This window comes from Papio anubis, chromosome 16 (genome assembly GCF_008728515.1).
Source record: "Papio anubis isolate 15944 chromosome 16, Panubis1.0, whole genome shotgun sequence".
In the NCBI taxonomy this organism is placed as follows: domain Eukaryota; kingdom Metazoa; phylum Chordata; class Mammalia; order Primates; family Cercopithecidae; genus Papio; species Papio anubis.
The window spans coordinates 76,534,350-76,670,332 of record NC_044991.1 but is presented as its reverse complement, the minus strand read 5'-3'; the positions used below and the strand labels follow the sequence as shown (position 1 = coordinate 76,670,332).

Below are 135,983 nucleotides of genomic sequence, written 5' to 3'. Positions count from 1 at the left end.
GCCTCCTGAGTAGCTGGGATTACAGGTGCCTGCCACCATGCTCGGTTAATTGTTGTAATTTTTTTAGTAGAGACAGGGTTTCACCATGTTGGTCAAGTTGATCTCAAACTCCTGACCTCAGGTGATCAACCCATCTTAGCCTCCCAAAGTGCTGGGATTACAGGCGTAAGCCACAGCGCCCAGCCAAGTTGGCGCTTTCATTAGTTCTCATAAGAACTAATAGAATGAACAGAAAGAGAATGGGGCTTATAGCTGGATGGTTCTGCTGCTGCTCTCACTTGGGGGTCTCTCCTGCAACTGCAGTCAGATGTTGGGTGAGGCTGGGACGTCCAGATGACTTCATTCATATGTCTGGTGCCTTGGTAGGGATGGCTGGAAGGCTTCATTCAGCTGTAACATTGGGAGGGCTGAGCCTCTGTCTCTTTCCATGTAATTGCAGGGCTTCTCACTTTCCATGTGGTTTTTCCACACAGTCCCTTCCAGCAGGGTAGCCTGGCTGCCTACACAGTGGTTCAGAGCTCCCAAGAGCCCAAAAGCAGAAGCTTCTCGAACCTTTCAAGGCTTAGGCGTGGAACTGGCATTACTGCCACCACATTCCACTGGTAAATGCAAGTCACAAGGCCAAGCCCAGAGTCCATGTGGAAGTGAGCTGAGCAAAGCATGGATACTAAGGGCAGGTTCCCTGGGGACTGGCTCTCACTAAGCCAGAGGTTGGAAAGTTTTTGCTGAAATGCAGGAATGTGGAAAGGAGTGGTGGGTAAGGAAACTGGAGAAACAGGGCAAGGGTCAGAAACTCATTTCTGTGCCCTACCATCCCCAAGCTTGTGAGAGAGGAGAGGCACCGAGGAAATCTGTGTTAAATGAATGAACGGCCTTTGCCTTGTCTTGGGAGTTTGCCCTTTGTCTTGGGCAATGAGTCGTAAAGGCTTATAAATAGGGAGTGACATGGTCAGACTTGTGCCTTTAAAAGTCTACCCTAGTAGCTGGGGGAGGTTGGATTGGAGGACGGATAAGACTTGGGGAAAGATCAGAGCGGAAGCAGATGAGATCAGGAATGGGTGGAAAAGGGCAATGGAGAGGCGGTAGGGGAGATATCAGTCCCCACAGGGCAGAAGAACTGGATTTTAATGAAACATTATCTTAGGAGGATCAGTTAATTAGCTCTTGATCTCTGTGGCTTTGATTTCCTCATTTTGCTGACTCGCCTCCTTTCCATCGCATCTTGGAGTTCCCAGTCTCCTCTGTGGGAAAGAGATATTAGTTTCCCTCTAATTGCTCTGCTGGAAGCATGTGCCTCCATCCATCTCCACCCTATGATGGAGTGACTTGGTAGGGATGGCTGGAAGGCTGCATTCAGCTGTAACATTGGGAGGGCTGAGCCTCTGTCTCTTTCCATATAATTGCAGGGCTTCTCACTTTCCATGTGCATTTCATCATTGTTTGGCCACAGACCCTGAAAGTCAGTGGCTTTGAAGGTCCAGGCCACAAAGAGGCTCACTGGACTCCACACAGGCTTATCTGTCTTCCTCTGTGGGGACCCTCTGATGGCACCCACCTTTCCTCCCAGGGAGGGAGCCCAAAACAGCAAGCTAGGGATTAGCACAGAGCATTACTGCAAATGTTAGGTGGTAGATGGGTGGAGATGGCTGGGTGGGCAGGTAGATACATGGATAGATTAGAAGGATGGATGGAGGGATGAGTGGGGAGTGAGTGGTGGATAGATGCATGACTATTTGGGGTGGATGAGGGAGTAGATGTGTGGTTGGGTGAATGGGCAGATAGATGAATGGGTGGAAAGACAGATGTGTATGGATGGGTGGATAGATGAATAAATGGATAGGTAGGTGGATGAGGAGGTAGAAAGATGAATAGTGGATAGAATATATGAATGAATTGAAAGAAAGATGGATGAGTAAGTGGGTGAATGAGTGAACAGATGAGTGATGGGTAGATGGATGGGTGGGTATGTAGTTGAATAATTTGGTTGCTGAGTATATGGATGGATGAGAGGATGATTAGGTTGATGGATAGGTGATAGGCAAAAGAAAGCAAGGAGAGATGGGTAAGTGTTTGGGTTGGTCAGAAAACTAGGCTCAGTCAGGCACACTGGGTACATGCCTATAATTACAGATACTTGAGAGGCAGAGGTGGGAGGATCATTTGAACCCAAGAGTGCAAGGCCAGCCTGGGCAACGTAGACTCCATCTCTAGAACAAATTTTATTTAATTTAGAAAATGAAAATGAAGAAAGAAAAGAAAACCAAGTTCATCCACTTACCAGGAACTTGGGCCAGGAAACCCAGGGCTTAATAAAGACAATCAGGCTAGTGGAAAATAGAACAGGCACTAGAATCAGACATCTGTTCACTCAAGTATCATCTAACACCTAATAGGTCTCGTTTATATCAGAATATTCAGCCTGAGAGTGAAAGAGCTAGAAAGAATCTTAAATGAGATCAGACACATGCAAAGCATTTAGAACAGGGCCTGGTACACGGGAAGCACTCAATCAATGTTAGCTGATATTGTCGTTGTTAGCATTGCTACTACTCTTCCCTTAATGAGTACTTACTACTTTTAGGCAAGGTGCGAAACTCTTTTTTTTTTTTTTTAAGACGGAGTCTCGCTCTGTCGCCCAGGCTGGAGTGCAGTGGCCGGATCTCAGCTCACTGCAAGCTCTGCCTCCCGGGTTTACGCCATTCTCCCGCCTCAGCCTCCCGAGTAGCTGGGACTACAGGCGTCCGCCACCTCGCCCGGCTAGTTTTTTGTATTTTTAGTAGAGACGGGGTTTCACCATGTTAGCCAGGATGGTCTCAATCTCCTGACCTTGTGATCCGCCCGTCTCGGCCTCCCAAAGTGCTGGGATTACAGGCTTGAGCCACCGCGCCCGGCCAGGTGCGAAACTCTTTACATGCATTATCTTTTTACTTCTTTCAGCAACCCTGAGAGGAAGATTCCATCATTATCCCGTTTTTACTCGTGATTATGATTATTATTTTGGGGTGTGACAAAAGAGAGGTGGGTGAGAAGACTGGAGTCCAAGCTGATGGAAAAATCCCTCAGGCTGCTGGTGCTTTGTCTGGCAGGGCCACGGCAAAGACCGGTTGTCCTGAGTGACATCCACTCAGAGATGTAATGATTTTCCTTGAGGCTTCGGGTACCCCTATAACCACCCTCATAAAGCAATTATTCTTACCCAGGAATTCATGGGGGAAGGGGGATTAATTAGCCTTGCTCAGTGCCCAGATGTGCCAAAAAACCTGAGTAGGATACTCAGTGGGATTATAAATAAATGATGACAGGTATTATGGAGTCCAAGAGAAAGAAAAAAACTTGACTTCAAGTGAACACGTCTCTTGCCAGCACCTTTTAAAGGTGATATTGCTTGTATTTACCTGGACGAATTGGGTTGACTTGACCTCACTCAGCCTCTAAGAAAAATCTCAACACTTCTCAGCAGAGGATGCCTGCAGAGAGGATTGAGCAGAAAACATTTTGAGAGGGCATTGGCCTGGGAGTCAGGTGCTCGGGTGTTGGTACTTGCCTGCCCACTCACTGGCTGACCACTGGGATCCTGTTCTCCTAAATCAGCTTTTTATTTCCCTACCTTTAAATGAGATGGCTGTACTTGAGATATTTTATTTTATTCTTATTTTCTTGAGATAGAGTCTTGTTCTGTCGCCCAGGCAGGGCTACAGTGGTGCAATCTCCACTCACTACAATCTCAGCCTCCTAGGCTCAAGCAATCCTCCCACCTCAGCCTTCCAAGTAGCTGGGACTACAGGCACATACCACCACACCTGACTAATTTCTGATTTTTTGTAGAGATGGTGTTTCACCATATTGCCCAGGGCTTAATAAAAAGTGGGCTCAGCCATCTGCCCACTTTGGCCTCCCGAAGTGTTGAGATTACAGATGTGTGCCACCACAACCGGCCTGTACTTGAGATATCACTGGGATGGGCTGTCCCTTCTCTATAGAATATTCTGCTTTTTATTACTCTTTTTGCCTCGTTTCCTATAAATAAATAAATAAATGTGTGTGTGTGTGTGTGTGTGTACATATATACAGATTAGATTACAACTGGATGAGTGCAGTGGCTCATGCCTGCAATCCCAGCACTTTGGGAGGCTGAGGTGAGCAGATTTCTTGAGCCCAGGAGTTTAAGACCAGCCTGGGCAATATGGTGAAACTGTATCTCTATTATTATAAAAATACAAAAATTTTCCAGGCATGGTGGTGTATGCCTGTGATCCCAGCTACTCAGGAGGCTGAGATGGCAGGATTGCTTGAGCCCAGGAGGTCAAGGCTGCAGTGAGCCATGATGGTGTCACTGTACTGCAGCCTGGGTGACAGAGTGAAACCCTATATCAGGGAAAAAAAAAAAAGTAGATTATAACCTTCTGGTAAGTGGAAAGAGGATTATATCAGTTGGGCCCTTGTGGATATAGATGACACAATGACAACTCAACTCTGCTTAGGTAAAAAGAATTTACGAGCTCACATAACTGGAAAATCCAGGGGTGCCCAACTTTCCCCTATAATGGCTTTATTTCTAGGTAGTCTCTCCTCTTATGATGGCAGAAAATTGTTAGAAATGAAGGCTATGTGCCTTCAAATAACTTACAGTCTTTTCGTTCAGAAAATGGAAATTCTAAATCAGGCACTGTGCAGCATCTGGGGAAACAGAGAGAGGTGAGACTACCTCTTTGGAGTCCCTTGGCCTTTGCATGCAAGAAGCACGGACTCAAATTTACACCAGGACCAGGCAGGTAACATAAATAAGAAGAGTGAGGCCGGGTGCAGTGGCTCATCCTGTAATCCCAGCACTTTGGGAGAACAAGGAGGGTGGATCAATTGAGGTCAGGAGTTCGAGAACAGCCTGGCCAACATGGTAAAACCCTGTCTCTACTAAAAATACAAAATCAGCCAGGCTTGGGGGCATGTGCCTGTAATCCCAGATACTTGGGAGGATAAGACAGGAGAAGCACTTGAGCCCGGGAGGTGGAGGTTGCAGTGAACTGAGATCACACCACTGCACTCCAGCCTGGGCAACAGAATAAGACTCCATCTCAAAAGAAAAAAAAAAAAAGAAAAAAGAAAAAAAAAATAGAAAAAAAAGAAAAGTGACTTGAGTGAGGGGCTTTAGGGAGAGGTGGACACTGTAGCAAACAGGAGAGCATGTCCTGCTTTAAAGGAGCAGCTGTGACTCAAGGGCAGCCACTACTCTGTGCCAGCCATAATTGCCATGCTATGCAAGAATGTGGTTCCAGTGTTAATCAGATCCTTTAATTTTTCAAGTGACATTGTATATCCATATTTTATGTAAACTCTTCTTTTTTTTTTTTTTTTTTTTTTTGAGATGGAGTTTCACTCTTTTTGCCCAGGCTGGAGTGCAATGGTGCGATCTCGGCTCACCACAACCTCCGCCTCCCGGGTTCAAGCGATTCTTCTGCCTCAGCCTCCCGACTAGCTGGGATTACAGGCAGGCGCCACCATACCTGGCTAATTTTGTATTTTTAGTAGAGATGGGGTTTCTCCATGTTGGTCAGGCTGGTCTTGAACTCCCGACCTCAGGTGATCCACCCACCTCGGCCTCCTAAAGTGCTGGGATTACAGGTGTGAGCCACCGCACCCAGCATATTTTATGTAAACTCTTCTGATGTTTCACTGTAGATTACAATTTTAAAAAATACTCTCATAGCCAAACAACACAAGTCCACAGTCCACCAGCTCATGCCCTCTGCTATTTGGAATAGGGATTGCCTAGAGGGCTGGAACACTGCTTACGTACCAGCCATTTCTGTTTTTTGTGTTTGTTTTTTCCCCAGTAACTTTTGGAGAATAGCCATTCTTTTTTTCTTTTTTTAAAAGATATATACAAATGTCAGTTGAGATACTGAGATTTTAAATGATCTCAGGGGGTCTCCTCATCAAAGCCTTAGAGATGGGGAGGGGCCAATAAGAGAAATCATTGTCAAATTTATTTCTGTATACCTTACCCCAACTAATAGAATTGGATACCCTTGAGGTCAGAGATGTGTCTTATTCATAAGCTTCTTTATTTATTTTATTTTTAATTTTTGTGGGTACATAGTAGGTGTATATATTTATGGAGTACATGAGACGTCTTGATAGAGGCATGCAAAGTTAAATGAGCACATTATGAAGAATAGGGTACCCATCCCCTCAAGCATTTAGCTTTTGAGTTACAAACAATCCAACTACACTGTTTATTTTTAAATGTTCACTTAAGTTATTATTGACTATAGTCACCCTCTTGTGCTATCAAATAGTAGGTCTTATTCATTCTTTCTATATTTTTATCCATTAACCATCCCCCCCTCCCCCTCCCCAAGCCCTCACTACCCTTCCTAGCCTCTAGCAACCATCCTTCTACTCTCCATCCATGAATTCAATTGTTTTGATGTTTAAATCCCACCAATAAGTGAGAACATGTGATGTTTGCCTTTCTGTACCTGGCTTATTTCACTTGACATAATGCTTTCCAGTTCCACCCATGTCATTGCAAATGACAGGATATCATTCTTTTTTATGGCTGAATAGTACTCCATTGTATATATGTACCACATTGTCTTTATTCATTCATCTGTTGATGGACGCTTAGGTTACTTCCAAATCTTAGCTATTTTAAACAGTGCTGCAATAAATATGAGTGTATATTTCTTTAATATACTAATTTCCCTTTTTGGGAAGTATATACCTAGCAATGATATTGCTAGATCATATGGTAGCTCAACTTTTAGTTATTTTGAGAAACCTCCAAACTGTTCCATAAGCTTCTTACATGCCCTTAAATAAGAGGGTTTATTTATTCGTTCAAAAATATTTGTCAAACAGTTACTTTGTAATAGGGATTACAAAGTAATCCTGGGCACAATGGCGGTGAACAGTATGGCAGACACTGTTGGCTGTCCACCCAATTTCTGTCTTTACTTCTTCCTTATTAAAGGAACTTGAGTTGTGTTAATACAGGAATAATCTCACCCTATGGGGTGAATCCTGTTCCCTTTGCTAGTGATCATCCTAGGGGTGGCTATAGGACCCAGTTCCGGCCAATGAGATGGTAGGGAAGTTGGCAGTGGGTGGCAGGATTACAAAAAGAGAGAGGGAGTGAGAGAAGCGAGAGTTATTTTGGCCATCCTTGTCACCTCCTCCTTCCTGCCTTTGAAAATGATTTTATGAAGATTGATGCCTGACATGATAGCAGCCATTCTGTAGCGATGAGGCAACAAGCCTGGGCATGAAAAGCCCACATATATAGGGTGGTAGAACAAAAGGGTGGAAGAAACCTGGGTCCTTAATAACATAGTTGAGCTGCTGAATCAACTTGCATGCCACCCTCCTCTTAACTTTTTGTGTGAGATAAGTAAATATCTGTATTCTTTAAGTCTCTATTAGTTAAGCATTCTGTTACGTGAGATGAGCAACACAGACCAGCTCCTGCCCTTAGGTAACCTACAGTTACCAGACAATGAGAGTTAGTGATGATTAAGTGCTTTCTACAAATTCCTCATAATAACCCTATAAAGCAAGTGCTCTTTTTATTACCGCCCTATATTTCAGATGAGAAAATTGAGGCTCGGAGAGGTTAGGGCACTTGTCCAAGGTCACTCTGCAAGTAAGTAATAGCACCATTCTGACTCCAGAATCCTCCTCTGAGCCACAGGTCGCACTGCCATCTGAGTCATTTTGCCCTGAATCCCTGTTGAGTGAATGAATGGACAAGTAGTCACAACAGGGCTGTTAGCTGAAAAGTGACAGAGCCATTTCCACTGCCTGCACTTGCAAGCTCCAGGCGTACCCAGATGTTCTTTATCTGAATCTGGAGCCACACTTTGTAAATATCGGGCTACTGGTGGGGAAGAATCTGAGAGATGTGGAACATGTAGCACTCGCCTTGGGCTTGGGGACCTTTGTCTTCCATTTAATTAACCTAAGGTTTCTCAATCTTGCCACTATTGATATTTGGGCTGGATTTTTTATTATTATTTATTTATTTATTTGACAGAGTCTTGCTCTGTTGCCCAGGCTAGAGTGCAGTGGCACAATCTTGGCTCACTGTAGCTTCTGCTTCCCAGGTTCAAACAATTCTCCTGCCTCAGCCTCCTGAATATCTGGGACTACAGGCATGCACCACCACACCTGGCTATTTGTATTTTTAGTAGAGATGGGGTTTCACCATGTTGGCCAGGTTAGTCTCCAACTCCTGACCTCGGATGATTTGCCCGCCTCAGCCTCCCAAAGCACTGGGATTACAGGCATGAGCCACCACGCCTGGCCGAAAATTCTTTATGGTGGGGGGCTGTGCTGAGCATTGCATGGTATTTAGCAGCATCCCTGGCCCCCACCCACTAGATACCAGTCTCCTATCAGAGACTTGTGGTTGTGAAATTGCCCAGCCATCGTTACCACTATCATCACAGTCCAAATATCATTACCTTTGCCCTGGACAATTGGAGAAATCTTATCATGGGTTTTCCTGCCACCGTCTTTTATCCTCAAATACTTCATAGTGCACACCAGCAGCTGGAGCCATCGCCTCAAAACGTATCAGTGCATGGAACTTCTTTGCTTTAAACACTACCGTGGCTTCCCATCACAATTAGAAAAAACTCAAACTCCTCCCTTAACCTTGAGAATAAAATCTCAACCAGGCATTGCATGGCTTGGTCCCGGCATTCATCTGTTCTTAGAACACACCAAGCTCATTCCCACCTTAGGGCCCTTGCTTGTGCTGTTCCCTTGCCTGTACCTCCTTCCTCAGAACTTCACATGGGTGGCTTTTCCTACCTACAGGTTCTCAGCTCAGACATATTGCCTCCTCCAGGAAGCCTCCCCTGACTTTCACTTTATCTTTTGAGACGAGTCTCAAGGCTCACCCAGGCTGGAGTGCAGTGGCTGCCACTGCTCACTGCAGTGCCCGCCTCCCAGGTTCAGGGCTATTCTCCTGCTCCTCAGCCTCCCGAAAGTAGCTGGGACTACAGGCTGCCCGCCACCACGCCTCGCTAGTTTTTGTATTTTAGTAGAGACGGGGTTTCACCATGTTAGCCAGGATGGTCTCGATCTCCTGACCTCGTGATCCGCCCGCCTCGGCCTCCCAAAGTGCTGGGATTACAGGCTTGAGCCACCGCGCCCGGCCTCCCTGACCACTTTATCTAAAGTTGCTGATGTCTCTCTCAGGCTCTATCACTTCCTCCTGTTTACTTTTTTTCACTGCATTTATCACAAGCAGAATGACTTATTTACTTGATTATTAACTGTATCTCCCACCAGAATATAAGTCCATGAGCGCAGGACTGTCTATTTTATTTACACTGTAGCTTCAGTGTCAAGAGTAATGCTTGGCACATAGTAGGTGCTCATTAATGATTGAAGAACGTTGAAGAACGGCATTTCCAGACTGGGAAACACCTTTGCCTTCCATCTAACTCATGTAGGGTTTCACAATCTTGCCACTATTGAGATTTTGGGTAGGAGAATTCTTTATAGTTGGGGCTGTCCTGGGCCATGCATGGTGCTTAGCACTATCCCTGGCCTTTACCCACTAGATCCCAGGACAACCACTCTCCCTCTCCCCTGCAGTTATGACAATCAAAAATATCTCCAGACATTGTAAGGTATCCCCTGTTTGTTTAACAAATAAACAAACAAACAAACATAATAACATCAAAATATCTGTCTCACTCGTTTTTGTGGGGAAATTGCTTTCCTCGGCTTTCCAGCTGATTGGAAGATTGGCCCCAGGTTTCTTTCCAGGGACCTGGACCTGTCTGTCCACATTTGTATTAGTCAGGGTTCCACAGAGGGACAAAACTAATAGGACAGATGTATATATGAAGGGGAGTTTATTAAGGAGAATTGACTCACACAATCACAAGGTGAAGTCCTGCAACAGGCTGTCTGCAAGTTGAGGAGCAAGGAAGCCAGTAGTGGCTCAGTCCAAGTCCCCAAACCTCAAAAGTAGGGTAGCTTACAGTGCAGCCTTCAGTCAGTGGCCAAAGACCTGAGAGCCACTGGTGTAAGTCCAAGAGTCCAAAAGCCAAAGAACTTGGAGTCTGATGTTCGAGGGCAGGAAGCATCCAGCATGGAAGAAAGATGGAGGCCAGAAGACTTAGCAAGTCAGCTTCTCCCACCTTCTTCTGCCTGCTCTTCTCTAACCATGCCGGCGGTTGATCGGATGGTGCCCACCCACACTGAGGGTGGGTCTTCTTCTCCCAGTCCACTGACTCAACTGTTAACCTCCTTTGGCAAGACCCTCACAGACACACCCAGGAGCAATACTTTGCATCCTTCAGTCCAATCAAGTTGACACTTAGTATTAACCATGGCAACATTCCTTAGGGGTTTCAGTGGGCAGAGGAGCTGTGGGTAGGCTTCGGTGGCAGGTTGGTGATCAGGATTAGGAAATGAGTGCAAGGGAAGAGAAACTGTCCCATAATAAACTCACTAAAAAGTTTGTAGAGAGGATTAAAGGTTCACAAATAGCCAGGTCTGCCCTAAAAAAGAACAAAGAAGAGACAAGGGCTACAGGCACTAAAGCAGACTATAAAACCATACTAATGAAAACAGGACCACAGTGACATGAGCACAAGTAATCCAGTGGAGCAGAGTCGGGAGTGCAGGAGGCTTCATATGACAAAGGTGGCCCGCAGATCGGCTGGGGAAAGGACAAGTTATTTCACAGGTTCACAGGGGGTTTTCAGAAAACCAGTCAACTATAGGGAATGAATGAAGTTGGCTCCCTACTAAATAACACACACAGACACACACACAATTGATTAAAGACCTAAAGTAAAAAATAAAAATATAAAATGAATAAACACAACTGTTTGCAACTTAGGGGTGGGGCAGGACTCAAATAAAAACTTTAAAAGCACAAACTATACAGCCAAAAATAGATGATCTTGATCACATTAAAAAGATTTCTGTTTAATAAAGGACACTGTGGACAAAGTTAACAGGTAGGTGACAAAGCAGAAGAAGATATTTGCAATGTCTAAAATCCACAAGGGACTTAAAATCTGCATTATACAAAAAAATCCTGCAAATCATCAAGAATAAAACAGGAATCCTGATAGCAAAATGGGCCGCTATGCGCACAGGTGATTTATACTAGAGAACAACAAGCATACGAAGAGAGTCTCAGACTCATTAGTAATCAGAGAAATGCAAATTTAAATATACTTTGTACGTGTTAGACTGTCAAAACCTAGATATCTGGATAATACCAAATGCTGGCTGGGGTGTGGAGCTGTAGGAACTCCCAAGCACTGCTGGTGAGATGCAGCCTGGAACAGACATCTGCAGGGAGACTTGGTATGCTTAGTTAAATTAAGTGCATATGTACTTTGTGATGTGTCAAATCCAAACCTGCAGGAAATGTTTTTTTAAAAAATCATCATACTGGCTCATAAGCAGACATGTGGGAGGATGCTCGTGGATGCATTCATTGTGGTGGTGGGAGTTGGAGGTCATCTGGGTGACCACATAGCGGGTGGACAGTGGAGAGGGGACATGTGTCATCAGAAACAACTGTGCAGCTATTATGAGCTGCAGGCTGGGTGTACCCACAGCAACATGGATAGATCTTAGAGAAAAATAAATAGAATGTGATGTATAACACAAACCATATATGTAAGTTTTAAAGTGCACACAAAACATCAAACAGTTTTCAAGAACTCATACAAACGAAGCAATATACAGGCTGGGCGCAGTGGCTCACACCTGTAATCCCAACACTTTGGGAGGCCGAGGCAGGAAGTTCACTTGAGCCCAGGAGTTTTAGGTTGCAGTGAGCCATGATCATGCCACTGCACTCCAACCTGGATGACAGAGTGAGTCCCCATCTCTAAAAGCAAAAACAAAAACAAACCCAAACAAAACAATATACGGTTGACACATGACACATAGCTGTACCTGGAAGGCACAGTCATGCCTGCAGTAATGCCTGGAAATTTCACCATTATAGAGTCATTTTTTCCCTCTCATCGGGAAGGATTTATTGTTTTCTGCAGCCTCCTGTGGGAATGCCCAGATCTCTGGGGAAAAGTTGCCTTCAACAGATTAGGCTTACAGAGGGGCCAGCTGAGAACCTTTCTGACCCTAGGAACACCAGCTTGAAGCAGGATGATGGTTCACTGTCTCTCACACCCCACATTAAACCATTAGAAAATCCTTACAGCATTACCCTTGATATAGATCCTGCGTGACCACTTCTTTCCACTACCACCATCCTGGACCAAGCCACCATCATCTCTCGCCTGGACAACTAAAACAGCCTCCTTGCTAGTCTCCCCACTCCTACCCCTGCTCCCCACTGTCTGTTCTTCAGAGTCCTGAGTCTAACCTAAGTCACTCTGCTCAAAACTTCCAGTAACTTCCCCATATTTCACTAGGAATAAAAGCCAAAGCTCTTGCCATGGCCCATATGAGCCTGCATGGTCCCTGTCCCCCAATCATGGTCCCTCCTGCCTCCTCTGCTCCGATCTCTCTGGTTGTCTTGCTGTCCCTTAAACATAGTTCATTTCCCCTTTCCAGCCCAGGGCATTAGCACTTGCTATTTCCTCCACCTGGAATGCCCTTCCCTCATTCTCCCCATGGCTAGTCCCTTCATATCTTTCAAGTCTCTATTCATCTCCTCTGAGACACGCTTCCTGACCACCCTGTTTAAAGCTAGCAGCTTGGTCTCTTTCCACCCCATCATGATGTTTCATTTCCTTTATAACACTCACCATAGCCTGAAACTCTCTCTTTAAAAATTCACTTTTTTAGTTACCTGTTTTCCTCCACTGGTCTACAAGCTCAGAGAGGGAAGCAGGGCTGAATTAGGGCAATAGGTCAGAAGTTTAGGTTTTAGTCTAAAGCAAGGGAAAGTCTTGGGAAGGTTTTAAGCAGATGAGAAACATGGTCCAATTTATGAAATGTAGCAGTTGTTTTGGTGGCCATAGGGAGAATGAACTGCAGGAGGCCACGGTGGGAGCCAGGGATGCCAAGTTGCAGGGAGGTTGCACGGAGACAAGACAATGGTACACTGGACAAGAGTCATGATGATGGAGACGATAAGTGGACAGGTAAAAAATATATAATAATACTATGTGCAACTCTATGGAAAGGAACCCCTTAATTTTAGAAATGAAGAAAAGGGCCAGAGAGGAACCCGTGTTGGAACCCTGCGTCTTGTTCAGTTTTCATTCTCCAGGGCAGGGGCGCTCACTGCTATACCCGTCCCTGGCACTTTTTTTTTCAACAGGGTCTCACTCTGTTATCCAGGCTGAAATGCAGAGGTGCAGTCACAGCTTATTGCAGTTTTGACCTCCTGGGCTCAAGTGATCCTCCTGCCTCAGCCTCCTGAGCAGCTGAGACCACAGGTACGCACCACCATAGCCAGCTAATTTTTTTTTTTTTTTTGGCAGAGACGGAGTCTCACTATGTTGCCCAGGCTGGTCTCCAACTCCTGGGCTCAAGCCATTCTCCTGCCTCAGTCTCCCAAAGTGCTGAGATTACTGGCATGAGCCACTGTGCCCGGCCCCCAGCACCTATTTACTTATCATGCAGTAAATTTGAAAGAATAAATGAGTAAACACAAGGCCCATCTGTGGCATCCTTAGAGAACCCTTGCCTGCCTCTCCAGGTACCTCCTCCAGTTTTCATTTCTGGGATTATCTGATGGGTTTTGCCTGGATGGGGAGCTCCAGGAGGAAGACTTTTCCTTCACGGAGCCTGGCATTCTGCTTGCACATAGGAAGCTGTCAATAACCAGATGTCCAACTTAACATGAAGAAATGAATGAATGAATGAATCACCAGACTATATAAACCAGCTCACTCCTCACCCTCTCTTCCCCCCACCTCGCTTTATTTTTCTTCTTAGCGGTTATCACCACCTGCCACATTGCATATGTACTGATGTTTTCATTGTCCGCCTCCACACTCCCCCCGACCCCCCGCTAAAATCTAGAATGGAAACTCATGAAAGCAAGGGCTATTTACAGTTCCGATCTGCCCCCTCCCACCCTCTGACCCTCCCTGTTGCTTCATTATTTCCCCCAGCGCTTGTCACCGCCTCATATATCCTTTCTCTTTTTTGTTTATGATCTGTTTCCAACCAGCTCTACGAGGGCCGGATGTTTGTGTTTGATTCACAGCTGTATCTCAGACGCCTATCACCCTGCCCTGCACCGCGGCTCGCGCACAGGAGGCGTTCAACCCACGTTATTGACAGGACGAAGGAAGGCGGGATCGCGAGGCCGGCTGTGCAGGTGGCCCGAGTGGAGAGGGATGAACGGCCACGCGCGTCTCCTTGGCCCCAACCCGGAGCCCGCCCCCGGCCTCCCCGGCAGGCTGGGCCGGGCAGGCAGGAGTTAAGCCGCGCGCGCGCTTCCGACCCGCAGGTGGCGCCGTCCCGCCTCGGTACCCGGCTCTGGGCGCTCCGAAGTGCGGGACAGAATAGCAGCGAGCGCGGAGCCGAAGCTCAGCCCCGACTTGTTGATCTCGCCCAGGCAGCCGCCGCTGCCGCCGCGGGAGCAGGAGGAGGAGGAGGTGGAGGAGGCTCCGCGCGGCCGCGGTCCTGCCCCCGCGCCCCCGGCGCCCGCTCGCGTCCCCAGCTTCGGAGAGCGCGCCCCGGCCCCGCGGCGCCTGCAGCCCGGGCGCGTTGCCTGCCCGGCCGGGGTAGGCCCGGCCCAGCCCGGCCCCGGGACCGCCGCTGCCCACGGGCGGGGGCGCCCGGGCGGCCGGGACGATGCGCGGTCCCTGGCCCCAGGAGGCGGCCGCCCTGGGGGTGAGTGTTGGGGAGTACGGCCTTCCTTGGGGGTGCATGGGGACACGGGCAGGGGGCTTGCCTGCCGCAGCTCGGCCTGTTGGTCTGCTCGGGCTCCGCAGCTCCACGCTGGAGGGGAGCGGGGTGGGAGGCAGGCAAGGGCTGGGGCCTGGGGGGGGCGCGCGATCCCCTTTCTGGGGCTAAGGCGTGAGCCCTACATGCAGGGGGTGCTCACGGAAACCCCCCGAAATCACCAGTGCGCGGTAGGAGGATGGCACGTTTTGAAAAGGCCAGAAAATTTAGCTCATTTCCCCGCCTCCCACCTCCCCCACCCCTTCCCTTCCAAACCCGGGGAAAGGCGCAGAACCCGGAGTTATAAAAAGCCATCGCAGGAGAGGAACGAGGAGGAGGAGGAGGAGGAGGAGGAGGAGGAGGAGAAGGGGGCGGGGAAGGAGCGAGGGGCGGACGGAGCAGGCGGATCCCGAGGACTCTGCCCGCCCCTCCTGCGGTAGGGTTGGGGGCGCAGAGGGAGAGGCGAGAGTGGGCTTTTCCTCCTCGCGGCTCACCTCGTAGCTGGAGCAACCTCAGGAGATGCTCCGATGTTTGGGAAGAGGGGTCGCTCCAGGACAGAGGGGCTGTTGTGCACACTCAGTCTGTTGTGACCTCGGACAGGTGGGCACCTGGAACCCCCGGAATTCCCCCAAATCTTTTAAGATTTAGAAAAAAGCCCGCTGCCATTCCCCACCCCCAAAATCTTGATTATCTCGAGCAGGGGAAGGAAAAGAAGAGAACTCGTTAAAAAAAAAAAAAAAAAAAAGAAAAGAAAGAAAGAAAGAAGAAGAAGAAAAAAAGAAAGAAAGAAAGTTTTCATGCAGCTCCCCCTCTCTCCCCATGGTGGGGCCAGGTTCGGGACTCGATCGGGAGACCCATAGAGAATCGAGTTTCAGCACTCTAAGGGGCGGACAGCGCCCCGGGCGGCTGGGTCGCGCCTGGGCCGCAGAAGCCCGGGGTGGGGCCTCCCGGGCTCCAGGGGCATCTCTTGGGGCTCTCTCCCCGCCCTGAGGGGCAGCCCCTCCCTCCGTCCATGGGGTGGGGCGGACTTCAGCACCGGCTGGAGGGACAGCGCCCATCCGTCCTACCCCACTGAGCTGCTTAAGCGCGGGGAAGGTCAAGGCCGGCTGGGAGCCTGGTGGAGAGGTGGGGGGCGGGGGGACAGCATGCCTAGCTCCCCGTTTGCTGACCCGCGTCCGCTTTCGCTTTCTGCCTCGCAGCCGTCGGGATGGAGGTGAGAAGACGGCCGTGACGCGCGCCCGCGCGGCCCCCTGCACCCCCAGCAGCCCACAGCGCTCCCTGCCCCCCTCCCCCGCAGCAGCGGGCCTTGCCGTCGACTGACAGCGGCCTGGGGGGGGCAGGGGGGGCGGGGGCGGCCGGATCAGCGATGCCGGCGGGCATGACGAAGCATGGCTCCCGCTCCACCAGCTCGCTGCCGCCCGAGCCCATGGAGATCGTGCGCAGCAAGGCGTGCTCTCGGCGGGTCCGCCTCAATGTCGGGGGGCTGGCGCACGAGGTGCTCTGGCGTACCCTGGACCGCCTGCCCCGCACGCGGCTGGGCAAGCTCCGCGACTGCAACACGCACGACTCGCTGCTCGAGGTGTGCGACGACTACAGCCTCGACGACAACGAGTACTTCTTTGACCGCCACCCGGGCGCCTTCACCTCCATCCTCAACTTCTACCGCACTGGGCGACTGCACATGATGGAGGAGATGTGCGCGCTCAGCTTCAGCCAAGAGCTCGACTACTGGGGCATCGACGAGATCTACCTGGAGTCCTGCTGCCAGGCCCGCTACCACCAGAAGAAAGAGCAGATGAACGAGGAGCTCAAGCGTGAGGCCGAGACCCTACGGGAGCGGGAAGGCGAGGAGTTCGATAACACGTGCTGTGCAGAGAAGAGGAAAAAACTCTGGGATCTACTGGAGAAGCCGAATTCCTCCGTGGCTGCCAAGGTGAGTCAGGGATCTGGGGGCTGCTGGGCTGGGGGGGATCTGCCTGCATCCCCATATTGAGGACCACTGCTGAAGGGCTCTGGCTTAGTTCCCAAAGATGAATATTAGTGATTGGGAGGGGCTAGGACTGAGTCCCCAGAGGTGAGGACCAACCCCCTCAGACTTTTCCCATGTGGCACTGGTCACTCCATCTTTTTATTATCCAAGACGTTATACCCCTACTTTGTTGGAGAGAAGGTTTTACAGGGACCCATAAAAAGCCACAGCAAGAAGATGGACACCAATGAAAAAGAGAGAGAGCACAGAGAGACAACACAGGCTTGCTGGGGTGGAGTAGGGTTTGGTTCCCTGTGAAGTCCCAGACCTAGGCTGGATTGGGTCACCCTGTGATTTTAGTATCTCCATATTTATAACCTCACTCTGCCCCAGGAAGGGAATAAAAGCAGCTTACAGACATGCTTACAGGACATTGAGATACTGTCAGGTAGTTTAAACATAAGAAGGGACCCAGAGGGGTGGGTGTGAACCCACATGAGACATGCAGTTGGTTGTGGATGCTTGTGGGTGAGGGGTCACCCCCTGGTTATTTATTTGGTGAGTTTATTTCAAGAATGGTTGGTGCAGCTTGTAAAGATGCTTCGGCTCTTGGAACAAGATGTAAATTTCAAAATAGGAGAGAAAAATGAGGCAATGTGAAAAATAAAGGAGGAGGAGGAGGAGGCAGGAATGAGTTTGAACACAAAGAGTGGGCCAGAGAGTCTTTGGTGCTGCTGGGTAATGGCAGGGGCTGGAGGGGACTGAGGAAGGCTTGGGGTGGGAGCCAAGGCAGGGCTGGAGGGCATTGGTTGATTAGCAACTTCTCCATGTCAGGCTGGGATTCCAGGTTGCCTGGGAGAGATGGGGCCTGTCTTCATGTGCCCGAAGTGCTGGGTGCTGGGAACAAATGATGCAACAGTGTGTCCAAGCCTGTAAAAGAGGTTGTGTGAGGTTCATGGAGAACCCAGAAAAGATCGATGATGTTGAAATCCAGCAAGACCAAGTTGGGAAACATGGAGAGAATGTAACTGAGTGTGGGGCCTAAAAAAAGGGCTCAGGTATATAGATTTGTGGCAAAGAAAGAGGAGAGGAGGAAGCCTAAACATCCAGCCATATCTTACTAGCTAGGGCTGGCTCCTGTCCAGCCCAGCCTTTCATTGTGGGGTCTCTGGCTCAGTTCTCACTGAAGGCCCACCTGCAGGTCCCAGTCTGAAGGGAGACTCCGTGGGGTCCTTCCTCCAGATCTGGCCACCCAAGGAGAGACCCCTGAGAGTGGATGGAGAAGGGGTTGCTGGTAAGAGGGTGGAGGGAGCCCCCACATGTTTTTTTTCGTTTCCCTGTTGGCCCTAACAAGGATGTAGAGGTTCCTGGGCCTGGATTCCTCCTCTGAGGCTGTGGGCTGTCTCTCTCCATAATTCCACCCCCGATTTTGTGTCCAAAATGCCTCCTCCTAAGACAGAGTCACTCACCCTTAATCAGCTTAGGATCAACAGACTTATTTTGCTATTTCCAGGCATGACACAGGTTCTCCCACTCCACATCCCATTTAGGCCCAAACATGACTCTCCCTCCCTGTCCTGTCCCTAAGACATGAGAACAAGGTACAGGGAACTGGATGATTTGCCCTCCCAGAGAAGAAGCAGGCACAGGGCCATGTTTTGGTCTGGCAGCAAGACCCAAGCACTGAGGCTTGCAAGAGGTGCTGTTTGGGAATAAAGAACCTCTCCTCTCCCTTGGGTTAATCCGCTAGCAGGGACAGCCTCGTGACCTCTCCATGATCCCAGTCTGGGGCTGCCGGCTCACATTCCTGGCAGATGGACCATCTAGGATTTTCTGCAGCCAGAGCTGAAATCGGGAGGCAGGCAGGCTCACTGGCCCTCAGAATAGAAATCCTGGCTGCCAATGATCAAACACCTACTGTGTATGGAGTGTAACAACACAGCTCTGTTATTATCCCACCTTTCACAAACAGTGAGGCTGAAAGAGGTTAAGTAACTTGCCTAAGGTCACACCACAGGCAGACAGGAGTAGCCAGAAATCCAAACCGAGTGTTCTTTCCATAATGATCAAGTGCCGCAGCCTCCTCCCCAGTCTCCCGGCTTCCACTTTTGCCCCTGCAATCCATTCCCCACATAGCAGCCAAAGTGAGCTTTTCAAAATGTAAATTGGATCACATTATTCATCTGCTTAAAATCCTCCAGAAGTTTCCCATCGCACTCAAAATAAAATCCAGACTTTTCATCCTGGCATATAAGGCCTGGGCAGAATCTGCCCCCCATGACCTCTCTGAGCTCATCTCTTTTGATCTCCTCTGGTTCACTCGGCTCCAGCCCCACTAGCCTTGCTGTTTCATAAACATTCCAGGGTTTATCTGACCTCAGGACCATTGCACTTGCTGTTTCGGCTTCCTGGAATGCTCTTCCCCAGATTCCCCCTTGGCCAGCCCCTTCTCCCCCTTCCTCATTTGAGCAGGTCTCTGCTCACATTTCCCTCCTTAGATAGACCTTCCTTGACCGCTGTTATAAACAGTTTCCCTCCCCTCACTCTCTGTTGCATCATGCAACGTCTTTCCTGCAGAGGCCTTAAACGCCATCTGAAATTATGTTTGCTTCTCTGTGTTTCTCTGTTTCACACCCACAAGAATGGGAGTATCATGAATTGATTCACTGCTTGATTCCCAGCACCGATGATGGTGCCTGGCACTGAGAAGCATGTGGAATGAATGAATGAATGAATGAATGAATGAATGAATCAAACAAGCAAGCAAGCAGTCAGTCACTGTGTCTCAGGGTTTAGGAACCTGTCACCCCTTCTCACTGCCCACCTGCAACCCAGGTCCCTGCACCTCTGGCCTCCTTTCAGTCACCTGCACCTTGCCCACCCATCCCCACCTATTCCCCCCAGCTTGGATGCCTTGCTTGTCAAAACAAGCAAAGCCTGTGGAAATTTCTTAGAACTCACAGAGTGACAGGACCAAATGGAGGATCATTTCTAGGTGATTTTAAGATACAAAAGTGGCCGTATCTCATATGCTGAAGAGCAAGGATGTATCTGGTTCTGTGCTGCTCCCCACTTCCATAGTTTTTAGCTTTAGGTAATTTCTCCAACTTTCCAAGTCCCAACCTTCCACCTATAAAATGGAGATAAAAGGCTTACCTTACAGGGTCTTCATTAAATCACATTTGTCAAAATTTTGCTCATAGCCTAGCACATAGTAGGTGGGGATTGTTGTTATAAATGATAAGGAAAAGAGTCTTTTTTCTAGGGCTGGGTGGGCCGAGTTGCTGCAAACCCTTTCCTTCTGATAGCAGCAGTGCCAGGGAGACTGAGCTGACGCTGTTAATAATTGATGGGATGTTCTGGCAACTCGGAGACAAACCAAAGCACAGGCCCTAGGCTTTGCCATCATGGGAGTGAAAATCAAAACCCATTAGGCAAAAGGCAGTGTGATTGATTCTTGTTTAGAAGATGGAGTCAGCACCATTGGTGTGACAGGGTTGCGGTGCTGGGGCTACCACGGGGCTTTGGCTTTCTCGGAAAACTTGACAGGCTTTTCTCAGCAGGAGAGACAGGGAACTGATTTGCCAGCTCAGGCATGTCTGTGATCCCTGGGATAGTCTTAGTGTTAAAGCCCTGAGATAACTTCCTAATTTCCAGAGTAGCTGATGTTTGTTGTGCCCAGCACTGATTAGTGGTGCTCTATATCTGCTATCTCATTGAAATTCCTCCAACAATACAACCAGTAGTATGCCAGTTAGGGATGCTTTGGGCTGCAAGTAGCAGAATAGAAAACTCAAAGCAGCTTCAATAAGGAGGAAGATGTATCATTGAATACAATATGAAGTTCCAAGGCATTTGGTTTTAGGTTGAGTAAATGGCTCAATGATGCCACCAGCATTCTAGATTCTTTTCATCTCTCTGCTCCTCTGCTCCCCAACCCCTTCAAGTGGCTTGGTCCTCATGTTTGATGCTTCATATCACAAGATGGCTGCCCAGTTCCAACCCTCAGACATAGATTCAGTGATGCTTAACCCATGAAGACAGACATTTTCTCCTATGTTCCACTTTCTTTCCTTCTTTTTTTCCTGAAATGGAGTCTTGCTCTGTCGCCCAGGCTGGAGTGCAGTGGTGTGATCGTGGCTCACTGCAACCTCCGCCTCCTGGGTTCAAGCAATTCATCTGCCTCAGCCTCCTGCCAAGTAACTGGGATTACAGGCATGTACCACCATGCCCAGCTAATTTTTCAATTTTTAGTAGAGACAGAGTTTCACCATGTTGGCCAGGCTGGTCTCAAATGTCTGACCTCAGGTGATCTGCCCACCTTGGCCTCCCATAGAGCTGGGATTACAGGTGTCAGCCACAGCGCCTGGCTCACTTTCTTTTTTTTTCTGAGAGAAAACCCTTTCCCAGGAGCACCCTAGCAGACTTCTTTTAAAATCCCGTTGGCCAGGACAGGTCACATGCTCATGCTTTAGCTATGCGGGGACCTGAGAAAGCAAGTGTCTGGTATTTTCAGATGAGTGAGGGAATGGATTTGATGAGTGGTATGAAGACTTTTACAGAAGAGGAAATGGAGACTCTGAGAGGTGAAGTTACTTGCCTGAGCCCACACAGCTACGTTCTCAGTAAATATTTGTCAAAGGAATGAAAATGGCAGAGTCAAGGTTTGAACCCAAGTTCGTCTGGTTCCCAAGCCTGTGTTTCTAAATCCTGGGACCTTGGGTGGATCATTTTAGCTCTCTGAGGTTCAGTGAATTCATCTGCCCAATGGTGATAATAGTCATAGCTCCCTTTCAGGGCTCTTTTGATGATTCAATGAGATTTCAGATGTGAATGTAATTTGTAAATGGAAAGTACTTTATAAGCGTGAAGTATTATTGTATTCAAAAGTGGGAGTGGCCTTTATTTATTTATTTTTAATTTTTAAACTTTTTTCAGAGACAGGCTCTCACTCTGTCACCCAGGCTGGAGTGCAGTGGTGCAGTCAGAGCTCACTGTAACCTCAAACTCCTGGGCTCAGGTGATCCTCCTGCCTCAGCCTCCTGAGTAGCTGGGACTACAGGTGCACACCATCACTCCTGGCTACATTAAAATTTTTTTTCTGTGGAGACAGGGTTTTGCCACATTGTCCTGGCTGGTCTCAAACTCCTGGGCTCAAGCGATCCTCCCATCTAAGCCTCCCAAAGCACTGGGATTAAAGGTGAGAGCTATCATGCCCAGTTTAGAGTGGCCTTTATTTAGGAACAGTGGTCAATATTTTTCCCATCACAGACTTGATTAAGAATCAGCTCTGAAGTCCAACAGATAAGGTTGATTTCTTGTTTCCTTTGCTTACCATGAATATGACCTTAGGCAAGCCCCTTTCCTGCTCTGAGTGTCATTTTACTTACCTAGGAAATGAGAATTATAACAGAGGCAACCATGAAGGGCTGTTAGGAGATGCCCCTAATGCAAAGAGCCCAGCCCAGCGCCCGACTCATGGGAAGCATTCAGTAAGTGGCAGCAACGATGATTAGTGTTATCACGGAATTCCTCTGCTCCAGCTACATGTCTCTAGTGTAATGAGGTTCCAGCTTCCTTGACCTGAGCCACAAGGATCTGTGTATTATCATCAAAAGCAATGGGGGAACCAACTCAGAATCCATGGGGCCCCTTCAGTGTGATGAGTCATCGGCTTAGGCTCCTGCTGGCCCCAGCTTGGTCAACCCAGATGCCTGTTTTTATCCTGGCAGATAATATGCCAGCAATTCTGAATCCCGATTGTGGGATTGTGGCTTTGAATCCCAGCCCAGCCTTGTCCTAGCTGTGGACTTTGGCCAATTTGCTTCACCTCTCATCACTTCCATTCCCTAATCTGTAAGTGAGGGTGATAATAAAACCTACCCCACAGGGTTGCCTGAAGGATGAAGGATGATAGTGCATGATTAGTGTTGAAGCTGTGCCTGAGAAATCCCACATCCCCACAGGATAAAGAAACCCAGAGACCCAGGATGCTCCAGTGACCTGCTGAGGATCACACAGCCCATCATAGCCTTTCAAACCCCCTGAGAGACCAGCTTCTAAGAGAGGATACTGGTCAAACATCCTGGAGTAACAGAAAGATCCCTGAGCCTCAGTGGGTACTGGTGGCAGGGCCAGAAAGGCCTGGGCATGGCCCCTGATCTTTCACCGACTTGCTGTGTGAATGTGAAATGCTAGAAAGAAAAAGGCCTGGTCAGATGAGCAGGTTGGCCAAAGCTTAACTAACTGCAAGAGAAGAAGCATGCATTAGGCACCAACTCCACACCCAGGACTTTGTGTACTTCCCGTACTTGATAACATCATCAGGATGGGAAGCACTTGACCTTAGCGCTGGATTGCCCCAGTTCAGAGTTTGGCTCCTCTACTCACTAACCATGTGATTTGGGGTCAACTATTGCAGCCCTCTGTGCCCTAGTTCCTTCAGCCAACAGCAATTTTGGGGCAATCACTGTACCTGCCTCATTGGATTGAGTTACATGTGTTAATGTATGCAAAGCACTTAGACTAGGCCTGGTATGTAGAAAGCCCTCAATAACTGTTGGAATTTTTTTTTTTTAACTGTCCTCTCATGTCATCCTCCTGACAATCCTGCAAGACGAATAAGCTCCTTTTCAAAAAATTGCTCTTATAAAATGATACCTGCTCATTGTAAAGTTAGAGGCTTTCTCTGGCCACTGGAGTCCAGGAAAGGCAGGGCACTAACACCCCAGCAGGAACTAGTGGGATACTCACCTGCCGGCTGATGGGGAAGGTGTGTATGTGCTTCTCCCCTGGCTGGGGGTAGAACTCAGAGGTGTGTGTTCTACACCGGTCCCCAGAGCGGCTCCAGTTGCTCACAGCAATTACTTGCTTGATAACAGACCCTGTTTGACCTCTTTCCTGTCTCTGTCTTAGGTTCCCTCTCCCTTTCCAGAGTTTTCTGGGATCACTTATCACATAAGCCACTTGTATTCAGAATCTTGTCTTAGGATCTGGTTCTGTGGAAACCAACCAAAGCTCTGTGGGACACATTATTTATTCAGAATGACCTGGTGCTGTATTATAGACAACCCACCCCCGATAGAGACAGCCTCCTTTGGGGGTTGTCGTAAAAGAAGAAATTCAAGGTCTGGCAGAGCACAGTCAGCCTCATCTCCGTCACTTAGATAAAATGAAAACCACAGCAGTGGCAGCAACAGCTAACACTGAGTGCTTACAATGTGCTTCCCTGGCACGGTGCAAAGGGCGTTAAATGCCCCATCACATCTGATTTTCACAGCCCCCCCGTAAGGGAGGGATAGCTATCCTCATCTTACAGCTGTGGAAACTGAGGCTCAGAGAGGGGAAGTATCTGGCCCACGGTCACACAGTGAATGGAAGGTTGGGACAGATCCCACCCAGGACTCTCTGACTGCCCAGCCCACGACTTTGATCTCTGTGTTGTATGACTGACCTTCAGAAAGTGAGAAGCAAGATCCCAGCGTTCCCTTCTCATACTGGGGCAGTGCTGAGAGGTGAGAGATTTGTCCAGAATTGCCCTATGACTTGAGAGTGTTCCTAGCTCTGGATCTAGGATGACTTTACCCCCAAAGGCTCCTGGATGGAACTACGGGAAACACAGATTTAGCATTAAGCATTATTTTAATAGATAAACTAAATGCATAAGGTCCTCCTACTTTCTCCCAGAGGTGAAATCATCTTGATTTTGGTGTCTTCTGCAGGAGTGAGCATGACTAGCTGGGGCCAGAGACGGGAGGAATCTCTCAGCCCCGGTATTGGGAGTGGGCGGGGTGGCAGCTAGAATTCTTATGTTAATATCCAGGGCGCCAATGCTCCTTAAATGTTTTCTCTGATGACATAAATAACAAATAAGACATAATGTTGCCATGTGAGACACACTTCTGTGGACCCAGGTACAGGCCTGGGTTCAAATTCCACCTCCTTTGCTACCTGGCTGTATGAGCCCCCAAAGCGCCCTCTCTGATACTGGGAGGTGGGGATAATACCTGGGGCACGCCTCACAGAGTAGCACTTCTCCACGCTGGCTGCACATGAGGATCACCTGGGCTTTGCAAAATACTCATGCCTAGGCCCCACAATTGAAACTCACCCCCAAATGGTTTCATTTTAGTTCTGGTAAAATACACGTAATATGAAATTTGCCATCTTAACCATTTTTAAATGTATAGTTCAGAAAATATATTCACATTGTTGTCCGAACAATCTCCAGAACTTTTTCATTTTGCAAAACTGAAACTCTGTGCCCATTAAATGCTGTCTCCTGGGCCCACCTCCTAGGCCCTGGCAACCCCCCTTCTACTTTCTGTCCCTTTGAACTCAGCTATTCTAGGTACCTCATATAAGTGGAATCATACAGTATTTGTCCTTTTGTGACGGGCTTATTTCACTTATCATAATGTCGTCCAGCTTCGTCCATGTTGTAATTTGTCAGAATTTCCTTCCTTTTAAAGACTGAATAATTTTCCATTTATGTATACACTAGATATTGTTTCTCCGTTCATCCATCGACAGACACGTGGTTGCTTCAACCTCTTGGTTATTGTGAATAAAGCTGCTATTCACATGGGGTACAGGTATCTCTTAGAGTTCATACTTTCAATTCTTCTGGGTATGGATAAGCAGAGACTGACTAGAATTTTTAAAAATTCTTTTGGGTATATACCCAGAAGTGAAATTGCTGAATCATATGGTAATTCTATTTTGAAGTTTTTGAAGAACTGCTGCACTGTTTTTCATAGTGGCTGTACCATTTTACATTCCCACCAATGGTGTACAAGGGTTCCAATTTCTTCCTGTCCATATTAGTCCATTTTGCATTGCTATAGAGAAAAACCTGAAGCTGGGTAATTTATAAAGAAGAGAGTTTTATTTTGTCTCACAGTTCTGCAGACTGTACCAGAAGCATAGTGCTGGCATCTGCTTCTGATGGGGCCTCAAGAAGCTTACAGTCATGCAGAAGGCAAATGCGGAGCCCGCGTGTCACACGAAGAGAGAGGGAGCAAGAGAGAAGCCAGGCCTTTTTAAACAAGCGGATCTCACATGAACTCATTACCGCAGGGAGGGCATTAAGCCATCCGTGAGGGATCCGCCCCCATGACCCAAAGGCCTCCCACTAGGCAGGCCCTTCTTCCAACATTGGGGATCACATTTCAACATGAGATTTGGAGGGGACAAATAGCCACTATATCAACATCCTTGTCAATGCTTGCTTTTTTTTTTGGTTTACTTTTAAGTAGCTATCCAAATGGGCATGAGGTGGTATCTCATTGCAGTCTTGGTTTGCATTTCCCTGATGATTAGTGATGCTGAGCATCTTTTCATGTGTTTTTTGGCCATTTGTATACACTAGCACCCCCTTATCAGGATGTCTAAACCTCAGATAGTACCAAACCCTATATATTCTCTGTTTTTTCCTACACATACATACCTATGGTAAAGTTTAGTTTATAAATTAGGCACGGCAAGAGATCAACAAGAAAAACTAATAATAAAATAGAATAATTACAACAAAATACTATAATAAAAGTTATGTGAAAGTGGTCTCTCTTTCTCAAAATATCTTATTGTATGTAATATTTTTGGACCACAGCTGACTGCAGGTAACTGAAACCTTGGAAAGTGATATTGCTGATAAGGGGGGATTACTGTATTTCCTTTGGAGAAATGTCTACTCAAGCACTTTGCCTCTTTTAAAATTGGGTTTTTTTGGCCGGGCGCGGTGGCTCAAGCCTGTAATGCCAGCACTTTGGGAGGCCGAGACGGGCGGATCACGAGGTCAGGAGATCGAGACCATCCTGGCTAACACGGTGAAACCCCGTCTCTACTAAAAAATACAAAAAACTAGCCGGGCGCGGTGGCGGGCGCCTGTAGTCCCAACTACTCGGGAGGCTGAGGCAGGAGAATGGCGTGAACCCGGGAGGCGGAGCTTGCAGTGAGCTGAGATCCGGCCACTGCACTCCAGCCTGGGCGGCAGAGCGAGACTCCGTCTCAAAAAAAAAAAAAAAAAAAAAAAAAAAAAAAAAAAAAAAATTGGGTTTTTTTGTTGTTGTTATTGAGTTGTAAGGATTCTTTGTATATTCTGGATATCAATCCCTAAAAAGATACACGATTTGCATATATTTTCTCCCACTCCATAGGTTGTCTTTGCACCCTATTGATTGTGTGCTTCAATACACAGACGTTTTTTTGTTTTGTTGAAGACCGAGTTGTCTGTTTTTTTTTCGTTGCCTGTGTTTTGGTATTATATTCAAGGAATCTTTGGCAATAGGGGGAAATCATAAAGCTTTTCCCCTAAGTTCTTCTGAGAGTTTGATAGTTGCAGGTCTTACTTTTAGGTCTTTGCATGTGATGTGTAAGATAAGGAACCAACTTCATTCAGTTGCCTGGGACATCCCCAACTTCCCCACACCGTTTGTTGCCCTGGGTGATTCTGCACACGGCCAGGAAGCCCAGCCACAAAAGACAACATGGGATGGCAGGGATCAGAGGTGCTACGCTGTGGAGCACCATGTGCAGTGCTGGGAACAGAGGGAATCGCCATCTGGGGCAGCTGCTGTTATCATTGTTGCTGGGATAAGGGGCAATCTCTGACACACGCAGCATGGCTCATCCCTTCCTCTTCCACTCAGGACAGCTTGGCAGAATGCAAGTGAGAGAGTGAGATCCAAGTGTGAGTGACATGTGTCCAGGTTGTGGCCACTTCTTGCCACCCCACTGCTGCCTTCCTGATCCTATCCTCTCCCTCCTGGACCATTGCAGGAACCTCCAGTCCCATCTGCTGCCTCCAGCCTCCCATCCCCAGTCTCCTTTCCACACACAGCAATGCACGCCCCTGCTCAAAACCCTTCTATGGCTCCTGCCTCACTCAGAGAAAAAGCCCAACTCCTCAGTCCCACTTACAAGGCCCATGATCTGGAATCTTTCCCCTTTTCCCAGCACCCTTACAGCCTCCTTCCCTACCACTCTCCCTCTCCATCACTCTGTTGCACCCAAAGTGGCCTCCTTACTGTTCTAGGCACCCTCCCACCTCAGGGCCTTTGCACTTACTGTCCATCCCTTCTGCCTGGTACGGTCTTCCTGTCGATGCCACAAGACTCACCCCTCACATTGTTCAAGTCTCAGCTCAAATGTCATCTCAGCAAGGCCATCCTTGACCACCACATATAAAATAGCACTGTTCATTCCCCATGGCTGCTTTATTTGTCTCAACCTGACATGTAATTACCTAATTACATGATTCCTTTCTCTCTCTCCCACTTTGATATAAGCTTCAAAGGGCAGGGATTTTGTGTGCTTTGTCCAGTGTTGTGTCTTCAGTGCCTGCCATAGAGCAGGCATGAAATACATGCGTTGAATAAATGAATGAATGATGTTATTCCGGAGATAACTGAAAATAATAATTGATGAAAAAGGAATTTGTTTACAAACTTTGGGACTTTCACTCTTATTACTAACACATTGCTAGAAGTCTGACTCTCAGCTGCTTCTGCCAGGCTCTGGATGAAGAATGTGTCTGGTTTTTCAACCACAGCCCAGTTTCTCAACCTTAGTGTCTCATCCCCTTTGGGGATGGAGAATTCTTTGCTGTGGGGCTGTCTTGTGCATTGGAGGATGTTTAGCAGTGGAGAATGGGCATTAGAGAAAGAAGGGATGAGCCGCTGTCAGGAGGATATTGCATTATTCCAGGCAAGAGAAGAAAGATGACAGCCCAGAAGAGGGTGGTGGCCGGAAAGTTCGGTGAAAAGTGGCTGGACTCTGGATATAAGGTGTGGAGATAGCTCCTGGGAAGCCACAATGCCCCTGCCTCCACCAGTGGTCACAGACCCTCAGGCTGTGCAATGGGTCTTAAGCCCTAGCCTTTTTTTTAGCTGTGAGTCCTTGGGTCACGTGGCTGTTTCCTCATCTGTAAAATGGACCTAATCACAGCATGTACCTCATAAGGAGATTGTAAGGATTCGATAATTATGGCAAATAACAATAACAGATACATAATGCCCAACAGGTCAATAACAAGCTTTTATTATCATGATTGGTTGTGTATATTCATTCAGTGGAATTTATTGAGCATCTACTATGTGCCAAACACTGTGCTGGGTGCTGGGAAACACAGTAGAGATCAAAACAAAGATCCCAGCTCTTGTGACACTGATATTCCAGTAGGAGAAGGAGCAAGACCATTAAAAAATAAACATAGATACTCATTGGACCAAAACAATCATGAAAAAGAAATCATGAGACTGTAAGACCATCAGGGAAAGAAAGATGAACGCTAACTGAATATTTGATGTTACTGAGGAATGAATGCTGTGTTTTGAGATGTGATAAAGCTATTATGACTATGTTTTAAAATCTTTATCTTTTAGATACACATACTGAAGTGTTTATGGATGAAATGACAAGATCAAATAATTATGTAATTTTTATTTTATTTTATTATTATTATTTTTTTTGAGACAGAGTCTTGCTCTGTCACCCAGGCTGGAGTGCAGTGGCTCAATCTCGGCTCACTGCAACCTCTGCCTCCCAGGTTCAAGCAATTCCCCTGCATCAGCCTCCCAGGTAGCTGGGATTACAGTCACCTGCCACCACGCCCAGCTAATTTTTTGTATTTTTAATAGAGATGGGGTTTCACCATGTTGGCCAGGCTGGTCTCAAACTCCTGACCTCAAGTGATCCACCCACCTTGGCCTCCCAAAATGCTGGGATTACAGGCGTGAGCCACCGCGCCTGGCCTGATATAATATTTTGGATGGCACTGTGGAGAAGGTTCTGCAGGGAAGGAGGGGAGTACTGGGGCTTAACCAGGCTGGTCAGGAAAGGAGAAGGTGCCAAGTAAGCAAAGACCTGCAGAAACGGAGGGAGACAAGCATGTGGGCATGTGGGGGAAGAGTGCTCTGGGTGGAGAGAAAAGCAGTGCTAAGGCCCTGGGACAGGAACATGCCTGGGGCACTCAAGGAACATTCAGGTGTCAATGTGGTTGGAGCAGAGTGTGCCGCACGCAGGAGAGTAGAAGGAGGTGAGATCAGACGTGCGACCTTGTGGGTCACTGCTGAACTCTGACCCTTCCTGGGAGCCTCTAAGTCCCGAAATGGGCTCCCTGCTTCCAACCTTTCCCATCCAGTTCAACCTCTGCAGAGCAGCCAGAGCCATCTTTCTCAAATGCAGTCTGCTCAACTTCATCATCCCCTTCCCAAAACTTCCATAGTTCCCACTGCCCCAGGATAGTCCACGCTCCTTAGCCTGGCTTTCAGCATCCCAGCCCAACTCTCCACCTTCATCTCCTCCCTGTCCCTTCTTCAGACACCCTCTGTGTTCACCACACTAACCTTTCTGCATTCCCCAAATACTCCAGTCTTCCTCAGTGCTGGTCACCCTCTTGCCCAAGCTGTTCCTCTGCTTGCACCCATTTCTTCCTCTTCTCTGCCTGCAGCCTCTTTCTTTCCACCTTCAAGGCCCAGCTTCCCCACCACCTCCTCTGTGAAGCCTTCTTTAACCATCCCCCGCCCCCCTACCACCACCTACACTTCCCTTCAGGCAGCACTGACTGCTCCCTCCTCTGTGCACCGGAAACCTGACGTTCATACCTTCCTCGCACAAAACATTGTGAAGATTCACTTGTGGGTTGTTCTGTGAGTGCCAGGCCTGGCCCACAGAGAGACAGGGAAGCTTAAGCGTGCAGGCTATGCAGGCTGACTGCCTGGGTTCAAATCCCAGCTCAGCCACTTTTGAGCTGCGTGCCCTTTGGGGAATTATATAACTTCTCTAGGTTTCAATGTCCTGATCCGTAATTTGGAAAGCCTCATAACAACCAGGGTTGTTGGGCAAATTCTATATGAAACACTTGAGCTGTGCCTGGCACTCAGCAGATGTTCGGTATATTTCACTATTACTATTGTTATTGCGGGTAGGTGTTAGTAAATGTTTGTTTACTAACAAATGTGCATGATCTTGTGAAGACTGATCAGAGGGATCTTCCTTAAAAGGTAAGGGTCTCCCAGGTACACCCCGCTCCTTCCACCTTTCTTGTCTCTACCTGCCTGCAGAAAGAAGTGGCCTTTTGCCTTCCATTTACAGAGAGGAGACACACAATTAAGTTAGACACTTGAGGTGTTCCCTCAAGTTCCCTGACTGTTTTTGAGACAAGGTCTCGCTCTATTGCCCAGGCTGGAATGCAGTGGCACGATCATGGCTCACTGTAACCTTGGCCTCCTGGCCTCAAATGCTTCTCCCACCTCAGCCCCTTGAGTAGCTGGGACTACAAGTGTGCACCACCACCACACCCAGCTAATTTTTGTACTTTTTTTTGTGGAGACAGGGTCTTCCTATGTTACCCAGGCCATTCTCAAACTCTTGGCTCAAGCGATCCTCCCACCTTGGCCTCCCAAAGTGTTGGGATTACAGGTATGAGCCACTGCACCTGGCAGCTCCTCCATTTTTGCTCTGAAATGAGACTGGTTTCTACCACAGCTGCCCACCATGGGCTGGCAGGCAGACACTGTCTTTGAGAGAATAATGTTGCATTTGCCAATTCCACACCATCACTTACATCCACCAGGTAATGGGCCTAGAACCAAACAGTTTCTAAAAACAGATCATCAATTGTCACTAATCACTCCTTACAGGCCATCCCTGAGTCTTTCTAAGGCTTTGTGTGATCCTTGGAGCCTGTGAGCTTGGCCAGCCCCACCTCTAGAGTCTTTGTAGACTCAGTTGTACCAAAGAGGCAGCCGATGATTGCCCTGTCAGGGGCATATGAGAGGTAAAAGGAAAGATGGAGACAAGATGAAGTTGAACCAGACTTTCATTTGCGTATCACTTGTCTGGAATTCCCACTGTATCTGTGAATGGATAGAGTTTCTTTTATCTCTTTTCAGTGAATACATTTGCACATCCTTTATTGTTCCTTGAAATAGTGACTGTAATTTGACTCAGCCATTCCTCCTGTTTCTAGATCTTTCTTTCGGTTTCAAGGTGGCTTCCTTTCTAGGCTTCTCTGGTTCTTTTAAGTTTAGGTGGCAGTATGTGCATGCTTTGAGGACCTGTTTCAATCCTACCCGTGGTTTGTCTGATAAACATTTAGTGCATGTTACTGTGGGCCAGGCAACCTGCTGGGTGCTTGAGAAGCACGTGTGTATCTATTTGTTAAGATTCTTCTAGTTGCAGGTGACAGGCAGCTCCAACGGACTTAAGCAAAATGTTTAAAAAAAAAAGTCTTGAGTTGGGTGAGGTTTCCAGCAAGGTTGGATCCATGGGCTTAAATATGTCATCAAGACTTGGTATCCTACATCCCTAAGCTCTATTCTTCTTTGTCATGGCTTCTCAGCAGGCTGCACCAACAGGGCTGGAAAGATGGCTCCCTCAAATCCAGGCTTTCTTCCTGGAGCAAAGCAAGTCTCTTTTCCAATAGGCCCAACAGAATCCCAGGGCTGATTTTCATTGCCCCAGCCCTGAGCCAATCACATAGCTGTGTCTGGGTCACATGTCAATGGCTGGAGCTGGGATGGGATTGAGAATGGGAAAGAGGTGATTTCCCAAAAAGAAATTGAAGTCCTCTTACCATGAGTGGGGAGAATAAATATAAACCGGCAGAAACAGTCCATGGCCATCATAGAGTTTATAACCTACTAGAGTGAGATACGCATTAAACAAATTAAAAATTAAATGAAAGAATAATCACACTAAGTGTAATATGTATGTTGGAAGGAGAGAAACAAGGTGTTTTGATAGAGACTAACGGGGCAAGGTCAAAAAGGACCTTTCAGTGTATGTGAACTTTTCTGGGAGGCTGAACTTGATGTCTGTCTTGCTGAGCTACAGGAGTGATCCTTCTTCTATAAGATCTTCATTCCGCCTATCTTGCACTGTTCAGTATGCGCTGTCTCTCGTATTCTATTTTCTTCTTAACTTGTTTCATCTCTCCAAGTAAAACAGGATGTTCTCAAAGTCTAAGACTGTATCTCACTCACTTCTGTGTTCTAAAGCAGGGTGGGTGGGCTGCCTGTTTTGTAAATAAAGTTTTAATGGAACACAGACAAGCCCATTCATTCACCTGTCATGTACAGCTGCTTTTGGATGTATGGCCATAAAGCCTAAAATGCACTTATTATCTAAACCTTTATAGAAAAAGTTTGCTGACCTGTGTTCTGAAGTTGCATCAGGGCCTGGTGCAGAGGAGGGGCTTATTGGGTGTTTGTGGGTGGGTGGGAAGATGCAAGCTAGCTGTGTGACCTTGAGTGAATCACTTAACTTCTCTGGGCCTCTGGCTTCATATCTTGCAGTGCCAGCCAGCCTCTTCTTCTTCAGATCTCAGCTCGTAGGTCACCTCTTCAGAGAGGCCCTCCCTGACCTTGAATGGCCAGTTTGGACTTGGTCATGTTTACAGTCTTCCCATCGTAACATGTTTCTCTGGTTTATTTTGAGATTATGCCCACTTGGAGCAGGCATCTTTCCCTTTCTCTGCACCAATGTTTTTCTTCCTCTCATGTGCCATCTCCCTGGTAGGGTAGGTGGAAAGAGCTCTGGTTTGGAACTCTGGAAGTCTGGGTTCACTGTCCCCACATATGAGCAATGAATCCCTGGGCAGGCCCTTTTTCTCTCTGAGTTTCCGTTTCCTTGGCTGGAAAATGGGCGTGGTGACTTTACCAAGCAAGGCTACTGGAAAGACAGGTGTCCTCCTCTGTGCCAGAGAGCCCAGCACGGTGCTGTACTGAGCACAGGCACTTCATTCATGTCAACTTGTTTTTCCTTCTCTCCTTCCTCTCCTCAAGAGAGTCAACCCCTAACCTCGCTTTAGTCCAGCCCCTGATGATACCCTTGCCTGCTCAAACCCTTCATGCAATGACTGTGCCAAGGAATGGTTGGGGAGGAAGTGTTAGATTCTTCCTCCACCTCCCCACCCGCAGGCCCCATCACACTCCCCCATTCTTTGATGGAACGTCCTCCATGTTACATAAAGCTCTATGCAAATGCAACCCAAGGAAAGTCCCCTTGTTCCCCTCCCCATCCCAGGTTACTGTCCCCAAGCACCTCTTGTATAAAAATTTGGGACCCTTGTTGGCCTCATGCCTGGGAGAATTGACCAATCCAAAGAGGTGGTTTTCCAGATAGATGAGAGCAGTCCTTGGGGGGCAGGGTGTATGGGGGACTGGGTGTCCCTAATTACCAAGTGACCTACTGGCAGGGCTAGCTACAGAATTCGTGGGGTGCAGTACAATATAAAAATGCAGTCCCCTTGTTCAAAAGTAAGAAAGAATTTTGAGATGGTGGTAGCAGAGTAGCAAACCAAGCATGGAGCCCTTGTGAGCACAGGGCCCTGTGCAACTGTGCAGGTTGCACATCCATGAAGCCGGCCCTGCCCGTGGGGCAGAATGACTCAGAGGTCTTTATGGGTTGGGAGGAGAAGGCCTTAACCTCCCTGCCTAGGCAAGAGCTGGGGCCTCAGACTCTGATGGCTACCGGAACTAGGTAGCCCTTGTCACCCAGTGAAGCAGTTTCTGGAAGAACTGCAGGAGGGCAAGTTCAATGAGGACACCGGTCAACACCCAGCCTAATGTGCCTATTCCATGGCCAGCCGCTTCTCAGGCAGGGAGTGGAGGGGGCTAGTGGTGAACTGGAGCAGAAGCCTGCCTGAGAAGGCAGCAGCCATTCAGCTCCAGGCTGGGTCTGGGCTTAGCCAGAAATTTTAATTTTCATGGGAAGTATCCCAGTTTTTCAATGTTGGCAAATCATTTTTAAAAATTAAAAACATGCCCAAGAGCAGTGTCTTACGCCTGTAATCCCAGCACTTACGGAAGCCAACGTGGGAGGATCCCTTGAGCCCAGTTTGAGACCAGCCTGGGCAACTTAGTGAGACACCCCATCTCTACAAAAAGTAGCCAGGTGTGGTGGCATGTGCCTGTGGTCCCAGCTACTCAGGAGACTGAGGTGGGGGTATTGCTTGAGCCCAAGGGGTCAAGGCTGCAGTGAGCCATGATTATACCATGGCAATCCAGCCTGGGTGACAGAGCAAGACCCTCTCTCAAAACAACAACAAAATCTCCAATACTGTGGTGACTGTCTTTGCACTTAACAGCTTTGTGTGTGTGTGTGTGTGTATGTGTGTGTTTGTGTGTGTGTCTGTGAGTATATCTGTGGGGGAAATCTCTGGAAGTCAGATTTTATAACAGATTTGTGCATTTTACATTTTGATCCATGTGACCAAACTGCACTTTGTAGAAGTTGTATCAATTTATTCTCCCACCACCACCGTGTGAGGGTGCCTGTTTCCCTGCAACTTCATCAGCACCATGTGTTGTGAATTTTCTGATTTTTTTTGTCACTCTAATAGATAGAAGCAGGTATCTTGGTATGGTCTCAATTTCTATTTTAAAATGAAGAGTGAAGCAGAGTACCTTTTGCTTGTTGAGTGAAGCATAGCATCATTGTCACATGTCAGGAAGCTCCATTGTTTTCTTGTCTCAAAAAAAAAAAACTAAAAACACTTTGAGTGAGCCAAACAGAATATGTTTGGAGCCATATGCAGCCCTTAGGGCTCTAATTTTTGACCTCTGGAACATACAGCCTTCATGTGGCTAGAAATGTTGGGGAGGGGGCATTTCTTGCCTCTGAGGCCCCCACCTGGAAGGGAGGAAAAGAACAGAGCTTGGATGACAGAAGCCATAGGTCCCCCGTATTAATTAAGGTTCTCCAGAGAAAGAGAATCACTAAGAGATTTGTTTATTCATTTATTTGAGAGACAGGGTCTCGCTCTGTCATCCAGGCTGGAATGCTGTGGCACAATTATAGCTCACTGCAGCCTCGAACTCCTGACCTCAAGCAATCCTTCCGTCTTGATCTCCAGAATAGCTGGGTTACAGGCGTGAGCCCCCATGCTCAGCTCCCCAGTAAGACATTTATTCTGAGGAGTTGGCTCACACGAGTAAGGAGGCTGAGAAGTTCCACAATCTGAACATTCAGGAGAAAGCTGGTGATGTAATTTGGTCTGAGTCCCACTGCCTGAGAACCAGAGAAGCCGATGGTATAAATCCCAGTGGAAGGGCAGGAGAAGACCCATGTCCCAGCTCAGAAGGCAGGCAGGAAGCAAAAGGGGCAAATTCCTCTGCCTCTGCCTCCTTTTGTTCTATTCAGGCCCTCAGAGGCTTGGATGATGCCCATTCACATTGGGGAGGGCCACGTACTTTTCTCAGTCCACCGACTGAAATGCTAATCTCATCCAGAAACATCTGCACAGACACACAAATGAATGTTTCATCTGGCCACCCCATGACGCAGTCAGATTCACACATAAAATTAACCATCATATCCCCTCTTCCTTCTTCTTATTTCTGGCATCAAGCACAACCTAGGGTGGCACATCTTTGTTGAATGAATGACTATCCCCCCACGGCGGGACTTGGCTCCAAAAATCAAGGCAGTTCATGCTTGATCGATGCCAACACAAGTCAGGGAAATTCTCGGGCAAATCGTAAATTGATTAGCTAATGAGTTACAACTTCCCACACCCAATCTCCAACCAGGGCAGGGAGAAAACACTACTGCAGAGGCTAGAAAAAGCTCTCGATGTCAAGTCAGCAAACTGAACTGGCTCTAGGGCTCAGGTTCCCAATCTGTAAAATGGGAATAATAAGATCCCTGGGGTGACCCAGAGGATGGATAAGATGAAACATGTAAAGTGCACAGCAAAGTGCCTGATGTGTAACAGATGTAAGCCAGTATTATTTGTGTTGTTATTTTCATCATCATCATCATCATCATCATCATCATCATCATCATCCTCGAAGCATTTGGCTTATTTCTAGGGGCTGTGGGCCTATGGGAAAGCTTATTGTGTAGAATTAAACTCTGTATCCTGTGGAGTAATGTCAGCTCTACTATTTTACGCTGGAAAGCTTGGGCATTGAGAGATTCAGTAGAGATTAGGGGGCCCAGGATTGGGGTTCTGGTGCTCAAGATTGCTGCTGTTGTGTCCAGTATTGTAGCAACATCATTCAAGGTCACAACTGTGAAGTTCAAGGTCAGACGACTGCCATCCGAGGTCAGAATCCTCTAATCCATCATTGGAGCCAAGGAGTCCATGGCCAGAGAGTTGCTCTTCATAAGGAAAACTCTAGCGGGCAAGGTCAGAATCCTGATGTCCCAGGTTGGAACTCATGTACGGAGTTGGAATTCTGAGGTTCAAGGTCAGAACACTTCAGCAGCGTTCATGATCAGAATTCTGGCAGGCACGTTCCGAAGACTGGTGTTTGTAGTCTGATGTTTGGAGTCGGAAGTCTTATTCCCTGCTTGTTATATTGGGAGTCTCATCCCTTCTGTGTGTCCTTAACCCTTCATCATCCGTCTTCCTGGCAGCAGTTATTGAAGAAATGCAAACTTCAGAAGATCCCCAAACCCCCATTTATCCAGTGGGGTCCTGATACTTAGGCCTCTCTCTCTTACTGTGTCTGACGCCCATCCACTCAGGTCGTGCTGATAAAGGTGACAGGATCCTCAGGAAGGTGACCAAAGTGTGGACCCCCCGCCCCACCCCTGCCAAAGACCCTGGAACCTGTCGTCAACTCTGTTTAAATCCACCCTTAAATCCATCTTGTTGGCTGACCTGGAGCAGATCCGAGGAAGCAGCTCTGCCAAGCCCCTGGGGGGCACCTGGATGATCTCACTGCTCCATCATCCAAAGAAAGGCAAACACTGTCAGGCAAGGGGCAGAACAAAGTGCCAAGGGCTTGTGGCTTTCCAGCCCGGGAGATGGGCTGGCAACAGAACGTGGGGAAGCGGAACAGTTTGTTGGTCACTGTGGTCACCACAAATGTACTGTTGGTGCCAACTGGAGAGGGAGCTTTATTGCTTATGGGGTGTGTTGAGGATGGTGCGAGTAATGAGTGATCAGTGGAACAAGGTGGGCAGGAAGGATTGGCTGGGTCATGTCCCCAAGGAAATGGTTGTAACACATCTCCCCTCCCTACCTTTATGCTCCATTTCTTGGCCTTCCTTTATTTTTTTCATAGCCCTTTTGCCACGTGTTATGTTATAGGTTTATCTGGCTCTTATCTGTCTCATTTCACGACAGTATCAGCTCCATTAGAAAGGAACTTGGTCAAATTTTACTGCTGACTCCCGAGTGCCTAAAACTGTGCCTCACATAGAGCAAGTAATAAATATTTGTTGAGTGGATGAGTGAATGAATGGATGGATGATTATTACCCCTTCAAAGACAGTATTAGAGAGTTTTCTGAGCTCCCAAATCATTCCATGCGTAGCCCACCTCCAAGCCAGTTCACTCTGTCTCCAGATTTTGTGGATGGGGGTGAGGGGAAACGGCAGGAGAGAGAGGGATTGGTCACTCCACGGCTTCTTGTTGCTCTCGGGATAACTTCCAAACTCTTTTTCTGACCACCAAGGCCCTGGAAGGTCTACCACCCTACCTTCATATCACATGCCTTTTATCTTCCCCCTTTTTTCTCCCAGCTGTACTGGAGAGCTTTCTCAGAGCCTCGGCATGTGGTGCTGGGTCACACCTCAGGGCCTTTGCACATGCTGCCATCTGACTAGGACGATCTTATGGCCCCTACCCTGGCTCCCTTGGCCTCCCTTACTCATGCTTCAGGGCTCTGCCTAAACATCCGACCCCTAACTTCCTGAACGTGGTGTCATTCCCTCCATGATAGGCTCTGGTATTTCTTGCAAGAGTTTATCCGTAGACCCCTTTGGTCACTGCTTTTGGCTTCCAGTGTTCATCACTGTGGGGATAAATCTTCCCTGAACTGGAGGTTCTTTATGAGGGAGGTAGCCAGAGCCCTTTCCCTGTCACTAAGAAAAATGCAGAAACTCACTCCTCCTCCCAGAAATGAGGCATTCTCGCTCTAGCGGGGAGGAGTTTTGGTCTCCCAGGAAGATTTCTTAGCTGCCTCTCCAAAGCCTGTCCCATACTAACCCCATCACAATGGGGTTTGCTGTTTCCTCTCACCCTCCAGCTGTCCAGGCTAAGTCTAGGGCTTCCCCAAAGACACTGCAGGAGTTAGAGGGTGCAACGAAGCCTCTGAAGACAACGGCAAAATAGCTAACACTCATATACCACGTTTTACACACATCGCCTCATTTAGCCCTCACAACATCCTATAAGGAAGGTGTTATTATTATCCCTATTTTACAGATGTGGAAACTGAGTCCCAGAGAGGTTAAGTAACACATGCAAGGATGCAGCTAAGAGGTGGCAGGGTAGCATTTGAACCCCAGCGGTTACCCCCAGAGCCTGGGCCCTGAACCACTACACCCCCTCCCCTGTCCACCCCTTTTCCTCCCCACAGCCTTCTCCTCACTGGCTTCTTCCTTTTACTCTTAGTCTTCTTGCCTTTCTCTTTGCTCTTCTTCCTTTTCTCCTTAAGTAACTCAAACTCCCCAAGTTATAAGCAACCCCAATTGTATGGATGCGTTGTTCTATTTTTCAAATTGCAAAAATCATAAGAGCAGTGGAATTTTTTCACATCTTTATGCTATAAGCGAGGGTGGATGGAAAGGTGGGAGTTTTCTGTTTGATTTGCTGCAGAACGGGTTGGGAGGAGAGGGTAAATTTCCTCACAGAGGCCTATAAGACTCCATGAGGCCAGAGTCATTTAACACTCTCTGACTTCATCTTCCACTATCATCTCCTGCCTCCCTGTGTCCAGCCATGCTGATCTCATACTTACTATTATAAATTCCTTCCTGCCTTGAGTCTTTGCACGTGCTGTTCCCTCTGCTTCGAATGCTGTTCCTCTCTTCTTCACCCAGTTTTTTGCCTCCTCACCCTAAAGCTCCCAGATAGAATGCCACCTCCTCCTGCAAGCCTTTCCTGATCTCTCAATAGGTCAGATTCCCCAGATATGGATTTTCAAAGTTCTCTGTGCCTCTCTTGGGTGGCCTCCATTCCAGTTGTAATTTCACATAGGTTTAAGCAACGATCTGATTAGCACCTGCCTCTCCATCTGGGCTGTGATCTCCCCAATAGTAGGACCTTGTCTGCTGTAGGCATGTCCCTCCTGCATCTAGCACTCTGCCTACCTCCATGCAAATCTTCCATGAAATTTTGCTGGATGAATGGATGGATGAATTCAGAGGTTAGTCAAAGTTGGCAGAAACCACAGTTCACCTTCCTTTGGTTGAGGAGTGTGAGATGGTCTGAAATGTTCAGCTCGAACTCCAGCCAGAAGTTTCTTATCATCCACTGAAAGCACAGGGCACCAAATTCTTTACAAGTGGCCAAATACCTTCTCTGGTGCCCAGAATGTGTTGAATGATCATTACAGTGTCTTCCATCAGCTTTTCAAAGGTACCTATTTGGGTTATATTTTACGGGGTGCCATTACATTTACTTAAGTAAACCCTACATATGAAGACTCAAAAGCCAGGAAATAGAAGTTCTGAGGGAGATTTTAAAATGAAGAATCTGGCCGGGCACGGTGGCTCGTGCCTATAATCCCAGCACTTTGGGAGGCCGAGACGGGCAGATCACGAGGTCAGGAGATCAAGACCATCCCGGCTAACATGGTGAAACCCCATCTCTACTAAAAACACAAAAAATTATCTGGGCGTGGTGGCGGACGCCTGTAATCCCAGCTACTTGGGAGGCTGAGGCAGGAGAAGGTGTGAACCCAGGAGGCGGAGCTTGCAGTGAGCTGAGATTGGGCCACTGTACTCTAGCTTGGGTGACACAGAGAGACTCCATCTTAAAATAATAATAATAATAAATAAATAAAATGAAGAATCCCAAGAAATTCACCAGAAATGTGGTTTAGCAGGAAGTTGTACTACCTTTGTGGGCAGGTGGGCCTGGTTCAAATTCCTACTCCACCACTAATGCCAGTGGCCTCAGCAGGTTATTCCCCATCTCTCAGCTGACATTGCCTCCAGATTTCATCCTCCCAGCATGACGGCCAGCAGAGAAAATGGCCATTTTTTCCTGACTCTTCCCATGAAAGTCCCAAGACTGCCACTGACTGGACAGACTTGAGCCACATGATCATCTCTGAGCCAATCCCTGTGGCCGGAAGGGATCATGAGTGAGGGGACCAGCTTGGGTCAGAGACCACCATTAGGTCCAGGGGAACTACCTGGAATAGAATTTGCTTAATAGTCTTCTTTAGATTAAGTCATTAATTTTACTAAATCAAGTTGTTTTAACAGGAAATTTGATATCATGAAGAACTGGTGCCATTTGCCATAAATCATGTCATAAAATTCCAGCCAGATGCTGAAGCCTGACACCAACTCTCTGGGTTAAAAGGGAAGATGTCTGTTAGAGAGGTGTTAAAATGTCACTGGCTTCATACTGGGACTTTCCCCTTCAGGGTGTCTGGGAGTCTGAAGACAATTGCAAAGGGTAGCTCCTTCTCACTCTGTGAATCAGTGTGATTCTGATGGCTTACCCCTGGGCAGCTAAACCAGTCTTGGCTGCGCATGAGAATCAGCTGAGGATCTTTGAAAAATCCCAATGCCAGACCACCCGCCAGACCTGTTAAATTGGGATCTCTGGGGATGGGACCCAGGGATTGGTATTTTTCAAAGCTTGCAAGGTGATTCCACTGTGCAGCCAAGGTTGAGAAATCCAGATTTCCGTGTATCTAATACTGGTGGTGTGTGCCCCACATTGCTACCCACAAGGGGTCAGCACGTCCATTGGGCCGCAGGAAGGGGCTTATTGCAGACTGGGGTGGCCTGGCTGGCCAAAGAGTGTCACAGAGAATGGGCTCCTGTTTCTCCCAAGCATTCGCTGAACAGGAGTCTGGGAGAGTCATTTAACACTCTCAAATGGGAAGAAAACACATGTCTATCTCCCAAGTCCAGAAGGATTTGATTCCCAAAATGAAATTCAACTCTGACCTGAATCCTACCCCCCACTGTCTGGATCCAACTGCTTGTTACCTTTCCATCTATCCGTCAACCATCCCAGACCCAGCTCTGCTGCTTCCCAGCTGTGTGGCCTCAGGCAAGGCACTCAGCTTCTCTGGTCTTCAGGTTTCTCATTTGCACAATGGGGGCAGGCTGCTGGTTCTCTATGATCTTTAAAGGTATTTCCACTTGGGAACCTGCAAGTCTTGAGAGGCAGCCACAGGCTCCTTAACTGGACACCCAAGCCTTAGGTCAGGGGTTCTCAAACCCCAGGCAGTTCAGATTCCCGGTCCATCACCCAGAACACAGAATCAGTCTCTAGAGGCAGCCCAGGATCTGCATCCCCAAGGATCTCAATTGATTCTGATGCAGGTGATCCTCAAAACACTTTAAAAGCATATGGCCTATGCCTCGGTGTTCACCATAAAAGCCCCTTATCCAGAGATCCAGCCCACATGAAACATGCCCTCCTTTTTGCAGGTGAGGAATCTGAGGCTCAGAGCGGCAAGTCCTTCTTCACCCAAGGTTCTGCAGTGAGTCCATGGCAGAGCTGGGATTCAAACACTGACCCTGCCTAACTCCAAAGCTGGTGTCCTTCCCCTGTCTATGCGACATTCCTGAAACTTAACATCTCCAAAACTAAGCCCCACGTCCTCCCACTGCGAACTCGCTTCTGCCGATTTCCCCCCATCTATCTCTTTCCAGTCACAGAGGCCAAAAACCTGGGAGCTACTCATGACTCCTCCTTTGTTCACACTCCGTGTGGGACCTCTGCATAAATCCCAGGGCCCTGCTTTCAAAGTGTATCAGGCTCCAACCCCTTTTCATCACCCCCATGAACACTCCTGACCAGGAGTCAGCATACTTTTCTTGAAAGGGCCAAATAGTAAATATTTCAGGTTTGCAGGCCAAGAGGCTAAATTGAGGATATTCTGTAGGTACTTACATAATCACTTAAAACGGAACCTTTTAAAAATGTGAAATCTGCTCTCAGCTTGCAGGTTGTACAAGCAGGTGGCAGGCTGCATCTGACCTGTGAGCCATAGTTGGCTGACTCCTGCTCCAGACCAGAAGTTCTCAGCTGGGGGTGCTTTTTGCCCCTCAGAGGACATTTGGCATTGTCTGGAGACATTTTTGGTTATTATACCAGGTGGGATGGTACTACTGGCACCTAGTGGGTAGATGACAGGGATGCTGCTAAACATCCTACAGTGCACAGGACAACCCTACAGCAAAGATTTATTCAGCCCAGATGATGATAGCGCTGAAGCTGAGAAACTCTCCTTTAGGACCAGGCACGGTGGCTTGTGCCTGTAATCCCAGTACTTTGGGAAGCTGAGGCAGGAGGATCACTTGAGCCCAGGGGTTCAAGACCAGCCTGGGTAACATAGTGAGACCCCATCTCCACACACACAAAAAAAAAAAATCAAAAAATTAACTGGGCATGGTGGCACATGCCTGTGGTCCCAGCTACTTGAGAGGCTAAAATGGGAGGATCACTTGGGCCCAGGAGGTTGAGGCTGCAGTAATCCATGATTGCACCACTGCACTCCAGCCTGGGTGAAAGAGTAAGACCTTGTCTCAAAAAAAAAAAAAATTCTACTTTAGAGCAAGCCACTGTCATTTCTCACCTGAACTATTACAGTCACTTTCTCACTGGTCACCTGCATCCACACTCACCCCTGCTGTCCCTTTCCCTGCAAGCCAGAGGGATCCTGCGAGAACCCAAGTCAGGTCACCTCACCTCTCACTCAAAGCCTTCCAGTGGCTCCCACATCACTCAGTGTAACAGCAAAGTCCTCACAGCCCTGCAGGACCTGCCCCCCATGACGTCTCTGATCTCATCTCTCCGCCTCCCATCACAAATCTACCTGGGGGAGCTTAGCATTGGCTATTCCCACTGTTCCCTGCACAACTTCTCTCACCTCCAAGTTCTTATTCAAACATCATCTTTTTAGGAAGTGACACCTTCCCTGACCCTCTATTTTCAAATGGCAGTTTCCACCCCCGCCTTCCTTTTTTTGTTTGTTTGGTTTTTTTTGAAACAGAGTCTCACTTTGTTGCCCAGGCTGGAGTGCAGTGGCACCATCTCGGCTCACTGCAACCTCTGCCTCCCAGGTTCAAGCGATTTTCTCGTGCCTCAGCCTCCCAAGTAGCTGGGATTACAGGTATGTGCCACCATGCCCTGACTAATTTTTTTGTACTTTTAGTAGAGATGGGGTTTCGCCATGTTGGCCAGGCTGGTCTTGAACTCCTGGCCTCAAGTGATCTGCCTGCCTTGGCCTCCCAAAGTGTTGGGATCACAGGCGTGAGCCACTATGCCCGGTCCTCTTGCCTTCTTATCTCTCTTCCCTGCTTCATTCTTTATTTCCACAGCAATTACTACCTCCTTCCCCTCCCCCCTCCTCACCCACCTGAATATGTGCTCCATGTGGGCAAGGGTTTCTCTTTTGTTTACTGAAGTATCACAGGACCTGAATTAGTGCCTGGCACAGAGTAGGTGCTTCATCAGCATTTGCTAATGAATGAAGTTAGTGCACTTCTCCAGGCCTCAGTTTCCCCCTGCGACAAATTTAGCCCCCAACTCACCCACTTCCAGATGCTGAGCTAGTAGACTGTTTGCTCACTGTGCAGTGCTGTGCCCAGGTGAGGGGGGTTCAGTTTGGCATGGGTGGTGTTGAAGTGTGGCTCTGCTCAGAGCCAAAGCATCCAGGTCCTTTTGCAGCTGGGGTCAGGGCTGCAGCCAGGTCCTCACCTACCCCAAGGTCTCTCCACTGGTACCTAATCTCCTACACCTTCTCACAATCTCAGATCTTGCCATCCTCTCCACCGCCTGTCATGGGGCCTCCCGTGAGACCTGGTCAAGCTGCCTTGTCTTTCCTTACCTTGTAACTTCATCTGCCCAGCCTGGTCCTCGAGCCAGGCCCCATTCTGTCTTTCCCTGGGGAAGCCCCCTTTGTGGGTACATTAGCTCAGAGAGCCTGAAAGCTACAATTCTGAAGTTCTGCCCTCAGTGTCTTGAAGGTTCTAGAGTCCTACAACTGGAATAGGCACAGCTTGCATGCTGTGAGCCTAGATGTGTGAGCAGGGCCATTGTTTTGTTCGTACACTGGATTCAATGGCCTGTGATGGAGGGTGGTGGAAACTGAATCTTGGTTCAGTTCAGTCTCCCTTTTCTTCTAAGGGTTGACCCTAAGTTTGGGAAGTTTAGGTAGTGATGAATTAATACAATAAGAGGACATCCAACATTTTAAAATAACTAAAAGAGTGTAATTGGATTGTTTATAACACAAAGGGTAAATGTTTGAGGGGATGAGTACCCCATTCTCCATGATGCAATTATGATGCATTGCATGCCTGTATCAAAACATTTCATGTACCCCATAGATACCCGTACTAAGTACCCACACAAATAAAAAATACACAGATTTTAAATTTAAAAGGAAAGAGGACAGCCAGTGTGGTGGACACCGTGAGTTCCACACCTGCACTCCATTTACAAGCTGGTGCACCCACACCCCGACTGCTGGCGGTGCCCGCTGCTAACAGCTCGCCACTACCCCCTTCTCACAACTCCCACCTCTCACAATTGCCCTTGGCCTACGGGAGTCACCTGCCAGGGGATTTTAACCCGTGGCAGCTCTCCCCTCCTTCTACCAGGCAGCCTGTGGACTCAATGAGTCAGGGGTACAAAAGCTCAGCCCTCTTTCTGCAAGGTGGGATCAACACCTGGTGCAATTCAGGCTGAAGCTAGACCTCAGCTGAGGCTACATCCTGGCTGAGCTCCTCCCCTGTCCTGTCCTGCTTCTCTCTCTCCCATCATGTCTCCTAAAGAAGACGTGGGGAGAGAATGAATCACGTGCCTAAGAATCCCTGTTTCAGGCTCTGCTTTTAGGGATGCCCTGACGTGAAGGGAGGTGATCAGTGTTATTTAAAACTTACTCCATGCCCAGGGACTGGGGACTGGCAACTAAGAGTGACCCTCAGGATGGGATGGTCTCCCCTTACCTAGCTTCACCATCTTCCTGCCTTTTCCCTTCCATCTTCAGGGTGGGCTCTCACTGGCACTGTCCCCACACCCACAGACACCGGTCCATTTTCCATTGTCCCTGCGGGGCTGAATAACTTGGCTGTTTCTGCTGACTTGGAGGGGACAATGACCAGAGTGGGCTGCAGTCCAAGCATTTGTTCACGAAGGGCTTTGAAAGGCTGGCCTGGTCCTCCCTCCCCACCTTCTTTGCCAGGAATGGTCCCCATCCCAGCGCAAAAGCTCTGGCAAGCCTTGTTTCCTTTCAGCCGGCATTTTCTGAGGTTTAGCTTGGCAGGCTTCCGTGCCGACCTTGGATGGCTTAATGAAGTTAGGAGTGGCTCCATGCCAGCTCCCCATTAACGTGGCCTTTGAGAGAGCCTCAGGGGCTCCCGAATCTTTTGGCTCATTCAACTCCGAGGGTAGAGGAGGTGAGCCAGGCAAGGGAGAAAACAATAGCTTCGATGGCACCAAGATGCTGGGTGACCTTGGACAAGTCACACCCTCTCTCTAGGTCCTGGGTCCCCCAACTGTAACGGGAGGGCATTGGGCTGGGTGATTCCTCCTGACTCCCTGCTGTACTCATTCATTGGAAAAAACATGTATTGAGTGTCAAGTATGTGCCAGGCACTCTTGTAGATGCTGAGGACATAGCAGCAAACAAAACAAAGCATCTGCCTTGTGGAATAGAATATCCCAGGCTGGAGGAATAGAAAGAATGTGGGCTTTAGAATCAGAAGACCAGAATCTTTTGCCACTGACTTCTGAACCTCAGTCTCCTCATCTGTTAAATGGGGCTGTTCTGAGGCATCAGTGAGATAGTGGATGTAAATGTTCTTGGTAGTAACCATATGCAATACTTATTGAGCACCTACTGGGTTCCAAGGCATGGACATAATCAATAATTCTCATAATCCCCTCATAAAGAGGGATAATGGTTGCAGGTGAAGTCTATGGAGCTGCACCAGGTCCAAATCCCAGCTCTGCCTCTTCCTGTGTGACCTCGGACAAGCTGCTGGGCCTCTCTGGGCCTCAGGTTCCTTTCCCATAAGACAGATAATGACGATACCTGGATTATAGGGTTGCTGGGAGGACAGAGTGGACTCGAACTTGCGCAGTCCTTAGAACAGTGCCTACTGCATAATAAGTGCTCAATACAGGGGAGTTATGAGCTGTATGTTATTATTATTCATTTCATTTCACAAGAGAAAACAGATTTTCAGTTCTTGTCTGAGGTCACTCAGCAAGAGAAGCTGAAGGAGATGGGGAAGGAGCCCCCCACGGTGGCTGGACCCAGCGTCAGGGGCTCTCCCCACCTCCTTCAGTCCCCTGGACCCAGAGAGGCTTAGCTGAGCTGCAAGTAGCCGAGGCCAAGGGATTTACAGCTCAGAAATCCCCATTTCTGAATGAGTCTGACTGAGTATCCATGCACATGTGTGTAAGTGTGCGTGGCTGTGCGCACATCTGAGCATCCATAATAGGCATTGCCAAGAAGGACACGCCATATGATTCCATTTATATGAGGCTCAAGAACAAGCGAAACTCAACCATAGTGAGAGAAATCAGAACAGTGATTGCTTTTGGAGGTATTGACTGGAAGGGAACCCAAGAGAACTTTCTGGATGATGGAAATATTCTGGACCTTAACTAAGGTGGTGGGTAGAGAAGTGTATCTATTTATCAAAAAGGCATTGCACCAAACACTTAAAACTTGTGCATTTTATTATGTGTAAGTTATACCTCAATAAATAAAAGAGCACTGGGAAAAAATAAGAAGAGATCTAATTTACTGAGGAGTAATTAACCACGTGCTGGGCACTGTTCAAGATGCCTTACAGGTGTTCTGTAATCCTAACACAACCCCATGTAGCACTGCTTGTTATGTACATGCATGCACTCCATCCTGTGCGTATGTGTCTGAGGCTGCTTCTTAGCCAGCGTATGAGTAGTTCACAGAATGCATGTGCACACGCGACACTGACTCATTCCTATACTTGGGGGCTAAGTGGGCACGTATGAGGGTGCACGTGTCCACAGATTTGTCCATGGGAATAGATTTCTGCCAGCACCTGTTTGCTCCCCTCAAGAGCATTAATGAACTGTGCTTCATGCGCCGTGCTGGCTGGTAGTTAGATGCTAACAGCATGCATGCAGGGGCCCTGGTCTGTGTAGACAAATCAAGCACTGTTATCAGACAATAATGGCAGGGGATCGACAGCCAGCTGCCTGTGCCAGGGAGGAGTGGGGACGCATGGGCACTGGCAATTAGCATCTCTAAAGGGTGTCTCTGCTGAATGGTAGCTAATTTGCTGACACGGCCCCATCAGTCAAACTCAGCAGTCACTGAGTGGGGAATGCCGGGCCTTTCCAAAGATTTGTGAGTTGCTGCTGTTGGTGCCAGCTTTTGCACGGGGAGCAACTCACACCTTAAGAGAAGATAAGGGTGAACAGAGCCTGTCTGCCCACAACAGCCCCGCCTCTGACCTCTCCGCCCCCTCTGAGGATGGCTGACCTTGTGAGCTTGGGAGGATGTGGAGGCTCAGAGAAGGTGAGCAACCTGTTTAGAGTCAAACAGCCAGTGGGCCACCAACCCAGGAACTGAGCTTGGGTTTCCAGACTTGCAGGCATTATACATTTCTCAAAACCATCACTCACTCACATGACACAGCGTTCACAATATTTTTGCCATTTCTTTTCACCAAAGGTACCATTAGTTTCTTGGTATTTTCCCTCAAGTGGCCCCCTTTTTAAATTTTTAAAATTATTTTGTTTTATTTTTATTATTATTATTTTGACACGGAGTCTTGCTCTGTCGCCCAGGCTGGACTGCAGTGGCACAATCTCGGTTCATGGCAACCTCCACCTCCCAGGTTCAGGCGATTCTCCTACCTCAGCTTCCCGAATAGCTGGGATTACAGGCGCGCACCACCACGCCCGGCTAATTTTTGTAGTTTTAGTAGAGATGGGGTTTCGCCATGTTGGCCAGGCTGGTCTCAAACTCCTGGCCTCAAGTGATCTGCCTGCCTCGGCCTCCCAAAGTGCTGGGATTACAGGCGTGAGTCACAGCGTCCGGCCCCTTTTTAAATTTAAATGTTTATTTTAAAAGGAAGCTGCCATCAGTGGAAAACCAGTATCTGATACCCGTAAGTTGAAGCAGGGGTGACCAACCACCCCTGCCTCCATTCACCTGCGAACTTTCAGTTTTAAAACCTGGATGGTTCCGGCAAACCGTATGAAGTTAGTCACCTTAAATTGAACACAGGTTTTAAAATGAATACCATGAAAATAAACTAGGTTATTAAATTCTAACTGGCAGCTCTGGGCCTGGAGCCTGTCCTTACCTGTGATGAAGGCGGAGCTCCATTAGAATCCTGGAGCATCTCTTTCCGGGTAGTCCCAGGACAAGTGCCAGGGTTCACTCTGATTAGCTTGATTGGGGTCACATGCCCAGACTCGGCCAATCGTTGCCAGGGGAATGCACAGTTCTGATTGGCCAGACCTGGAGCCAGAGGTGATGCCAGGCTCCAAGCCACGTGGCCTGAGAGCAGGCAAGGGATAGTTCCCCAAAACGTGAGACGGTTTGTTACCAAAAAGAAGCCCCCTCTTCCCCCAGGTATGAGCAGCAGGTGACTCCTCTGCCCTTGCAAGAATAATCACCCCGTGCTGTCCCAGGCTCTGGCTCTCAGTCTGCCTCCTGCTCCCTGTGTGTCTTCCCGCCTCTGGTCCTCAGTCTCCCGTTTGTGAAGTGGAGAGTTGCGCTGAATGGTCTCTAAGCGTCTTCCAGGCTTTGATGTTATGTGATTAGTCTTCCCCGGGATGATTATTACTGGAGTTTGGTGGTGGCTGTTACTGTTTTACTCCCTCCCACTTGCCCAGAGATAGATGAGAAGGGAGAAGGTCTTATAGCATGGTGAGAAGAGCATAAGGCATTTCCAAGTTCAAATCCCAGCACTGACAGTTTCTGGCTGTGTGATTTCAGACAAGTCACTTCACTCTCTGAGCCTCGGTTTCCTCATCTCTAAAACGGGAAGAACAATAGTATCTATGTAGAAGAGTCATATTGAGGATTAAAACTGGCAAGAAGTCTAGACCGTTGGGGTGTATTTGTGTCTTTTGGGGTGTATTTGGGTGCAAGAAACTGAAAGTCAAATGAAACTGGCATGGACAATAAAGGGCATTTATTGGATAGTGGAACTGAAAAGCCCAGGCAGTGTGTAGCAGGGGTAGGGAAGGGATCATGACGTCATCATTGTGTCAAGGATTTACTCTGCTTTGAGCTCCTCTGTGAGCCAGTTTTTCTCTTGGGTTGACTCCCCTCATGGGAGTCCCAAAGGCTGCAGCATTTCTAGACGTCACACATGCACACTACGTTATCCAGAAGAGAAGGGAACTCCCAGCATTCCTGGCCAAAGCTCAGAAGTCAATAAATTGGCCTAGCTTGAATCACATGCCCCACTCAGCAAGCTCTCTAGCTGGGGGATGCCATGTGCTGACTGGCTTATCCCTGGGGCAGGGGACAGGGTCAGCTTCCTCAGAACCACAGGGATCCCCAGGGAGTAGTTGGGGAGGGCACCTGCATGCTGGGAATGATGCAATCAAGTGTTGAAGATCACCAGGGACTCTAGACCTGAGGCTCTGAAAGGGCTCTCTGAACATTTCCTGTCCAGAGCTATCGTTTTACACAAGGGGACACTGAGGCTCAGAGAGAGAGGGGCTGATTTCAGGACGGTGTCCCTTGGAAAATGACGATCAAGATCTGCCTTTGGTTGATTGCTGTAATACCCCAGTGAGATGAAAATAATGCTTTGAGAAAGAAGGAAAGAAAGGAGGAAGGACTCAAATAGATCGCAGACCTACTAGGTGGTAGATTTTCTGTACCTGTCATGTCATTTAATCCTTGTAGCCACCCTGGGAAGCGGGTTTTGCTGTTACTCCCGATTTACGGAGGGGAAATGTGAGGCTGAGAGAGCTGAGGTGACTTGCCCAGGGTCACACCCTAAGAAGCAGTGCCAAAGGGCTGCGAAGTTGGCTCTGTATGATTCTGATCCAAGGACACTTGCATTTAGTGTGTGCCTACTGTGTGCTAGGTGCTTCCCAGGCCGCTATCTCTTATGTGAGTGCTCAGTGGGTCTGCCTGTAGCGGGGGATGTGTTCTCAGGAGATAGCAGGGATCCCTTCTTGGCCACCAGAAATGGTCCATTTTTCAAGTTGTCTTTGCCAGCAGAGACTCTGTGACTTCTTTCTGTTCTTTCTGTAACCTGGTTCCCTCCCTGCCCTGAACATTTTCTGGCCTGGCAGCTCCACTAAGAGTCTCAAATCTTCCAGGTACCTGTACCTAGCCTGGGACTGGATGAGAAGGTTCTTCTGGAGACTCCCAGGCCTTTGTCTCCCTGGGCCCCAGGGCTCCGTCCCACCCCTGGCTGCCCCTTCCTGGGCCCCTCCCCAGCACTGGTTTTGTGCCAATGTTTGGGCTGCTACAGCCCTGGCCAGGCTCGAAAAAGGAATTATTTCTGTCTCTTGCATAGTTCTCAGCCCAATTCCCAAAATGGGAAGTGGCCTGGGAGGGCCGCCCAACCCCCACTCCAGTGGAGGAGGGAGGCGAGGAGAACTTGGCAGAGCTGAGACACACACACACACACACACACACACACACACACACACACACGGCTCCTTCTCTAGGCCTGTGGCCTGTAGAGGGAGGCCAGGCGCTTCAGAGGGAGATGGGGGATGGCTCTTGGGGTAGGGTGCCTCTTCCCTCGTCTTCCAGAATGCTTTCCCTGATTGTCCAGGGGCTGTATCACACTCTTGAGAGGGGTGTTGTTACCCCCCGGGTTATTCTGTGAGCTCAGGACCCCCGGTCCCATTTCTTAACATCCCTCATAGCATCCAGTGTTTGTCTCTGCCCAGCCTGGACGTCTGTCATAATGGCCGGCTGCATCACTGGCCAGAAGCCAGGTTGGTTCCGACGGACACTGTCTGACTGACTTGTCCACCGCAAGGCTGAGAGCCTGATGGACAGGATGGCTGACTGACTGGATGAAAGGCTGTGCCTGTCCGCCTGCCTGCCTGTCTCCATGTCTGACTGAATGTCCCTCTCTGAGACAGAGAGACTGTCTCTCTGTCTACCTGGCTGCAGCTCTTGCACCTAACTAATTAGATACAAAACAAATTGCCTTTCTCTGCATCTCCTCATTCAAATGCCTTTTGGAGTATCTGACTGTCTGTCTGTCTTCCTGGGTATTTGGCTGACTGTAATTAGTTGAGTAACTAAGCCTAGCTGTCCATCTCCTGTCTGACTGACTGACAGGATGGCTGACGGACAGCCTGTCTGTCTGTCTATGTCTGTCTGCCTGTCTGTCTGCTGGGTATCTATTGTATCTGACTAATAGATGAAGAAGCCTGTCTGTTCATCTCCTCCTCTGACTGACTGACCGTTGGTCTGTCAGCCTACTTCTCTGACTGCAGGCCTGATCAAATGGCTAAGTGATGGCCTGCCCATCTGCCTGTCTCTACGTCTGGCTGACAAGATGGCTGCCAGGCTGACTACCTGTTTCCCACCTCGGTATCCAAATGACCAGCTCGCTGGATACTTGACTGTCAACTTTCCTAACTAGACACAATTCCCAGGCTGTCCTAGATGGTCGGAAGGGCATGGGTGACACCCATCTGGAAGCCGCCACCCAGCCTCAGCAGCCACGCCTCTCCCCTCCCTCCAGGGCTCCCTGGTCCAGAGGAGCGAAAGTCAGTTCCCCTTACCTGCCAGAGCAGGAAAGGGGAACTGAGTGGAAACCTCAATGCCTGCCCATGTGTTCTTGTTTCACATGTTTGCACTGCCTGGAGGTGGAGATGGCGGGTGAGCCCTGTGTTCCTCATTCATGCCATACCCCTGTTTTTGGGGGTCTTAAGCGGGAAACAGCCTTCCCCGAAGAGGACACAAGGACTCTCCCAATATGTGAGGCTCTCCCTGGGCCCTGCAATCCTGGAAAGCACCTTGGGGAACCATTTTAAACTCTTCACCCCTGTGTTGCTCAGACACTGGGGCAGATTCCCAGGACAGGGGCCAGGTCTGGGGCAGCCAGCCACCGGCGGGAGGGAGCACGGGCTCCCTGGTCAGCATCAGCAGGCGTCCACCACCTCCACCTGTCAGGAGCTCCACGGCCCTTCAGAAGGAAACCAAGCTGGGGAGAGTGAGTAACACTTTGCCAGGAGGGAGGGCGCAGTCCTTCCTGCTGGCTGTCTTTCCTCCTGATAATAGAATTCTGCCCGGCTGCTGGGCCAGCTGCTATCTGACCTCCCTTCTTTAAAGGCAGAATTTGCTGGTGAATTTTGTTTCAGGAGAAATATGTGTCGAATGGGGAAAGAGACAGGACAGAGAGAAATAGGAAGAGTTTGGGAGCCTCTAGATGGAAAACAGCCTCTCGAGAATTTAGCTTTGTCTAAATCACACCTTCCCTGTCTTTTTTAGAGCCCTCTATGTCCCCCAGATGAGCCCTGGGGATGACAGGCTGGGTGACCTCTGCACAGGCCAGTGGAATTACTTTAAGCTCTGGGGTAAGGTGGGAAGAAGGCATTCTGGGAGTCTCTGGATTCCTGGGCAGTAGACAGCAGCAGTTGGAGATGGCTGGGCATCTAAGGCCGGGGCTGAACTCAATGTATAACTAAGGTTAGAGACCAATGTGTGGCGTAGGTCATGGTTCACCCTAGGACCAGATTATGGTTGACTCTATGGCCAGGATCAGGGATCAGTCAGTGATGAGGGCCAGGGCTCAGTGTGTCTCCAGGATCAAGGCTCAGTCTGTGTCCTGGGTCAGAGCTCAACCAGTGAACAGGATCAGGACTCAGTATGTGATGAGGGTTGGGGCTTATTCTTGACAAGGGTCAGGGTTCAGTGTGACACTGAGGTCAGTACGTGACCTGGATCATAGATCACACTAGGAGTTAGTCTGTGATCAGAGTCAGGGATCAGTATGTAACTAGGGTCAGGGATCAATGTGCGACCAGGGACAAGGCTTAGCCGAGGACTAGGGTTATGAAGGAATGTGAGGCCAGGGTCAAGATTCAGCATGACCCGGGTTAGGACTCAGTTTGTGGCTCATTCAGGGGCTGGAGTTGGATTCAGTCTGGACATTTGGGCTCTAGGAACAACCCAGATTCTTATGCCTGAAGGACAGGCAGACGGGGGACCAGCGTGTACCTGTCTGGCTCCTGCTCCCCCTCGTCCCCTCTTCCACTTGGGCTCTGAGGGAAAACCAGGACACCTTAGGAGCCCCTGGGACAGGGGAGGATTGGAGAGTGTCCTCCAATCCTTGCATGTTCTGCTGCAGCTGGGGCCAGAGGGTCATCCTCATGTCTGGGGAGGACAGGGAGGCAGAGGACTCTCTCTGATAAGCAGGGAAGGGGAGAAGAAGAAAGTCATGAAATGAAGTTGTTACAAGTATGGCATCTGTAGCAGAATACCTGGGTTTGAATTCTGGTTCTGCCACTTACTAGCTGTGTGGCCTTCAGCAAGTTACTCAATCTCTCTGTGCCTTGACTTTCTCATCTCTAGAATGGGCATAAAAATAGTATTCATAGGGTTGTAGTAAGGATTCTAAGTAAGTTAGTACATGTAAAGTACTTACAGTATGCCTGTTGGCTGTATGTGTTCTATCAGTCTGTGTCCTGCGTCAGAGCTCAACCAGTGAGCAGGGTCAGGACTCAGTGCGTGATGAGGGTCAGGGCTTATTCTTGACAAGGATCAGGGTTCAGTGTGACACTGAGGTCAGTACATGACCTGGGTCATAGATCACACTAGGAGTTAGTCTGTGATCAGAGTCAGGGATCAGTATGTAACTAGGGTCAGGGATCATACTGGGTCAGTATCATACTGGGTCATACTGGATCATACAGGGTCAGTGTTCCATCAATTTTAACTGTTTTTATTTGCTCTGAAGTCATGGAGGGGTCCAACCTCGTGAACTGCCCAGGCTTGAGGAGAGAGGGCTGGAGCCCAGGCTCCAACCCCCGGCCATCTCCCTAGACCTGCAAGCCTCCCCTCTATTAGGTTCCAATGCCACCATAATCCCCGACTGTTGTAACACTAATGACATTTGCAGTTACTTCTCTGATTGCTGTGTCCCCCCAGCTAAAGCACCTGCTCCCTGAGGACCAATTTTTTATCTTTCTTGCTCACTACATATCTTCAGCACCTAGCAGAGTACCTGGCACACAGTAGGTGCTCAAAAAACAGTTAATAAATGTTTTATTATTATGATAATAATAAAAGCAACTATTTGCATTGAGCCAAACAGTGCTCATTGCCGTCTCTCTCATTTTTTTTTAATCCAGTCTTTTAAAAACTGATCATTAAAATAAATGCATTCAGCTGGCTGCAGTGGCTCACACCTGTAGTCCCAGCACTTTGGGAAGCTGAGGTGGGTGGATCATTTGAGGTCAGGAGTTCGAGACCAGCCTGGCCAACATGATGAAACCCTGTCTTTTCTAAAAATACAAAAAAAATTAGCTGGTTGGCACATACCTGTAATCCCAGCTACTCGGGAGGCTGAAAGAATAGCTTGAACCAGGGAGGCGGAGGTTGTAGTGAGCTGAGATTGTGCCACTGTATTCCAGCCTGGGCAACAGAGCAAGACTCCATCTAAATAAATAAATAAATAAATAAATGCTTTCACACAGTAAGACTAATTCAAATACCAGAGGGCATACAATGGAAAGACAGAAATCTCACTCCCACATCTCCAGGCTCAGAAGAAGCCATTTTATTGCACGTCTTTATATTAGGTTGATTTCATTTGCTTTTGCACCAACCCATAGAACCTCCACATATTTGTATATTCGTCTTCATATTCCACCAGCTCCATGGAAATAGGAGTTTTATTTTATCCACACTGTATTTCCCCTGCTTACTCCAGTGCCTGGAGTAAGGTGCTCAATGAGGCTATGTAGAAAGATTATTTTTATTTCTAATACCAATGGGATTATGTCACATATACTGTTGGGTACCTTACTTTTTAACTATTAATAAATGAATAAGCCACCGGGCACAGTGGCTCACACCTGTAATCTCAGCACTTTGGGAGGCCAAGGCGGGCGGATCATGAGGTCAGGAGATCGAAACCATCCCGGCCAACATGGTGAAATCCGTCTCCACTAAAAATACAAAAATTAGCCAGGCATGGTGGCGTGCGCCTGTAGTCCCAGCTACTCAGGAGGCTGAGGCAGTAGAATCGCTTGAACCTGGGAGGCAGAGCTTGCAGTGAGTAGAGACTGTGCCATTGCACTCCAGCCTGGGCAACAGAGTGAGACTCTGTCTCAAAAAACATAAATAAATAAATAAACCTTAAAGATCTTTCCATATCAGCAAAAACCAGATTTACCTCACTCATTGTAATGGCTGCATAATCTTTCATGGCTTAGATGTACCATACATTATTTAACTAGACTCTTCGTGGATATAGTTTTCAGTTTTGTTTTTCTTCCCCCATCATGACAATACTTTATTTAAGCTTCACACCTCAACTCTACAAGGCTTAACTCTGATTTTGGCTGAGAAGACTGCATCTGAGAGAATGTAAGGCGCTTGCCTAAAGTCAGAGAGTCTCAGCACTTGCCTAAGGTCACTCAGCCAACCTCCAAGCCCATTCCACCACCCAAGCTTTTTCTTTGCTGCCCACCAATGCCCCTCGCTCAGTTGTCCCACCGCCAGCCTCAGAGAAGGCTGCCCTGTGATGCTTCTATCACCTGCACAGGGCATGGCCCTCTGGCAAGGTTCTTCTCTAGGCCTTTGTCGGTGTCTGTCCAGAGCCTGAACCAGGCTCAGAAGGGTTAAGAGTTAGCTGGGTGCGGTAGCTCACGTCTGTAAGCCCAGCATTTGGGAGGCCAAGGTGGGTAGATTGCTTGAACCCAGGAGTTCAAAACCAGCCTGGCCAACATGGTAAAATCCTGTCTCCACAAAAAATTTAAAAAAATTAGCCAGGCGTAGTGGTGCATGCCAGTAATCTCAGCTACTCAGGAGGCTGAGACACAAGAATTGTTTGAACCCGGGAGGTGGAGGTTGCAGTGAGCTGAGATCACACCACTGCACTCCAGCCTGGGCAGCAGAGCAAGACTCTGTCTCAAAAAAAAAAAACAACCAAGAGTCCCCAGGTGGGCCTAGATTCCACATCTCCAGAGCTGTATTAAGACAGTAGTTCTCAGCTGGAGGTGATTGTGACCTCCAGGGGACACTTGACAATGTCTGGGTCATTTTGGTTGTCATACCCAGGGGGCATCTGGTGGGTGGAGGCCAGAGATGCTGCTGAACATCCCAGGATGCACAAGGCAGCCTCCCACCTGAGTGAGCTGACCCAAAATGCCAATAGGTCGAGGTTGAGAAATGCTGGGTGAAGGGCACAGATTCTGGCACCAGACTTCCTGGGGCCAAATCCCGGCTGCCACTTCCTGGCCGAATGACCTCAGGCAAGTTGATCAATCTCTCTGTGCCCCTGTGTCCTTATCTGTACAATGGGGATAAGAATAGTCCCTCTCTTCCAGATTAGGTATGTAAATCACTTTGGAAAACACTCAGTATATGAAACCATAACTGGAATATTTGTCCTCAGAATCTGGCCGTCGGAGCTGGGAGAAGATATGCCCTACAGAGAAAACAGGGCAGTGGACTGTTGCCCCACCACGGCCCAGCCTCCCCCAGGGAATGTGACCTCAGTCCACAGATAGAAATAGATGCCCCTGACGCTGCTGACCTCTGCTTGGTCAGGAATAGAGGAAAAATCGTTGTTTCCATTTTGAGGTCTGAAAAGCAGCTCCCAAAAGACCCTCAGACTTGGGGATTTTCAAGACACCTAACATTAAAGGATTTTAGGAACCAGCAACTCCAAGCCATCCATTTGACAGTTGGAGAGACTGAGGCCCAGAGAGAGGGTAGGGGGCCAGACTTGCTCACACAGCAAAGCCGTGACAGATCTGAGCTGGGATGCAGCCCAAGACAATCACAAGCCTCCCCACTGCTCAGCCCAAAGGCTTTTCTCAGGTACAGACCAGCACCTGGGTCAGATTCGTTCTTCCCTCTTTTCTGAAAGTCTCTGGAATCCAGCCTGCCTGAAAAGCAATGTCACGTGTTTACAAGCACAGTTTTGACATCAGACAGACCCTGGTGCAAATCCCCATCTCACCAGTTGCCCGTGATGACTTCGGGCAGGCCATGTACAATTCTCTGAGCCTCAGCAAAATGGACACCATCATAGTTTGTTGTTGAAAGGATTAGAGACAACGTGTGGGTACACTCCCACGTTGCTGGTGGAATGCACATCAGCTAGACCTCTTTGCAGGGAAATTTGACAAAATCTAAGAACACTGAAAAAGCATCTGCCCTTGCATTCAGCAATTCTTCTGAAGACAAACCCTCACATGTGGGATATGAACAATGTCCCTGTTTTGTCTCTGCAGTATTATCTGTGACAGCAAAAAGTTGAGAACAACCCACACCAAGAGGAACCTAGTTGAAGGCTCTAGGGAGCATCTGTACAAGGTCGTAAGCACATTCATTTAAAAGTTCAGGGCAGCTCTGTGTGTACCTATTTGTAACAACCTCCAAGATATATTGTTAAGTGAAGACATAAGTTCCTGAAAGGTAGGTGGAGTATATGCTACCATTTTAGTGAGGAAGAAAGAACATAGATAAATGCAAATACTTATTTAGGCACAGTTTCAGTTAAGAAGGCATGTAGCTGCAAGGATGAGAAAAATCCAACAAACGATGGCTTGAACAAACATAGTAAGTCCAGAGCTGGGCAGCCCAGCACTGGTGCAGCTGCTGAAGGACTCAGTATCTTTCTTTCCTTTCCCCCATTCTGAGTATGTGTCTCTGATCATTACAGTCTCAAGGTGGTTGCTCCTCCACCTCCAAGCATCAAGTCCACATTCCAGGCAGGAATTTTTTTTGTTTTTAAATTAAGACAGAGTTTCACCCAGGCAGGAAATTTTTTTTTAAGGGCAAAGGGCAAAAGTAAAACAAAAACACAAAAGTTGTCTTTTCCAGGCGCTTTGACTTTTGAGGGAGTGAAAAGAAATGCCCCTGCCAGGGACTTCCACCTACATCTCCTTGTACAGACCAGGTCACATGGCTGCTGCTAACTGCAAGGGAGTTGAGAATGTGAGTGTTTTCATCTGGGCGTATGGCCACCTGTGAGCAAAACTGGGGTTCTGTTAGCAAGGAGGAGGTGGAGGATGGATATTGGGTGGGCAACTAGTAGATTCTGCCATTCCTAGTCCATCACTGGAGAGATCCCTGAGAAACAGAATAGTAGTCACTTCTGAGGCAGAGAGCTGGTTGACAGGGGACAAGGGCAGGAGGGAGATCCCCCTTTTTAACTGTGTACCCTTTTGTACCTTTTTGATTTTCAAACTGTATGCAGGTGCTGCCCTTCAAAATTAATATAATTTATATAAAAAGTGAAATTTTTAAAAATGCACTGCAGGCTGAGCACAGTGGCCCATGCCTGTAATCCCAGCACTTTGGGATGCCAAGGTAGGCTGATCACCTAAGGTTGAGAGTTCAAGACCAGCCTGGCCAGCATGGTGAAACCCCCGTCTCTACTAAAAATACAAAAATTAGCTGGATGTGGTGGCACATGCCTGTAATCCCAGCTACTTGTGAGGCTGAGGCACGAGAATCACTTGAACCTGGGAGTTGGAGGTTGCAGTGAGCCAAGATCGCACCACTGAACTCCAGCCTGGGTGACAGAGTGAGACTCTGCTTCAAAAAATAAATTAAATAAATTAAATAAATAAATAAATAAATAAATAAAAGCATAGTGCATATAAAGATGCCTGGAATATAACATGCACTCAATAAAACTGGCCTGCCTTCTTTTGTCACCTGGCTTAGCGTCAAATGCACATTGAATTCTCAGCTCTGCTACCCCTAAGTTTTGTGACCTTGGGCCTAGTTCTCCAACTTTCCATGCTTCCATTTCCTCCTGGATGTGTTATGAGATGTAGGTCAAGCATACTGTTTTAGTGGCTGTCAGGAGAATTCCTCCCAGGGTCCCACTTTTGTTGAGAAGATGGCTTCTTAAGACCTGTTGAAATGGGAGAGCCCCTTCGGATGTGGGTGGGTGGGGCCAATGTTTCCCAGAAAGGAAGCTACCTACCCATTATCCCTTACACTAGCCACATGATAATAATAGGAGCCAGGACGGGACACGGTGGCTCTCACCTGGAAGCCCAGCTCTTTGGGAGGCTGAGGCGGGAGGATTACTTGAAGCCAGGAGTTCAAGACCAGCCTGGGCAATATCACAAGACTCTGTCTCTAAAAAAAAAAAAAAATTAGCTGGGCATAGTGGTGCGTTCCTGTAGTCCCAGCTACTCAGGGGGCTGAGGCGGGAGGATGGATTGAGCTTAGGAGTTCAAGGCTGCCTTGAGCTATGATTGCACCACTGCACTCCAGCCTGGGTGACAGAGCGAGATCCTGTCTCTAAAAGAATAACAATCTGCAGCCATTAAAAAGAATGCGATTACATCCTTTGCAGCAACATGGATGCAGCTGGAGGCCATTATCCCAAGCGTATTAATGCAGAAACAGAAACCCAAATACCACATGTTCTCACTTATAAGTGAGAGCTGAACATTGGGTACATACGGACACAAAGATGGGAATGATAAACACTGGGAAGTCCAGAAAAGGGGAGAGAGGGGAGGGAGAGGGGGGCCAAGGATTGAAAAATTACCTATTGGGTACCATGTTCGCTACTTGGGCAATGGCATCGTTAGAGGCCCAGCCTCCACATCACAAAATATACCCGTGCAACAAACCTGCACATGTACCCCCTGAATCTAATATAAAAATAAATAAATACATAAATAATAGGAGTGAGCCTTCACTGAGTGCCAACCATGTGCCAGGCACTGTTCTAAGTGCTTTTACGTACATTAACTCATCTAACCTAGAGAAGAATCTTACAAGATGTTTACTGCTATTGACTCTTCAGTTAAGTCTGCCAGAATGATAACATGTTTGATGGGTTGAGTTTCTCATGGAAATTGGTGGCAGACGCTGAGATGGCACCTAGATGGGTTCAGGACATTTGAACCCAAGGGACAGAAGCAGCAAGGACCCCGGCGTTTATAGAGTTCTGGGGGGGGCTGTGAATCAGGGATTGACCTTGGCGATTGGGAGAGATTCAAAGACTATTCATCAGGTAGGAAGCTTTTGATCTCAGCTGACATCTGGGTCAAGTTAAATGGCAATAAAAATCCCTGCAAATGGAGGTTCCATGGATAGAATTGCTAGTCCACAACTAGCATCTGACCACTTCACACCTCCGCCTCCACCCCCTGGGCCCCCTTCGTCTCTCGCCTGGTCTATTTCAGTAGCCTAGGAAGCTGGTCTCCCAGCTTCCATCCTGCCTACATCCACCCCACAGTCCATTCTCCACTCACAGCCAGAGAGATTTGGTGCGAACCTAAGTCAGAGCACGTCCCTCTTCTGCTCAAATCCTTCCATGGCTCCCGCTTCACTCAGAACCAAGCCACAGGTCTCAGCAGGAGCTCCCTGGCCCTCCAGGATCCAGCCCCCATCAGTTCTCCCTCCTTACCTCTTAGCTTCCTGTGGCTCCTTAGTGCTGCCACCCCAGGGCCTTTGCACTTACTATTTCTCCTGTTGCAAATGCTCTTCCACCCAATTTCTGTGCCCTCCCCCCCCCCGCCCAATCTGTTCATTAAAGTCTCTGTTCAAAAGCTACCTCCTCAGAGTGGCTTCCTTGAACCACAGTGCCTCTCCTCCATCTAATGCAACTCCAGTCCTGGCCAATCCTAACCCAGCCTGCTTTATTTTTCTTAAAGTCAAATTGTACTTTTCATATTTCGAGTCAAATTGCACTTTTATCTGTTCCTCTGTTTCTTCATGGTTAGCTTCCTGAGCAAGCAGGGATTTTGTGCTGTTCACTTGGCTCATATTAGATGCCCTATAAATATATTTTATTCAAATTCATACACACATACACATATAACAGCTTTATTGAGATATTATTGAGATGTTCTATTTACCCATTAAATTAAAGCCACAATTTACCCCCATTAAAGTGTACAATTCAATGGTTTTTAGTACATACACGGAGTGGTACAACCATCATCATAATCAATTTTGGAACCTTTTTATCATCCCAAGAAGAAACCTCTATCCCTTAGCAGTCACTCCCCATCCCTCCCCACCTGCATCCCAGCCCTGGGCAGCCACTAACCTAATTGTTACCTCTCTACATTACCCTATTCTGGACATTTCATGTAAATGAAATCATACAATAAGTGACCTTTTGTGTCTGGCTTCTTTTCCTCAGCATAATGTTTTCAAGATTTTAGATCCATGTTGCAGCATGTGTCAGTACTTCATTCCTTTTTATGGCTAAATAATATTCCGTTATGTGGATATACCACATTTTGTTTATCCATTCATCAGTTGATGGACATTTGAGTTGTTTCCACTGTGGGCTATCATGAATAATGCTGCTATGAACATTTGTGTACAAATTTTTATGTAGACATATGTTTTTCTTTCTCTCAGTGTATACCTAGAAGTGGAATTGCTGGATCATATGGTAATTCTATGTTTAACCTTTAGAGGAACTCCCAGCCTGTTTTCCAAAGTGCTTTTGCCATTTTACATTTCCTCCAGCTATATATGAGGGTTCCAGTCCCTCTACATCCTTGCCAGCACTTGTTCTGTCTTTTTTATTCTAGCTGTCCTAGTGGGTGTGAAGTGGTATTTCACTGTGATGTTGGCTTGCATTTCCCTGATGGTTATCATAGTATTTCTTGAAAGAGTGGATTGAATGACATGCTGTCAGGTGAGAGTCCACACAGGAGTCTGAATGGCTGAGCCCCTTCCACTGCCCTCCAGGCCAGGACCGGGCTGAGGTCTGGAGCCCAGGTGGTCCCTAGGAAGGATGCTCTCTGAGGCTGGGCAGCCTCCCAGGTCAGACCCTCTATGCCATCTGGTGGCTCATAGCCAGCTGGGTGTGAAAATCCGAGGTGGGCACCAAGTTATGGCACCCTTAGCCGAGCCTGGTCTGTTGACTGGCAGCTGTGGCCAGATTTGCAGGCCGGGCTCTGGGAGCTGTGATATTGCTGCACTCCCTCACCAGCTCACAGTGCCTTTGCAGGGTGTGGTCTCCTTTCATCTGCTCCTCAGCCTTTGCAAGAGCTGCTATTACCTCTTTTTTACAGGTGAGGAAAGGGAGACTCAGAGAGGTGGCTTCCTGGCCCCAGGACACACAGCATCACTGCCCCTCTTTCCAAGATTTGTATGTACATTCTGCAAATATCTATTGAGTGTCTTTGATGTGCCAAGCCCTGTGCTAACTCTGGGGTTCCAGAGTGACTAAAACGAAGTCCCTGTCCTCGTGGAGTCCACCCTTCGGTCTGGGAGACAGACAGCACACAAGCAGACAGATATACACTATAATATCAGGAGGGGACAAAGGCAGAGAAGAAAAGTAAAGAAGAAAAGGGACGAGCTGAGTGATAGGAGGGGGCGGAGTTTGCAAATTTACATACTAAAAATAATAATAATACTCAATACTTCTGCTGTGTTTAGTGTTTAGTTTGGAGGCTATGCTGGCCATAAGCACCTCCACTTCTGCCAATCAAAAACCACAGGCCAGGAGCAAAATAAAGGATCACTCTTTCTGGGGGAAGGTGGAGAGGGAAGAGAGAGGATCCAGGGCACAGCCCCCTGGGGAGGGATCGTTACCAGGTGCCAAGCCGGGGCCAGTGGTCCAACTTCCACCCTGGTGGGGACAGGCCTCATCTGCCATGGTGGGCCCCATGCTAGGGAAATGAGAGAATGAACTAGTACTTCTTGAGCACCTACAACATGCCAGGCACTGTACTAGGCAAAGGTGGAGTTGAGGAAAATCAAACATCATCATCATCTTTGCTGTCCCCTCCCCAGCCACTGCCACCCCCGTCCTCCCAGCTGCAAGCTACCAACAGGCTTTGGCACGGATGTGCAACCAGTGCGGTAGCACCAGACGCCACTCTCAGAAGGGCCCCACACTTTGTTTGAGGCTGTGCTGTCACTGTCATGAAATTCATAATTTTTGAACAAGGGGCCCCGCATTTTCATTTGCACTGGGTATTGCAAAACCCAGTGTGTCCAGTCTCCGCAGTAAAGGAACAAGGAGGCTCCCAGCTCCCTACCCTTGCTGGAGCCCGTCATAACGGCTGCTTTCTTTCCATTGGAATTTAGAGGCATTATTTCATCCATCTAATATAATCAAGTGCCTTGTGAGTTTTCTCAGAGGGTCAAGAAAAGCATTTGCTCTTTAGAGAAACCAGGGAGCCCAGGAAGATGGGACAGAGAAGGGCCTGACGGATGGTGCATTTAGCTTGGAGAGCCCATAGGGAGCATTACCAGGGACTCTATCTGCTGAGATTTTCAAATACATCACTCGCCTGACTCCCAGCATCCCAGAGCCTTCTGAAAAGGAGGCAAACACCACTTTGTGGCCAAAGGTTTTTCCAATGTTATTTTACTTCATCCTGCTTGGGAAGGCATCACCATTACCAGCCCATTTGCAAAGGATGAAACCGAGACTCCGTAAGGCAATGCTAATTGCTTAGGGTCCCATGGTTAGTGGGACGAGGGGGCAGGGAGCAGAAAGTAGGGCCATGTGATTAATTCTGTGGGCCCTCAGCACTTATGCCTCTCTCCACGAAAAAATAATCAAACATTCTATATTATGTCTGCATTTGTATAAAGATGAATATCACATATTAATATCACATACAGTATCACAACATTTTCTTCTGGCTGAAAGTTCTTTTTTTCTTCTAATTATAAAAGAAATTAAAACTTTGGAGAAGGGGCCCTAGAGGTAGTGTGAGCCCCAGGCTGTGTCTATTGGGCCTAATGGAGAAGTCAGCCCTGGCAGGAGAAGAGGAGAAGAAGAGAAGGAAGATGGAGAGGAGGAAAAGGAGGTAGAGGAAGAAGAGAAGGGCTGTGTCGCTTAGCAAAGTTGCCAAGGTCTGAAGTGAAATGCCACAGGCAGCAGATCAAAGCATGGCCCTCTGCTCTTAACCCAAGTGTCTGAAGTCTTGGTGCCACCTCCCCCTGAGACGCCCTCTCCCTACCCACCCAGCCCCATCTCTTCACTCCTACCTACACCTAGTGCCCTGGGAGCTCCATCTGCCCCAGACATCACTTGTCTAAAGCGGGTCCCTGTTAGATCAGATTGGCCCAAGGGCCTTGCATGGGATGTGGGACTGCGGCCACACTCTGCCCCGTCACTCCACCTGCCCCCACGCCACTGCCTGTCTTCACAGATTGGACCTGTCCTTCCTGATTTATACTGTCATCCTAGCAGGCATCACCTGGCACGCAGCCAGGGACGCTGTTACCTTTTGCTGCCATTAACGTGGCTATTTACTCCACAGAAAATGACCTTAATTTACAAGGCATTATAACTAATACTGGATGATTATGGTTATTAATATTTATGGATTGACACTCCCAGGAGGGGACCTGGGTGCTAATTGGCACTCCTCTCTGTGCTTCTTTTTTGAATGAGATTTCTTCTGATTTCCGCTGCTGTTTCAGCTCTCAGCCTCTTAGTTTCAAAGGAAAATACCGCACGGTGTCCTGCCTTATTTCTGGCTGATTCTCTTATTTCAGTCCCTTACTTCCTTCAGGTTCTGTAGGCAGCCTAGAAACAGGCCTGCTTCCCTGGGGTCTCCTGGCTCCTGGGTATCAGGAAAGGTCTGGGGTCCTGGCTGAGGGAAATTTGGCTGTGAGGAGTGGTAAGGGGAGGGAGTCTATACTTCTGCTTAGAGGACGTGGAGAGAAGAGAGGCATCAGGGAATGTGTACATTTGCCCAGAAACAAAGCACTGTCTCAGACTCCCACACCTTCCTCCATCTCTAATCAAAAATGTTCTGGTCTTTTTATATAAGATGGAATCTAAATCAACCCCTCCCAACGCCTCATCTCTGGGTTGGTTGAACAAATGGGGGTGTTTGGGGCATCTGCATTTGGGGCCCAGATTGGAGAAGACAGATCACACTCCCCCTTCTCGCTCTTAGGTTTTGGGGGGTGCCAGGAGCTGATGTTGCCTGGGCTGAGAAGAGAGATGTACTTGTCATCTCCTCTCCTTTTCAGGTGGAAGATGTGTTACAAACAGCAGCATGTTGCCACGGTAACCAAGGTGCTTCCTTCCCAGAGAGGGAGAGTGTCCTGCTTGTGGTCTCTGCATGGCCTCACCCACTCATACCTGTGTCCCATCAGCTGGGGCTGGGCTGCAATCTGAGACTGTTTCTCGGGGGCCAGGCAGCCCCATATGAAAGTGATGTAGCCAGGAGGGCACTGGGATGAAATGGGGCACTTGTATTCTGACAAAAGGGGCGGCCACTGCCCAGCTCCTGTAAATAGCTGTCATGCAGAAAAATGGACACAGTGCTGTCAAACCTTCTGATTACCGAAGAGAAGAGGGAAATTTGGATTAAGGCACACTGTACTGATTATTTTTATTGTTGGCAAAGAATGCAAATAATAATTTTTTTTTAAGAATTAAGCAAACATGGGCCAAACAAAACGTGTCCATGAACCGGCCGTTTGGGTTGGGCAGTTTGGTAACCATTTTGCCATCTAAGCAAGGTACACACTCACAGAAGGTGGCCCCACTCAGCATCCTTCTGGGGTCCCAAGGTAAGTGAATCCAGGAAGAAAGCTTTCTAAAAAGATAAGAGGTGGGAAACGCCCAAATTCCCAAATTCAGGAACTCGGAACTGTGCTCAGCTGGATCGTGAGTCTCTAAACAATTGTTCAGGATCCGATCCACCAGTTGATGTTGATCATGGGTTAAAAAATGGGCACATGGGTTCTGGCTGCGTCTGCCACCAGCTTTCTGAGTGACCTTGAACCATTTTCTCCCCTTCTGTGTGCCTTAGTCTCCCCATCTGTACAATGATAGGATTGAACCAAATGTTTTCTTGGAGTTTCCTCATGTTGACTGATATCCTCCTACACTTATCCCAGAGTCATTGCCCACAACATTCACTCTGTGTGACTGCCAGGAATTTTCAGAGTTGGGGCTTCAGTCTCCAGAGAGGGTTTCTCCCCATTTTAGTCCCTTGTTATTTGACAACAATGTGTTGAGCAACTGTGGTAATGGGCATCAAATGGGAATGGGGATAGAGAAGTGAATGGGACCGGGTAGGTCCCTGACCGTATGGGGCTCACATCCACTAGAAGAGGCAGAAAAGAGGGAAGGGCTGTATTTTTGCTCATCCATGTGACCAGCTGGTTAGATTGACTTACTACCTGGATTGATTTGGCCAGTGTCCATCTTCCAAGACTAAGTTGAGCTATTACATCATCCAGGAAAGCTTTCTTAAGCAATTCCCCTACCCCTTTCTACTGTGTGCCCCCATGACTCAGGATTTTGTTCTAACTGGTCTAAAGCAGGCACTATTGACATCTGAATAATTATCTGTTGTGGGGTCTGTACTGTGCACTGTAGGATGTTTAGCAACATCCCTGGCCTCTACCCACAAGATGCCAGTAGAAGTCCCCCCAACACACACACATAATTATGCCACTGAAAATGTCTCTAAATGTCCCCTGGAGGGCAAAATCATGCCCCGTTGCAAACAGCTGGTCTGAGACAATCACAGTGGCCCCATTCCTTTTGCTCATGATGGTCTGAGTATGAATGTGGGCATGTCTTCACCTGATGGCCAGAGCAAAGGCAGCTATCTTGTGTCCATGAAGTAAGCCAGCCTGGGAATGAAGCCAGTCCTCTGAGGGTGGTAGAGTAGATGGTAGAGAGTCTGGATACTTGACAATGTTGTCAAGTCCCTCGGTGATGGGGTACCCCTATTTCAGGACTTTTGGTTATGTGGGATCATAAACAACCCGAACTGCCGGAGCCTCTTTTGGTTAGCATTTTCTGCTTCTTGAACCAAGAGCATTCCTAACTGATAAATCATAAATCATACTTCAGATCTCATCTTAAATGTCAACTTTCTCAGAGAAGCCTCCCCCATCTCCCAGTGGAAATTAGGCACCTTTATTATTCTGAACTTTTTTTGGTAGCTTTCATCCCAATTTATGCTTACATTTTATGTGTCTATTGAGGCCCATCTTCCTTCAGTGGACTGTGAGCTCCATGAGGAGAAGGACTTCATTTTGTCTTTTCTTCCACTGTATCCATTGGCCAACACAGTGCCTGGCATGTAGGCTTTTGGTAAATATCTATTGAATTAATGAATGAATAAAACAGATGGGAAAATAAATGAATGGGTGGATAGATGAGTAGATGAATATATGATTTAATGGGTGTATGAGTGGATGGATGAATGAGTGGATGAATGGATGGATTAGTAGATGGATGGATGGGTGGATGGATGGGTAATTGGGTGTGTAGATGAGTGGATAGATGGATGGATGGATAAATGGATGGGTGAATGAGTGGATGGATGGATGGATGGATGGATGAGTAAATGGATGGATGGGTGAATGAATGGAAGGATGGATGGAGATATAAAAGGGTGTGTGTTTGCATCTCTGCCTGTACGCTTTGATGGAAAATTCTCTACAAGTCTACAAACTCCAAAGTTGAACCTAAAGCTTCAGAAGTGAAGGAAGGGCCCCACAAAAGCACCTTATTTAGTGCTGAAGAAGAAAGCCTGTGAAATCACATCATCTGCCTTGAATCCAATGGCAGGCAACATCAGGGTTTTTTGAGAAGCAGTGCAGCATGCCAAGCACTGGAAGGACAGAGTGAAGAAAAACAGCGTAGATGTAGACTAGGATCCCTGGGCAGGTGGGGCACTGAGAAAAGATGTTTGGCTTTGTTCAAATGAAATCTGATGAAATGTGAAGCACCATTATTTCAGAGGCAGGTGATGATGCTCTGGCTGAAGCTCCCACCCGGGCAATGGAGTAAGCTGGGATTTCATGGGACAGATGGGGAAACCAAGGCCCACAGTGGTCAAGGAACTTGCTTGGGTTCCCTCGGAAAGTGGCCTCAGACCTTACTCTGGGTGTGTCCCATGTACTATGATGTAGTTGAGAGAGCCGAGAGCTGTGTGACCCTGGACCAGTCGTTTTATCCTCTCTGAGCTTCCACTTCTTCACCTGGATAATAAGGGTGATGGTACTACCTCACATTCAGTAAGGTTGTTGCATGGCTTCAGTGAGATATCACAAGCAGAGAACCAGGGCACTGAGTAGTTCCCAGTTATCATAATGAGTTCATTTTCTTGTCTCTGGTTGGGATATCTGGGAGAGCTACTGGAGGAGGTGTCCTACAGACTCTGAACTCCATAGGAACAAGCCCTCTAAATACTTTCTTGAAATTCTTCCTGGGACATCCAAGAAGACAGCATGGAGCTGTCCATGTTGGGGACCCTTCCTCATTTGTGTGTTCCCCCTTCTAAAACTCCCTGGCCGTGGAAATGCTCTTCTTGGTCTTTTTTTTTTTTAAAGGGTTTGATTGGGGTATAATTCAAATGCCGTAAAATTCACCCATTTAAAATGTACAATTCAATAGTTTTTACCATATTCAACAAGTTGTGAAGCCATCATCCCATCTAATTTTAGAACATTCTAATCACCCCCAAAAAAACCTGTACCCATTAACAGTCACCCCCCCATTCCTTTCTCCCCTCATACCCTGGCAACCACTATTCTATACTTTCTGTCTCGTTAGACCTACCTATTCTGGACCTTTCTCATAAATGGAATCATACAATATGTGGCCTTTTGTGACTAACTTCTTTCACTTGGCGAAATGTTTTCAAGGCTCGCCCACAGTGCAGCCTGTATCCGTTTTTGTTCCTTTTTGTGGAGGAATACTACTTTATTGTATGGATAGGCCACATTTTATTTATCTTTCATCAGTTGATGAACATGGGGGGGTTTCTACTTTTTGGTTATTATGAATAAAGCTGCTATGAACATTCATGTATAATTTTTTGCATGGACATAAGTTTTCAATTCTCTTGGATATATACCTAGAAGTGGACTTGCTCGGTCATACGGTAACTCTTTTGAACGTTTTTGAGGACCTGCTCTCTTGGTCCCCTCACTCCAAATGTTATAGTATAATTAAGGTCAGAGTTGTCCTTGTAGATCAAGGCTTTTACCTCCCGGCTGGACATTTCCAAGGTGTCTTTCTCTACCAAAGTTTAAGGGATGCCCCAGCCTGCATCAAGATGACATGGATTCAAATTCAGTCTCTACCTAGGCTGTGTGATCTTGGATAGGTAACTAAACCTCTCTGAACTTCCATTTCCTCACCTGCAAAATAAGGACAAAAGCAATTTTTGGCTACAAAGACAATCATGACAGTCGAAATGAGGGAATGTGTGTGAGAATTCTTTGTGAAAGCTGAAAACAGCAGTAGAGATGTTGTTCATTCATCCAACGTATATCAAGGGCCTATTATTTGCCATGTACTATGTTCTGTGATGGGACACGATGTTGACCAAGCCAGATAAGGTACATGCCCTCCGACATTTTACGTTCTGGTCTTTTTCGTCATAGTTTGCCACCAAATGTTCTATAATCCTGAGCAAACTATGCTTCCTCTTCAGGCCTCAGTTTTATCATCTGTAAAATGGGTGGGCTGGATCCACCCATTTGCAGTAGAATTTCTACTTCTGCTTTCAGCCCAACAGTAAAATGAGCGCAAGTGTCTCATACAATGCAGATTTCTAAATTCTATCGCTCAGGGGATAGCGAGCAAGGGTGGGCTCTTCCTAGCTGCTCAGGATAGTCGAAGAGGACAAATCAAAAAAGGCAGTCTGTCTGGGATGGGCATGTGGACAGGGATGAGCTACTTTCCCCCTCACCTCCACATCTTCTGGAACTTAATGATAACATCATCCCCACGCAGCTCCTGGCCTAATTGGCATGATTCCATTACATCTGCTGGTTCTTTCCCATAACGGAACCCAGCCTGGTGGTCCAGACCCGACTGCCAGGCCGCAGCTGAGGAAAGGACCCTCCAGGAGTGCGTGTTCCTCACGAAGAACAAAGATGTAGGCAGCAGCCTAAAATAGACACGGAAAAACACTGCTTTTTGTTTTCTCCCTGGAAGGGTGGCTGAGTGATTCGCGGCAGGGAACCCAGAAGGTCTGCATTGAAAACACTGTTATTATAAGACAGTCAGGAGGGACTTGGCGCTGTGGGTGCTGGTGGAAGACACCCTGTCTCACCACTGCATGCACCCCAGGCTGGAGTTGGATCCCAGGAGAACCCTGAACAAGACTTAATATCCAGAATAATCCTTACTCCCACTGCCCCACACCATTGCCAACTCTGGCAGGTTCTTTCCCTTCCTCTGAATCTTCTATGGCTCCCCGTTACCCTTAGGATAAAGTCAAAGTGACGTAGCAAGGCATTCTAAGCTCCCCAGGTTCTGGCTTTAAGTGACTTTACTGGCCTCTTCCCACTCCAGGCTGTTCATTGGAAATCCCAGAACTCGTTCTGCATTTTCATGCTTCTGGGCCTTTGCTTACCCAACGCCTTCACCTAGCATGCCTGGATGAGTCCAGAACCTCAATTCTAACTGATCGTAGCAAAAAAGAAGGAAGGCAGAAGGGGTTGATTGGCTTATGTAACTGAAAAGCCCAGGGGTACACGGCTTCAGGCTCAACTGAATCAAGGTGCTTAAATTATGTTCTAAGGTTTCTGTTTTCCTCCATCACCTGGACCTTTTTTCCTTTGTGTTGGCATCCTCTCGGGCAGCTCCCCCAAGTCAGAGCAAAAATGGCTCTCAGCAGCCCCAGGCTTGTATCCAACCAACCCAGCAGCTCCATTGGGTACCAGTAGTTCCTAGGAGCCCTGTGGTTGACATGCATTGGCCTGGATTGCATCATATGGCCATCTCTGAGCCAACCACTGTGGTCACGAACCACATGCCCACACCTGGAGCCATTTCCTGGGGATCAGAGGAGGGATGGTGCCAGGGAAAAATCAGGGAGTTATTACAGATAAAGGGCAAGTAGATACTGAGCAGTTAAAAGCAGTTGCCCACAACAATGCCCATAACTCTGGCCCACACTCAGCCAATTCCAACTTTAAGCAAATTTCACCAGGAAACAAATACCCGGGGGAGGAGTGGTTAGAAACTCTTCTGGGCAAGACTCATCCTCTGGTCTTGGTTTACTCACCCGAGAACAAAAAAGGTTAGACTTGAAGCTTGTCCAAGGTCTTTCCTGTTTTGACATTAAGTGAATTGCAGCAAAACAGCCTTTCCTTGTCTCCCCAGTTTCTGATGGAAGAGACCTGGTGAGTCAGGTCAAGGAATGGACTGTCATTAAAGACCAGAAAAAGCTTTTTATAAGTTTCCACTTATTGTATTCTATTTTCTAGGCTCTTTGTTAAGCATTTTTCCAGGTACATTGTTTTGTTCAGTTTGCACATTAACTCTCTGAGATTCCATACTACGTGTGAGGAAACTGAAGCTGTGATCACTGGAATGAGTGAGGATTCCAGCCCCACCTGCCTGACTCTTAACCACTATGCTGCACTCTTTCCATCCCAAACCAAAGACCCTTAAAGACCTCAGATTAGAGACTTGGGCTGCAAACCCAAAGACTCCCATAGGTAGAACATGGCCACATAAATGAATGAAGAGGGCCACACAGGGCCTTTGGCACTGGAATGCTCATGCCCCAGCCAGTTGCTGTTACAGATGCAGAATGTGCAGCTTAATCTTTTTCTTTCTTTTCTTTTTTTTTTTTTTTTTTTTTTTTTTTTTTTGAGACAGGGTCTTACTCCGTCTCCCAGGATGGAGTGGCAGTAGCACAATTATGGCTCACTGCAGCCTCAACCTCCCAGCCTCAAGTGTTGTCCACCAGCTACTTGGAAGGCTGAGGTGGGTGTGGTTGATTCGCCCTAGGTTCTGAAGTCTTGAGAATTATCCTGGAAGATGATCTTGGTTACATTCCTAAGTTGCTGTCAGTCTTCAGAGGTTGTGACATTTGAGTAGAAGCCTCAAATGGGGCAGGGCCTCTGGGAGAGCAACTATGAGAGAGACAGACAAACCAAGAGGAACCAAGGCGGGAAGAGATGGTGCTCACCAAAATACCCATCACGCCAAGTGTGCTCATTCCCACCAGCCAGGGACCCCAGGCTTCCACAGAGTACTGTGACCTGAACAGTGAGCCCGTGAATCTCCCTTGTCACCAAGTCCTCACGTCCCTCCCATCAATCCCTGGCAAACCCATCGGGGATGCCATGCAGGGGGCCTGCTCCTGTCCTCGGCCGCACTCAGCCTGTGAGACTATTTTGTGCCTTGGTTCAGGCACTGGCATCCCAGCTGCTGGCAAGCGACTCAGATGGGGTTGCCATGGCGACCCTCGGGCACGGATTTCCAGAGATGCTCCCTGCATCCTCCCGAGCCTGCCACTGCTGATTGCTGGGGGAGAGCGTGACTCACCGTTAAATATATCACGGTTGTCCCAAATTGGCTGCTCAGCCCTAGCAGCCGGATGTAGGGACAGGCAGCATCTGGGGGTGTGTGGGTTTGGGAAGCTGAGAGGCACGACCTTCTGTGTACCTTTGGGGCCTTCAGCTCCTGTCATTTCCAGTGGCTCTCTTCTCCAATCTCCTACTCATCTCTCCTGCCTTTCCCAATCGGTCTGGGTATCAATCCTAGCTTTGTTACTTGTTAGCTATGTGATCTTGAAAAAGAAGCTTCAATTCTCTGGGCCTCAGAGTCCTCATGTGTAAAACAGGGGTGGTGTGAGTATGACTGAAGAACTATGATGGGTCCGAGATTGTGCACTGCTCACAAGCTATTGAGTTAGCCTGCTGCAATTCCATACACGACCACAGAAGACACGAGATCCCAGGTCAGAGACAAAGGACTTTATTAGTCACAGTATAGCAGGCAGCACAAGCTTCATATTTGTGTCAATTCTAATTGACTCCCAAGTTCCATGAGAGCAATGCAAAACAACCCAAATGGATTCTGCACACACAGCAGCAGATCTGGGTCACAATGGAGGTTCCCAGAGCTTAGGAAACCTGCAATCTTATAAGGGGTCTATTGCCAAACCTGTCTAGCCTTTGCCTCAGACAGAGACATTATTGTACTGCTTGGGAAACAACTCTATCCTCTTCCTTCTGCTCCAGAGAGAGATATTGTCTCTGTCCTCCAAGTGTGTTTGCTATACAGATGTCCTTGAGATGATAGTCTAGAACAAAGGTCTCAGTGTCTTTTGATCTGAAGACATGTAGACCTTGGAGAGACCCATGGAGAATTGTCTCCCAATACCACTTCAAAGGGCTCCTTGGAGGAGCAGATGGGTTCATACCTGTAACATGCTCTGCATAGTTGCCTGGCGTGTGCCTGGCACTTAATCAGTGTTAGCAGTTGTCATTATTACTCTCAGCTTTTATCACTTTTCAGCTAGTAGGAACTCAGAGGCCTCCTGTTCCGGGATTTCCCCAGTTAGGTGACTAAGAAAATCACAGCTTCTATCCTTTCCAGCCAGTACATATTCATTTATCTCCTATACCCCATGAAGCTCTACCAACCCCACCCTCCACCCCTTGTCTCCTTCCTCTGACTCCCCTCTATTCTTTTTTTGTTTGTTTTTTAAACAGCTTCATACCATAAATTTTTTAAACAGCCTTATGGAGTTTTACACCATAACATTCATTCATTTTAAGTGTGCAATTCAATAATTTTTAGTAAATTTACAGCATTGTGCAGCCATCACTACAATCCAATTTCAGAACATTTCCAAAAGAAACCCCATGCCAATTTGCATTCACTCTCTATACCCTTTTCATCCAGGCTCAGGCAACCACCAAGCTGCTTTCTTTCTCTATGGATTTGTCTCTTTGGGACATTTCACATAAATGGGATCACACAGTGTGTGGCCTTTTGCATCTGGCTATCTTCACTCAGTGTCATGGTTTTGAGGTTTATCCATGGTGTGGCATGCATCAGTAGCTCATTCCATTTTATTGCTGAGTAGTATTCCTTTGTATAGGCATACCATAGTTTTTGTCCAGTCACCTTCACTGGATTCCCAAAAGGATTTTCCAAGATCATGATGATAGAAGCTCTTGTGCACCATCAAGTGCAGAGCAGACATTGACTGTTATTGCCCACATCACCACTAGGAGCTTGTCCTGCCATCCTGGCCCCTTGGGGAGTTCTAGCTAACATAAAATAAGACAGAGGGATAGTTTGGCAGGCAGAGTTTTAGAGACTTTTAAAAATCACATGACAAACCCACTTCTATGAAAAGCAAGCCAAGAATCAGTCCAAACCCTATTGCAACAAAAAGAGGCATTCACAATTTTTTTTTTAAGAGAAGAGGTCTCAGGCCAGGCACGGTGGCTCACGCCTGTAATCCCGATACTTTGGGAGGCCAAGGTGGGCAGATCATTTGAGGTCAAGCGTTTGAGACCAGCCTGACGAACATGGTAAAACCCCATCTCTACTGAAAATACAAAAATTAGCCAGGCATGGTGGCATACGCCTGTAATCCAGCTACTCAGGAAGCTGAGGCAGGAGAATCACTTGAACCTGGGAGGCAGAGGTTGCAGTAAGCCGAGATCATGCCACTGCACTCCAGCCTGAGCAACAGAGCAAGACTCCATCTCAAAAAAAAAAAAAAAAAAAAAGAGATAGGGTCTCATTCTGTTACCCAGGCTGGAGTGCAGTGGTGCAACCAGAACTCACAGGAGCCTTGATCTCCTGGGCTCAAGCACCCCTCCCACCTCAGCCTCCCAAACAGCTGGGGCTACAGGCATGCACCACTGCACTCAGCTTCACAAAGATTTTGTAGGCTGAATTTCCTCTGTCTCTTCCCAGCTCCATCTCCATGGCAGCCCCACACAATAAATAAAACAGGAAAGGAACAGAAGGAGAGGTTTCTGATGCTTGCCTATAGAGCGGCCTTATTTTCTTTGATATTCCAAGTAGGACGATAGCCACCAGGTAATTCCATGTTCTGTGAAAAATATGTAAGATACTGAATTAAGGGAAAACATTTGTTCTCCACTTTTGCCACCTCCACCCTGGCCATAGAGGATCCCGAGGTGTGTTTGATTAGCAGAAGATTCTATCTCAAATAGGGAAGACTCCTAGACTGTTCTCAGCTATTCTCATTGACAAGGCTAGGGAGTGCCAGAGGGAAGTCAGCAGATGATGTTTTCTGACCTGATTTGTGGTCTTCCTTAAAATAACCCCCAGGCCTCTCTGTTATTATTGAAATCCTACATCTGGATTGGGTTCCTGCAGGGTCCAGGAAATTCCTTCCCAGTAGGGAAGATGTTCTATTTCTCTACAGCCACGTAACACTCCACCCTCCGAAACTTAGTGACTTAAAACAAAACATTTATTTGCTCATGAATCTGCAGTGCGGGCTGGGATGGGCAGGGCTGGTTCATTTCTGCTCTGCACACAGCCTCCCCTGGAGCAGCTCAGCTGGGGCTCACTTGCTCACAGAGCTAGAAAGATGTTGCTTTCTGACAGTTCCTCTCCATGAGGTGGCTTGAGTTTCCTCACAGGAGGCATCTGGTTCCAAGAGTGATCATACCAAGAAACAGGAAATGAAAGATACTAGTTTCTCAAGGTCTGGGTCCTGAAACTGGCACTGGGTTATTTCTGCCATATTCTACTGAACAAGCAATTGCAGAGCCCAAACTCAAGGGGAAGAGAAAAAAGCCTAGTCTCTTGATGGAGGAGTGTCAGAGAATGTGGGGATTATATTTTGAGACTCACATGGTTGGCAAGTCCATGGCATGTCAGTAGGCCAGAAGGTTTTGGAAGAAAATGCTCTGCAGGACTGTTACACCATAAGTGCTCATCCCAGAAGAAGGTATTTCTTAGAACTTCACATTGGCCAAAGTTGGTTTGGGCCAAATGTCATGTTGCCTAGCAGACCAAATGTGAAGTGGTTCCCCAGCTTGTCTGTTCTCTGTCCTCAGGCCAGTGTTCCTACCCCCCACCTCCTTGAGGGCCTGTGCAGGAAATCCAGACCTTCTTGCCCAGCTTTGGCCACAGGTTTTCTCCAAACTAGGGAGACCCACAAGTGAGTCAGCAGGACATCATGCACATGGTGGCCTGGGTCCCGAGAACACCTGCTTTAATGGAGTTCAGAGAATGTTTCCAAACACGTCTTCCCTTGCCTCTCACCAAAGCTTTTAGGAGAAAATGGCCAGAGCCCTCTGGATGTCTTCCAGGAACACATTGACAATGAGTTGTAACCTCAGCCTGAACTCATGGTGCTGCATGACTGGTCACCTTTGTCCTTTGGAAGACCTAGAATCCTTGTTTTGTTCAGGCCCTGGCCAGCAGGCCTGTGCTTATCTGCATGGTTGTCTTAACAACAAATTACCAGTGCCAGTGTCCTTTGAGGATCTTTTCTTGGATTCAGGGTGAGAAGACCAGAGTTTGAGGGCTGACTTTTCCTTTTAGTGGTGTGAGACATTAGGCAAGGTATTTCACCTCTCTTAGCCTTGGTTTCCTTTTCTGGTAGGAAAGTTTGGAGCTCACAGTTTCCTTCGAGCTCCACGTAGTTCTCATGGTGTTTGTTTGACTACCTTGAGGAAACAGAGTGTACCTTGCCTTCAACCACAAAAATACACTGACTAATGGGTATTGTTGCTACAGCCACCTGGCCATGTGGCCATAAACTGCCCAACCCATGGTGTAATGCTGGGTTTGCCTTTCATGGAGAGAGAGATTCATGAGACATTTCAGCGGACTCTCTGTTGGCCCAGAGTCCTGAGGAGTCTGCCTGGAGTCCTGGAACTCATTTGTTTGTTTGTTCTTTAGTTTGTGTCTACTGTATGCCAGCCCCTTGCTAGGCATGAAGGACACAACAATCAAGAAAAAGAACAAAGGCCTGTGGCTCCTAAAGCTTGCATTCTAGAAGCAAAAGAAGAACACTAAAGAAATAAGAAAACAATTAAATATATAATATATATGCATATATGTAAAATATCAGGAGTAAGGAGACTGATATTGATGGGGTGTGGGTGCTATTTGAAATAGAGTGGTCAGGGAGAGCCATTCTAGGGATGTGAGCTTTCAGCAGAGACCTGAAAGACACAAAGAAAGGAAACAGCCCTATATATGGGGCTGGAGTGTTCTAGGCAGAGGGCACAGCAAGTGCAAAGGCCCTGAGGCCAGACCATGCCTGTTGTGCTCCAGGAGCAGAGGGGAGGCCAGCATGGCTGGAGGGGAGTGAGCAAGGGGAGGAGTAAAGGGGATCAGGCCAGAGAGATACGGAGGGTCCAGGCCCTGCAGAGCTTTGTGGGCTGTTCTAAGGACTTTGGCTGTTGTCCTGAGTATGCTGGGAGACAGGGAGGCGTTTTGAGCAAAGAAAAGTGCCCTGATCTGGCTTAGGTTCTAACAGGATCTGTATGGATGAATCTGGGGAATGGGCTGTGTTTTATTGTAGGGGCCAGGATGGAAGCAGGAAGACAGTGAGGAGGCAACTGCAATCATTCAGGTAGAAGAGGATGTGGCCTGGCCCAGGGCAGATCTCTGGGGGTGGTGAGAGGTGGGCATGTTCCAGGTGCCTTCTGCAGGCAGATCTGGCAGGTCTTGCTGATGTGGTAGATATTCTGAGACTCCCTGTAGCTGGTGGCTCAGTGAGCCTCCCCCACCACCAGCCTCAGCAGGACAGTCTAGACTAGAATCATCCACCTCTGTCTTGCACTCTGCCTGCCTGGTGATGAAGGGCCTCTCCCATCCATGTCCTGGGCACTGAGGCACCGAGCTAGGCACACCCCGGGCTTCCCAGGGGGTGAATCAGAGGGAGCTATGGATAGGAGATTTTACTCTATGCATGACACTCCTTAGCTCTGTGACCTTAGACAAGTTCCTTCCCCACTTGGAACCTCAGCTTTCTTGTCTGTAAAATGGGAATTATGAAACCAATACTGCTACCTCCTAGGGTGGCTGGGAGAATCAAGCGAGATACAAGCTGGACATAGGGTTTGAAGACAGCGCAGGGGATGCTCATGAATGGGTTAAGTGTGTGTACATTATTAGTAGTATCATTTCGTCCTTTCTACCATCTCATGGGCTGTTGGGAAACTTTAACATTGATTCAGATCAGGCCATGGCCACACTAAGTCAACATCTCTTTGATTTAGTGGCTAAAAAGCCTGGGCTCTGGAGTTGTTCAGAACTGGGTGGTCCTCCTAGCTCGGCACTGTGAGATGCTGTTTCCAGAGGAGGCAGCTTAAAAACCACAGACATTCCCCTCCAGTCCACAGCAAGACCAGCTTCACAGGCTGGGAATTTTCTCTTGCCCACGTTCAGCAGAGCTACATCCCCAGGGGCAGGCCTGGCCCTGCCTCTGTGCCCTGGTGAACCTGTCCCCATCCCCTGGGAGCACCTAAATTGGGACTGTGGGTTGCTGTTCCTCCTGAGAACTTGGGTTTACTGTCCCTGTTCTCGGGCCTCCGTTGTCTCTCTCGCTCCCTAAGGAGAATCGGGACAGAGTCCCTCCGGCGGAGAGAAGCCTAGAAGACTTCTATTTTTTGAGACTCCTGGAATATTAATTTATAAAGAAAACAACAACAAAATGAAGACATCTCTAAAGCTGTGGTCCATTTAAGATGTAACATTGAGCAAATCGTGACAACCTGCATAAAATTACAATGTAATATAAACGTGAGACTCACAAGATAACCCCAGGATTTATTTGATTTATTTATATATTCATATTTTAAACCCATGGCGTCCTCTAGGAGTGATTCAGTAAGGGATGCAAGAGTAGCGCTGTTTGAGGAATGCGGTTTTTTTTCATTGTTATCATTCTGTCCCTGTTTGTGTACATAACCCATTTGGAGATAAGGTCAAAATTCTAAAAATACTGGAATGTCAGTTTTCTGAATAGGTACTATATTTCCCTAGTATGAAAGTCAAAGTGTTCAAAAGGTCACACAGTGAAAAGTTCTCTCCCTCCCTGTCCCCCAGCCACCCCATCCCCCTACCCAGGGGCAGCCACTGTTACCAATTTCCTGTGGTCCTTTCCACAAATAACATATCCATATGTAAGTGAATGCATGTATGTATGTATTCTTTTCTCCTTGTTTTATTGAAATGGGAGTTTGTTATACATTCTGTTCTCGCGGTGCTTTGCTTGCTAACAGCATCCCTCAGAGACTGTTCCCTATTTATGCATATTGAGCCATCTCTGTTCTTTTTTACAGCTGCATAGTGTTCATATTTACAGCTGCATATAAATGACCCTCTGTTGAGTTAACTTTTCCCTGTTGATGGACATGAGGTTGTTTCCAAACTTTTTGATCGAACAAACAATGCTTCAGTGAATAATCTTAGACCTACATCATGAAAATTCTTGTTTGAGATCCTTAGAAACCAGGCACATGGGTCCTGCCCATAGTCCCTGTACTCGGGAGGCTGAGGCAGGAGGTTCCCTTGAGCCCAGCAGTTCGAGGCTGCAGTGAGCTATGATTGTGCTACTGCACTCCAGCCTGGGTGATGGAGTGAGATCCTGCCTCTAAAAATAACAAAAATAAAACAAAATAAAGATCCTTAGGGGTTGTGAGGTCCGCAAGGAATGGCACTCCCTTTTGCCCAGCACAGCCCCTTCCTGGGAGCGGAGGCTTGAATGAGGAGGGCAGTCCCAGAGTGGGGGAAAAGCATTCCAGGCAGAGGAAGCTATAGTGCAAAGGCCTGGGGTAGAAATGAGCTCAATATATGGGAGAACAGAAAGAAGGCCATTGTGGCTGCATGGGACCATGTAAGAGAAAGGTAGTAGGAGATGAGGTTAGAGAGGACTTTGGGGGACAGGTGAGCTTTGGTGAGATGGGAGGGAATGAATGAATGAAAAGTGAGTGGGAGGAAATGAATGAATGGAAAGGGAATGAATGAATGATAAGTGAAAAGACATGATATTCCAAGAAAGAGGCGTGGTCCTCCCCTGACTTTTGGTTGCTGGGAAGACTGGCAGTCCCTCCCCAGCTGGATCCCCTAGGCCTTTTCCCAGCATCACCCATAGAGAGGAAAGAGCTGTGTGCCCTGTCACAAGGCTGGGGCTCACAGCCTCACAGCCCCCACCCCCTGCACCCCCCATAGCTTCCTTCAGTGGACTTGGCTCTGGCCTCTCCCAATACCCACGCTGGCCTGGGCCAATCACATTTTAGGTGGATGGGAACTCGTGGGACCACCAGTTCAGCCACCTTGGCCTCCTTGCTGTATTTACATTCTCAAGGCATCTGCTGCTTCCTTATTCCTCCCTCTGTCCTTCCATGGCCAGAACTCCTGTCTCAGCTCACAAGTCACCTTCTCAGGCCACTAAATATCAAGTTGCTTCCCCACCTTCTTTCTCCCACCACCTACCCAGCCTGTCCCATCCCCTTGATGTTTAGAGCCACCATGAAGCGCGATAGTTAACAACTTGAGTTCCAAAGCCAGGCTGCTCGAGCGAAACCCGGGAGAAGCTGTGAGCAACCTGTGTTCCAGCTCATTCCCTCATGGGGTGGAGGTGATAGAGCTTCCACCTCTCTGGCCAGAGCAAGATTCAACAGGTAAATGCACACAAGCCAGGCAGATGGTCCTCAAAAAGCTTAGTCATTTGCCTTTCCACCTGGTGCTGATCCCTGTCTTAAATGATCTGTCTTAATTGTTAGTAGGGACAGGTTCTCACTGTGTTGCCCAGGCTGGAGTATAGTGACACAATCATAGCTCACTGCAACCTCAAACTTCTGGGTCCAAGTGATCCTCCTGTCTCAGCCTGCCAAATAGCTAGGACTACGGGCATGTGCCACCACACCTGGCTAAGTTTTTTGTGTTAGTTTTGTTTTGTTTTTGGAAATGGGGTCTCACTATGTTCCCCAGGCTGGTCTCGAACTTATGGCCTCAAACAATCCTCCTGCCTTGGCCTCCCAATGTGCTGGGATTACAGGTGCCCGGCTGATCTATCCTTTTATGCATTTATGCATGTGTTGTCTGTCTCCCCTCTGAACCATGAACACAGGAAGCGTGTATTATCATTTGAGTTTAGTTCTATGCCCCAAGTGATATTTAAACAGGCCTTCAAGGAAGAGCTAGAGTTAGCCCAGGCAAGAGGAGTAGGGAGAGAACACAGCCCATGTGAGACCCCTGGGGTCCGACTGGTGTGGGGAACAGGGGGTCGCATGGCAATAGGGATGCCGTTAGTAGGACTCAGATCCCATAGGGCCTTCAAACCTCAGTGAGAAGTGTGGATTTATTCTGAAGGCGCTGGGGAGCCATAGAAGTCTCTAAAGCAGAGGAGTGACAAGATTAGATCTTATAGAAAGATCCTTGGGATTCTCTGGAAAGAGGAGTCAGAGGAGACAAGAGTTAGAGCAAAACCAAATCGAAACATTCTTGCCTTGCTAGAGTCAGACAGACTCTCTCCCTCTGCTGGCGCTCTCCCTCCGCCCCTCTCCATGAACAAAACGGTAACTCATTTTCTCCCTCTGGCTGGCCCTGGCGCCCTTCCTCTAGTACCACTCATTATTTTAATTAAACTCTGGGATCTGTTTTACTAACCTGACATCTTGCTTAGGAAAACCAAAAGAGGAGTTGCCCGGAGCCAAGGAAGGGAAGTTGCCAGAGGATCGAGGAAAGGTTTCCATCTGCCCTGTGGCAGGAGGGGGCCCCTCTTACCCAGGTCCAGCACTTAAAGGGGCAGCCGTGCGCCATGCTTAAGGATACGAGCACTGCGGTGGCCTCTGAGCTCCATCACTTACTGGGGAGAGTGACGCAACCTCTGAAGCCGCTTCCTCATCTATAAAATGGGGATATTAATAGTTCTTCTCTTATAGGGTTTTGTGAGGTTTAAATGAGTTAACACAGTGCTTTTCAAACTGATGGTCATAAAATCAATCTAAGGGATCACAACCACCATTGAAAAACCAAGAACAGAAAGCATCAGAGTGCATTATCATCATGAGGATACGTCTTGTGGGTGGAGCGTTTATTTCAGGGTATGTGTACTCGCCGGGTTTTTTTTTAGAACTATATTTATTACTCTGGTCCCCAGTCCAGAAGGCTTGAAAGCTACAATTAAAGTCCTTAGGAAAGTGCATGCAGCAGGTGCTCAAACTGTGGTTGCTGATATTTCTTGTGGTAGCAAAAGATTTTCTTTTTTATTTCCCTGCAATGTTATTGGGTTTTGCTCCATCTTACTCGTGGGGAGACTGAGGCTCACAGAGAGAAGAAGCCACCCCAAAGCTACATGACCACACTGAGCTGTGAACTGTGCCTGACCCTGCCTGAATATGGCCTGAACTCCCACCCAGAATCTTCGTGAGGTTGAAGGAGAGTCACGTGGCTGCCAATGGCATGATGAGAGCTCCGGGCAGCCAGGGTCTGGCAGGATGCAGGATAGAGGCTGGTAGGGGCCTCTGGGGCTGGGCTACCCTTGGCTGTGGTCCTGGAGAAAGCACAAACCCCTACCCTGGATATCTCACCTCTCCACACCCCCACCTGCCCACAGCCCACAGTTACCAAGAGAAACAGGCACCGGAGGGGAAAGGCTGCATTTCCCTGCTTCCTCGTGGGCTTTCCAGAAACCAACCCGTCTAGAAGAGCTCTCCACGTGGGGCAGGGGAAGATGAGCAACTGAAGTAGGGCAGATCTGCAAACTTCGGGGACTTTCCGGAAGATTCCATGAGGCAAGGACTGGGATCCAGTGCCCCGCTGAGAGGCTGAGGGGTGGGAGGTCTGGGTCCCAGCCTTGGTTCTGCTCTGGCAGGGCTGTGCGCCTGGGGCCCGGTTCCTTCCCTTTCCTTCCGGGCCTCAGCTTCCACATCTGTACAGTGGGTGTGGCAGCTCCCATGATCTTTAGGGGCCACACCACTCAGATGTCTGGAAAATGCTCCCGTTGAGTGTGTTTCTGGTTCTGAGAGGTCACGTCAACATCCCCACTAGGGAAGGCATGGTGTATTCATTCATCCGGCAAACATTTATTGAGTACCTACTGTGTAACGGGCAGCTAGGTTTGCATAGGAATCAAGACAGACATAGTTCCTGTCCTCTCAGGGAAACTTCATTCTAGTGAATGAGACAATTACCAAGTCAAGAAGGAAATGGCAAGTGCTTCCAAAACCCTGAAAGAGGGTCATGGGATAATAGATGAGGGTACCAGGGTGGCCAGGAAGGCCCTTCTAGGGATGACACATGAGCTGAACACTGAAAGATAAGAAAGACCTGAAGAGATCTAGGAGAGGAGCGTTCCTGGCAGCAACTGCAAGTGCAAAGGCCCTGAGGCTGGACCCAGTCTGGGATATTGGAGGAGCAGCAGGGCCAGTGACTGCAGCAGGGTGAGCCCAGCTGGTGGAGGTGAGCGGGGAGAGGTAGCTGGGCCCAGATCAGACAGGGTCTTGAAGGATGTGTGAGGCTGCTGGCTTTCATTCCAGGTGCACTGGGACTCCACTGGGGGCTTCTGAGGAGGGCAGTGGCAGGATCTATGCATGCTTCAAAAAGAGCATTCTGATTGGAAAACAGACTGCGAGGGTGAGGGAGGACATAGGGACAGCACAGGGACAGCAGTGAGGAGATCACAGTCCTGGTGGGATGCATCAGGGGCCTGGCCCAGGGTGATGATCAGGGAGATGGAGAAGCGCTCAGACTATTTTGAAGGTAGAGCCCATGGGATTTGTGGATGAAGGGAGAGGAGTCGAGGAGGGCTCTTGGATCGTGGCCTGAAGATCTGGGAGGATGGAGGATGGAGGCGCCATTTGCCAAAAACAGGCAAAACATAGTACAGAGCAGGTAGTGGGGGATCAAGAGCTCCATTTGGCCTCGTTAAGTTTGAGAAGCCTGAGAGACATCCAAGTGTCAAAACAATCCTCTTCCCACACAGCAAGGCCCGAGAGCCCAGAAAGAGGGTGGAGGGGAGCCTGCCTGGTGGTGGAGATTAATGCACATGACCCAGTTCTGTCTGCCTGTGGCTATTTGGGTCACCTGGACTGCAGGTCCTCACCCCTCTGAGCATGTCAGTCACCCCCACCCCACCCCACGCTGTCCCTGTCCTTTTCAGTCTCTGGAACCTGCTGCCAGGAGAATGCTCAGGAAGGGAAATCAGAGCACTCCTCTCCCACTGGCTCCTGGATGAACCCGAAATTTCCCTGCCCCTTTGCCTTTGCTCTTACTGCACCCTCTGCCCAGAATTCCCTTTCTCCTCTTCCAATCTCACACATCCAAATTCTTTTCATCCTTTTGTGTCAAGGCCAGAAGCCTCCAAGAAACTTCCTTGGTTCCCACATAGACTAATAAGAACCGTATTTTGAATGCCTACTGTGTGCCAGGCTCTGTAAAAAGTGCTCTACTTTTCTGATCTCATCGAATCTTCAGAGGCAGAGATTATCATCTCCATTGTACTCATGGGAAAGTTAAGGTTCAAAGGAGTAAGAAGTCACTATCTTGAGGTCACATGAGCGAAGTGGCAGAGTGGAATTTGAACTCTATGATTTCTGTTATGTTTCATAAAGCAACTTAGGTGCTTACTCTGCTGTAGGGGCTCTGGGCTTCTTGAGGGGATAGATCGAGTTTACTTCGTTTTTGCATCCCCAGAATCTGCCACAGGCTCTCCATAAATGCTTGCCGAATGGATGGATGGATGGATGGATGGATGGATGGATGGATGGATGGATAACAGATGAACAAATGGACAGATTACTGAACATATATATAGTGCATAAGTAGACAGACAGATGGATGGAGTAGGAAAAGAGAGATGAGAAAGAGAATTTCTTGCTGGTGGAAGAGGGAAAGAGCTAGTGTCAGGCACAACCTTCTATGCCTGTGGACACGTAAAACCCCAGCCATCTGCTCTCTTCTACCATATCCATTGGCCATGCCTAGCTGTAAGGGAGGCTGGAAAACAGTCTTTATTCTGGGCAGTATGTTTCCCAATACACATCAGTGGATCTATAACACTAAGAAAAGGAGAGGATGGATAACAGGGACATATTCTGCCCCACTTAATATCCCATCTCAGTATTTTTTTCTCCTTCATAGCACTTATCACAATCTGCTATTATCTTGTTTATTTGTCTGTTGTCTGTCTCCCCTACTAGAAAGTAAGCTTCATTGTGGTAAGGGATCTTGACTGTCATGTTCACCACTGTATCGCCAACAGTACAAATGAACGAAAATTAATTAATTAACTAATTAATTAAGGCAGCTTGAGCTTTTTCCTTCCACACTAAATTTTTTCAGATTTTTCTTTTGTCAACATGTAATTGCACCCTGGGGGAGATGTCAGACATGTGGCTGTCATCATGAATGCAGCAGTGCCGAGAGGGTGGCAAGTCCCTGTTCTACAAAAATACAGTTTAGCTGAATGTCACTTAGGGAATGTCATGTCAAAATAATGTAATAAAAATACCAAACATGAATAAGACGGAGGAGAACATTGGGAGGTTGAAGGTCCTCAGCGGGCCTGCAGCAGTCAGACCTAATTACTCAGGCAGGCTCACCCCTACCAGATAGGGTCAGTGCAGGAAAGGGGACTGTAAAGGCTGCCCGGGGCTGCAGCTTAGGTGGCTAATGGCCCTAGAAGCCCCCTCCACCCTCTAAGCTCAAAAGACTGTCTTCCTGCCTGACCAGCCTGGCCTTTCCCACCTGGGCTCATAGGAAGGCAAAGAGATTCTGGTTTTAAGAGATGAGGTCACTGGTTCTGAAATGTGGTGTATCTGTGGCCTGTGTGGCTTCCACGAGACAGTATACTCTGGTTAGTAACAGTGGTTATTAACAGTGGTTAATAACAGTGGCTCTGAACCCAGCACTGCCTGAGTTCAAATCTCACAGTTGTCTCTTGCAACAGAGACCAAATGCTGCACAAAGACTAAAATATCTACTATTTCTGCTGTGGAACCTTGCCCAAGGATTCCAGTCTCTCTCAGACTCCGTTTCTTCATCGGAACGTAGGGCTGCCTATCTCATCAGGGTCCTGTGAGCTAATACATGCAAAGCCTCTGGAGCAGGGGCCAGCAATCTAGAGCCTGTGGGCCACATCTAGCCCACCCCGTTTTGGTACAGCCCTCAAGCTAAGAACAGTTTTTACATTTTCAAGGGGCTGAAAAACATCCAAAGAAAAATATTATTTCGTGACATGTGAAAACCATGTAAGATTTAAATTCAGGACCATCAGGGTTTTTTTGGAACAGAGCCATAACTCACAAACTCATTTCTGTTTATCTGTGGCTGCGTCTGTGCTGCCCTGCAGAGTTGACAGGTTGTGACAGAGACTGTGTGGTCCCCAAAGCCCAAAATATTTACTGTCTGACCCTTTTACAGAAAATGTTTGCTGAGCCCTGGTTTGGAGAGCATTGCCTTATCCAGGCCCTTAGGGAAGCAAGTGTGGAGCGAGCCTCAGGCTGCATTTATTAAGCACCAACTGTGGGCAACCCCTTGGGTCAGGCACATTATATTTGTCATCCCTTTCACAATACTCTGAGGTCAGTGTGACTATTCCCACCTCATAGATGAAGAAACTGAGACTCAGCCAGGCGTGGTGGCTCACGCCTATAATCCCAGCACTTTGGCAGGCCAAGGCAGGTGGATCACCTGAGGTCAGGAGTTCAAGACCAGCCTGGCCAACATGGTGAAACCCCATCTCTACTAAAAATACAAAAATTAGCCAGGCATGGTGGCGGGCTCTTGTAATCCCAGCTATTCAGGAGGCTGAGGCAGGAGAATGGCGTGAACCTGGTAGGTGGAGGTTGCAGTGAGCCAAGATCACGCCACTGCACTCCAGCTTGGGTGACAGAGCAAGACTCTGTCTCCAAAACAAAAAAAGAAAGAAAGAAACTGAGACTCTAAGAGGTAGTGGAAGCTCCTCACCCGGGTCTTCAAAGCTCCGCCTGATTTGCCCACAGTCACCCATCTGCGTAAGTGTCAGAGCTGAGATTTGAACCCAGGGCCTTCTGATTCCACTGAGCCCCCTTCTTCTCCCCCTCACACATACTGCATGCCCTGCTGCCTAAAGTAGCTCTGGGAACGTGCCAGCAGCTGTGTCTCTCCAATGCTGGCCAGAGGAATCACGTGAAAGAGTCTGTAAAGATACGGACTCCTGAGTCCTAGCACAGACCACCTGAATCATTATCTCTGTGGAAGGCCCTGGGATCTTCATTGCTAGCAAACTCCCCCAGTGGATTTCAACGCCAGGAGGGTGGTTGGGAGGAGGAGGGTCCCATAGGCTCTAGCTGCCAGGGAAGGCTTCCTGAGGCACAGTGGGCAAATCAGGGAGAGGAGAGGCTACTCCAGGCAGGGGACCCTGCCCGAGCAAAGGTAGGGAGGCACGAATGAGGCTGCTGTGTGCAGCGAGGTGTTGCTCGGCCCCTCCTGATGCGGGGACAGGCTGCATACAAGCCAGCCAGGTTTTGGGGGCTGGGTGACGGTCAGATTCTCCCATGAGCCCTGGTGCTCCTAAGAACTAATGCAGCTCATCCACTCAGGGCCCAGAGCCTCCTCTTCCTCTACGTCCTTAAAATAAAATGCAAGCTCCTCACCCCGGCCTTCAAAACTCTGCCTGATCTGCCACCTGCCTGCCTCTCCATTATCATCTCTGACCACACTTTCCTTTGCTTTTTCCACATCAGCCACACTGGCCTCCTTTCTGGTGCCCAAACGCGATCGTTCCTATCTCAGGGCCTTTGCACGCACTGTGTCCTCTGCCCCACGGTGCTTGGTCTCAGACCTCTGCTTCGAGGCATCCTCAGAGAGGCTTTCTTAACCCTCCGCCTCCCTCCCACTGGCACTCTCTCTATCGCCCACTAACTCCCTCCCTGCCATTTCATCTGTTTGTTGGCTCCTCTGCTGTCTTGGGGACAGTGACTCCCAGAGCCCAGCACAGTGCCTGGCACACAGAAAGCACTCAGGACATGCGACTGAATGGACATGCAACGTGGAGCGTGTCCAAGCCAGAGAAGGGCTGAACGGAGGCTCGGGGCTCCCCTCTTGGTTACGTACTCAGCCCCCAGGGGACTGCTGGTTAAAGGGCTGGGATGATAACTGTGGCATGAAAGTGGACAGAGGGGCACTGGGGAGAATTCTCCAAAGATAAAGCAAGGCAGTCAGAGAGGCGCTTGCCTTCGTCCACCCTCCAGAGAGGAGAGCACACTGTCACCTTCTGGAATCCACCAGAGCATCCCCTGCCTCCACAGACCCAGGAGCTAACGGCCACCCCAGGTCCCCTCATTGAACAAGCCCTGGGCCAGCCCCCCACATCCATGTTCCCGTTAAATATTCACAGTTCCATGATTAAGGAGGTCTCACTGTCCCCCACTGCAGATGGGGAACATGAGCTTGGAGCGGTGAGGGAATTTGTCCTGGGTCTAGCGTGAAGCTCCAATGCTGGAACCCAGTGCAGAGCCTGTTTCTCCCACCGCTGTGCTGTGGCTGTCACCTCAGTTCCCACCATTCTTCCATCCTCCCTAGTGTGACATTGTCAGAAAGTCCTTCTGAGACCGCAGCACATGACGCTGGGAGACGATCTCAAAGGCAACTTCTGTTTCTGTTTCCAGCGTAACTTTGTAGCTCGGTTCAAGCCAGGAAGGCATCGAATGTTGAGAAGAGGAGGCATAGAAAACCCAGACCCAGAGGAAGTCAATTCTCAGAGACAAAACTGCAGGGAGGCCGGGCGTGGTGGCTCACTCCTGTAATCCCAGCACTTTGGGAGGCCGAGGCGGGCAGATTACAAGGTCAGGAGATCGAAACCATCCTGGCTAACATGGTGAAACCCCGTCTCTACTAAAAAATACAAAAAATTGGGGGGCGTGGTGGCGGGCGCCTGTAGTCCCAGCTACTCTGAAGGCTGAGGCAGGAGAATGGCGTGAACCCGGGAGGCGGTGCTTGCAGTCAGCTGAGATCGCACCACTGCACTCCAGCCTGGGTGAAAGAGCGAGACTCTGTCTCAAAAAAACAAACAAACAAAAACTGCAGTAAATGGGGCAGGGGGGTCAGGGTACCTGGGTTCAAATCCCAGCCCCAGCACTCCCTTTGCTGTGTGACTTTGGTCAAGCTAGTGACACTCTCTGTGCATCTGTCTGCAATTGTGGAAAACAGGGGTCTTAACAGACAGGCGCCTATGTCCAGGGTGCTGTGAGGTTTGACCCAGAAAAGTCAAAGTGTGAGCTGGAGAGGCAGGCCCTGCCCCGGGAAGCCGAGGCTAGAGGGAGCCTGGGCCTAGTGGGCAGAAAGCCTGGTGATGGTGCAGTCAGAGGACAGCTCCAGACAGCGGCAGGAAGGCTGGAGATCAGTCACCAAGTACAAAGACCACAGGGGCCTGGGGCCTTCCCAGGAGCCAGAGTGGCCCAGAAGGACTTGACTTTTAGGCGGGGCTTCTCAACCTCGGCACTGGTGACATTTGGGGCTGGAGAGTTCTCTGCTGTGAGACTGTCCTGTGATTGCTTAGCAGCATCCTTGGCCTATACTCATTAGAGGCCACTAGCAACCCCACACACAAGCCCCACCCAGTGTGACAACCAAAAATGTCTCCAGACATTGCCAAATGTCCCCTGGAGGGTGAAACCACCCCTGATCGAGAATCACTGCTTTTAGGTGGCATCTGAAATACCGGCATCTAATTTACAGAGTCGGTAACCTTCACACAGGCCTCAGACATAGATGAGCAGCTCAAACACCTCCCGGCCTCTGGCAGGTAACAGCCAGGAGCAGGAGAATTCAGCCCAGGGGCTGCCAGTTTGCAACTTCTGTCCCAGAAGGTGAGGCTGACCCTAGAGGTCATCTCATTGTGCAGATGGAAGACCAAGGGAGAAAGACTTGGCCAAGGTCACACAGCGGGACGGTGGCAGAGCCGGGCCTAGAACCATTCTCAGTTTCCCCACCAGTCTCAGTTTCCTCATCTGTAGAATAATGGGTTGGACCGTGTGGTCGGTGGCTGCTTGGCAAACTCTGCTCCCCACAAGACTCAAGTGGCATTTCCTGTAGGAAATCTTCCCTCGCCTGCCCCCAGCTAAGGTAGACGTGTTTCTCCCAAGCAGTGGCAGGGTCCCTGTCTCCCTTGCCTCAGCTTTGCATCTGTCTCTCCGCTGCTAGGTGGAGGAAGACTAGGTCTTACTTACTTTCGCAGACCCTCTCTGTGCTGACCCAGGGCTGATCATCTTTTAGCCTTGCCATAAATTTAAAATTCATTCATTTTTATTTGCCTATGATATATATCTGAAATATACAGCCCTTCACTCATTCAGTCAGTGACTAAAACACACCAGGCACCATGCTAGGCACTGCAGATATAGCAATAAATGCAGCAAACACAATCCCTGCACTGGCATGCCCAGCTTGGTTGGGGAGATGGGCATTACAGCTAATTCTACAAATAGCCAAAGCTAGTTCGCAGGACACAGAAGAGGGTGGAAGAGTAAAGTGCCCAGGATGCAAAATTAAAGTAGGAGCTCGCTCTCAGGGGGTGCATGTGCACTTTGGTTCTGATAAGTGCCGCAAAGAAAAACAGTGCAGACACTCTGAAAATATAAGCAGAGAGTTGTAGCCTAATGAGGGAGGTAGAAGACAGTCAAGGAAGGCCACCTTGCGTGGGTGAGACATATAAACACGTGCACCTTTCAGGGTCACAGTTTTCCACTCCCAAAGCCCAAGTCCCTTTTATATATAATAAATATTTTGTTAACTTCTCCCACCACTTCATACTCTAAAATGAAATTCACAGATAATATACTATTCATGTAACTTCAAAAAAATCAATATAATTCCCTAACTTTAGAACGAATAATTACAAGGACATTTGTACTTGTATGTGTTTCAGTATGCAAATATGCCTGGTCACGACAATGACACCAGAAAACACCATGAGGTTGTCAGATGCTTCCACTATACATAGAAGCACTGTGAGTGTGACCGTGACAAAAACAGAGGTACAGGTGTGCCAGCAGCTCTGCTATCACAAGCGGCACTGACATCAGCTGCGTGACTTTTCCAATACGACGAATAACTCCCGGTAAAGTTCTGAACAGAAGAAAGTCCAGTTCTTCCCTTGCTTTACCAAGTGCTGCCATTTCTGGAAAATTCAGGGTAGATTAAAACATTGGCAAAACATATTTGGCGGGTTTATATATAAAATGGAGTTCGAGTCTAAAATTAATTTAAACAAGTTGTTGTTCACCTACCTTAGTATCCACTGGGACATTCCAACATTGAGCAGGACAAGAGAAGGTTGTCCATAAGCAGGGCTGTCTCGTGCGTTACAGGTCGCCTGGTGTCCTCAGCCTCTGTTCACTTCATGCCTGTGGTGTCCTCTCCCATCCTTGTGACACCCTCACACATTTCTGGAGCATGCCCTTATGGGCAGTGCCATCCTGCTGAGAATCACCGGATCCAACCTCCAGCTAACAGTGGCCCCTGCTCAGAAGATCCTGTTTTTTTGTTTGTTTGTTTGTTTGTTTGTTTGTGACAGAGTCTCGCTCTGTCGCTCAGGCTGGAGTACAGTGGTACGATCTCGGCTCACTGCAACCTCCACCTCCCTGGTTCAAGCAATTCCCCTGCCTCAGCCTCCCAAGTAACTGGGATTACAGGCGCCCACCACCACACCCAGCTGATTTCTGTATTTTTAGTAGAGACAGGGTTTCACCCTGTTGGCCACACTGGTCTCGAACTCCTGACTTCAGGCAATCCACCCATCTCAGGCTCTCAAAGTGCTGGGATTACCGGCTGTGAGTCACCGCGCCTGCCCGTGCGTCTTGTTTGTTATCTGTTGATCTTTGCATTCCTAATGGTTTGTTTACTTCCACTGTCTCGGGGTCCTTTGCACACTACCAGTGGCTTGTCTTTGCCTCCAATTTGTACACACCCCTGGTAATCATCCTTGGAAGTAGAGGAGGCAACACAAGCACAGATAAAGATTCCCAGGGCAGCAGCCCCTGGCTGAATCCACGGTGATTGTCTCGGCCACTCCAGCCTGACTCCGTGGACATTAGCCAGCTCCCACGTGTGATTACAGCCAGAAACAGGCAATCTGTGCAGTCTGGAACCCCTGCCGATTGTTCTTTGAAAAACCTGAACCAGAATGAGCTCTTCTACATGCCAGAGAAGTTTAGCTAGAACAGAGTTTCGCACCTGAGCATCTAATCTATGAGACTTGAGAAGGAAGAGAGACAAAGAAAAATTCTTTTATTTTCTCCTTTACCTGTTGGCCTTTCCCTAACCGTCCCCTACCCTACCGTCCGCATTAGCTGGTTACCTTCCTGCCTCAAACAGAGAGGCCACATCTGGGATAAAATGCATCATTTCCTGGCTTCTGAGCTTCTAGTTTTCAGGTCCTCACAATATAAAGGTAGGGATTTTCAAAAGCAGGTGATAGATATTCATTTTACTGGTTATCATTGGAACCAAGCCCATGAGGATATGACTCTACTGTCTGTTAATCCTAATCTTCCCCGTCGCCTGCAAGGTCGGTGTTCTCATTCCCATTACAGATGAGAAAGCAGAGGCTCAGAGGGCTGTGACTTGCTCAGCCCCACACTGCCAGAGAGTGGCGGGGGGAGGGTTGTCCCAGATCTGCTGCCCCCAGAGCACACCCTTGTCATAGCCACCCCACTGTAAAGCCATTTTCCTTCTCTTAGGGTAGAAATAGCTGTTTACCCTATTTTCTATGAACAGATTTCCAAAGATGCCTCCAGGATGTGTGTGATCAAGCCAGTGAATTCAAAAATACAGTGCTTATTACGGAACTTAGTATTATGGAACTTAGTATTAGCTGGCCACCCACCCGCCTGGCTCTAATTAAAGGCCTGTCTGTCTTCTGCTTTACAAATCATGGCTTTCCCGAGCCTGTAATTTCACCGTTCGTGCTGAAGTCCTGGGGCACTGGGAGTGGAAGAATGGACTCCCCACGTCTTACTGAAGCTGGTGAGATAGAGACAGATCCCATTAGCATGGCCTGCCACTCAGGAACAGGACTAAAGTGAGTCGAGGGAAGCACTCACCTTGGGCACAAAAATCCAAGATCAGGCGAGGCACAGTGGCTCACGCCTGCAATCCCAGCACTCTGGGAGGCCGAGGCGGGCGAATCACCTGAGGTTAGGAGTTCGAGGTCTGCCTGGCCAACACGGTGAAACCCTGTCTCTACTAAAAATACAAAACAAAAAAAATTAGCTGGGCATAGTGGCGCATGCCTGTGATCCCAGCTACTCGGGAGGCTGAGACAGGAGAATCGCTTCAACCCAGGAGGCAGAGGTTGCCTGCCGTGAGCCAAGCTAGCACCACTGCACTCCAGCCTGGGCGACAAAGCAAGACTCTGTCTCAAAAAAAACAAAACAAAACAAGATCAGTATTAATTTTTCCTTTTCCCTTACACTCCCATATGGCTTAGCGCACCACTGTTACTGATCCTGTCTTTATTGAAAATGTAGATATTTTGTTCATCATGGGGATTTTTACATTAAGTTTGATTTTTTTAAACGTTACATTAAAGTATTATTTATCTTGATTACTGAGTTATTTGGCAATGCTTTAAATTTCACACCCGTAATTTTTTTCACCCTGGACTGAGCCCTGCTGCCATTTCCCAGTTCATGTGACCTTTGTTAAGTCACCTCCCCTCTTCGAACTGCAGTTTTTCTCTCTGTAAAATGGAGATACTAATAGTACCTACCTTACTGGACTGCTGGATCTAAAGTCCCTGGCATACACCAGGCACTCAATAATGGCTGCCATTGTGGGAGAAGAGGGAAAACCACGGTACTATTAGCATTGGGAGCAAGACAAGACTTCACGACACAGGACTGTGCATTGCAAGACGTCTCTTGTCCCTCGGTCCCACTCACTGAATGCCAGTACCAGCATGACAACCAGAAACACCTGTCCTCCCTAACATTTCCAAAATGCCTCCTAGGGCAAAATGCCACCACCACTGGGCTAGATCACTGTCTTCCGAGTCACACAGCCCTAGGCTCAAATTCAGTGTGTCTCTTAGCTGTGTGACCTTGGGCAAGTTCCTTAACTTCTCTGAGCCTTTTGTTTTCTTCATTTGTAAAACAACGATAACAACAGAGGTGACTTGAGTACTTGGATGTTCAGTTTTGGATAGCTGCTATTATTAGTAGTATTTTGTTCGTATTCAAAGCAATAAGCTCTTCTTGGAGTTGAGTTCTCTTGTGGCAATTTGGGGGGTGGAGAGGGAAAGAGGGGGCCAGTGACCAGAGGGGTTGTAAAGAGAAGAGAGGCAGCTCTAGCCTGTAAGCGTGTATTGTTTGAACTGAACTGCATTTACATATTTTAATGAGTTATCCACATTAACAAATCAGGAAGAGTTCACCAAAAGAACCCCTAGACATTCACTCTTTATTTCTACTGAGAAATTGGAAAATTAGACCACTCTGGGCCATATCTAGTCCCTGTTGGAGCCGGTAGTGGCCGCCCGCCTGAGAGGTGGCCCATGCACTCCTTCCTGGAGTTTGAGATCCAGTCTGCTTTGGTCATTTGCATTTCCTGCCTAGCCCCATTAGCTGGTTAGGTTTTCTTTTCTTTTTGTTTGAGACAGGCCCTCGCTCTGTCACCGAGGCTGGAATGCAGTGATGCAATCATAGCTCACTGCAGCCTCAGTTTCCTGGGTTCAAGCAATCCTCCCACCTCAGCCTCCTGAGTAGTGTTAGAAATAAGTTTTCGGTGCCGCAAAAGAAATAGCACTCAAACATAAATTTAATTTTCTCAGCAAAGCAATTTTACTTCTATAGAAGGGTGCATCTTGCAGATGGAGCGATGGGGAGGGCACACCAGACAAGGAGGGGAAGGGGTTCTTATCCTAACGCAGCTAGTTCCTGCTGCTGCGTCTTTCCCCTATTGGCTAGAGTTGGACTGCACAGTCTAAGCTAATTCCGATTGGCTATTTTAAAGATAGCAGAGGTACCACCTGGAGTGGCGGGGTGAGTAGTTTGGTGGGAAGGATGGTTACAGAACAGGTGACTCGAGATGATTAAGAACAGAGCAGGTGACCAAAGATGACTAAGGTCAGAGCAGGTGATAGAGGCTAGGAGGAGGCTGTTTACTGAAACTAGGGACAAGGAGACGTAAAGAACGAGGAAGTTAAACTTTAAAATGAAGAACAAAGTACAGGGGAGCTGAACATACTGATACATTGGTTCTTTGGAGAGGATCTCAGAGCTCATCGTACTTAACAATTTACAGGCTAAAACCTTTGAAGAGGAATTTATTATCTCCTACAGTAGCTGGGCCTACAGGTGTGTGCCACCAGACCCGGCTACGTTTTTAATTTTTAGTAGTGACGGGATCTCACTATGTTCCCCAGGCTGGTCTCAAACTCCTGGTCTCAAGCAATCCTCCAGCCTTGGCCTCCCAAAATGCTAGGATTACAGGGATGAGTCACCGCTCTGGCCTGGTTGAGTTTTCAATCCCAAACTGGCAGTAGAGGGGAGGAGAGAGAGCACATTATTCAGAAAACCAGAAGAAAGAGTTTTAAAAGTAAGCATAGGATTGGGACTGGGTTGTCAGAAAAGATAAGAAATCTAGTAGGAATTCAGAGTGCCTCAAAAAGTGGATGAAGGCCGGGTGCGGTGGCTCATGCCTGTAATCTCAGCAATCAGGGAGGCCGAGGTAGGAGAATCACTTGAGGTCAGGAGTTTGAGACCAGCCTGGTCAACATGGCGAAACCCCATCTCTATGAAAAATAAAAGAAATAACTGGGCATGGTGGCTCATGCCTGTAGTCCCAACTACATGGGAGGCTGAGACAGGAGAACTGCTTGAGCCCAGGAGGTAGAGGTTGCAGTAAGCCAAGATCACGCTACTGCACTCCAACCTGGGTGACAGAGCAAGACTCTGTCTCAAAAAAAAAAAAAAGTGGTTGAGAGAATCAGGGTTTTTGTTTGTTTGTTCAATCTCCCAAGCTCTTTGCAAATTGCTAAGAGCCAGGAAGACGTTAACATCCTGGGGAAGGAGCCTTCGGAGCAGCCACAGCAGGAGCGAAAACCTGGAGGCTGGACTAATTCTTCATTGCCCAAGGAGAACAGGGGAGGGTCGGGGAGAGAAGGAAGGAGGGAGGAAGCAAGGTAGGAAAATGCTTGGATGGACAGATGGACAGGTGAATGGGTGGGTAGGTGGGTGGATGGATGAATAGAAGAAGGAAGGAAATTGATAGATGCTAGACAAATGGAAGGATGGGTGGATGGAAGGAGGCCTAGTTCTGCCTCTGAGCAGCAACCCATTAATAAGCATTTACAGAGTGCCTACTCTGTGCCCAGCCCTGTGCTAGGCACTGTGGCAGAGACAGAAAAGTAAAGTCAGGATCCTCCTTGCCAAGGAATTCACTGTCTGGTTGGAAGCCTCAAAGGCTCAGTCTGTTGCCCAAGGCAGCTCAGGTAAGAAGTAAAATCCACAGCAGTGCTTCAATTCTGCTCACAAACTGGGCTCCTCCACTCTGGTCTCAGAACCCTGAGGAGAACAGAACGATCTTGGCCTGGTTTCCTGTGGGGCCTGTGAGGGAGGCTCTTGGAATGTTCTGGAGCCCACCCAAAGGGCAGCTCAGCGAGGGCAGGAGCCATGTCGGTGTTGTTCACTGCTGCATCCCAGCATCTAGCAGAATCCATCCTCATACCGAAGGCGTTCAGTGCCACCTCGTCAATAAACGAATGAGTAGGTGGGTTTGAGTCCCATTGGCTGTGGCTGCAAGCAGTTCCCGTCACTTCTGCAACCTCGGTTCCCCTGCCCCTACAATGGAACTAACAGTAGCGACCGTGCCCCACTCATCGGGGGTGTGGTGAGATTTAGAAGAGTAGGAGACAGGATTTTGAAAGTGCTTTGTAAACTCAGGAGAGGTTTACAAATGGGAAGTGCGACACTAATAGAAAGAGTAGTAGAAACAGCATCAGTGTAGCAATAACGGCCCCTGTGGTCACTGTGTTAAAAGTAGGATGATGCTATCATTATCATTCCTGGCAGTGGCAATAGAAGTATTCATGAGAATAGTCACTGTACTGGTGATGGCAGTGATGGTCATATTAATGGTGGTCATAAGAATAACATTATTGGGGCCAGGCGTGGTGGCTCATACCTGTAATCCCAGCATTTTGGGAGGCCGAGGCGGGCAGATCATCTGAGGTCAGGAGTTCGAGACCAGCCTGGCCAACATGGTGAAACCCCGTCTCTACTAAAAATACAAAAATTATTCTCCAGTTTCTCTTCAGATCATATAAATCTTTCGCCTTTTACTAAAAATACAAAAATTAGCCTGGCATGGTGGTGCACTCCTGTAATCCCAGCTACTTGGGAGGCTGAGGCAGGAGAATTGCTTGAACCTGGGGGGCAGAGGTTGCAGTGAGCCAAGATCACACCACTGCACTCCAGCCTGGGCGACAGAACAAGACTCCGTCTAAAAAATAAATAAATAAATAAAAATAAGAGTAACATTAATTGGTAGCAGGAGAGAAAAGAAGGAAGAACATTCCAGGAGGAAAACAAGGTTCTGATTGCAGTTACAAGAGACAGAAATCCAATTCAAATTGGCTTAAGCTTGAAAAAAATGGGAGGGGTGATGCAACTGCAAAGGTCAGAAGTGGTTCTGGCTCTGGCCCAGATACATAGGCCCTCGAACAATACCATCAGTGCTTGTCATTGCAACTCAGTCTCTCTCCATCTTTTGTCTCTGCCCTCCCCTATGAGGGCTTCACTCTCAAGCAAGCTCTTTGGGCTCCCAGGCTTCCTATCTCCCAGCTAGACAGTCTCCCTCAAAAGAGAACTCCTGGCCGGGCACAGTGGCTCACACCTGTAATCCCAACACTTTGGGAGGCCAAGGCCGGTGGATCACCTGAGGTCAGGAGATCGAGACCATCCTGGCTAACACGGTGAAACCCCGTCTCAACTAAAACTACAAAAAATTAGCTGGGCATGGTGGCGCATGCCTGTAGTTCCAGTTACTCGGGAGGCTGAGTCAGGAGAATCGCTTGAACCCAGGAGGCGGAGGTTGCAGTGAGCTGAGATCGTGCCATTGCACTCCAGTCTGAGCGACAGAGTGAGACTCCATCTCAAAAAAACAAACAACCAAAAGACAAAAAAACAAAGAGAACTCTTCCCCCATGGTTGCAAAGTTCCAAGATCCACTCTCATGAAGCCATCTTGTGTCACAAGCCCATCCCTCAGTCAATCATGAAGGCTGGGAGGGTTGGTCTATGCTGATTGGACCAGGCTGAGTCACATGGCCACTCCTGGAGCTGGAGGTGGCCTCAGAGTAGAGACATCAGAAGAAGGTGAGAGAGAGGTGCAGGGCAGAGGACCAGCGGGTGGCCTTCAGAGGCAGGACCAGGTAAAGATGCCATGGGTCCCAGGACCTGGTGCTTGGTAATGCTCAACAATTAATGTTTGTAATTGTAAAACATTAATGTGCTGTAAGGATAGGGAACAACCCATAGGTTGTGAGGTAGAGCAGCCCTGGGTTCAAATTCCAGCTCTGCTACTTGTTAGCTGTGTGGCCTTGGGCATGGCACTTGACCTCTCTGTGGCTTGATTTCTTCATCTGTAAAATGGGATGATAATGATGGATTGTTTTGAGTATTAAATGAGTTATTGCATTCCAAGCGCTTAGAAGAGGGCCTGACACATTATAGGTACTCAGTAAATGTTAGTTATTATGTTCATTATCTATTCAGTGGACTTAATGGTGCCAACTTAAATGACTCACTAGGATTAAAATCTCTTCCCTCCACCTGGATGCTCCTTTCCCAGATCTTCGTACAACTCGATCCTCCATCTTTGGGTCTCAGCTCAGATGTCACCTCCTCAGAGAAGCCCTCCCTGACTACCATAGTTGATGATGTCCCTACACCCAGTCACTCTCTATCCCATTAGCCTACTTTCTTGCACCTTGAAGAGATCCTTGTTAATTTACCTATTTCCTCATTTCATGTCTGCTTCCCCCACCCAAATGTTCCCTGAAGACAGAGTCTGTCGTGATCACTGCTGTGTCCTCAGGATCTGGAAAAGTGTTTGGCACATAGCTTGGCTCCATAAATGTTTGATGAATGAATGCCCCTTTTCTTCGCCAATAGTGTTTCTGTGCTGCATCACGCATCAGGGAGGACACTGGAGCAAAGATGTAGCAATGGGGGAGGGGTTGCAGAGATGGATACCCCAAATAACTGGAGTGGAGCTTCAGGGGGAGACCTAGGTGAGCCTGCCACCCTCTGTCCCCCAAGAAGGGCTCTCTTAGGTCCCTGTCCCCGGTTGTGTAGAGGGTCTTAGCTCTGGGTGGCCTAAGAGGACAGGAGTGTTCTTCTTGACTTGGGTCATCCTAGCCAAGGTCAGGCTAAAGCCAGCAGGCCTGGGATTACACACCTTTGCACATCCAGCTGCTTAGCCGGATTAGTGCAGATGCCACGCCCACAGGCCCAGGCCCAAGACAGGGGCTCCAGGAGGGTGAGTCACAGGCCACCTCTCCCTCCTACTCCTCTGGCCCTTCCTACCCTGGAGAAGCCTCAAGACCTACCAGAGACCCGACAGAGTGGCTGTATTTTCTGTGTATATTTTCATTACTGTTTATTGAACATCTACTGTGTACCGGGCGCTGAACGGGACACTTTACAGGCTCTCAGTCAGTCCTTCAGTCTGGGAGACTATAGCTCATTTATTTATTTTTAAAATTCAGTTCCTCAATAGTTATTAAGCATCTACTATGTACCAGACACAGGTCTAGGCATGAGAGATGCTGAAGTTACAAAGATGGTCCCTGCTTTCATGGAGCTTTTAGAGGAAAAGACAGGCAGGGAGTAAATATTTTCATTTTTTAATTTTTTATTTTTTTTTTAGAGATGGGGTCTCGCTCTGTCACTCAGACTGGAGTGCAGTGGTACGACATGGTTCACTGCAACCTCGACCTCCTGGGCTCAAGCGATTCTGCCACCTCAGCCCCCCAGGTAGCTGGGACTACAGGTGCACGCCACCTCACCCAGCTAATTTTTGTATTTTTTGTAGAGACGGGGTTTTGCCATGTTGCCCAGGCTGGTCTCAAACTCCTGAACTCAGGCAATCTCGCCTATCTCGGCCTCTCAAAGTGCTGGGATTACAGGCATGAGCCACTGCGCCTGGCCATAATATTTTTTAAATGCCCTTCAGCTCCTCAAGCCAGAGGTGAAGAAGTCGGGAAGGGAAAATGTAGATGGGCAGGTAGAACTTTCTCATGTACTCTATAGGCCTAGGAAGGATGTTTGTGGCCCATAACCCACGGCGGGTTGTGGGGAGCTTTGCCGTCTGTGAGAGAGTAGAATATGAGCAAGCTTTTACCACAAATGTTTGTTGAATGACTGAATGAATATTCTGCTGTTGCTCAGAAGCCTTCCCAAGCTCCCCATTGTCTGCGGGGTCTGATCCAGACCCCTCAGCCGATGTTCACAGCGCCCCCATGATCTGGCCCCAGGTGCTCTTCCGATTCCTCTCCATCTCAGGAAACACCACCAGTATCCTCCCAGTTGCTCAGGACAAAACCCTGGGATTCCATCTTGACTCTTCTTTCCTTTGCCCCACACATCTGAGCCATCAGCAGTTTGGTTGATTTCACCTCCAAAATATAACTTGAATTTGTCTTCTCTATTGTGAACAGCCACTGTCTCTTGCCTGGACACCTACTACAGCCTCCTCACTTTGATTCCTGCTTCTATTCCAGTCCCCCTACACGCTGTTCCTAGGTGCAACTGGGGGATCTTTTATTTTATTTTATTTTATTTTGAATTGCAATTTCACTCTCATTGCCCAGGCTGGAGTGCAATGGCGCAATCTCGTCTCACTCTATCCTCTGCCTCCCAGGTTCAAGCAATCCTCCTGTCTCATCCTCCCAAGTAGCTGGGATTACAGGCGCCTATCCCCGTGCCCGGCTAATTTTTGTGTTTTTAGTAGAGACGGAGTTTCACCATGTTGGCCAGGCTGGTCTCGAATTCCTGACCTCAGGTAATCTGCCCGCCTCAGCCTCCCAAAATGCTGGGATTACAGGCGTGAGCCACCACACCTGCTAGAGCTAGGGGATCTTTAAACCTACATTAGGCCATGGCCCTGTGGCTCCCAGGATTCTCAGGTTAAAAACATCCTATCAGGTCTTCAAGGCCTGCCTCCCTTCTCTCTTCGACCTCATCTGTCACGCCCTTTGTCTTCCTCCCTAGCACCAGGGACACTGGTCTCCTTTCTCCTCCTCTTCTTGCCGAACTCTTCCCTGCCCCGGAACCCTTGCATTTGCTGTGACTGCTGCCCGGACTGGCCTTTCCCCAGATCTTTGCGAGCTGGCTCCTTTGCATTCCTCAGATCCCCACTCACGCATCACCTCCTCAGGGAGGCCCTCCAAAGCCACTTGAGCTAAAGCAGTCCCCTATCTCCTGCCTGTCTTTTTATATCCTATAATTCTGCTTTACTGAGGTGTGGCAGGATGAGTGGTGGGGACTAGGAGGCGCTTCAGAGCAGTCTAGAAGCAGGAGAGACGAGGGGAAAATGCAGCCAGGGGCTCTAAGGAAGCAGCAACACGGCTTCTCTGCAGACATATGGATGGATGAGGGGCTGGCCCAGGCAGGGATTCCATCCCCATATTCCTGATCCAGGGCGTCTCGTGGACCCAGCTCTTGGCTCAGCATTCCCCAAGGAACCCATGACTGCTTCTCTGGCACTGTTTAATCTTTTCCCTCATCGCTGGCTACACATCTAATGATTTATTCCTGGGCTCCCAAACCCAGATTCCTGCAGAAGCCAAGCAAGCCTCATAAACAACACGCACAGGGTGCATGTGAGATTTTAGAGTGCAGGCCTGGACTTAACACCGCGCAGCAGCAGCCCAGGCTTGCCACAGAGCAGCATGGACCAAGAATACCCAGAGCTTCAGATTTTTCTTGAGAAGCTCAAATGTGAATTCATAGGGAAAATCAATGTTGGCAACAAATTCACTGAGTGAGCCAAAACTCCCTGCCGGTGGATGAGGGGCCCTCCTGTTGGCAGGGTGGCCTCGGTTCACACGCATACCCTGGGGTACACATTTGCCATGCACGATTTCATTGCTGCCTGACAACCACCTGTGCAGGGGGTATTATTCTGAGCCCCATTTTACAGATGAGGAAGCTGAGGCTCAGGGAGATAATGGGATCATCCATGCCAGAGTTCCACCTATATCTAGAACTCATCTGCTTGCCCAAAAGCTGAAGAGGTTCCAAACTCTGTACTAAGAGTGTCTACCTGTTTTGTCTGACTTCATCTTCCAATTCTGCCTGTTTCACGCGGGAGACTCAGAGAGGTTAAGTAATGTACTGAAAGTCACCCAGCTGGCAAGGACCAGGATTGGAACTCAACTTTGTCCAAAGTCAAAGTTTGTAGGCTAACCCCTTACTCTCTGTCCAGTTCCAATGTGAAGGAGCTTTGAGAAGTTCAAGTGACAGAATCCTTTTTGTACTGAAACAATATTCTGTGCAAGATCCTACTAAGCATAAGCTCCTGAGAAGTGCTAGGACTTCTGGCCCTTCTGTGGAAACCCTGTGTTGCAGCCAGGACTCTTGGATGACACTTTTTTGGAGAGAGTGGGATCCTCAGGAATTTTGTTCAAATGCTGACATCTGACTGCTGGTTCACTTTGTATGTCAACTCCTGGGCTTTGGTTCCTGCTCCTGCCAGACCCCAGTGCAGGCTGGGAAAGTTTGGAGGATTCCAGATGCAATCTAAAATCTGCCCAGAAGCTTGGAGCTCATGGGGGAGCTTCCACCAGTGGGTATACCTCCTCCCGTCCTTCTCTCCACCACTCCTTGGTCTATGGAAGAAGGGAACTGGCATTTCTTGAGGACCTGGTAGGCTCCATGCACTTTCTTTGTGATATCTCAGTGTGATTCAGCCCCTTCCTTCCTATGGATCCTAAAAGCAAGTCATTTTGCCTCTATGAATCTTAGCTCTCTCACCTGTAAAATTAAGATAACAATTTTGTTAAGTCAGGTCACTTTATTTGCAAGGGTCAGAAATCCAGCCCAACTGGCCTAATCCAAAAAGAGCATTCATCAGTTCATATTGTTGAAAAATCCAAAGGGATGGCTTCAGGGATGGCTGGATCCAGGTGCTCAAATAATGTCATTAGAAACCTGTCTTTGTGTCTTGGCACAGAGTCCCTCTGCTTTGGCTACATTCTTGGGCAGATTTTTTTTTCCCCAGAGAGCCAGAGTTGACTCTCCAGCCCCTTCTGGTTGGTATCCTGTCAACTCAACAGCCCCTGATGAAAGAGACCACCTCTTTCCCAATAATTCGAGAAAAAGTTCCAAGATGAACCCTGATTAACCAATTTGTGTCATGCCCACACTACTAAAGTAATCTCTGTGGCCAGGGAGATGAATGATCCTAACTGGTAAGCTTGGATCTCACTGTTACCCCCTGAAACTGAGAAACAGGGTCAACTTCACTTAATACATGATTGTGGAGGAGGAACGATTCCCAAAAAACAATGCTAAACTATCCAAAAACATATCTACCATGCTAATACCTACCTCCTAGGTACTTGTGAGGATTAAATGAGATAATATGCTGTGCCTGGCTCCTGGTACATGCTCAGTGACTCCATAGCTAGCCTTGTCAACTCCCTCCTGAACCCCTGACTATCCATCTCTGACCCAGCCTCAGAGTGAGACAGGCATGAATTCAAGTCCTAATCCTGCTGTGTGGCTCTGGGCATGTTATTTAGTGGCTCCAAGCCTCAGATCCATCCTCTGAAAAATGAAGGTGAAAAGAGGAGCTACTTCCTGGGGTGATGGTGAATAAACGCTTTGGTACCTTACACGTCGCAGGTGTGCAGTAAATGGTGGCTTCCCCTCTTGCCAGTTTTCTCTCTCTGTGCACACCTGCCCCAGTCAAACTGAATTAACTATTGTTCCCCACCTCCAACCCTTTGAATATGCAGTTACCTCTGCCTAGAACACCCCCTACTCCCATCTCTGCCTGCTGGAATCCATCTCTAGCCCTCACACCCCAGCCCAGATGTTTCCTCCTCCAATGGAACCTCACCTTTTTGAGGCTTGGTTTTCATAATTGCAAAGCAGGAACACCTCCTGGGGTTGAGATAAGGAGTAAATGAGATTGGTCATGCAATGCGGTTGGCGCAGTGCCTGATTTGGTGAGAAATCAATAAATATCAGCTGTTATTATATCATTAGTATCAGGCATTCAGCTGCTAATTCAAGCTTGCATTTTCCAATAATGCCTTGCATAGGAGGGGTGCTCAGTAAACATACCGCATTTGGGTGGTCCAGTTGGGGTCATGGCTTCTAAACCCATTCATCCATCCATCCCTCCATCCAGCTGACCAACCGACAAACCATTCGCCTATTCATTCATTCAGGCAGTCGTTTAGTGCACCAGTATTTGTTGAGTGCCAACCCCATCTCTGGCTCTGTGCTGGGCAGTGGGGATCCAGCCTTGTGAAACAGACACAGTCCCTGCCCTCGATGTGCTAACCTGGGTTGGTGGAGAAGCAGAAAATAAATGAGTAAACAAACAAATAAACAAAACGACTTGGTCGGGCATGGTGGCTCACACCTATAATCCCATCCCTTATCCCTTTGGGAGGCTGAGATGGAAGGATTCCTTGAGCCCAAGAGTTTGAGACCAGCCTGGGTAACATAGTGAGACCTCATCTCTACAAAAAGAAAAAGGAAAAAAGAAAAAGGAAAATAGCTAGACATTGTGGCGCACATCTGTGGTCCCAGCCACTCGGGAGGCTGAGGTGGGAGGATTGCCGGAGCCTGGGAGGTCAAGGATGCAGTGAACTATGATCACACAACTGTACCCTTTTGAGACCCTGTCTAAAAAAAAAAAAGTGACTGCAGATTGTGACAAATCACCAAGGAGGTAAAACAGTGCAGCAAGAGTGAGTGACTGAGGAAGAGGTTTTTTTCTTTGTTTTTTTGTTTTTTGTTTTTTGCACTTTTTTTTTTTTTTTTTTTTTTTTTTTAACATGGAGTCTCGCTGTGTCTCCCAGACTGGAGTTCAGTGGCACGATCTCGGCTCACTGCAAGCTCCGCCTCCTGGGTTCACACCATTCTCCTGCCTCAGCCTCCCGAGTAGCTGGGACTACAGGCGTCCGCAACCATACCTGGCTAATTTTTTGTATTTTTAGTAGAGACGGGGTTTCACCATGTTAGCCAGGATGGTCTCGATCTCCTGACCTCGTGATCCACCCACCTCGGCCTCCCAAAGTGCTGGGATTACAGGCGTGAGCCACCACGCCCAGCCGGAAGAGGGTATTTTTAATCAGGCAGTGAGGGACAGCCTCTCTAAGGAGAGAATGTGAGGGATAAGAAGGAGCCAGTCACAGACAATCTGGGATGAGGACGTTCAAGACAGAGAAACAGCAAGTGCAAAGGTCTTGAGTCAGGAGTGGGCTTGGCATGTGGAAGAGCAGACAGGTGGCCAGTGTGGCTGGAAGGGAGTGACCGTGTGGGAGAGCACAGAGGAAAAGAGATCAGAGAGGTCAACATGGGCCAAGTCAGGCAGGGCTCTGCAGCCTCCATAAGAGTTTGGACCTTGTTTCGAGTGCAGCAGGACACCACTGGAGGACTTTAAGAAGGACAGTGATGAAACCTGATTTCACAAAGACTGCTGTGACAGGGCAATCAAAGGCCTGACTCAATTTAATTCAGTCTAGGAAAAGCTGGTGACATTGCTACTGAGTCCTGAAAGAAGGAAGAAAGCAAATTGGTGAAGGGGCAGGGGAGGTGACAGGAAAACGTCTCTCCAGGCCAGGCCCAGGGAACAGCAAACGAGAAGGTGCGGAGGTCTCTGTTGATCTCTTAGAACAGGAAAATGAGAGTCTCCTGAGAGTCCGGAAAGGGAAGGAAGGAAGGGTGTGGAGTGGAGCTGGTTAAGGACACAGGGAACTACTCAAGCTCCCTGGGCAACCGGTGTCTTTTTGCCTGTGTTACTATCAGATGGGTTGGCAGTCCATGTGTAAGTTGTACTCTGTATTCTCCATATGCTGGACAATTACTGGGCTAACCTTTGTGGTGCTGATTAGAATCTAGGCCTGGCTGCTATAACAAAGAGAGACCCAGGAAGAGAAGTATATTTCTCTCATCAGTCCACATGAAAATAGTCCAGAACTAGTACCATGGCTCTATAAAGTTATCATGGCTCCAGCCTCATTCCACCATTCTGCTCTGCTTTTCCCAGAGCGGGGTTTTCAGTCTCATGACTCTCAGTGGCTGCTAGAGTTCCAGCAATCATGTAATCATCCCTGGCAGCAGGATAGAGGAAGATCTAAAAAGAGGAGGCAGCCTTCCCTGCTTTAAAAAGATTCTGGGGCTTGGTGCCGTGGCTCATGGTGAAACCCCGTCTCTACTAAAATACAAAAAAATTAGCCAGGCATGGTGGTGCGCACCTGTAATCCCAGCTACTCAAGAGTGCACACCTGTAATCCCAGCTACTGATTACATCCATGGTGTTGCGCACCTGTAATCCCAGCTGCTGAGGCAGAGAATCGCTTGAGCCTGGGAGGCAGAGTTTGTAGTGAGCCAAGATTGTGCCACTGCACTCCAGCTTGGGCGAGAGAGTGAGACTCCATCTCAAAATAATAATAATAATAATAATAATACAAAAAACAACAAAAAAAGAGATTCTGGAAGTCCCACACAACACTCCCCCTCCCATCTTATTGACCAGATCCAAGCATGTGACCTCCATCTAGCTGCAGGGGAGGCTGAGGCTTGGCGGTGTGATCTTTAAGCAAAGTAGTCATAGAAGCCAGTTGAAAATCAGGATTCGGTGAAAGAGTAGAATATGGAGACTTGTCTCTTGCACACATGGCTGTCCTCAAAGTGGCCCGAGGCCCCTAGAGATCTCACCCCTTAGCCTCAAGAATTGAGAGAATGTGAGGTGGCAGGACGAGGACCCCAAAGGTTGAAGCCAAAGCTCAAAATTGCATGACCAGAGTCACCTCCTTGTCACTTTCCTGGACAATTAATGCAATTATTCCTTACATTCTAATGAGTCAACCTCCCCTTCAACAACCAGACCAAGGACTTGGAGTGTTGCTGCCCTGAATGTTTTCTTGTGGAACAGCTGAATAACTGAAGGAATCTTCCAGGAGAACCACAAGAATGGATGTTCTTATTTTCCAAAGGAGATCCTTAGTGGGGGACGAAAAAGGGAGTCAGAGGAAGACTGCTGCTAATGATACTAATAAAAATAGCATGTTCTGCACTCATTGTGTGTGGCCTAGAGGCACCCTAAGGTCTGTCCCCCTTACCACATTCCTTACTCTCCCCTCCACTTACCCTACTTCAACCACACTTGCCAAACACATTCTTACCTCAGGGCCTTTGCACTTACTGTTCCCTCTGCCTGGAATGCTTTTCCCACTGATGGTCATGTGGCCCACTCCTCCTTATCATTCAGGTCTCAGCTCAAATGTCACCTCCACAAGGAGGCCCTCCTTGATCACCCCAGCTAAAGTAAACCGTCTCATAGTCATTCTCTTTCCCCTGACCAGCTTCATTTTTTCATAGCAATTATCATAGCCTGAAATGATCCTGTTGACTTATTACTGTGCACTGTGTGCCCCTTCCCTCTATAAAACCCTCAGCTCCGTGCAAACTGGGATTTTTGCCTGAATTGTTTACTGCAGTATCACCAGGGCCTAAAGGATTACCTGGCACATCCCCACATGAATGAATCAATGAATGAATGAATGAATGAGACAAATCCTTATAAGAATCTGACCATGTAGGTATTAATAGTCCCTTTTTATAGATGGGGAAACTGAAGCTCAGGGAGATGAAGTTCCTTGTGTAAATTCAAACAGCCAGTAAATGTCAGGGGCAAGATTTGATCCCAGGTCTTGCTGATTCCACCCTTCTCTTTGGCCTCCCTCCATTGAATAACAACAATAGCTCATTGTAACAGCTCCCGCCATTAGAACAGTCGTCCTGATATCAAGGCGAAGTACTCCTCACGGCTTTGAAACAAACGAACATCTGACATTCATCGAGGCCTTACTGCATGCCAGGTACCACATGCATTCTCTCATTGAATTCCCATATGACAACCCAGTGAGGGAGGAACCCTGGTGGTCCCCGTTGCACAGATGAAGAAATGGAGGCTCAGGAAGGTTGAGAAACTTATCCAAGGCCTCACAGCTGGAAAATTAGGAAACAGATGAAAATGTAAGTCCCGGTTCTTAACCAACGCATTCTAGTGCCTCCCTCCCCCTGGATCCAGCTCGTTCATTCCTTATCAAATTTCATGTATCCTGCCTTCTTTCTCTGATGAATGAATGAAAATAGGGCTCACTGTAAAAGAGAGTAGATGAAAATTCACATACAAAGAGTCTTCCTGATCATTTCAACCCTTTTCTGGCCAACCTCTTGTCAGATCTGATGAGATCATCATTATTTTTAACTTCGTGCTGTCACTGCCAAAGGGCTCGGACCACCGGCTGGGGGAAGCTTCAGTTCAGCCACTATCTTGATGTTCTCCTGTGTTGCCATTACTAATACTACCCCCAAACCCTTGTGGCTTTACCAGGATCTTTATGTTTTATTTTTATTTCTTTAGAGACTGGGGGGAGGGAAGGTCTCACTACGTTCCCCACGCTGGTCTCGAACTCCTGGCCTTAAGTGATCCTCCCATCTCAGCCTCCCAAAGGGCTGGGATCGTAGGTGTGAGCCACCATGCCCGTTTTCCAGGATCTTTGTAAGCCATTCATCTTTGTCTGAGAGGACTAGTTAGCTTAAAATCAGAGAATAGAATCTGTAACCTGACTCGACCAGATGAATTAGTCAGAAGATGCTAGATTGTGCTACAATAATGAACAAATCCACAATCTCTTGACTTTACCCATCAAAGTTTGTGTGTGAAGAACTCACACCCACTCTTAAATGCCTCTGCCAGTATCCACACAGAGCCCATGCAGAACCAGATATCTCCGCCCCACTGCCTCTAGGAAATAGACATTATGCCCAGGAAGAAGACTGGAACCAGACACCCATGAGTGCTAGAAGTCTGTCCACCCCAGACACACATACGTGGCATTGTGGCCATCAAACAAAAATGTGACGGCTTCCTTGCCGACCCCGCTAAGCTGAAGCACCCCTACTCTTCCCCCAGGGCACTTCTCCTTTCTCCAAGGCTGCCTGACATACGGAGTGAACAAAGATCCCGACGTTAATTCGTGGACTTAACATCAGGAAAACTTGATTTCTTGTTTTGTTTGTTTGGTTTACAGTAAAGGGTAGAAATGCCAGTCATTTGTTTCTGCACTCCAGTGTATCATATTTTGCACACACCCATACTGGGGACCATCTCCTTAGCCTGTTATAAAGCATTTTGTAAGTTTCAAAGCACTTACTGTGTCCCCCTGGAGGACACAGTAAGAGACCAGAGGCCTCACTATTGAGGGAGGGAATTATGTGTATCACTTTTGGGTGCAGGCATTTAAGAGCAAGTGTGACTTGTCCACACTGTCCCTTCCTCTGCCTTGGCAAGACTGGAGGCCACCTATTGAGATAGTAGAGCCACTAGATCCTTGCCACCTAGAAAGGAACTGTACTGGAGACCCATTAGACTCTCAGTGGATCCTGCATGAGAAAGATCAGAGATGTGATGACACTTGCCTAAGGATGCCCAGCCAGAATTAAAAGTAGGTCTCCAGACTACCCACGTGTCCATTTCACCTCTGTATGAATCTCTAGTGAGACTAAACTGCTATAATTTCATAATAGATGAGAAAGATCTATTGTTAAGCCACCCAAATGTCTCTTTCAAAAAGTAGATTGGACATTAACCAGAAAATCTGGCTATTATCAAAAAAAGACCACTCACAGAGCCATTATTCTGACATTAGCCAGAGTAGCACCTAACCCCCGCATCTCTCCAGACTCACGTAATTAGCTTCCATTAGCAACCCCAGCCACCTTGGTCAAGCTCTCAGAGACTACCCTCCCCAGTTCCCCTCCTGCCAGACTCAGAGGACAAGGGAACTGGTTTGTGGCCGGCAGAACCTGGGGACATTGTCCTTGCCTAACACTTCCTGCACTCCTCATTTTTCATTCAATACATTGCTCTCAACAACAGGAATGGACCCATGCCATTCATCACAGTTAACACTGACAGTTCCTCCCTCAACTGCTCATGTCCTCGGCAAATATAGGGAATTGGCAATCACCCAGGCAGGGAGCACACTGTCCCGCATTTCTCCCCTCCAGAGACAAGCCTCCTCATCCTCACTTCCCTCTGCAGGGATCAGTTTTGAGTCCCTCCTCCTCCTCCACCAGAGACCATTGTCCTCAGGTGGGCACAAGATGGTGACATCACCACCTCCCAGAATTCCTGCCTTTGGAGAGGCTTGTGGGAACCTGGCTGGCCTGTTAGGAAGAGGTTGCCCAACCCAGGGCTTGTTAAGAAGAGTGCAGTTACCTCAGGGAGACGGTTCAAGTGAAGGCATAAGTTAAAAACCAGACCCCAGGATACTAGGATAAGAAAGGTCCCAAGTATATATATTTTTTAAAATAAAGAAGGGCATCAAAGTCTAGTAAACATCAATTTAAACTCTTTCTCTACTAGTTTCTTCTTCTTCTTCTTCTTTTTTTTTTTTTTTTTGACAGAGTTTTGTTCTGTTGCCCAGGCTGGAGTGCAGTGTCACTACTCTGCCTCCCAGGCTCAAGCGATTCTCTTGCCTCAGCCTCCCGAGTAGTTGGGATTACAGGCATATGCCACCACACCTGACTAATTTTTGTATTTTTAGTAAAGACAAGGTTTCACCTTGTTGGCCAGGCTGGTCTCAAACTCCTGCCCTCAAGTGATCTGCCCACCTCGGCCTCCCAAAGTGCTGGGATTACAGGCCTGCACCACCATGCCTGGCCATCTATTATTTTCTTAAGTGTTCCTCTGGATATTTGTCCTCTAAGCCTGAGTTTCCCCAATTATGAAACAGGTGGAGGCACAGCACAGCCTGTAGGACTGTTATCAGGATGAAATGAGATCCTTTGTTGCATAGATATGTATTGAAAACCAACTATGTGCTCTAAGGATTCAAGATAGAGAAAAATCAGATATAACCCCTGCCCTCACACTGCTTACAGTCTGCAGAGGTGGACATTACTGCAAAATTGCAACTTGAACAGTGTTATGAAGAAAAGGATAATAGTGCTATGAGAGTCTGTGATTGGGATTTGACTTGGCTAGGAAGGTCAAGGATGGCTTCCTCGAACAGGTGATCTTGAGCTAAAAAGGATGAGTAGGAAGTAACCAGGCAGAGTGAAGGGAAAAGCATTCCAGGCAGAGGGAACAGTGTGGGAAAGGCCCCGTGGCAAGAAGATAGTGGAGACTATGAACGACCAAAGGAAGGTTACTGGTTAATGTACCTGAGAGGAGAGGGCAGAGAGGATCATGGAACAAGAGAAGGCTGGAGAGTTAGGCAGGGAGAGACTAAACAGCTGTAACAAAGACCCCAAAATACAGTGAGTGACTTAAACAAGATGGATGTTATGAGATAGACCAGGAGCTGGCAAACTTTTTCCGTAAAGGGCCAGTCTAGCGCTGGGATTCGCTTCCATCTCAGATCCAAGACAGTTGCTCCAGCTCTGCCCAGCACATCTGCCTCCCAGCCAGCAAGAAGGAGGAAAAGGAGACAGGGCTTGTATTATTTCTGCTCACCTTCCATTGGCCAATGTTAATCACATGGCCACATCTAACTGCAAGGGAAGCTGGGAAATGTGGTCTTTATTCTGGTTAGCCCTGGGTCCAGCTAAAACTCTATGACAATGGAAGAGGGGAAGAACAGATATTGGTGACAGCTAGTGGTCTTTGCAATAGTGGGCCAGAGAGTGGTTTTGGGGAGGCCAGAAAGAAGTCTTGATGCGGGAGGGTGGGGACTGTGCAGGTGGAGAGAATGGAACGGATGCACAGATGTTGGTGAACTTGAATTGATCAGACTTAGCAACCACTATATTCTTGCCATGGGGCCTTTCCCACACTGTTCCCTCCGCCTGGAATGCTTTTCTCTTCACTCTGCCTGGTTACTTCCTACTCATCCTTCTTAGCTCTTAGCCTGCCCCCTGCAGGCTCCTGACTCCTGACTCCTGGGTATGGGGAAACAGAATAGGGCAGTGTATAGCACGTGTGACCCCCATGTTCCTGGTTTGTGGAGTCTGATGCAGATCTTGTCCGGAAAGTTCTTCACACCCTATGGCAGGTGTTGTCTTCATTATCGCCTCAGGTGGGTCAGTGACTGCAAACCCAGCTGCCTCAGAAACAGATCACAAAACAGGTGAAGGGCCTGTAGCACACTGGGCAGCCGGTTCCCTGTCCCAAGGGGTTGCTATTCCTTAACTCCAGCCAGTGGTTGCCACTGGGAATGCAGGTTGACTGAAGACAGAGCATCTAATTTTCCAAAAGAATCTGAAAATCTGGATTTTTATGTAAAATCTCCCAATTTTGAAACTCGGTCAACCAAGTAAAAATAAACTTCCCAGCAGCAAAGCCTCTGGGTTATAAGGGCTAGGGCGCCCTCCACATTGGCCCTGCATCCTCTTTCCATCTTTGAGACTGTTTTCTTCTCATGGCAAAGCCCTCTGCCTTCATCCTTTGTTGTACAAGCACAGGATTCCTGTCCCTTTGAGCCCACGAGCGCCCCCTGCAGGCTCCTGACTCCAATGTCTCACCAATCCTCTGCCAGGAGCCACTGCCTGTAGGGGATGCGGGCAACCCCATCAGACTGCTCCCAATCCCCTTAATCGGATCTGCACCAGTGACCCTTCTAATTAAAACTCCCCAGCTATAATCCCCACTTAAAGCTGGGGGAAGCGGAAGCACCATAAAAGGACCGAAGGTTTGATGGGCCAGCAGTCGCCTCCTCCTATGTCCTTGAAAATGTCTTGGGGAGACCCACAGACCTGAGTTCAAGTCTGCGGGTCTGGAACTACCGCTTACAAGTTGCGAGACTCTGGAAAAGTCGCTTCATTCTCTGAGCCTCGGTTTTCTTTATCCGTTTGTTCATTCATTTGTCAGCTATGTAGGACGCTCCCATCTGTACCAAGCACTGTTTCAGGAGCTGGGGACACGGCAGTGGACAAGACCGACCCAGTCCAGGCCCTCATGGAGCTGACACTTTAGTGTGGGACAGAAAGGAGAAAACAATTTCAGCTCAGCAGCACCAGGGCTGTGATCAGAGATGCGCAGGGGCTGTGGGAGCTCAAAGAACTGATATACCCAATGCAGACCGGGGGTCCAGAGAGGACTCGCTGGGGCAAGTGGCCCCAAAGCCGAGGCCTGAATAGGCAGCCAGGAGAAGTGGGTTTGGAGTAGGAGGAAGGGTACTCCAGGCAGAGGGAACAGCAAAGATCTAGAGCTGCAAGCACCCATGGTGGTGTAGTTTGGCAACTGTAAGTGGTTTCTCCGGGATTCAGTGTGGAATACAGTGGGAATAGGGGAAATAGTCAGGGGAGAGAAGAAAGGTGATCTTAATATAAAGCCCAAATCTCTTCCTCAGATCTCATCAGGCTCACCCCGCTCTCCCGCTCTCACTCATGCAGCCCCAGCCACACTGAGTTTCTTTGGGTTGCTTGATATACCAGGCTTATTCCCACCCAAGGCTTTCATACGTGCTGTGCCTTCTGCCTAGACTGTTCGCATCTTTGAATGACACACACTCCTTATTTTTAAGTCTCAGCAACCAGACACCTCCTAAGAGAGGCCTGCCTTGACCACTCGGCCTCCTGTGGACACCCCTAGTGCTTCTCCATCGATCCCCCTGGTTTGCTTTTCTCAGTAACTCACAGCACCTAACACTATCTGACATCACCTTGCCTCTTTCCTGGTTTACATTTTTGGGTTTTTTTGGTCTGCCTCTCCCTACCAGTTCCGTGAGGCTGGGAAATTTTCTTTCTTATTCATGCAGCACCCTCAGCAACTAGCATAGCACTTAGTAGTGCTCAATAAGCACATGCCAACTAAATGCACAGGAACTGGAACTTAACTGAGAGAATGAGGAGTCGCTGCAGGGCTTACAGCAGTTCTGTGGCTTGCTCAGCTTCTTATTCTCTCCTTTGAACTATCCATATGTTGTGGGGATGGAAAGCAATGGGCCAGCATGGGCAACGTGCAAAACCCCATCTCTACAAAAAATACGAAAAGGGAGGTTGAGGCTGCAGTGAGCCAAGATCACACCCCTGCACTCCAGCCTGGGCAACAGAGTGAGATCCTGTCTCAAAAAAAAAAAAAAAGAAAAAAGAAAAAAAGGCCCGGTGCAGTGGCTCACGCCTGTAATCCCAACACTTTGAGAGGCCAAGGCGGGTGGATCACCTGAGGTCAGGAGTTTAAGACCAGCCTGGCTAACATGGTGAAACCCTATCTCTGTTAAAAATGCAAAAATTAGCTGGACATAGTGACCTGTAATCCCAGTCACTCAGGAGGCTGAGGCACAAGAATCGCTTGAACCCAGGAGGCGGAGGTTGCAGTGAGTCGAGATCGCGACATTGCACTCCAGCCTGGGTGACAGAGCAAGACTCTGTCTCAAAAAGAAAGAAAAGCAAAGCAATGGGCTTCTCTTTATGGAAAGCAACTTTTTATATAACTTTATTGAGGCTTTACTTTACATATCATACAATGCGCACCCATTTCCAGCATACAATTCGATAATTTTTATTAAATTTTACCAAGTTGTGCAGCCTTTGCCCTAAATCAGTTTTTAGAACATTTTCATCCTAATGAGATCCTTTATGCTCATTAACTGTTAATCCCTATCCCCCACCCTGGCAACCACTGACCTACTTTCTGTCTCTATAGATTTGCTTTATCTGGACATTTCATATAAGTGGAATCATATAAGTGGCTTTTTGTGTCTGACTTCTCTCACTTATCATAATGTTTTCACGGTTCATCTGTGTCGTAGCAAATATCAGCACTTCATTCCTTTTTATGGATGAGAATATTCCATTGTATGGATAGCTGCATTTTGTTTATCCACTCATCAGTTGATGGACATTTGGGTTGTTTCCACTGTGGGGCTATTATGAATACTGCAGCTATAAACCTGCATGTTTATGAAGAGCAATTTGCAAGCCCTAAACACTAGGTGCGGCTTCCAGCTTGCCAAAGCTTCTAGTGTTACTGAACGGTATTGACCGCAATGGGCTGTGTGACTGTGGGCAAGTCTCTTCCATTCTCTGCTTGAGTTTCCTCATCTTCCCAGCGGGGAGCTTGAGCCCTTTTCTGTGCCCCAGTCTGTGCCTCATCCACATTCCTGGAACAGCAGAGAAGTGTGCAGAGGCCACGATAAACAGACCTTAGGCCTCTCTGTGATCAACCACCAGAGTCGACAATTAGGATGAGGAGGGCCTGGCTCCAGCACTCCTGGATTCCACCCTGGGGATCCCCACCTGCCAATCTTTTCCCCCAGAGGACCAAAGCCCCCTCTCCCATTTGGTGCAGACAGGTAGGCTCCAGGATCCAGAACCTCTTCACAGGGAATTTGAGGACAGCCTCCCAGTCTCTGGTACTGGCTCCTGCCTCTGCTCCCCGGGTTCCTGGAGTTCTGCCAAGCCCAACTGGGCTCAGATCCCAGAAAAGCAGAGGCCTGTCCAGGCCTGAGCTGGGGCCGGGAGGACTCCCAGGTGGTGGCCAGTTCCCCACTCCTGGGGCTTATCCCAGAAACCAAATCAACACAGTCCATCTGGGTCCACAAGCTGTTTAGAGGATGCATGCTGCCTTAGGCAGTCACTGGGGTCTATACACCTACTCCTGGTTCCAAAAGCAACCAGCACAGAGGTTAGGGGTGGGGCTGACCATAAATTATCTGAATAATAATTTATTTATTTGAGACGGAGTTTCCCTCTTGTCACCCAGGCTGGAGTGCAGTGGCTCGATCTCAGCTCACTGCAGTCTCCGCCTCCTGGGTTCAAGTGATTCTCCTGCCTCAGCCTCCCAGGTAGCTGGGATTAAAGGCGCCCCCACACCTGGCTAATTTTTGTATAGTTAGTAGAGATGGGTTTCACCATGTTGGCCAGGCTGGTCTTGAACTCCTGACCTCAGGTAATCCGCCCACCTCGGCCTCCCAAAGTGCTAGGATTACAGGGGTGAGCCACCACGCCTGGCCCTGAATAATAGTTTAATAACATTATATATTAGGTAGCTTTTAGGTGTCAAGTGCTCAGTTACCTTTATCTTCATTTTAGAGAAAAGGAAACAGAGGCTCAGAGAGGGGGAGTGACTTGTCCAAAGCCACACAGCTGGGGATTAATAGCCCTGGGACTCAAACTCAAGTCCAAAATCAGCTTATAAATAAATGTAAAGAAATGTGGAGAAATAAATACTATTAAAGTTTAAAGTAACTGTGCCACTAGCTAAGGGCATTTTGAGTTCATTGAATTCTCACTGCAGTCTTGCAATGATCCCCATCTTACAGATGGGGAAACTGAGGCACAGAGGGCTTAACTCACGTTGGGAAGTTCCCCAGGCAGGAAGTGTGGCCCTAACTCTAAGGGCCTCATTGAGTCTGGAAAAGAAAAAGGTCTCGCAGGTGGGGCCAGGAGGAGTGGGTCAGGGGAGACCCCCACACTGCATTACCGCACATGCTGTGTGATGCACATTCACACAGACAGATGCCAGGTGTGCTTCGAACCTCCCAACCCAACCCTGAGCAGCAGGCACTCCCCCCTACCCCCACACCTTGGGGTCCAGTAGGGCCCCTGCCCCTGCTTCGCTCGTTTCCTAGGCCTCCTTGGGCTGAGGGATGGGGAGAGGGAGGGCAGTCTCAGTACAAAGTGGGTGCCTGCCTTAGGTCTGGACAATAGCTGGGTGCATAATTCATGCATCTGTCAGCAGAACATCAATTATGTGGGCCTTCCCTGGAGTTGTCTGGGGGTTAGAAACCAAAGCAGGCTTCCCCTGCTAGCCTCTGGGGGAAAATAGGACCTCCCAGCTCTTAAAGGAACAGACTCCCCGGGAATCCATTCCTCCCTGTGCAGGCGCCCTCCTGCCAGAAGTCGCCAGACAAGAGCAGCTTCCTGTAGGGCTCAGCCCAAAGCCCACTGACTGACCTCTCTGACCCAGTCCGTGTCCCCAACTCCACAATTGTGAGGGGCTGACTATTGGCATGTCCCAGAGTTTCTCAACCTCAGTACTGATGGCATTTCGGGCTGGATCATTCTTTGCCATGGGGGCTGTCCTGTGCATTGTAGGGCATTTAGTGACATCCCAGACCTTCACCCCCAAGATGTCAGGAGCACCCCTCCCACCAGTTGTAATGACCAAAAATTTCTGCCAAAATTGCCAAGTGTCCCCTAGGAGTAAAAATCATCCCCTTAAAAACCACTAGTATGTCCTCATTTTACAAATAAGGAAACTGAGGCAGTGAACATTTGGATGCCCAAGGCCATCCTACCAATGAATGGCAAGAGCTAGAATTTCAACTCCAGGACCCACACTCCTCACCTCAACACAGGAGCGCTAAAAAGTGTGCTGCCAAGATGTTATTCCAACAATCACATATTTATTTTGGTGAATATTTAATACATATGGCCCTGGCATGAAAAATCAGCAATTTTGCATATTATTTCTTAGAATAAAGCTAAAATGAAACAAAGAAGGTGAGTAGGCTTTTTTGATTTTTTGTTTTTACCATTAAGGAAAGAGTGATACAAGTAGCAAAATACATACAGTATAGTGTCAAAACTGAGGGAAGTCCAGGAGCAGTGGCTCACACTTATAATCCTAGCACTTTGTGGGCCCTGGTGGGAGGATTGCTTGAGGCCAGGAGTTCAAGACCAGCCTGGGCAACATAGTAAGACCCCATCTCTACACAGTATAGCCAGGCATGGTAGCATGTGCCTGTAGTCCAAGTTTCCCGGGAGGCTAAGGCAGGAGGATCGTTTGAGCCTAGGCATTCGAGCTGTGATTGCACCACTGCACTCTAGCCTGGGCCACAGAGGGAGACTCTATCTCTTTAAAAAAAAATAGCGCAACAAAATGACAATTTAGGGACCCATACATTCTTATTGAAAATCATACATAGAAACCAAGGGATGAAAAACTGCACACAGAGGTTGTCTCTGGAGTGGGAAGGACACAAAGGAAGTGTCAGTGTTACTGCTGCCTATTCTGTCTCTCCATTTGGATGGTGGGTTCTAGGTGTTCATTTGATTATGGTTCATAAATTATATATAAAGTAGGTCTACTTTTGTATATATCAAACGTTTTATTTTATTTATTTTTGAGCCAGAGTTTCGCTCTTGTTGCCCAGGCTGAAGTGCAATGGCATGATCTCGGCTCACCGCCACCCCCACCTCCCAAGTTCAAGCGATTTTCCTGCCTCAGCCACCCAAGTAGCTGGGATTACAGCCGCCTGCCACCATGGTTGGCTAATTTTTTGTATTTTTAGTAGAGACGGGTTTCACCACGTTGGCCAGGCTGGTCTTGAACTCCTGACCTCAGGTGATCCACCTGTCTCGGCCTCCCAAAGTGCTGGGATTACAGGTATGAGCCACCGCACCTGGCCTCAAACATTTCATTTTATAAAATATTACAGAATATTTCTTTTTCAATGGGTGCAAATCAAGAAACTCAAAACCTATTTTTTTAAACATAGGATGTGTCAGACTTAACTACAGAAAAAAAATCAGAAGTTATAGAACCCCTGAGGCTGGGGAGGCACCACAACTCGGAACATTCCCTTTCATCTTCAGAGCTGGCCCATCAGGGCACCGGCACTCTCTTGCCCCCTGTGGCATCCCAAGTGTCTAGCCTAGTGCCTCACGCAGAGTAGATGACCAAGAAATATTTCCCAGGCCAGTGCAGTGACTCACACCTGTAATCCCAGTGCTTTGGGAGGCCAAGGCAGGAGGATAGCTTGAGCCCAGGAGTTCCAGACCAGTCTGGGCAACAAAGTGAGACCCCATCATTACAAAAAAAGTTAAAAATTAGTTGGGCTTGATTGTACTCTCCTGCAGTCCTAGCTACTTGGGAGGCTGAGGTGGGAGAATTGCTTGAGCATGGGAGTTTGAGGCTGCAGTAAGCTATGATTAAACCATTGCACTCTAGCTTGCGCAACAGAGAAAGACACTGTCTCTTAAAACAACAACAACAACTGAATTCTGGTCCATGAACTTGAGCAACAGCCAACAAATACATGGGGAGCGCCTGTTAGGTGTCCCACCCTGGGTCAGGTGCTGGGGTCCCACAGATAAACCTCAGAACCCATCCCCATCCTCCCAGTGCTGACCGATTCTGAGCAGCAATAAGCACACTCACTCACGTGCACGCACGCACACGCACGCACACGCATGCACACACACACACGCGCACATCTGTGATGGGATATGAGTGGTAAGTATCCCCAAGGTATGGTAAAATGGTGAGGAAACCCAAGGATGGAGCAGTCAACCCTGCCTGGGGAAAGCAGGGAGAACTCCAGAGGGAAGGAATCGCGTGGGCTGGATTTGAAAAGATGGGTTGGAATTCACCAGACAGTGAGCAAGAAGCTTGGACATACAGAATTGACCGATGATAGTGTGTGACTAGAGGAGCGTGAATTTTGAGAACCCATGGCAGGAGTGGCCAGAGAGGGGTCAGAGTCAAAATGAGAAGGACTTGACAACCATGTGTCCTTACTGGTGATTCATTGCAGGGCCAGAAACCTCTCACACTCACCCATGCAGCATTGGGTTGACTTACAGGATACAGCAGACAGTCTCAGAACAAGGACAGGAGGCAAAGACCGAGACTGGGCCACCCCAAGGCTGGGTGATCTGAGTGGATGGGGTGATGTGGGCTGAGATTTCCCCTGTGATGACAGCTGGCATCTATTAGACACTCACCACATGCTGCTGGAAGCTGTCCTAGCATTTTGCCTGTGCTAACACATTTCATCTTCACAGCAGTTCTCTGAGGTAGATACTGTTATCAGCCCATTTTCTAGATGAGGAAACTGGGACTTAGAGAGGTTAAATAACTTGCTCAATGTAAGGAAATGGCAGAGAGCTGAGGCTTGAACCTCAAACAGGCTGACACCAGTGCCTCAGCTCTTAACTGCTGCCCTCTGCACCTTGCTATGGCCCTCCTGTGGTCCCCACTCCTTCATCTGCACCTTCCCTTCATTCTCTGGCTTTTCTTGAAGGTTCAGCTTTCTTTGTCTTTTTCTTTTGTTTCGTTTTTTTTGTTTGTTTTTTGAGATGGAGTCTCACTCTGTCGCCCAGGCTGGAGTGCAGTGGTGCGATCTCGGCTCACTGCAACCTCTGCCTCCCGGGTTCAAGCGATTCTCCTGCCTCACCTCCCAAGTAGCTGGGAATACAGGCGTGGCTGCTATGCCCAGCTAATTTCGTTTCTTTCTTTTTTTTCCTTTTTCTTTTGTTTTCTTTTGAGACAGGGTTTCTCTCTCTGTCACCCAGGCTGGAGTGCAGTGGTGTGGTCATGGTTCACCGCAGCCTCAACCTCCTTGGGCTCAAGAGATTCTCCCGCCTCAGCCTTCCAAGTAGCTGGGACTATAGACATGTGCCAACGCATCCAGCAGATTTTTTATTTTTTGTAGAGACAAGGTCTCACTGTGTTGACCAGGCTGGTCTCAAACTCCTGGGCTCAAGCAATTCCCCCACCTTAGCCTCCCAAAGTGTTGGGATTACAAATGTAAGCCACCATGCCTAGGCTAAGGTTCAGCTTTCTCTGATGTTTTTATGGCATCTCTGTCCCCTACATTTGGGAGACAGTTGCTTGAGGATTGGGCTTATCATGAAGCTGATTCAAGCCTAGATTCTACTTAACATTTAATTCAGGGACTCACCCTCCTGTAACCCACTCACTGCCTGGGTTCCTGAGCTCAAATTTCTCAAAGGTAGGTTGGCTAAGCCCTAGTGTACAGATTGGCTCTGCCTAGATTTTTTATCGAAACTTCGTGCTCTGATCAGTGGCAGCCAGGATCAAATAATACAACCATGGTGACCAGGCCCCCCCTTCCCACTTAGCAGGGTCAGAGGGAGAGAAAGGGAAAAATCTACAAAAGTAAGACAGGTATAGGGGACCCATTAGACAGGTTTAGGGGGTTGGATTTTTTCATGAGGAGCCCTGGAGATTTATTAAGCAAAGGAGTAGTGTGATTGGATTTGTATTTTTGGGGAAAAAAAAAAAAAAAGACCCTCAGAGCAATTGATTACATCTGTTTGCTTTTCTGCACAGTCTGTAGACTGGCCTAGATTCTATTAATTTCAACATACATCCATTGAGCCCTTTCTCTGGGCCAAGCCCTCTTCTTGATCCAGGGCACTCGAAGGTAGCTAAGCTAAGGTCTTCAGCCCTCAAAAGCACATAGTTCCAATCAAGAGTTAACATGGGCCCAGAATGTCTGTGCCTCCCTAGGAATTACCTGCAAAATCTTGAATGTCTAGGCATTTTTCCAGCAAAAGGTTAGCTTTCATCTGATTTTTTTTTTCCTTTTGTTCTTTTACAGAGACAGGGTCTCACTATGTTGCACAGGCTAGACTCGAACTCCTGGCCTCAAACGATTCTCCTGTCTAGGCCTCCCAAAGTGCTGGGATTACAGACATGAGGCACCATACCCAGCCACATCCGACTTTTAACACAGCCTTAAGAGCTCATGTTCTTGGGTCACCCAGACCTGGGTTAAAATGCTCGCCCTTCCACTTACTAGCTGTGGAAACCCAAGTGTCCGCATCTGTTCAATGGAGCTAATAGCACTGAACAGGGTTATTATAAGAATGAAATGAGCTATTTCATGGAAAGTGCCTAGCACACAACGAACACTCAATCAAGGATAGCTATTACCATTAGTATCATCTCCGTGAAGGTAGTTCCCCACCCAGTGTGAGCCACTGGTCTAGATCAGAAGTCAGCAAATCATGGTTCACAGGCTAAATTCGGTCTACTGTCTGCTTTTGTAAATAAAGTTTTATTGAAACACAGCTATGCCCATTCATTTATGTATTATCCAAAGTTGCTTTTATGCTACAGCTACAGAGTCAAGTGTTGCAACAGAGAATGCAGTGTTTCAGGGCCTATAAAATGGTTACTATCTGAAAAAGTATGTTTGAACCCTGGGCTTGCTGATAGCTTTAAAACATTTCATTTCTCTGGGCCTTGGTTTCCACATCTGGACAATAAATGGATTACAACAAATTCTCTTTTTGGCTCATTAAATGACTAGTGAGATGTGAAAATGCTCTTGAACATTGAGGAGTGCCCTGTAGATCCAGGGTGTTATGACGATCATCCCGTGAGGTGGTTGATAACTAAATCCCACTCTCTTCTCCTCACAGATCCTTGCCATAATTTCCATCATGTTCATCGTCCTCTCCACCATTGCCCTGTCCCTCAACACGCTGCCTGAGCTACAGAGCCTCGATGAGTTCGGCCAGTCCACAGACAACCCCCAGCTGGCCCACGTGGAGGCTGTGTGCATCGCATGGTTCACCATGGAGTACCTGCTGCGGTTCCTCTCCTCGCCCAAGAAGTGGAAGTTCTTCAAGGGCCCACTCAATGCCATTGACTTGTTGGCCATTCTGCCATACTATGTCACCATTTTCCTCACCGAATCCAACAAGAGCGTGCTGCAATTCCAGAATGTCCGCCGCGTGGTCCAGATCTTCCGCATCATGCGAATTCTCCGCATCCTTAAGCTTGCACGCCACTCCACTGGCCTCCAGTCCCTGGGCTTCACTTTGCGGAGGAGCTACAATGAATTGGGCTTGCTCATCCTCTTCCTCGCCATGGGCATTATGATCTTCTCCAGCCTTGTCTTCTTTGCTGAGAAGGATGAGGACGACACCAAGTTCAAAAGCATCCCAGCCTCTTTCTGGTGGGCCACCATCACCATGACTACTGTTGGGTATGGAGACATCTACCCCAAGACTCTCCTGGGGAAAATTGTTGGGGGACTCTGCTGCATCGCGGGAGTCCTGGTGATTGCTCTTCCCATCCCCATCATCGTCAATAACTTCTCTGAGTTCTATAAGGAGCAGAAAAGACAGGAGAAAGCAATCAAACGGCGAGAGGCTCTGGAGAGAGCCAAGAGGAATGGCAGCATCGTATCCATGAACATGAAGGATGCTTTTGCCCGGAGCATTGAGATGATGGACATTGTAGTTGAGAAAAATGGGGAGAATATGGGTAAGAAAGACAAAGTACAAGATAACCACTTATCTCCTAACAAATGGAAATGGACAAAGAGAACACTGTCTGAAACCAGCTCAAGTAAGTCCTTTGAAACTAAGGAGCAGGGATCCCCTGAAAAAGCCAGATCATCTTCTAGTCCTCAGCACCTGAACGTTCAGCAGTTGGAAGACATGTACAATAAGATGGCCAAGACCCAATCCCAACCCATCCTCAATACCAAGGAGTCAGCAGCACAGAGCAAACCAAAGGAAGAACTTGAAATGGAGAGTGTCCCTAGCCCCGTAGCCCCTCTGCCCACTCGCACAGAAGGGGTCATCGACATGCGAAGTATGTCGAGTATTGATAGCTTCATTAGCTGTGCCACAGACTTCCCTGAGGCCACCAGATTCTCCCACAGCCCTTTGACATCACTCCCCAGCAAGACTGGGGGCAGCACAGCCCCAGATGTGGGCTGGCGAGGAGCTCTGGGTGCCAGTGGTGGTAGGTTTGTGGAGGCCAACCCCAGCCCTGATGCCAGCCAGCACTCTAGTTTCTTCATTGAGAGCCCCAAGAGTTCCATGAAAAATAACAACCCTTTGAAGCTCCGAGCACTTAAAGTCAACTTCATGGAGGGTGACCCCAGTCCACTCCTCCCCGTTCTAGGGATGTACCACGACCCTCTTAGGAACCGGGGGAGTGCTGCAGCTGCTGTCGCTGGACTGGAGTGTGCCACACTTTTGGACAAGGCTGTGCTGAGCCCAGAGTCCTCCATCTACACCACAGCAAGTGCTAAGACACCCCCCCGGTCTCCTGAGAAACACACAGCAATAGCGTTCAACTTTGAGGCGGGTGTCCACCAGTACATTGACGCAGACACAGATGATGAGGGGCAGCTGCTCTACAGTGTGGACTCTAGCCCCCCCAAAAGCCTCCCTGGGAGTACCAGTCCGAAGTTCAGCACAGGGACAAGATCGGAGAAAAACCACTTTGAAAGCTCCCCTTTACCCACCTCCCCTAAGTTCTTAAGGCAGAACTGTATTTACTCCACAGAAGCATTGACTGGAAAAGGCCCCAGTGGTCAGGAAAAGTGCAAACTTGAAAACCATATCTCCCCTGACGTCCGTGTGTTGCCAGGGGGAGGAGCCCATGGAAGCACACGAGACCAGAGCATCTGAACTGCCCCACCTTGGAGGAGAGACTTTTGGGTGAGGTCCAAAGAGGAGAGCTGTCCAGCTTACCTGCCACAGAGCTTTTCTGCATGAACTCTGGAACAGAAAGGCCCTGTAAAGCCCTCAGAGAGAAGAGAGACTCCAGAGAAGGCTCCCTAAGACCTTGAGAGCCATGACAGGTCCATCAGCATGAAGTTGGCCAAGCCATAGGGCACAGCACCTCCTTGTAACAACTCTATTGCCCTTTTTGGGAGATGACATGAGTGTAACTCACAGCCACCACTACCACCACTTTAGACAGGACTGAGGCCACATACTCCCCATTCTTCTCTCATGGCTTTCCATCTCAGCCTTGGAGGGCAACATTTCCAATCCTCCTGGCTTCAGCTGGAGAAGGATGCTGGAACAAGCGGCTGGTGTTGAAAGAGTGGGTTGACCAATTTGGTATTGAATGTTGCCCGGCCACCCCTAGGAACACCTGTCCATCACCTCCTGGATGGATTCCACTGTTAGACAGCTACAGGGAATGATTGGTCACGGGGAAGTCTCTGCGCCATAAGCCACGATCCCAGCTCAAAACCCTTACTCAAATGTCTTCATTGACTTCAGTATTCCGTAGTACCTGAGATTTTATTTTGAGATACCATCAGGGTGAGTTGCACCACTTGTACTCAATTCTAATTGCCCCCTGGCAATCTGGGAAGGGTTCAGAAGGTGGGAACCCAGCCAACAGCATGAACTCAGAGCATTGCTTTAGGGTTGGAGGAGGAACACGCTTTCTTTACATCACTAGTGTAGACTCAAAAGATATGCAAGTGTCAAATATGCAAAAGAAATAGTTTATTCAAAGAGACTGTGTGTTACTGAAGAACAGTATAAAAATATGATTTTTTTTACTTGCAAAAATGAAAGGAAAAAAATACCCCGCATTGAAATGCCCAGTTCAGACTGAATAATTCCTGCTGCAGCAAGGAAAGTACCTACTATAATAGAAATTCTGTTTTGTTTTCTGTGGTTTTCAAGTTTAAAAAAAAGTTAAAATAAAAAGCACTTTATGTTTTTCAAAAATAGGTTCTGCCAGGGACAGTGTCAACATCTTGCACTTTAAAACAAGCACTATTTCCCGTGGGCCAATTGTTGGGACTGTAGTTGGATTGTTGCTACCTGCCTGTTTCTGGCCACCGTGGGTAATATTGTGCTGGTATTACTGTCTGCCATATCAAAGTCTGTGGGCTCCTTCCCCGCCCCTCTGAAGCCTTCCCTTAACCCTCATGGGTCAGGAGGGGTTCTTGCCCCTTGGGTGGGGCCTCTCATGAAGTCGAGTATACAGGAGACATGCACATCTCAAAGGACACAGTGACAGTTGGACATTGGGTGTTTTACTTTGTTCTCTTTCTTGTCAACCAGCTATTGGTTTTTCAGTGTCACTGTCTGTACTCAAAGCTCAACTCTCCTTCCTGCAGCCATCGATGCAGCCAGTACAGACAAAAGCAATAAGTATTCGTGTGCATCCTGAGTGGTTCTGGTGTATTTCTTGGTGTTGGTTTTCCTGTCCTAGTTTGATGACCTGACATTGTCCTGCCTGCTTTTAGTCCAACAGCATGGTGTTGTTGGCCGTTCCTCAGTACAGTGGCATTGGGTTGAACCACTGATGAATACAATGCTATAGTGTTGGCTCACCTGTCAGTAAAGATGACATGTTATTGGTCTGCCTGTCTGTAGTACAATGGAACAATGTTGTTCTCTTAATGTAATATTGATGGATGATGTCCCAAGTACAATAGTGTAGTTCTGCTTATCCTCAATACAGTAATAGGCATATGTCTTCCCAATGGAAGAAAGATATAGTATTGGTTCACCTAGTCTTAAGTCTCAATATCATCTGTTGCTGGTCTGCCTGTTAGTACAATGGCATGATTCACCTCTCAGTACACAAATATCATGGAGCTGTTCTGCCTGCCCTTCATACATAAGGCATAAGGTTGAGCCACCTGCCACACGTATGATGAGATGGGATCATTCCACCACTTTTAAAAATACGTCTTCTCTGCTGTATACAAACCCAATTCATAACATCTCTCAGCATCTCCAGAGACTGTGGATCCCCCCAAGAGGGAGCAGCCCTGTTCTTTGCTGCATTAACAAAGAAAACGAGAACGTCACTCTTCCTAGGTATCTTCAGAGTATTCACGCAGCAACTACAAAGGGACTTAGGGGCAGGGAGAGTGTGAGGGCGTCCTGTGCCAGGCAGAGGAAGCAGCACTCCCAAAACACTTTGCTGAACATGCAGTCTGAGCTGGGGGCCTCTTGAGGAACAACTGTGGGACAGTTCTCCGACCATCTCACATGTGTCTTCTTTGTTTTCATCACCATTAATGTCCACCATCAGCACAAATGTGAAAATTCAGGGAAAAAAACAAATGCTTTTTGATAAAAGTAAATAGTTGTGATTTCCAATTCAGATATTTTTAGAGCTGATGCTATCTGTAAAAATTAATAATAATGATAATATAGTCTATTTTACATATCAGGAAAGTGAACATGTTTCAATATAGCCATATATATTGAGAAGGAACTTACCACCCCTTCTTCCAGTCGAGGCATTTCATTTGTTGGTTGAAGCAGATGAGAAGTGTACAGATTGAACATGATTTCTTTTTTTTTTTTTTTTTTAAAAACGAAAACCAATTGGTGCAACTCTCCTTGTAACCAAAGGCCCTTTCTGCCTTCTGTGGTCATGTAGGACCTGGCCCTTCCTTCCTTGTGTATTTTGTCCAACCTTAAAGTAGCATTTTATTGAGTCACTTTTGAAGGACGAATTCAGAAGTATCATTAAGAACCTACCTTTTCAGGCTTCATAGCCAGAGTCCTATAGAGTTCTTATAGAAACAGAATAATTGAAATTCAGCATATACTATGCCTTAGAAAGTATTCCGTTTGGGTTCGATTGGGTTTTTTTTTTTTCTTTTACTTGCGTGTGTATGTATTGGGGGAGTATAGCTTTTATTCTGTGCTCAATTCGAAATAGAGTATTATAAGTTTTCCCAGCCCATCCACCCGCTAAAAAAGAACATATCCAAATTTTAATATGCATCCACCCCACCTGTACCTACATGTGTGAATACACACGCACTGGGGAATCTACCTAAGAGTCTTCACTGAGAAGTTCACCTGATAGAAAGGTCTTGATAGAGAAGAGGAAAGCAATGGTCTGAAGGCAAATCCTGCTTTAACTTGCTGGTCCATTTCCCATTCATTCCTGAACCAATGAGAGCAGAAAGAAACAAGTCAACCCAAACAAGCAAACTAGGGGCTGGACGCGGCGAATGGATGCTGGTCAGTTTGGCGAATTCACTGAAACTCATCAAGAACCCAGCTGAACTTGCGTTCCAACTTACACCATTATCAGAAAGGGCTAGGGACCAGGTAGCTATGTGTCCCAATCACACGGGGGAGAGTCTGCCACCAGCGGTGAGAGAGGTGGGGAAGCTTTGGAGGAGACAGTATATTCACCTTTTTATCTTTGGGTAAAAGAAACCAACAGGACTTTGGTGCAGTAGATTTCTCAGTGCCTTCTTTAGGAATTCTATCTTAAGCACACTTCAAGGGGAAAGATAAAAGGAGGAGAGAACATTTGTTCCCGTGAAGTCCCTTTCTCCAAAGGACTGGGGATCAAGAAGGAAGAAGAGTAAGAAGGAAAAACGACAAAATCCTGAGGAGGCCATTTCTTTTAACCCACCCAGCTTGCCCCTGAAAACTGCTGGTGACACAAACTTTTTCAAACTGACTCCCAGCTTCTCCATGTGTCTTGGTAACTGTAGCCTCGTCTCTGCCCTTTCTCCTAATAAGATCCATGTTTCTAAGGAGAAAAACAAAACAGTATTCTCTTCTGTAAAACTGTAATGTATTGTTGATATTTGTAACTATTGTATATTTCTGTCTTGCTCCAGTCCCAGCTGGAGTGTCTAGTTCCATGGACAAGGGGATATTTAAAATTCACCACGGACAAGGGCCACTAAAGCCAGGTCTCTATTGCTAATCTCTCTCCTGTTATTTCTCTACCAACTAATCTCAAGTAACAATACCCCAGGCTTTTTTCAGCCTCAATTCAAGTAACTTTGAATCAAAAGAGAGCAAGGCAAAAAGCCTCCGGACGTGCTTCTTTGGGAAAGGACTTTTTTTGTAGCTGCAGAGTGGGAAGGAGGGAGAAGGGGCTCCCCTGAGACCCCGGCAGGACAATGGAAAGCTTCCAGTCCTGAGCTGATGTTTCCTCACCTATCACTGCTTATAGGACAGCATCCAAATGCTTTCATGTCGCTCAGCCCAGGCAACCCAAACCAGTCCTGGCTACACCCAGAAATAAGAGTTACCTCTGCATTTTCTGTTGCCATTTTTCTGGCTCTAGAAGTATCTGATGCGCGACTATGTCATAGAATGTCCACGCATCTCAGAGTAGTCTATTTTTCTGTTCAGATAAAATATATATATATATGTATTTTTAGCAAATTTATAATAGGGCAATTGAGTCTGATTTCTTCTTTTGTAATACAGAACAATATCTTAGGAGTTTCATTGTTGGTCATTATCGTAGCTGATGTTTTCTGGTCTTTTGCAGTTCCTACCATTGTCCCTTGGGCTGTTTGGGTTTTCTTCCTTTTGATTCTGATTTCTTGAGGGTGGGGAAAGACTTTGGGGTCTGACTTCCTTGTGTAGGCATTTCTTGACACTAGGCCTGGAGTCTGTCAATGCTGTGAGTTTCCTCATTCAATTCTGTGTGTTTCTCCTATTCGTTGTTCTTAAGAATCCAGGGCATGAATGCAGGAATGAGACCCAGGGAAGCGGAGCTACAGATGGCCCTCAAAATCAGGATGGGATGTGGGCTGGTTTCGCTTATATCCCACACCCCTTTAGGGATCTGAAGGGACTGAGTTTTCTCATCCTCTCTGGGGAACCAAAAATCTCATGCAAGCAAACTCATCACTGACATTTCTGAGATCCAGAATACATGTGAGTCCCTCCTGGCTGGGCTGCTCCCATGTCCAGCACCCTGTCAGCCTGTTACGTCAATCAGATCTGAAGGTCAGAGGTTTTTCAGGTTCTCGTGAACCTCACAAGAACATGCTGGGCCTCAGATCTCACTGACTTGTTTATCAGTTCCTTGTTTCAATCTGTTTATTTTTTATTTTTATTTTATTATTATTATTATTATTATTTTGAGACAAAGTCTTGCTGTGTTGCCCAGGCTGCAGTGCAATGGCACGATCTCGGCTCACTACAACCTCCTCCACCCAGGTTCAAGTGATTCTCATGTCTCAGCCTCCTGAGTAGCTGGGATTACAGGAGCGCACCACCACACCCGGCTAATTTTTGTATTTTCGGTAGAGACAGAGTTTCTCCGTGTTGGCCAGGCTGGTCTTGAACTCCTGACCTCAGGTGATCTGCCTGCCTCGGCCTCCCAAAATGCTGGGATTACAGTTGTGAGTCACCACCGCACCCAGCCCATTTCAATCCATTTCTAACAGCTTCACCAAAAAACACTGGCCAGACACCCTTGCAGCCAAACCCTGAGAAGAGATGTCCCCGAATCTGCTAGCTCATCTCCCCTTCCCTTGCCAGCTGCCTGGCTCCATAGAGCAGGAGGTGTGTGGCAAGGACAGGGGCAGTTTTCCAGCTTCCACCTATCCACGCCTGGGGGAGTTTTGGACGGTCCTGATAATTAATTCCACCAGGCAGTTTTCAGCCCTAGGTAGGCGGAGGACATCTCACTAGGCAGGATCTTCAGCAGAAAGTGATTCTCCATCCGTCAACTCACGCAGGAAGATGAAGAAAGCCCAAATAATCTCCAACTGGCATTCGCTTAGGTTTTGGTATCCCACCCACCTCACTGTCAGCTGCAGGGCTCAGGGCTCTGCCTAGAATCAGAAATTTGAGCCAAACTGGGACCCTCAGATGGCAGTGAGCCATCCCATCGGATAACTGCCAAGAGGAAGCCAACTCAAATATGAATTGTATTATTCTGGACTATGACCCTGATCAGAGTTCTCCCACCCCAAAAACCTCTGATAGTCTGGTTTGAACCAGAGTGAACCAGAGTCAAATAAAACAGACAAGATTTTTTTTTCCTTTGCACAAGAGCAACAAAAACAACAACAACAAAAATGTCTGCCAGTAGTTTCCTGGGTTTGATGCCCAGATGAGCAAACACTGTTGCCTATGGCTATTGCTGTTTTCATCAAGAAAGAGGTTATATAGTTTGCATTTCCATCCACCCTCCCTGATTTTATCTTAACCTAGAATTTCTCCTGAACTTCCCCAAATGCCAGCTTGAATTTGGGTGGGGCTCCATTCATCGAAGGAACCCTCATCTTCACTTATAAACCTAATTCTCTGTTCCTCCCTCCAAAGATCCTGAAAAGATCTCCTAAAGGCTGGCCAGGATGGGGTGGAGTGGGGCAGTGCATCTGAAGAAAAAAACCACTTAGCTGCCAGCTGGCTGTATGCAAGTTCTCCGAAAATTTCTATTGTGTGAAAGGGATGGGGTCAATTTCAGCTCAAATTAAGGAAGCACTCCTAATAGGCTGGGTTGTCTGACCATGGAACTCAATGCCATGGTGGACAGTGAGCTCCCTTATATCACAGATGTTTAAAGAGAGGCTGGCTAGATATGTACAAAATGGGCATTGCAGAGGGGCCCTAGCATTGCATGGAAACTGGGCTGAACAACCACAGAAATTCATCTTTGTTTCTTGGGGTGTGTGTGTGTGTGTGTGTGTGTGTGTGTGTAGGTTTGAACACTCTGGACACAAGCTCAAGCCACTGAGGCAAAGGCATGCAGCACAATTAGCAGGAATACAACTTCTGGGCTTTGGAGCTGTCAGAGGGTGTGCCCAAGAGACAAGTCTGCTTCCTTCCAGCTCCCTGTCTTGGAATATTTTAATGACTGTCAGTCACCAATCCAACCCATCCCCAATGGCCTACCAGGTACCGCATTGGGATAAGACTCATGCTACTTCCCCAGGCCAGCCAAGGAGCAATCCACGCTGTTCCCCATCCCTGGCTGGCTGTTTTATGGTGCTTCAGCCCCTCCGCCCAGCTCCTGTGCCCTCATGAGCCTGGGGCTTTCTGTACAAAAGATGCAATGATATCTGTTCCCCACTAGCCATCCCCACAGTGAACAACTTCCCAGGCAACAGCAAACTGCCTGGGAACAAACCCATTTCAAAACAAATCCATTCCAAAGGGCTTGTTTTTCTGGTAAATCAAATAAGAAATCCCACTCAAGACCTTTGAAAGTCCCCATCGATGAAAAAAATCCAGACGGGTCAAAAGTGAATGGCAGCTTTTAATCCAGTTTCACAGCAAAACCAGGCTCTTGGCTGCCTCCAGGCAGAATGCCTGCTGTCCTGCAGCTGTGGCCTCCATCCCAAATCAGCCTGTATACTGCATTCTCCAAGGAAAGCATTTGACAAGAGAGGGTTTATGCATGGTGGGTTGGGAGGAAGTGACACTTCAACCTCAGGGTGAACCCAAGACCAGTTGATCTTTAGTTGTTTTACTATGAGGTTGGGCAGGATGATATGTTTGGATGGGTAGAATGAGCAGCCGCCTTCCTCTGAAACCAAAATAAAATAAAAACCAGTTTTCAAGATTCCTCCCAATTCCTCACTGGAGGCTCTGCCCTGCAGAATCACTCAAGTTGCAGCAACCCAAGGAGGCAACAGTAAGATAATTCATGAAAATGTAGGAAACTCCCAATTCTGTCCCATTAGGATGCCCTCAAGGGCCATTCAGGGGGATCTTCCTGTACTTCCTGCTTCCCTGAGCTGAACGAAGATTGGAAAGAGGCAGACAGCAGAGAAGATGCCCAAGAAACTCTGACATCTCCACAGCTTGGCTTCATCCCTTGGACTTCACTGGGGTTTGGGCCTCCCTCTTGGTTGAGCTGAGTGTGCCTGAGTGGGTGGGAACAGGGAGGATTCTCCAGGCCTATCTTGATTTCAGTCCAAGGTCAAAAATTGAGAATCTTATTTTCTGCACCAGGAACTCAGGGTTATCCCCAACCTATGCCCTTGGCACATGATGGTCATCCAACCTGTGTTTTTATGAGTGAGTGAATGTGTGACTGGTTGGCCTCTGAGTGGACAACTGGATGCGTGAATGTATGAGTGAATGGGGGAATTAACGAATCCCTACCTAACGGCGAAGAGAAGAAAAATGAGGAGCCCCTCTCCCACTGAAACCCATAACTGCCCCATCAATGTCATCTGTTCTTTGACTCAAGATGACATCTCAATTTGATGCTTGTAGGCCCCAAGCTGATAAGGACCACAGCCCTTTCAGAGCCACACTTCCTGGGGGCCCATAGGGCAGCTCTGGCCTCCTTCCTCTTCCCCTACCCTGCATTTCTCAGCCTCATGTTCTATTTTAGCTCACGCATGACCCATGGGGGTGACCACCAAGTGGTTTTCCAATGGACTAAGCCAAAGGTTCGAAGTTGGGACTTCCCTTGGTCTGGGACTTGCTGGGGCAGAAACACAAGAGCTGACATCTGGAAACTGGATCGCATTCCCTGAGCCATGGGAGTCCAGCTGGATATTAACGCCAGCCTGCCCTCCAGCTTTTAGAGCCGAAGATCTTTTTTCTAAGCCGTCATGATAGTATGCCCCCAGATTCCATCAGCTAAGACCCTGTCTCTCCCAGGAAGTCGTGGTGTGAGGTTGGGGCTTTTCTGCCAGTAAAGCCATTCTGATCACCCCACCCTTGACGGGGGCCAAGCCAATCACATTAGCCATAAATGACCAATGTCCTCAGCCACTCTTTTCTCGGGGGTGCATTTGTGGGTCCTATTCATCTCTCGTCAGTTAACGTCTCTAGTCCTTCCCGTAAAGGTGAAAACGAGCGTTTGCGCATGTGCGCAACACACACACACACACACACACACACACACAAAAACAAACAAAAATCCCAGTGTCTTTTTATGCATGTGGTGAGATGAAATTGTGATCTTTGTGTGACCTCCAGCTGCTGTCTTGTCTTGTAAAATATGTCCAAATGTTTAAGAATTTCTAAGCAAATGGTCCTTTAATGAAGTCTGCAGAGTTCAATAAAAGGTATGGAAAAAACAAGCCTGGTGGAATTTATTTTTTGGAGGGCACAGGGAGGCGAGATGGGAAGCGCTGTAAGGGGACTTGAATCAGGGATCCTGTCTCCAGGCGGCATCAGCTTTTTCTGGAAGAGGGAGGACATGAAAATATAACTGGTTTGTCACCCCTGCTGTGCAAGCCAGTGGTAGCCCACCCTATATGACATTCATGAATCAAAGTTCCAACTCTGGTCATTTAGTTCTCATGTCAACTATGCCTGGGCATCTCATTAAAAACTATCTCACAATAGAAGGTATAAGCTCAAATGAATACTAGGGCAGAGCAGGTAACATAAATGAGTAAAGCAACCTAACTAAGAGACATAAGGGGGTGATGGTGAGTGTGGTAAAAAAGAGAACACACACCCTGTCTAAAGGGGTGAACACTATTCATCTCCAACTGGTTGTTACCCCACAGGGATGTGGGCCCAGCAATGCTAGATCTTTCTAAGAGAAGTCAGAAATCTGGATTTTTACAGGAAATACCCAACTTTTAAATGTTAGCAACTATGGCTGGGCATGTGGCTCACACCTGAAATCCCAGCACTTTGGGAGGCCAAGGCGGAGTCTGAGACCAGCCTGGCCAACATGGTGAAATCTTGTTTCTACTAAACAATAAAATAAATAAAAAACGAAAATAAATAAATATTAGTGACTAATTCCATTTTTTGTAGTCCTTTACTGGCCAGATGAAATATATCTGTAGGCAGACCAGAGCCCATAGGCTACCTTTCTGTGATCCATGCCTTACTGATAGGGCTCAAAGATTTCTGTACTTGTGTTTTGGGGGGTTTTGTTGTTGTTTTTGAAACATAGTCTCACTCTGTTGCCCAGGCTGGAGTGCAGTGGCACAATCTCTGCTCACTGCAGCCTCCACCTCTCGGGTTCAAGCAATTCTTGTGCCTCAGCCTCCAGAGTAGCTGGGATTATAGGCACATGCCACCACACCTGGCTAATTTTTTGTATTTTTTAATAGAGACAGGGTTTTGCCATGTTGGCCAGGCTGGTCTTGAACTCCTGGCCTCAAGTGATACACCCGCCTCAGCCTCTCAAAGTACAGGGATTACAGGCATGAGCCATGTGCCCAGCCTTCTGTATTTATCTACTGCTGTGTAACAAATTACCCCCCCAAACTCTAGCAAGTTGAAGCATTTATGATCTCGTCGTTTTTGTGGGTCAGGAATTCAGGAGCATCTTTAACTGAGTGGTTCTGGCTAGGGATCTCTCACTAGGTTGCAATCAAGACACCAGCTGCAGTTCTCTGCTTGACTGGGATGAAAGACCTGTCTCTAAGGTGACTGAGGAGGCCTCAGTTCCTTACTGGCTGTTGGCAGAAGGCCTCGGTTGCTCACCATGTGGACTTCTCCATAGGGGTCTTGAATGTCCTCACAGCATGGAAGCTGGCATCCCCCAGGGGCAGTGGTCCAAAAGAGAGGGGTAAGGAGAAAGGCGCAATGCATCTTGTGGCCTAGTCTCAGAAATCAGAAACCATCACTCACACCAAATTCTATTTGTTAGCAGTGAGTCACCAAATCCAGTTCACACTTAGAGAGAGGTAATTCTACCTCTTGGGGAAAAAGGATCAAATATTTTGTGGACATATTTTAAAATCATTACCTCTCAAAAGCGCATTGAGTGAAAAGGGTAGTTTCCAGACTTTAGGATGTCATAAGGTAAAAAAAAAAAATTTATTCTTATTTGTCTAGAGATGTGGTCTCACTCTGACACCTAGGCTGGGGCACAATGGTGCAGTCTTAGCTCACTGCAGCCTTGAATCCTGGACTCAAGCCACCCTTTTGCCTCAGCCTTCCAAGTAACTGGGACTACAAGTGCCTACCACCATGCCCAGATAATTTTTTATTCAGCTTAGGGAAGTGTATAAGCCTTGCTGACATTTT

The 135,983-nt window shown here is 48.0% G+C and overlaps 1 protein-coding gene across 1 annotated transcript; it reads left to right on the top strand.

Annotated features, from left to right (window-relative positions):
* Positions 1-16,046: 16,046 nt before the first annotated feature.
* KCNB1 (potassium voltage-gated channel subfamily B member 1) lies at positions 16,047-129,515 on the top strand. Its single transcript, XM_021920952.2, has 2 exons — positions 16,047-16,783; positions 122,940-129,515. The coding sequence occupies exons 1-2, from the start codon at positions 16,217-16,219 to the stop codon at positions 124,947-124,949; spliced, it is 2,577 nt and encodes an 858-aa protein (XP_021776644.1). The 5' UTR covers positions 16,047-16,216; the 3' UTR covers positions 124,950-129,515.
* Positions 129,516-135,983: the final 6,468 nt, after the last annotated feature.

Excerpts from the sequence above, each read along its gene's own strand:
- KCNB1 (XM_021920952.2), top strand. The coding sequence starts at position 16,217 with ATGCCGGCGGGCATGACGAAGCATGGCTCCCGCTCCACCAGCTCGCTG. Across the intron at positions 16,784-122,939 it reads ATTCCTCCGTGGCTGCCAAG|ATCCTTGCCATAATTTCCAT; the intron begins GTGAGTCAGGGA and ends TTCTCCTCACAG.